General features: G+C 42.7%; 5 protein-coding genes and 1 long non-coding RNA gene across 7 annotated transcripts; 2 read left to right on the plus strand and 4 right to left on the minus strand.

Moving 5' to 3' along the window:
- The first annotated feature begins 1707 nt into the window (after positions 1-1707).
- Positions 1708-70135, plus strand: LOC106607731 (heparan sulfate glucosamine 3-O-sulfotransferase 5). The gene is made up of 3 exons (XM_014205000.2): positions 1708-2284; positions 67624-67765; positions 67877-70135. The coding sequence occupies exons 2-3, from the start codon at positions 67659-67661 to the stop codon at positions 68808-68810; spliced, it is 1041 nt and encodes a 346-aa protein (XP_014060475.1). The 5' UTR covers positions 1708-2284; positions 67624-67658; the 3' UTR covers positions 68811-70135.
- Positions 70136-73788: 3653 nt separating this feature from the next.
- Positions 73789-81458, minus strand: prs27 (Serine protease 27). 2 transcript variants are annotated; one of them, NM_001146399.1, is given in 7 exon segments: positions 73796-74197; positions 74200-74434; positions 74760-74908; positions 75098-75350; positions 76845-76995; positions 77126-77146; positions 81206-81294. In NM_001146399.1, coding segments are annotated over 5 exon segments (801 nt in total). In that variant the 5' UTR covers positions 76929-76995; positions 77126-77146; positions 81206-81294; the 3' UTR covers positions 73796-74117.
- A 1723-nt stretch (positions 81459-83181) lies between these two features.
- Positions 83182-84169, minus strand: LOC106607613 (serine protease 27-like). The gene is made up of 2 exons (XM_045719518.1): positions 83855-84169; positions 83182-83578 (listed from the first exon to the last, which is right to left on the minus strand). Exons 1-2 carry the CDS (start codon positions 84119-84121, stop codon positions 83273-83275), a joined length of 573 nt encoding a protein of 190 aa, XP_045575474.1. The 5' UTR covers positions 84122-84169; the 3' UTR covers positions 83182-83272.
- A 7975-nt stretch (positions 84170-92144) lies between these two features.
- On the plus strand, positions 92145-100449 carry hdac2 (Histone deacetylase 2). The gene is made up of 13 exons (NM_001279013.1): positions 92145-92277; positions 92995-93107; positions 93215-93332; positions 93492-93566; positions 95972-96110; positions 96276-96417; positions 96738-96830; positions 97440-97548; positions 97804-97944; positions 98679-98787; positions 99069-99199; positions 99374-99517; positions 99691-100449. The coding sequence occupies exons 1-13, from the start codon at positions 92223-92225 to the stop codon at positions 99726-99728; spliced, it is 1407 nt and encodes a 468-aa protein (NP_001265942.1). The 5' UTR covers positions 92145-92222; the 3' UTR covers positions 99729-100449.
- A 3852-nt stretch (positions 100450-104301) lies between these two features.
- LOC106607732 (myristoylated alanine-rich C-kinase substrate) lies at positions 104302-107793 on the minus strand. The gene is made up of 2 exons (XM_014205003.2): positions 107413-107793; positions 104302-106215 (listed from the first exon to the last, which is right to left on the minus strand). The coding sequence occupies exons 1-2, from the start codon at positions 107506-107508 to the stop codon at positions 105511-105513; spliced, it is 801 nt and encodes a 266-aa protein (XP_014060478.1). The 5' UTR covers positions 107509-107793; the 3' UTR covers positions 104302-105510.
- Positions 107794-110838: 3045 nt separating this feature from the next.
- On the minus strand, positions 110839-116633 carry LOC123743469 (uncharacterized). Its single transcript, XR_006770286.1, has 2 exons — positions 116462-116633; positions 110839-113115 (listed from the first exon to the last, which is right to left on the minus strand). It is a non-coding gene; the product is annotated as an uncharacterized lncRNA (long non-coding RNA).
- Positions 116634-144179: the final 27546 nt, after the last annotated feature.

A 144179-nucleotide genomic window follows, 5' to 3' on the forward strand; every position in this document is an offset into this window, starting at 1 on the left:
ATGTGGATGTCCGCCTTATTGTAGATTTTAAACTGTTTTTAGTAGCTGATAAGGGAGGTGGGTATGGGAAAAATACTAAATCTGAAATGATATACACTGAGTGTACAAAACATTATGAACACCTGTCTTTCCATGACAGACTGACCAAGTGAAAGCTATGATCCCTTATTGATGTCACTTGTTAAATCCACTTCAAACAGTGTAGGTGAAGGGGAGGAGACAAGTTAAAGAAGGATGTTTAAGCCTTTAGACAAATGAGACATGGATTGTGTATGTGTGCCTTTCAGAGGGTGAATGTTTTGTACACTCAGTGTATATCACATAACAATATTTGGAGACTTATGTTCATAGTGTCAGTGGTTCTGTTAATGTGACAGGAGCAATCTTGTTAGTATATGGGAATAATAATCATACCAGGCAATAAGTAAAACTTCAGTCTAATATCACTAATGGACAACATGGTAATTGTAGACCATTAAATGTCTTAAGCTTCACATGATGTCTCTTGGTGAATTTATGGCCATATTTTGTTTTATGGCTTTTCCCACATTCTTCTTCAACTTTTAGATCATTTCCATAATTGCGTTTGACATAGCCTGACTTTATTTGGTGCATTAGTGAACGGACCAAACATTTAAGAATCTGTTAAAAGGAATAACATCATGTATTTCTTTTATGTGCGGATAAGTGCCGTGTGGTTAGTAAAAGTTGAAACGGCTAAATAATGCATGGTTCTTCTCTGCAATGAAAACGTAACACATTCTGCTTTCCAAAACAATTACGTAGCTTAGCTAACAAACTCTGGAGCAACAGCACCCACATCAGCTTTATTAGTCAAATTTTGGATCTGCAAAAAAAAAGTTGTTAACCAACTTTCTAGTACATATCCCATGGTTCCCCAGCAGCACAGTAAGAAACCAGCCATGTTGTCTTACGCTTGACAGATTCAATCTGCTCTGGGATGACTGAATAATTGAAAGTTCTAATGCAGGACCAGCTGGCAGCTGTGAGTGCCACAGAAACATCCAGACTATATATTCAAATAGCCTTTGTGCCCAAACTAGGCTAACTGAGGAGCCTGGCTATCAATATAATCCCGAGTTAGGAGGTTGATCTTGCACTAGTAAATGAATTGATGTGTGGCACTGTGCTGGTGTCAAAGTTATGCTGCCAATTTACGCAACCCTATCTTGTCATTTGAGCCCAAGTATTATTGACATTGGTCCCCCCCCCCCATCTTTCAATTAATCTTTATCGATTCTTGACTCCAGTGACAAATTAGTTAGGGCATTCTCAGCCTCTTATATGGGCTGTCAGCTAATTGCCCTATTATATAATGTCATTATAATGGCAAGCATGAAGCCCCTGGATAGTATTTAAAATATCAAGTGGTACAATTGGTTTTATGGAGATTCAATGACCTCTCCTTGTCAACACACACACACACACACACACACACATGCTGTCCCAGTTATCAATTATGGGAAGTTGCAAACGATTCCAAATAGTTAAAACCGAAATTCTACAAAGCTGGTGATTTTTATTTGAAAAGACCAAATCATTTTATTTTTATGGTGGGCTAATGTGATTGACATTTGGACACAGAGGCTACAGTAGCCTACTACACAAGAAACGTATGGCACTAGCTCCGACCATTACCTTTCTTGTCTGAGTTGAGCTGCATATCTTTTGCGCATCCACCTCTCTCCTCCAAGAAACGCCCAAACTCTCAAAATCAGTCGTCAGTCACAAGTCTGCTGCTACTGGTGGACGGCTGTGGTGGGCACTCCTACTGTATTTTGGAACTCAAAAGCTTGAACGCGCATATTCCAACTGCACAGTGCTTTTGTCAAGGTGCCCTGAAAGCAGAGGGTACGCACTTACCGATCTACAGTTTCCGCGGTACAGCGCTGAGATTCACCATTCCCCACAGAGGTCCACGAGATGTCACAACCTAATTCATTACATTAGTAGCAGATTACCCTACACCTGACTTATTGGCGCCGATATTTGTGTGCACGTGTGTTCCGTGTGGAACCATCAGGATGACTGTTTAGAATAGTTTGATCGCATTTCGAAACATAGGTTACCAGAAAATTTTCTCGACGAGTCGGTCCGGGACATCTCTTGCGGCAGTGCGTGTAGGTGCTTGAGACCGAGAAGCACCTGCTCTAGCCTGCAGGAGATTATGTGGGGGCGCTTTCTGACCTCTACTGCATTTTGTCGGTTCTTGTGCATTTCGCCGCTGAGAGGATAGCCGTGTCCCGTTGAGGATGCCTAACAGGTAGGTTTACAGTAACATTTTGTTGGTTAAAAAAAACCATTCTGCACGTGTCATTCATTCCACCTACTAGGCACAGCGCTGTGTTCTGACTAGGCTGTTTTCTACGGGCAGGTAGACTAACTACGGAACCAATGGCTGAATGGATATATTTTACGTTTCCATCCCAAAGTTTGGACAAGTCTCTAACTTAGTTAACATAATGTATGAAGGATTTTTTTTTTTTTTACATGGGTAAATAATAAGCCTTTGCATTTCCCTTCATATTTTCACCTGTCAGGACAGAGCTAAAATTGACCTGCTGGCGTAATTTTTTTGTTGGCCATGTTTTTTTTTTGTTGACAAGTTTTACATGCCAGTCTTTCCCTCATGTCAGTCTTTAAGTTCACAGTTATGTTCTGTATTGCAGTGTTTCCCAACTCCAGTACTCGAGTACCCCCAACAGTACACCTTTTTTTTGCTGTAACCCGGTCAAGCACACCTGATTCAACTTGTCAACTGATCATGAAGCCCTTGATGAGTTGAATGAGGTGTGTTTGTCCAGGGCTAGACTGAATGTGTGTACTGTTGGGGGTACTCGAGGAATGGAGTTGGGAAACACGGCTGTATTGGATAAATAGTATACTATATTTACATCTATAATAACCATGTAATAATAACCTACAGAAGTTCGAGGATGTTTCCACAAAGTTAAATTGTAACTTTGTCACCTGTTTATAGCACATTATGTATTCTGAACCTGTGTTTATGCTGTTATTTGCTGCAAATTGCTTTATGAATGCCTATAATGAATGCCTATAGCAGGTTTTACAGTATATTGTATTATGTAATATAGATGGAGGTCACTCAATGCATTACACAGGCAGCTCATAAAAAGTGTTGATGGTAAAACAAAAAACATTCGTTTTGACATACATTTTTGTTATAGCAAATCAAAATAGAATCTGATTTCTATGATGTGCAAATAGAGCTCTTAATGTCAGACATTTTCAGATCTTAAAACATATTTTTAATCTGGGCTCCTAGTGATTGGGTAGATGTTGCTCTAAGAGGGTCTTTGCTTTATGAACACAAGCGTTAGTGTCCTATAATGTATCCCTCACAGATGTAGGTAGTTGTAGTGCGCCCTAGTTTCTTGTCATATACTTCCTATGCCAATGAAATCCATGAGTTTAAAGTGATACCAAAATGTAAAGTACCAAATCATGCATAACATCAACACTTGGTTTGCGCCAAACTATTCTCTCTCTCTCTCTCTCTCTCTCTCTCTCTCTCTCTCTCTCTCTCTCTCTCTCTCTCTCTCTCTCTCTCTCTCTCTCTCTCTCTGTGTAAGCTCTTCTTTGTTCTGTGTGTTCGTCTCTGTGTCTTCTCGTCTCTGCGGTGATTTACTTTCATTACTGTCTACAGATGCTTTTTGCCGTGTAGATCAGCCTGTCACCATTACTCTGCGTTTACTTTCTAATAAGGCTTTTGCAATTAGTTAAGTCTCCAGCCTCATCTGTAAAAGTCAGTAGTTACAGATAAACCACACAGAACAATACCACGTTAGAATCTACACATTGCAGCGCCATGTTGTTGAATGCGCAACGTGGGTAAAAAGACAACTGAATAACTTCCCTAAGCCATCTGCCTCTGTGTGTTTTCCAGCTCAGTCCTGCACGTACAATGTGGGCACCACTAGTCTTCACTAGAGAGCTCGATATCCTACTCCTTTGGCACATCTTCAGAAAGACAGCAGAAACTTTAAATCAAGGACGGATCTCATAACACGAGTGTCTCTCTCCACTCTGCACTCCATCCACTCCCCCCCCCCACATAGGCAACAGTGCACCACAGGGATGAGTTAGGGGCTGCTGCGTTGTCAAAGGCCTAATTTGGGATAATAAACGCCATGATGGCCGACAGCAAGAGACAGCCAGGGCACCATATTGTTGCATTCATCTTAATGACTCCACTGGGTAGGGCTGCAGCAGGACTCCCAGGCAGGAGCTGAAAGCAGGCCAGTCTCCGTTGACCTTCTGGAAGAAAAAAAAATGGAGCATCCTACTACTGGCTGATGAAACAACGTGGCTGGCTGGAGGGCTTGCCAAGCACTGTAAAAATCTCAAGAAAGAAAGAGAGAGAGAAATGGAGAATAGCCTTTCACTCAGAGTTGACAGTGTCCTTTACAGTGATTCTCTCAATACCTCAAGCCAAAGCTATCTATATTACATTTGTTTAATTTGATGACTTTATTATTTCATTCCAAGTCATCTCATCTCTGTAGAACTGCTGCCTATGCTCTCTGACAAAATAACTATTAGGAGTTCTTCAAAGTAAATAAGGCATACTTTTAGGACTGCTGAATACTGACTAGCAATCACGTAGATCATGTATTTTCAGGTAGAGATACCTCACTAAGCAACAGCTGCTCTCTATATAACCTCACAATCGCTCATTCTCTTGTCTCTTCTGTAGCAGGCATAAAAGAAAGACTGGACAAGTAGATGTGCAATGGATTATGGCCATTGTAGTTAATTACCACATTTTATGCACTATACTATGTATAAATTTTGCCTGTTGGAAACTACAACTGCTTACTACATCACACAGTTCAGGCTGGATCTCATTTATGTAGAGAAACTGCAATATGCGCATTGAGCTCACAGGGAAAAAAAATGGAATTCAAATAATTGGGCCGCAGTTGGTCAACTAGTTGTTTTAAACTGAAAAATAACTGACATTTCTGTGAATTGTTCAGCGCTGATGTACACTGAGTGTACAAAACATTAGGAACACTGTGAGTTGCACTCCCTTTTGCCATCAGAACAGCCTTAATTCGACGGGGCATGGACCCTACAAGGTGTCGAAAGCTTTCTACAGGGATGGTGGCCCATGTTGACTCCAATGCCCACAGTTGTGTCAAGTTGGCTGGACGTCCTTTGGTTGGTGGACCATTCTTGATACACACAGGAAACTGTTTAGCGTGAAAAACCCAGCAGTGATGCAGTTCTTGACACACTCAAACTGGTGCGTCTGGCATGTACTACCATACCCTGTTCACTTCAATCTTTTGTCTTGCCCATTCTGCCTCTGAATGGCACATATACACAGTCCATGTCTCAATTGTCTCTAGGTTTAAAAATCCTTATTTAATCTGTCTCCTCCCCTTCATCTACACTGATTTGAAGTGGATTTAACAGGTGACATCATTAACGGATCATAGCTTTCACCTGGATTCACCTTGTCAGTCTGTCATGGAAAGGGTTCCTGATGTTTTGTACACTCAGTGTATATAGTTTCCAAGCAATATCTAACTTGACCTTGACTACTGACTCTCATTAAGTAAACAAATATAACAAACATACAGTAGTGGATATGTACCCCTATAAAGCACTGTGTCATCAATCCCGATCCTTAATAATCCGTGGTCAAATGCCAACTAGCAGCAATGCCCAATTTGAACAGACGTGTTTGCTGAACAACAATCGAGATGAATTGCTTGCTTGCGATGCAATTAGGGAGCGAGAGAGAGGGAAAGGGGGGGCTTTTTTTTATTGTATGCGATTGAAAGCTGCTGCGTATGGCGCGGGAATTTGTCACTCCTCTGTCCTGACACCCCATATCTAAGCCATCTTCCTGCGGCTAGGGAGTTATAGCTAAGGTGACTGTGATCATTATTCACAGACCGATCTGCTCTTCCCTTGCACTCTTGTTTCTCTTGGGTCTGATCAAGTGTGCTCTATTATACCTCCCTGTAATGATTTGCGGAGGTCTGGCTGTGTAACATCTGAAGGACAGCAGTGCGTTTTAGCGCCTTTGAAAACAATATCGCAATCCACATCCATTAGCCATACGGGTTTGATTCTCAGGATTCGTCTGGTGCAGTATAGACGCCCTTCCCAACGGTGTACCGCTGGAGACCTTATGTTTGATTACATTCGATTTTTGTACTTCTGATTTTCCTTTGCTTTTTTTTTCTAGCTGAGCTTCCCTTTTTAAATGTTCATTTCACATGTGAAATAAACATGATTTCATTACAAACACAAAATGCACACCATAGTATTGGTCATATGTTGTCGAGGAGCTTTTGCTTCAGGTTTTGGAAACAATTGCACGGTATCAGATATTGTATCTGTTTTCCTTTGTGTTCGGATTAAAAACAATGGAAGTTATAGCTCTCCCTCTGAGGTACTTGTGGTTTTAAAGCCGTTGAATGAAAATGCAGTATATTACCCCTAGCATGGATCCATATTTACTACCAGGGCTCTGTACTGTGTGTAATTGACTTTGGAATGCATAAATAATTACGCCGACTCGTCTCTGAGTGATGTCTAATCGCTTCCTCGCCATGTTCCTCCTCCCTGTTGCAAGCTCTCACAGCTCATTTGTTTTTCACTGCCTTACGCCTTATCGTTCCACTAGTCTCTGTTGTAGACTAAGCCATGATACTGCACCTCTAGCAGTGTTTCTGTAAAGAACAACAGATTTTCTCAGCTGAGGCATACAGTACACTGAGTGACGTTGAATAATGTGTGTACTGTTCTGTACTGTACACTCAGTGTAATGGAAGGTCCAATGCAGGTCAGTGTTTCCCCTAGGATTTCTTTCCAGCAGTGGTTGCAAAGTTAGTGTAGGGAGAGCTTTGGCTTGGAAGTGGGCGTGGCCGAACATTTTAGAGGGCCTTCTACTGGCCACACAATAGCTAAATTCCGACAATTATACATATTTTGCCATGGGGCGGAGACAACATTTGCCAGTTTTAAAGCATGCTTTAAAATTGCAAGGGCTCTAGACAAAAATGTTCCACTTGTGGCGCTGGTGCAACCAACTTTTTTTCAGTTGATGGCACCAGCACATGATTAGGTCGCTCCATTTTTTTCTCTGCGGCACGGCGTTAATAACCTGACCTGTGTTCTATAATGTAGCTGCATTCCATACAGAGCCAGGATGATAATGACTAGCAATCGTTTAAATTAGCATGCCCTTGCAGGGCTTGACATTCAGGTAAATTTGCCAGTGGCACATCGGTCCCACAAATGCTCCAGATACTCAACTAGTCTAAAGAAGGCCAGTTTTATTGCTTCTTTAATCAGAACAACAGTTTCCAGCTGTGCTAACATAATTGCAAAAGGGTTATCTAATGATCAATTAGCCATTTAAAATGATAAAATTTGATTATCTTACACAACGTGCCATTGGAACACAGGAGTGATGGTTGCTGATAATGGGCCTCTGTACGCCTATGTAGATATTCCATAAAAAAATCAGCCGTTTCCAACTACAATAGTCATTTACAACATTAACAACGTCTACACTGTATTTCTGATCAATTTGATCTTATTTCAATGGCCAAAAAAGGGATAGCTAGTGTATCCCTCTTTCGACTCCTATTGGATGTACATAGATAATGTATTTTCACGTATTGCATCTGCATGCTTTATGACTTCTCGCTGTTGGACAATACATTTGTACTCGGTCTTGTCTCGGACAGTGAGGACTCGTAATTTCCTCCCTAGAGCAGCAGAGTAAAAAACTCTGAACTATCAGCTTCCATTTGGTCAGCGCATGAAACGGCTTCGCCAGGCCAAATATATACACTCCTTTCTTGAAACATTAATATCTTAACAGCCTTAACAGTCAGTTATAGACATGTTTGCGTGGTGGCGAACCTATAGGACCTCAGTGTGTGGCAGGTTGGTGATTCTGAAAGGACTGCAACCGTAATACCAGCGCAATCATGTAGGAGAGTGCACTTTTAGTAAAACACAAAGAGCCAGTGGTGTAGTGGAGAGTATACGCAGGTCTAAACTGTATGCCCACTTTTTTTTCTTCAGTGGATATTGCGTATATTCACTTCTTAATCCCTACTAATGCATATCAAAGTAGTGTAGTGGAGGTATACGACATCAATTATGTAGTACAATAGAGAAATGATGCACAAAGTAGGCTACACAATCGCAAAGCACGTGAAATATACACGCCTAGTTTCAGCGGAATATCATCTGTAGGCAGCAAGAGTGTTCAGCTCTCAACTGGTTTTGGCATGGAGCATTTAGCTGGTAGGGTAGGAAAGACCTTTCAATTTATTCTAACTATGGCAACAATGGGTATTTAAACCAGGCATTGAAAAAGTTTAATCCGAAGTGTTGGTGAGTAGACGATTTGTTATGTGCAACTGTGATCATGTGCTGTTTGCATCAGGGGCGTAGACATGGGTGGGCCTGGATGGACACAGGCCCACCCAGTGGAGAGCCACTATTACTTCCCATTGCAAAAAAACATTTCACGTTTAGCACACAAAGTAAACGGTGACCTAAAGTTTAAACTGGAACTGATAGCATTTGAACTACTTTGTAGATATGAAACAGACAATCATAATACCACTCCAAAATATCACATTTCCAGTTTATGCTATAAAACCAACTTCATAAGAGGTTTTAAAAATAGGTTCTATTTGACTCGAAGTTCTATGACGTAAACTTTCTTGGTAGTCCCAAAAAATATTGCGATCAGGTTGTAGATCACAGCTGGCCAGGTACACTGTTTGCTGCCTCCATTCAGGATGCACTGTTTCAGTTTCAATGACTCAGTATTCTGGACAAAACAGACTGAATGTAAATCAAATCAAATCAAATGGTATTGGTCGCATACACATATTTAGCAGATGTAATTGCAGGTGTAGCAAAATGCACGGGTTCCTAGCAACAACAGTGCAGTAATATCTAACAATGCACACAAATCTAAAAGTAAAAGAATGGAATTAAGAAATATATAAATATTAGGATGAGCAATGTCGGTGTGTGTGTGTGTGTGTGGGGGGGGGATGTATAAACATTATGGACAGTATGTGGATACAATACTTAGTATAATTCTGCGCAATGTACTGAGAACCTAGCTAGCTATATGGACTGGGACAGTATATTTGGAGAGAGCCACTATTCTGTGAAACAGTATGTTACAGTCCCTGATGTCTCTCTGGAAGGAGATCCTCGCCCTGAGCTCATCTACTTTATTGTCCAGGGACTGATCATTAGCGAGTAATATACTCAGAAGCGGTGGATGGAGTGCAAGGTTCCTGAGTCAGAAGTCCTCTCCGAATACCTCTTCTCCGCCGGCGGCGTCTTGGACAGCCTCTGGGATAAGTTCAATTGCCTTGGGGGGTACTAATAAAGGATCCAATTCTGGAAAGTTGTATTTCTGGTCGGAATGCTGGTGATTTACTGCCACTCTGATATATTCCAGCTGTATGTAATAACACTAAAAACTTTCAGGACAAATAATGTAAAAAAATAAAATGCTGAAAAGTTGCTAAGGAGCTAGAAGCAGAGATGCCATGTTTATCGGCTGGGAATATCAATACAATCAAATTAGCAAGGGCAATGATCACAAGTCAGTCATAACATGGCTAATAGGCTAGTGTATCTATTTATGCAGCAAGCTAAAAACACGAAGCCTAACGTTAGCTAGCTAGCTAGCTGCTAGGAGGCTGTCAAGTCATGCCATTGGAGGAGTGGGTGTGTGACATATCGCTTTTTCGGTGGCTATACACAGCTAGAGATGCAGGTGTCATTTGGTTAGCTAGCAAAAACTTAAACGACTGTTTTCAAGTTAGCATATCTCTTGCGTTTCCAAATTCACTCCGGCTATCTACTCCGATTTCAGGCTACAGTTCCTCATCGTTTATCAGTGCAATTTTGATGGCCAACTAGCTGAAAAAGTTTGTTCCTTCATTAGATTTGAGCTTATCTTGCTCTGACTAGCATTAGTTGTTGATCGTGTTGTTGTTGTGCATAACTGAGGGAGAGAGAGCCTACCCTTTCATGGTTGTTTAATCAATAGGACTGTAAAGTCCCCAAATGTAAGAGGACTCTAGTGGTGTTACATATTTGCAGAAATCCATTCAGGTGTATTTTGTGGCTTTTGGCGAATGTGTTCTAATGATCTAAAGTCGCTCTGTTGCAACTGCTTGTAAACACACAGTCCAGTTCAAAGTGAATGTGGCAAATGGCTTGTTTGCACAAAGGCCGACTGTAGCTCTGATTGGTTATAGTGCACCGGTCTGTGTAGACTCCGGTCCTGGACAAGACAGATATTTTTGTTGTGTTTTATTTACTGCAGTATCTATTAATTTTCCAAGAGCATGGCCCCTTTTACAAATGCCTTAGTATACGTAATTCACAAACATTCTAAGAATTTATGAAAATGTGAAAATGACCATATCTATGTAGTCGCTTCTCAGAAAATGTTTTTAAAAGTATCATATTCTTCCTGGGGGTGTGTATGAACATATTTTCATATGATTTCATGTTGCTAAAGTGCTGTCAGTTCCACTTGAAATGCAACAATGTTTCACACATATGGTGCATTCAGAAAGTATTCAGACCCCTTGACTTTTTCCACATTATTTTACGTTACAGCCTTGATTGAATTGCGCCTGAGCTCAATTTCGACTTTCATAGGAAAGGGTCTGAATACTTATGTAAAATTTCTAAAAACCTGTTTTCAGCGGCAGGGACTGGGAGACTAGTCAGGATCGAGGGAAAGATGACCGGCGCAAAATACAGAGCGATCCTTGATGAAAACCTGCTCCAGAGTGCTCAGGACCTCAGACTGGAGCGAAGGTTCACCTTCCAACAGGACAACGACCCTAAGCACACAGCCAAGACAACGTAGGAGTGGCTTCAGGACAAGTACCTGAATGTCCTTGAGTGGCCCAGCCAGAGCCCGTACTTGAACCCGATTGAACATCTCTGGAGAGACCTGAAAATAGCTATGCAGCGACACTCCTAATACAACCTGACAGAACTTGAGCGGATCTTCAGAGAAGAATGGGAGAAACTCCCCAAATACAGTTGTGCCAAGCTTGTAGCGTCATACCCAAGAAGACTCAAGGCTGTAATTGCTGCCAGAGGTGCTTCAACAAAGTACTTAGTAAAGGGTCTGAATACTTATGTAAAAGTGATATTTCAGTTTTTTTTAATAAAATGTATTTAACTAAGTTAAGAACAAATTCTTATTTACAATGACGGCCTACCCCGGCCCAACCCTAACCCGGACGACGCTGGGCCAAATGTGCGCCGCCCTATGAGACTCCCAATCACGGCCGGTTGTAATACAGCTTGGATGGAACCAGGGTCTGTAGTGACGCCTCTAGCACTGAGATGCAGTGCCTTAGACCGCCGCACCACTCAGCATTAGTTTTAAATAAAAGTTGAATTAAAAGTTTAGATCTAGCAAAAAAACTGTTGTGCATTGAAAATATATTTAAAGCCCTCCGTCCCCCTTCCAAGCCTCGTGCTGTCTCATGCTTTGTGAATTAACTGATAAACATCAAGTTCTACCTTCCACTGCGGCTGAGTCCAGGGTATCAAGTCTCCAGCCTGACCTCTCTGTTGACAAAAATGATGAGAGCAGCGTCTGTTTGTTGTCTGACTGCAGAGCAGACATTCATTACTTCACAGAGACAGACAGGGGGTGTGATGGGTTTTTCCCCCTCTGTGGCGTGTCGAGTTACATCCGGGTTCAGCAGTTTCTATATTTTTTTTTTTTGCGTTACTGCGTCTCTGCCGAAGCTTGACCATAAAAAAAGATAAAGGTTTATTGATGTGGTTGGAAATGATGCCATAGCACAAAAGTTGATTTACTTAAGTCGTTCTGACCAGAATTAGGGTAGACTAATGGCAGGCATAACGAAATGACAGTCGGGTTCATCAATTTCACAGAAAGCACTTTCCCCATCATGGTCACCGGGAATGAGGGCCGGGAAAAGGCTGAGAGAAGGGACCACATTTCTCTTCTTCAACTCTGCTGTTTAATGCTTGTCAAATAATGCAGGCGAAGGTAAACCTAATGGAATACTGAAGGATTTCACCATCAACATATAAGAACTAATGTTACCTTACAAGTGGCATCAAGAACAATACCAGCAAGTCATATGTCTGGTTTAGTGTTTATTATATGAACTTGAGAGTATTTTTCTTGATTCACGCTACTGAAACAACATCCTATTCTTGGCAAAGATGACTTGATAGTTTTAAGGACGTCTGTCGTTTTTTTAAATGTTTATGTAGTGACAGAGTACACACGTAACTTGGGCCACACAGTCAGACAGCGGAATGCAACACAAAGTGATAGAAAAGCGTGACTAATTTTGAGTTGCTATCCACCGCTATCATTTAGTGGTTGCATCTCCCTATAACATTTCTGTCTCTGGCAGGGCCTTAGCAACCACTGGCAACCACTGTCTCTGGCAGGGCCTTGGCAACCACTGGCAACCACTGTCTCTGGCAGGGCCTTCGCAACCACTGTCTCTGGCAGGGCCTTGGCAACCACTGGCAACCACTGTCTCTGGCAGGGCCTTCGCAACCACTGTCTCTGGCAGGGCTATGCATCCCCTGCATGGCTGTGGATGGTGTGCTGCAAGATTTACTGCACTGTACCATTTTAAAGATTCAAAATCTTTAGCACCCAGGGACAGAAACAATAAGCATGAATTACTTAGCAGTGTTGGCAGAGCATAGTGTGTACCGTGGACCTTGTGTCTTTACCACTGCGTTCTGTCGGCTTAGCCAGGATTGCTGAGGCTATTTCTTGTGAAAAGATCAGCTTTGACAATTTTCTGTTGAGTGCTTTCGGAGGCAGTCATACAGCGGCATTGGCTTCAAGCTCAAGTATGTTGAGTTTAATATTGCTGTTCTACAGCAGGAAATTACCCACGATGGCATAGATGGATCCAGGCAAATGAAAAGGGAGGAGTTGACAACTTTATTAAAATCAAAAAGTATTGAGATACACAGCCAGTCAGATTCAAGTTTCTTGGGGGAGCAGTGTACTACAAATCTGCTCTGATTCAACCCTGAGTTAGCATCCACAGACTAAATCATCAAGGAATCTGCCTAGCTTATTGATCCATCTGGGAGACACTACTAGTGGCAGCCAGGAGAGGTCAACCTAAAACACGGAGAGACAGGGAGAGGGGCTTTGAGTGCTGGGTGTCAGTCAGTCTAGTGTGGCCTGGCTGAGCCACGGCGAGTGACAGTGATGAGGAGTAATCTGAATTGGTCCCCTGACAGAGAAAAACACCCAGCAGCTGGACCTTCTCTTTCTCCAGTCTCTCTCCAGTCTCTCTCCAGTCTCTCCCCAATGTGAGTTATAGGCGGCAGTTATCTGATGGAGCACTTAGTTGCTGGTGGAGCCTTGTTTTCAAGTATTCTTTTCACTTACGTTGTATCGATCCCTGTTGCCAAAGTGTTAATGATGAGTCATACTATTAAATGTTATGACCCACACCGTATTCAATTACCCCCCTTTCTGATAGAGATGGGCCCTTGTAATTAAGGTCTAAACAGATGCACTTAGAAAAGAAGAACAGCAGGCAACACAAAATTACCCAGATAGCCTTCACGCTGATACCAGAAGAGAATAAATTATGCAGCAGAGCAGATCTAAGGCGGTGTAAGTTTATAGTTCTATTTTTTTTATCGGTTTCTCTCACTAAAAGAGACTAATGCTTTGGTGAAACTAGTGAAATAAAATACCGGTGTGAAACCGACAAGATAATCATTTACGGGATTTAATGAGAGGAGTACATACTTTAAAAATGTATACAGCGTGGCATTTGCTCAGTTGGCTTTAGGTTGTGTAGGGAATGTGCAGTCACAGGGGTATATGTAATGCCCAGGGCCTCCGGTCAGACGAAGGGTTTTATTTACATGAATAATTGAATGTAACAAGGCGGTGTGGGACACAGTTGTGTAAATGCAAAGTGCTGCTGTTATGAGCTTATCATCACTAGAGACACAGTGAAAAGATTGTACAGGAGTTAGTTAGTTAGTATCTTTTGACTATATGTTTTTATGTAAATGTAAAGAGTGTTCCAGTTCTATGTTGAATTCTAATGAGCTGCCTATGGAGGAATAAGACGATGAAGGCGATGGGATATTCTGTTCAGTGGGCTGGCCACTACGTCTAGATGTGTTGGGTCAAGCTGGAGGCTGGGTTACTTTCATCTAATAATTCACAGGACCAGAGTCAACCAAGGGTGATTTTAGATCGAAATTGGCGCATTTGGATATCTCTAGGGTAGTCTAACTTCTCACAGGAAAGAGTTGGAACACCCAGCTACACACTTAAATGATGTTTCTGAGAAATGTATCATCTGTTGACCCAGGGCTGCTTCATCTGAAGATGTTTTTCTAATTGCATAGGAACAGCCATCCTTTAAACCATGACAACATCTTCATGTTTGATCTGCGGTGTTTAAGTGGATCAACTATCGTAAGTGGGATTGATTTTGTATTTCGTTTGCAGGCAGCCTCACGAACAAAAGGACCTAGTCCACGTGGTTTGGGAATATTCTTCTGCTAGCGCCTCTGAAATGGATTCATTTGATAGCCAGTTTGCTCTCTGACTCTCTGAGTGAGGGCAGGCTTCTCTCCGCATAAGTGTATTAGATTCTCAGGACAGTCTTGTCTGATTGAGCATTCAGTTCACCCTGTAGCAGCCCGAGGGGCATTAATAAGAATTGTATCAGAGGCCATGAAGGCTGTGAAACTGGAAAGTTTCTGCTGTCAAAAGAGCAAAATCCCATGAATATTCTATTGGTCTCATGTAGCAGAGCGATGGGTGCTACAGCATTCCTTTAGTCATAAATTAGCCCACGGGGCAGGGCACATAGAGTGACAGTCAGAGCTAGCATCCACGTCACAGCCCTAAAACACTCAGTCAGAACATCGGCATTGGCTTTGGTTTGACGGACCTGACTCCAGTGCTACCGTGCCACCAGTATAAGAGAATTATGCTGTTGAGGAAGCTGTTTTTGAATATACTATTGAATCTATTGCATGTATTTGAATAAGATATACAACATTAGACTAATGCAGTAGACTGCGGGCCTGTCTGAAGCCCGGCAGGTGAATGAGGTGCTCTTAGATCAGATAACTCCAAGTCTTACTGGCGTCTCATTAACTATGTTAAAACAATGCCTTTGGGAGAGTCGTGGTTTAAAATGGATAAAACCAGGATCCTGGATTTTAGTGATGTTTACAGTTCTGCGTGACAGAAAAAAAAAGAAAGTAATGTCTAGTGTCTCAGGCATAATCTCTTCAAAACCCGAAAAATAAACGCTGCAGCAAACACTATTACTAGCGAAAAGATCATAACCTTTGAGCAGAACTTTCAGGGACCTTGACTTAAAGTACTCTGACGCTATGTTGGCTTTTCGAAAAGTCATCCTGAAGGCAAAAACTCTTGTTACTTTTGCTCAAACTCAAACTACTTTTTTCTCACTCGGACAATTTGTGTCCGAACCCTCTCCAGGCCTGGATATAGACTGATGTCAGAAAGTGCAGTGCCCTCGCTGGACAAGAACAGACTCACTTAATGTATTTCACTGTAAGATCGCACATTTACAAATGCTCCCCTTTTTCTCTACGTTTTGGAGCACGTGCTGAAGTATTAATGTGCAAGGTCGTCTCGTGGTTATTTTCATAATCTAATAAAGTGGAAACGAGCACTCTCAATGGCAGTGTTCAATTCCGGAATATTACAGTGTAAAACCAGCTGAAACTGTTCCAGTGCACCTCTTGTACACCTCTGCTCTCTCAGACGCACACACAATGCATCATGACTTTTTTTTAGGATAGAATGAGGTGGGAGTTGGGCTTGGTACAAGTCACGGTACAGTACATCCTCAGGGATGTAACCTACATCTTTGTTTTTATCCTCTCTGAGCTGCATCGAACAGCTTCTTCTTACCGTTGCCTAGGGTGTTATGCAAACATCTCCGAGTTTTCCCCGTCATTTTTGTTTTGGCATTTATACGTTTACACGTTGTGAGCATGTTTCCATGCGTATTTTAGAGGAACTCAAAATGGGCATATATCGCTCACGTAGTCCTCTCCTGGGTGCCACTGAATGGTTGTACCTGGTCTCTCTCTCTCTCTCTCTCTCTCAAATGGCTTTTTCCTGCGATGTGTAAAATCTCACAGGGCTCAATTATAAGTGTTGAAGGAAACAGAGGGACTGGTGTTTTCAGTCTTCAAATCTGTTCTGCTGAGTTCCTGCTTTCTCTGTTTACTTCACTGCACGAGCCAACCCTTTTGCCCTTTCAGCAGCATACTATTGTGTTTTTATTCCCAAGAATTATATATCATCACATTTGCTGGGTTTTCTTTTAAATCTACAGTGCTAATTATTATTTCCCGTCATAAGCAGAAATCTGACCTAATGCTAATGCGCCAAAACACATGAATGTAACAGCGAGCACAGCGCTGCAACTAAATAGTACAGAAAAGTCCACATTCAAGCATAACACTGTTTTAATTGCTCCACAGCTTACCCGTATACTCCACAGCTTACACATATTGTTCGTCTTAACACAATGCATGCACATAGATATCTATTATTCATTCTGCCATGTTTCTCTCTGTGTTTTGGGGTTGGGGGGGGGGGGCAGCAGAACGAAAAGCCTGTAGAATAACAGTTTGCGTTGAGCACCGGAGCTGATGACCTCAGGGTCAGCAAATGCATTGACAGATCATAGGTGCCCTCCGTCTCCGACACCCACTCCCGTTGAGCAGCGGACAGCCGAGCATCTTCCATGATTAGGTGCAGCCTCTGCGTCGCGAGCACATTGAAGATGAGGAGGGGGGTTTGGGGGGGCGAGGCCATCCATTCTGGAGCTCCAGCTACTGACTGGATCAGTAGATCTAGTAAATAGATGAGTGTCCTGACCTACAGCAATGTCCTGCATACACGACTGACCTGGCACATCGGTCTCTGAAGTAACGCTATACTTTTACATTGATATTAATGTGCTCCCACTGTATGCGTGCATATACATGCAGCAGGACATGTAGATATACTACTTCCCCTGTAAGCAGTCTCAATCCCCTTACTCAGCTGTCGTATGACTGTACTGATAGGAAAGCTAATCCACTGGTAACTCTGGGGATTGAATTTCTGGGACCTACGCGCTCTCAGTTACCGTGTAATACCAGTTGTAATGGGAGGGAGTATAATCTGTCACTACACAGCATAACGTCTGGCTTCCGATATACCTTGTTGCCTCTTACTGGGTTGGACAGGGAATTATCTGTCCCTCTCCAATGGAGCGATCAGAGACTTTTGAATGATTTTTTAAATGCAAATCTGAACTGTTGAGTAATATCGGTAGTAATTTCGGTAACAGCGAGTAGACGCACTGATATATCCTCTGGCTATTTGTCCAGAGGCAGGTAAAGCTCTTCTCTAAAGATTAGAGACATATATTTAGCTTGTGATCCATGATGGTGAATATGTGGCCCGTGCAAACACACAGTCCCAGAGGTCTGATCATTTCCCACTCGACTGATCCTGCCTTTTACGGGGCTCACACTTTCACGCGCCACATAATGAGCCCGCCTGTGACATCATTAACTCTCGCAGCGCGCCCTTTAGGCTACCTATCGGGGGTTTTCAACTTTGCTGCATCGTCTACACACATTCATTACATCCTCTTCAAGCAATATGTATCGGTTTCATCAGCAGCTATAAAATAATTATTAAAAGGGCATAGCCTTAAATACTATTGAATACATGTATTTACATTACAGTATTAGACCATTGCCAGTTCAGTCAGTGGCATGGATGGAGGGATGGGTGAACAGACCTCCCTCCTGGACTGTGTAGGGCAGGCTGCAGTATCCTCCAGGATCTATGGCTGAGTGAAGAAGTCTTTAGGGCTGCTGTCCATGGTGCTGATTCAGCCCAAGGAGAGGAGCAGGGAAAGCAATCACTCCAGAACTCAGACTCAACTATAAACATTTCTACTTGTGGAGATAGTTATTTGCTTTAAGTCCAAATAAGTCAGTTTATGTATGAGGGGAACAGAGCTATGAGTTACTCAATTATGTCCTGTATTGACATTGAGATCCATGTCGGATATCAGGTGTTCTTCTACTACGCCAAATGTTTCCCTGAGCAGCTCCCAAGTCGTTCATTCGTAGTGCTGCTCGCCGACGCAAATAGATTGAGTTATTTTCGAAGGACTGCCGTTTGTGTCAGAAAAACGCTGCATCACACTATTTGTTCAGCAGAATGAAATCCACCAGAGACGTGGCTCTGGTGTCAAAATGGATTTGCTGCTCCGTGATTTGTGGGATCGGTAGCAGCCTCTTAACACAATTTCACGGAACAGGAGATTATTGATAACAAGCCATGAGTATAATGGCCGGCTGCTGCGAGCGTGGTCAGTGAGGAGGGAAGTGTCATGCATTGGGAAGATTGATGCAGGCCACGCTGTGGGAGGTGAAACGCATTTCCAGAGCCGTGACCAGGAAGCCATGGCCAAGGTAAAACTCTACATGTACGTATTGTCTATATGATATATCCTGTCAGGCAGTTCCGCACTATGCGCCCAATGCAAGGAGAGAAAGTTGTAAATAAACACGTTGATATGAGATATGCGTCATACAGTCATGTCTAGACATGATAAAGCCGTGAAAAGTATACGTGATGTTGTTGTACAGTATCTGCAACTCAAAGCAAATGGATGACTATCAACAGTCGGGTTATGAGGCAAAGTTTATATGAGCTCTGTTATCATTGGAATGCATTTTTATACCTCGCTGTAAATAAACCAATGGCAACAGTGGCCATGGTTAGATGAGCTGCCGTAAAAACCGCAGAATCCTATTAAATTTTTTATAAAAGCAGCCATGTTTTATGAAGCCAACTCCACTCAATATTCAAGGTTCATAGCTTGGCATTGGGACTTGGGAGGGAGCAGCTGTCAGGCTCTTATTACAAAGGCTGTTGCACTGTACAATAACAATCCATATATCTCAGAGACCTCCACATTGGAGTCTACGCCTTGTGTATCCCATCTCACCGAAAACAGGTTTTCCTTTTGATGTCACTTGTTCCCATCAACAACCTCTCCTGTGATATCAGAAGAGCTAGATCCTTCTGTTGAGCTTTGATTGGATACTGTGTGGTGCCCTGCCTCAGAGACGACGTTCACCTTCCAGACAACACAATAACAACTGTAACAGAGCTGTCCACGCTTCTAGCACTTCTAACCCACCTGAGCTTTCATTTTCTGCGTGCTGGGTTCCTTAGCTAGTGATGCATCAGAGCACACAGCGTGCACAAAAAGGCCTAGCTACTTCATGGGAGTAGCTGTTGCCTTGACTCTGACGTTACGTTTGGCTGAGTGTGTGATTTGATGTACTCCGTGGTCCCAGCTGATGCACTCTTCATTATTTGTCAACACAGCAGAGCATGACTTATTAATGACTTCTTCACGGTTTATTAAGCTCACCGTCAAAACACTTCATTGGGGACTTTTTGGGTGAAAAGTTCTACTCCTCTCGTCCCACTGATTTACAAAACTCTTTCCAGCTGAAGGATCTAGAAACCAACTCTCGACGGGGTCCCTCCTTGAAAACAGTCGTGTTTGCTTTACTCACAACACCTGAGTCACTGACTCAACCCTGTGTAACCGAAACGATAATTCGGTGAGCTTGATCATCACATAAGAGGGAATGACTTTTTATGTGCAGTTTGCGTGCTGCATCTTGAGGCATATTGTCCATGTTATTGCAGAGCTGTGTTTGCTGTATCAATCAGGCTTGGTTATGGTCACCCATCGCCATTCATCCTTTGGCCTGTAGATGTCCATTTGCAGGGCCTCCCAGTAGATGATTTAAGCAATCTACAGTTATCACCGCCTCAACAGTGACTGGCGGCCATGCCAAATGGGCCCACAGCCTGCCAGAAGAAGTGCAGTGTGGCTCCCCTTCCCTGCCACCTCATAACAGGAGGCTTCCATTAAGAGGGCCTTCTTATTTTAGGCATGGCTCCCCTCCTCTGCCCTCTCTATCCCCTCCAGTCTCTCCTGTAGGGGGGTTGTCAGCTTTATGGATGTTACTTGCTCTTGGAGCACATTGCAGCCAGAGCTGGCCCCTGGATGTCATCTGGAGGTGTGAGACTATAGCTTTACTTAAGAGGAGGCTCTCTCTCTCTCTCTTTCTCTCTAACGCCCTCTGCCCTCTGCACTGAGGTCTGACAGACAGATGTTCTTTTCCTGAACCTGTTTACTTGTTGGGCTCAGAGCCAATGAAGCCAAGTTTAGCACTTGCTGGTTACTTTGCCTGTGGCAATGTCTAGACCAGCTCCCTCCTCCTCCAACACATTCACCAGTCTGCTTCCTCTGCTCATTAAGCTTGTCTGGTGTTCATAAAAAAAAAAACAGAATGTGTTTAAAGAGAGTTGGCAGGCATAGTTCTCCCGTTCAGAGTGACTCACTGTAAAACAAAGTTAGATGTTAAGTCTGTGATCAGATGGATATGTGGAATTATCATGGGTCTAGTTACACAATGACAACCCAGAAGCTTTTCTGCCGTTTTTTTTGTTGTTGCACTCAGAGACAAATGAGATAATCTCATCAATTGAGAATGACATCATGTTGCTACATCTCAGCTCAAGTGATCAAAGAAGAGAGAAAACAAGCTAATTGGATCTCGTCAGGGAAATCAGGTATGACAGATACTGTGTGGAATGTAGTTCAAAACATGGAAAATACTGTCTGGATGTATAGAGCTGGGTTTGTATCACTCAAACAGGCAAAAGAATGTGGGAAAATACAGACAGTGCTGTATATCAAAGTCTGGGAAATAAATATGCAAAATACTGATGTTTAGGGCACTTCATGAAGTGTTTTAGTAAAGCGATGTTACTTACAGGGAAATAAATGTGGGCTTTGTGACATGCCAGTGACTCTGGTGCACTAGATCTGGAATGGGCAACTTTGTTGGGGGTGGGGGCCACAAAAAAAATCTTAACTCATCATGAGGGGCAGGAGTGGTTCCCAGGTCTGTGTACCCACATCCATACCCACACATGCAGTCAGAGCCCTAGCCTCTTTGGGGGCCCTAACCTCTCCCTCAACCAACCGCCTTTAGAGTTCTGCCACTGGTCTCTCGCCGAACTGCAGGGAACAGAATCTGTGACAGAGAACATCTGATAGACTGTCACTTCAACTGGGTCACAGAGGTGAGGTGCTATGACTAAACCCCAGCAGCAGTTTTAGAGTTTATTTCCTGCAATTCTACACATTTTACCACGGGACGCAGAGAAGATTTATCAATTTGATGCACTAGATGATCAGTGGTTAGGCTAGCTTTAACTTCATTAAATAGCACTTTATGTTGCCACTTTCTGTAGACTGGAGGAGCAAACCAAAAAGGAGCCTATCATTAGGCCCGGCTTACTGCTGAGTCATAATGAGTCTAAAATGTGTGAGAAACGGAACATCCAGTGGCGGTGGACGATGCATCCCAAATGGCCAACAAGCTCTCACAGTCTCACCGCAGAATTAGATGTTCATCCACGTTCTCCAAACGTCAAATTGGAAGTTGCTCTAAACGTTTTTGTTGCTACTGCTGCTCTGTATTGTTCCGTTTCTCCAAACATCACAGTACAAAGTTACGGGTTAAGTTGAGCCAGTCATTCCGAATGGTTAAGAGTTAAGCTTTGGGATGGGGTTAAAAAAGACAGGGTTCACAACTGGGATCGAACACACAACCTTCTGATCCAGAGTCATGGGGCTACATCCATCCATCACCCCAGTCCACAGCACCCTAGCCTACTTGATGGTAATAGCGCTCACTGTTGCCCCTAGTGGCCTGTTTTGAAGGCACTTCCCGACGTCGTCAGGACATCAATCTTCAACGACCTGGTGGAAATGGCACCCTACTCCTTATATAGTCCTCTACTTTTGACCAGAGCTGTATGGGTCCCGGTGGAAAGTAGTGCTCTATTCAGGGGATAGGGCGCCATTTGGGACACACACGGAGTCTCCCTCCCAGCCTCCTTTCCTCTACTGTCAGGGTGGTGACTGGCACATGCAGTCTGCCTGTCACTGTGAGCTGGGTAATTACGTGGTCAGTGAAAACTCTCTTATCTCTAATGAACACTTGCAGCTAGCGTTTTAAAAGCTTTCTCATCTGCCGTGGGGAAGAAGAAGAAGAAAAAGAGATGCTGCTACTCACTTACCGTCAAGCTTCCTGTGTGCCCTCATTCTTGTATCTTCTCTGAGGCTGCACCATCCCCGTTGTGGGTAAACATCTGATTTTATGCCGTTGGGTTGTGACTTCAAGTGGTGCATAACATTTAGATGATATGGGAGCCACAGTACTGCTGACTACTGATGGCTTTGCTCTTTGCTGTAAATAAATAGGGAATCTATTTACCAATAGCCCAAAATGACTACACAAGACATATACAGCAATATAGGAGCAGCTATGCAGTGAGATTCACAGTGCTGGTTGATCCATAGCAGTTTCCCTAATGAATGTATTTTGTGCACTGACACAGATTACTGACTGAATCACACAATGAGTGGGAGATCTCCCAGATCAGCTCTATCTAGGAGTAATTAACACGTAGACACTGAGGACTTGGCCTGACAATTTTATCAGTCACATCTCACACGTTTTATTGATTCAAACTCTCCAGTGTTTTCCATTTCAACTGCATAAGTGCTGACATTTAGATGTTTTAAAAAAAAAAAAATCTTAAAACACATACCTGCTTTTAGTTTTACCAGCAAACTGAATACTTTAACATAATCGACAAACAAACACGGAAGGCAGAATAGCATTTGCACAATTTGACTTTGATTGGCCACTTCTATGTCAGAGAAATTCCTTGAGCTCAGATCATTAGCATAAATCACTCACAAAGCCTGATGCAGCACAAATAAAAGGGAAAAGGAAGGATGAAAATGGAATGATTATGGGTTTCTCAGAGTGAGGCTATCTCTGCTAGACAGACTGCCGGGTGTGAGTGCTGCAATCACAGATGTGTTGCTGCCAGCCAACTGAAGAACGAGTGGAGAATGGTCGAAGGAAAGAGAGAGAGAGAGAGCGAGTTGGTCACTCTGGGGTTTACACAGTGAACATGGTAGTCAGACTGTCAAAGCGGGGCGTGGCAGCTCTCACGGCCCTGCCGCTGTCGTTGTGACAGTACCAGTGACAAGGCTGCAGCTGTAGTGTGATTTGATTGAGCCTACGCCACGTGGAAACGATCAATGCTATCGCACGTTACCGGTCCTGCTCTGAGAACACATCACCCACATCAGATGGGCTGCCACACGCTATACAACAGTCCCTCTCGGAGACAGACCCCCCGGTTGTACTGTCTTTGGTTTCCGATGTCCTGTCTATGGTATCTATCACAATGGATTTAAGGTATGTCAGTGGATTTAACCCCATTGACTAGTGCTGTGATGCCATTGAAGATCCAGCCCCGATTTGGGTTTACTACTGCCAAGTTTATAGTTTATTATATACCCAGTAAAATAAAACTGGTAAAGTATTTCCTGTTGCCATGAATATCTCTCATGAAGTACAGCATGCCACTGGAGGTAGACCAACCCAAGCGGAAGTTCAAAGCCACTTAAGTCTTTATGATTCACAGCAGGTAATTGGCTGTCCTTATGGGTCTGTACGCTGGCCACATAAAGAACTGCCCGGTGTTTTACTGCCCCAGTTTAAAGGCGTCGGTATGATACTATGTAGCTACTAAGAGCTACTCTTTTCGCTGGTCAGTAAGCGTGTGGCACTGGCAACAGCTGACAAACTGGGAGGCTGATGAGATGAAGCCTTGGCCAGCTGCTGCACTGTGTCCGTGCTGCTGTTTGAAGGCTGTCAGTTTTACAGCTGACCTTGAGCAGAGTTCCGCACCGTAATTTATGGCAAATAATGTTCTAAGGAGAACCATTTCCAAGATTCACTGTCACTTCACACTAAACGATCACTCTGCCTCCAAAGACAATCTTCACTCCTGACAGGGCAATCCCATAAAAAAATATTGACCGGTCACCTGGGTGTCCTATCCAATTATGTGGAGTAGAAATTAATACTTTTAAAAGCTGCTAGTTTTTGAAAGGTTATTGCAATTTATTCTAGCGCTTTCCCTGGCGTGTTATGATCTATTGGCTTATGGCATCATTAGTTTCTGGTGTGAGCGTCTTGCCTTGCAAGAGTGAGCTGCATTGCAAACTCATTGATGTAATACTTATTCTGAATATTCAAATCCGAGAGCAAGCTATGTCGTGGCTTGGTAATGGTGTTTGAAGAATCTTTGACCTAAAAACGTATTTTTACTTTTATGTTTATAGCACAATAAATGATCAATCCAAGTTAATGTATTGATGGTACACTCAGTGTACAAATCATTAGAAACACCTTCCTAATGTTGAGTTGCACCACCTTTTTCCCTCAGAACAGCCTACATTTTTCGGGGCATGGACTCTACAAGGCGTCGAAAGCATTCCACGGGGATGCTGGCCCATGTTGACTCCAATGATTCCCACAGTTGTGTCAAGTTGGCTGAATGTCCTTTGGGTAGTGGACCATTCTTGATACATACAGGAAACTGTTGAGCGTGAAAAACCCAGAAGTTCTTGACACGGGATACTACCATATCCCGTTCAAAGGCACTTAAATATTTTGCCTTGCCCATTTGTCTTGCCCATACACAATCCATGTCTCAATATTCTCAATGCTTAAAAATCCTTCTTTAACCTGTCTCCTCCTTTTCATCTACACTGAGTGGATTTAACAAGTGACATCAATAAGGGATCATAGCTTTCACCTGGTCAGTCTATGTCATGGAAAGAACATGTTTTGTATATTCAAATATTGATTATCAATTTGTAATGTATAAATACAGTTTGCAGAAAAATTACATTTCCTAGCTATATGTGTCCATACGTGTAGATTGTTGTTACATTTATGTAGCATACCACATTGTACAATAATTATGGGGGGAAAATGGGCCCCCGAGTGGCGCAGTGATCTAAGGCACTGCATCTCAGTGCTAGAGTCTTCACTACAGACACTCTGGTTTGAATCCAGGCTGTATCACAAGGTCCCATAGGGCGGCGCACAATTGGCCCAGCGTCGTCCGGGTTTGGCCGGTGTAGGCTGTCATTGTAAATAAGAATTTGTTCTTAACTGACTTGCCTAGTTAAATAAAGATTAAATGAAAAAGTCTTTAAAAAATCATGAGTCATTACTGCAGTAAAATTCCACATCACCTTTGAGTCATGCTAATCTCCTCCTACTACATATTATGCATGGCAGAAAAACCTAACACAAAACGGATTTAAGAGGTCTTTGGTACATAATTGGTCTAGCCTATACTCCATAATTAAACACATTTTGAGTAATTGCCTTTGAGTGTGGACTCTGTATGTTCTTATATTTATTTCTCAGCTGCTCATGTTAAGCAGAGCTCTGCTATAAAACCGAAGTAGCCTACTCCGCGTCATTGAAAAACAGACCAGCGGGAAAGCGCTTGGCCTCCATTCGCTAGTCATATGGATGACATGTCTTTTTTCCCCCTGCCCATTTGATAATGGGCCATTCCAAAAGAATACTAATTTGACGTATTAGTAAAGACCAGATTAAGTTGAGAATAGTCTGATGGGGTGAAAATATGATCACTTGATGAGAGAACAGCTGTGCAGTCTGAGGTAAGGAACAAAGTGCACAACTTTCTCAGATCATCAAAAAGCTATTATCACATCATGCAGCCCATACATGTTTTAATTTCTAAGACATTCTAAGGTTTGTATCATTCTTAACTAATGTTGCCAAATAACTCTGAATCTGGCGGATAGGACCTGTTTCAAATGATCATTGTTGTGCTCAATATAGCCACTTCAAATGCACACTTGCTCCGGAATGGGAAAAATATACTTTCTATTTTATTCAGCTAAGATCAATTATATTCTTCTTACTATAAAATAATGGCATAAGTACTTATAAGTATTTCTTGTCAGCTAAATGAAAAAGCATACAGCCTATGGCGTGGAGCCTAGCCAGATAACATACAGTAGGCCAACTCATATTCTCTTCTTCTGAAATACATTTTCTTCAAATCATAATGTTTCTTTAGACCTGGCTAAAATAAATAATGAATTATTGTGATGGTGTATATTAAATTGATTTATTAGACTTTTTAAATGTAGATGTTCCAAAGGCGTGCATCAGCTGCTTGTATGAGTGGAGGCTTGGAGATGCTAAACTTATTTACAGTGAGGGAAAAAAGTATTTGTTCCCCTGCTGATTTTGTACGTTTGCCCACTGACAAAGAAATGATCAGTCTATTATTTTAATGGTAGGTTTATTTGAACAGTGACAGACAAAAAAATCCAGAAAACCCCATGTCAAAAATGTTATAAATTGATTTGCATTTTAATGAGGGAAATAAGTATTTGACCCCCAAAGATTTCTGGCTCCCAGGTGTCTTTTATACAGGTAACGAGCTGAGATTAGGAGCACACTCTTAAAGGGAGTGCTCCTAATCTCAGTTTGTTACCTGTATAAAAGACACCTGTCCACAGAAGAAATCAATCAATCAGATTCCAAACTCTTCACCATGGCCAAGAACAAAGAGCTCTCCAAGGATGTCAGGGACAAGATTGTAGACCTAGACAAGGTTTGAATGGGCTACAAGACCATCGCCAAGCAGCTTGGTGAGAAGGTGACAACAGTTGGTGCGATTATTCGCAAATGGAAGAAACACAAAAGAACTGTCAATCTCCCTCGGCCTGGGGCTCCAGATCTTACCTCGTGGAGGCGCAATGATCATGGGAACGGTGAGGAATCAGCTCAGAACTACACGGGAGGATCTTGTCAATGATCTCAAGGCAGCTGGGACCATAGTCACCAAGAAAACAATTGGTAACACACTACGCCGTGAAGGACTGAAATCCTGCAGCGCCCGCAAGGTCCCCCTGCTCAAGAAAGCACATATACATGCCTGTCTGAAGTTTGCCAATGAACATCTGAATGATTCAGAGGACAACTGGGTGAACGTGTTGTGGTCAGATGAGACCAAAATGGAGCTCTTTGGCATCAACTCAACTCGCCGTGTTTGGATGAGGAGGAATGCTGCCTATGACCCCAAGAACACCATCCCCACCGTCAAACATGGAGGTGGAAACAACATGCTTTGGGGGTGTTTTTCTGCTAAGGGGACAGGACAGCTTCACCGCATCAAAGGGACGATGGACGGGGCCATGTACCGTCAAATCTTAGGTGAGAACCTCCTTCCCTCAGCCAGGGCATTGAAAATGGGTCGTGGATGGGTATTCCAGCATGACAATGACCGAATACACACGGCCAAGGCAACAAAGGAGTGGCTCAAGAAGAAGCACATTAAGGTCCTGGAGTGGCCTAGCCAGTCTCCAGACCTTAATCCCATAGAAAATCTGTGGAGGGAGCTGAAGGTTCGAGTTGCCAAACGTCAGCCTCGAAACCTTAATGACTTGGAGAAGATCTGCAGAGAGGAGTGGAACAAAATCACTCCTGAGATGTGTGCAAACCTGGTGGCCAACTACAAGAAACATCTGACCTCTGTGATTGCCAACAAGTGTTTTGCCACCAAGTACAAAGTCATGTTTTGCAGAGGGGTCAAATACTTATTTCCCTCATTAAAATGCAAATAATTTTATAACATTTTTGACCTGCATTTTTCTGGATTTTTTTGTTGTTATTCTGTCTCTCACTGTTCAAATAAACCTACCATTAAAATTATAGACTGATAATTTCTTTATCAGTGGGCAAACGTACAAAATCAGCAGGGGATCAAATACTTTTCTCCCTCACTGTATGTTAATTAGCAGTAAATTACCGTGAGACCAGCAGTCTTTTGCATGGCAATAACTGTTATGACCGCCACAGCCCTAGTTACATATCGCAATATTATTTTGGGAGGTAGCTATTATTTTTGGAAGTAGTGTCTGCTAGCGCTAGTTGGCTGTACCTGCGCCAAAACTCTGGTATTTTAAAATATTGAGCCAACATGTTTTCAGCACTTTAATTTCCATGACTGATCAAAACACATTTTCTCATGCTCTCTCTCCTCTCTGCAGCAGACATAAAGTGAGCAATGTGTTTGGAAAATCATCCCAATAAAAATCGCATTATCGAATCACAATATAGAATTGTAAGAATCGCAATACATATCTTATCGGCACCGACAGTAAGTGTCATGATAATATCGTATGGTGAGGTCCCTAGCAATTCCCAGCCCTATTGTATGGCCATATTAATGACCTCAAAGCGGAGTTGATTTATGACTTATGTTGCTGTGGAGAGGTCCTTGGACCCTGCTCTGGCACAGGGTGATCAAGGCCCAGGCCCAGGTTGCATCCCAAACGGCACCCTATTCCCTATGCAGTAGACTACTTATAAATAGGAAATAGGCAGCCATTTGGGACACATCCCCAGCGTGTGCTTCTAAGCAGCTCTGGCTGGGATAAAGTGTGGAACTTCTCACCCATTAATAATTAGAGTCCGGCACTCAAGGACATTTCCCCCGGCTGGATCAGCACATAAATACATTAACTTGATGCAGGAGGGCTAAAAGTGGACTCACGTGGTGACACTGCAGTTTCTCACCCAACCTTTCTTCGTCTCCATCTCGGCCTAACGCCAGATCATGTTATAAATTAGCAGATTAGCATTTTGGGCTCAGGCAATTCCACAGTAACAGAGTGATGCTGGGACTCAGATTTTTCACTTTAAAATGTATGTCAAACAAAAACCAACGCAAAGTGAATCCATACAACTCTATGCACAAGGACTACTTTTAACAATTTTGACTGTTTGTGCCGCCATTCTGTTACCAAACTTTGCATCTGCACTGTTCTTCAAGTAAATGTTTTTTTTTTTTTACATTTTCAGTTGTCCTTGAGCATAGAGTTGAATGGTTTGTTTAACTTTGCAATCATTAGTTTTTGTTTGGCATACATTATGATGTGAACAATCTGAGTGTCATCACTCTGTTACTGTGGAATTGCCCTCTCCCTTCCCTTTCCTTACCCTGATATAGAACAACAGCCCATATTAGCGCTAGTGTAAAACTCCTTAGCAGTTGTAAAGGATGGATAAGACCTGAGTGGACGCTAAGGCCATTTGTTATCATTAATAATTTGACTGCTGGGTCCCACAAAAGGCATTCAAACAAATAAGCAAACACCACTAAGAGACCAGCAGGGAATGTTTAGAGAGAGTCCTGCATAGAGGATTTCTGCTGTTGGTGCGGTCATGGTGCTCTCTCAAATGAGCAGGGTGATGGATGAGAACGATAAAACCAAACGGAGGTTTTCTCATTTGCACCACTGACAGAGTTGCTTTATAATGCAAATGTCTGATCAGCAGATCTAATACTGGAGGCCATTAAACACTAGATCCCAAGTATTACTGGTGAGAAAGGGGCTGGCTGTGCTACCAAAGCAAATGTATTTGTCAAATTAATCTTGGTAATGCTGCTGATAGTAACGATTCTGAATGAGAGTCTACATAAGTAAGCATTTTGTTTCCCAGGCATTAGCAGGAAGAGGGCTGCTGCCCGTTGAGCTAGAGTGATCTCTCAGCACGCTCTCATCAACAGTGCAGCAATCGCATTACGCTGGACACCAGTACGGTCAGGTGCAATGTTCGCTCAAATGTTTTTCTGCACTGAGCAAATCTCAGGTCTGCTGAGCGCAAACTTGAACGTTGTGAAAATTCTGTGCACCTTCCAGTGTGCGTTTACTGTGAACACTGAGGCTGTACCCGCTTTAAGATACAGTTTTAACATTGGCCATGTATAGTACTGTTATGACAGAGAATCAGACAAATTATGATACCCTCTGCCTATTGGCTATTTAGCTTATTCAAGTCTGTCTCAAAATACAACACTGCCCCTTTAAGACCAAATAAAAAGCTCTTTACCTGACTTGCTTTTCAAAGATGGCTAGAAATGCACTCATTTTGTTCTCTTGTAGGAAGCAATCACTCCCCCATTTCTGACTACAAATGATCTATAACTGGGCTAATAACTCAATAACTAGCAAAGGATATGAACAACATGTGCACCCGTGGCTACATGCAGCTCTCGCTTTGATCTCAAAACAAGTGCATCTACTAACGACCGTTCATGCTTTAAACACAGTCCAGTTCAAAGTAAATGGCATAGATCCATATATGGCAACGGTCTATTTCCATACAGGCCTACTGCAGCTCTGATTGTTTACGCCACACCGGTCAAGATCACTTTGAGTCAAAATGCAAGCCGAGACCTACCTCTCAGATTAGGGCCATTTAAATATATATATTTAAACATTTGAGGTAGGCTATATGATCACACCGGTAATATATCTGTTGTTGTATTACTTGTGAAGCACAGCTGAGTGAGCATACATTTAAATAATTGGTGCTTGCATCTGATAGTTAGTCTCAGCGGAGAGGGTCCCTCCGCTCTCCCTTACCACTAAGGGACACTGTCTTCCAGATGATGGTGAAACTCGAGTCACACCACATTATTTCTGTCTCATGCACAAATTCCTGTTAGTCCTATGAACAGAGAAAGTGAAATGTTCCTCAATATTAAAAAAGACCCAAGCCGCTAATCATAACAACAACGCAAGCCTATACATACACTTTACTACTCATTCATTACTGCTGCAGTGCTTCTTGTAGCGCTGAGTGGAAATAGGAAGAAGTGTTGAATACAAAGTGTTGACAGTACTGAGTAAGAACATAAACATGAACTCGCTCATAAAAACAGCATATTTTTGTGTGCGTCTGTCGCGTGGCTCAGTTGGTAGAGCATGGTTCGACTCCTGCGGGGGACCAGTATGACAATGTATGCACTCACTTCTGTAAGTCGCTCTGAGTAAGAGCGTCTGCTGAATGACTAACATGTAAACGTTTTAGAGTGTCTGTGTATGATTGGGATGAAGAAGAGTCCTGTTCACAAACGTAGCAGCGGGGTTGAAAACTCCACAGCCTCACCACCTACAGACAGACAGAGACTCTTATCTCCTGTCCTCCTGTATTACCTCTCCGTTGGCCCTGCAGATAACCCCTCTCTACCGCTCTCCTCTTGGAGGAAACAGTAAAACCTACCGATGGGGAACTGCTCTGAGGAATACCACCGCCACTACCTCTAAGATGAAGAGGGGGGGATAGGGATATGGAGGCGCACGGAGGAAGAGATAAGGAGGTGAACGGATTGCCGTGTTTATTACCTCAGCGTAAAGCCCGCTGCCTGTGCACATGTTTTTGTGCTCTACATTCAATTACATGTAATGGTATTGTGTAGGGAGATAGTGTGGAAGTGGAGAGAGGGAAGAAGAAAGGGGAGGAGATGGAAATTGTTCACAGCAGAAATCAACGCTGCTCCAGTGAGCGGTGTGAAGATTGTTATCGTCTCTACGGGCGAACGTTGTGATCTACGGCGTATCCTGTATTGCTGTGCATGCTTCACAGGTTCTGTTCTACCTCATCAAAACCCAAGACTGTGGTTCATAATTAGGGAGGTGTAAGACGCGGCGAGTTCACAAGCCCAGCAATCTGTTGCATGCAGAGCTGTCGCTTTTTTAATTATTAAAATGAATCTACTCTTGTGCCTATTTGCATAAGTTAAATGAATATTTGTTCTGCGCCGCTTGGCAAACACATTCCCGTTCCTAACAGTTTATAAGCTCTGTTACTGGCAGGGTGTGAGGATCTTACAGGAGGAATATTCTCCATGGATCCACTGATACCAGTGGGAGGACACAGTTCAGTGGCCTTATATATGACTATTTTAAGTGATTGAAGTACTGTGCATTCCTTGAGGGCAGACCAACAACAACCTCCCCCTCCTCCCCCAAGAGATTTGACCTTTTTTACCCCGTGGCCTTCAGGGTCAGAGTATTCTATAATCACAACATCGGCTGTCTTCCTCCTATCTCCATCCTTCTGCTCCTACTCCATAAGACTGTAGTGGAGAGAGACCAGCATATGAATCGTATTGATTGTTATGAGCCCCCCCCTTTCCAAATGTATGTTATAATATTCTTGTGATTGAGTATAGTCCCGTTGCATCAGTCTGCATGGAATAAATTACGGACAGGCTCAAAGCCAGAGAGAATCAATACATAATATGAAGAGAAAGGTGGGGGGGGGATTTTTATGTCTGTATTGAATTCCTTTCTGAGACTCGGGCTCCAAGCCAACAGACTCTTCCTATTGTCTGGGAGAATGGCTGTAACTAGCAGGCCAGGCAAGCTTGTTGCTTTTGTTATGATCATTTGGGTTCAAGGTAAAAGCTACAGTAATCACAAGGTTGTTCACTCAGTGTGCAACACACCAGCGTGGCCCATTTGTTTACATATGTCACGCCCTGACCTTAGAGAGACATTTATTTTCCTCTAGTTTGGTTAGGTCAGGGTGTGATGTGGGGTGGGCAATCTAGTTTGTCTATTTCTTTGTGTTGAGCCGAGTATGGTTCCTAATCAGAGGCAGCTGTCTGTCGTTGTCTCTGATTAGGAATCATACTTAGGCAGCCCTTGTTTCCACCTTTCGTTGTGGGATCTTGTTTTTGTGTCGCTGCCTTTGAGCAGCCCCAGAACGTCACATTTTCGTTTTCCCTCCTGTTTGTTGTTTTGGTGAGTTTCATTTTCATTAAAAAGATGTGGAATTCCATGCACGCTGCGCCTTGGTTTATTTATGATCGGGAGTTCGAAGATAGTGATCGTGACAACATAATGGTGTCTGAATGACAAATTGAATCATACTTAAAACCTCTTGTTTCCAGGGTGTCCAGATATTTGGCAGGCCGAGACTGTTTCAGAGGAGAGAGAAGTGGCATTAAAAGCATAATAATTAAGTTATGTAAGTATACTGGACAAAAATATAAATACAACATGCAAGAATTTCGAAGATTTTACTGAGTTACAGTTCATGTAAGGAAATCAGTCAATTAAAATGAATTAATTAGTCCCTAATCTATGGATTTCCCGACTAGGCAGCCAGAAATACTCCTCAGTTTCATCAGCTGTCCGGGTGGCTGGTCTCAGATGATCCCGCAGGTGAAGAAGCCGGATGTGGAGGTCCTAGGCTGGCGTGGTTACACGTAGTCTGCAGTTGTGAGGCCGGTTGGACGTACTGCCAAATTATCTAAAATGACATTGGAGGTGGCTTATGGTAAAGAAATGAACATTAAATTCTCTGACAACAGCTCTGGTGGACATTCCTGCAGTCAGCATGCCAATGCATGCTCCCTCAATAATTGAGACATCTGTGGCATTGTGTTGTGTGACAAAACTGCACATTTTAGAGTGGCCCTTTATTGTCCCCAGCACAAGGTGCACCTATGTAATGAGCATGCTGTTTAATCAGCTTCTTGATATTCCACACCTGACAGGTGCATGGATTATTGTGGCAAAGGAAAAATGCTCACTAACAGGGATGTAAAGAAATGTGTGCACAAAATTATAGAAATAAGCTTTTTGTGCGAATGGAACATTTCTGAGATCTTTTATTTCGGCTCATGAAACATGGGACCAACCCTTTTACAAGTAGTGCAGTCATAAAGGAATTATTTCCCCCTGAATCTTCCCTGCAAACGTGCTTGTGTTTATGCTAATGTACAATGTTCTAGTGATGAGTTCTGTTTTATTCTCGTGTGCTGGTACACTTAACACAGTACAGATGTACAGTGCATTCGGAAAGTATTCAGACCCCTTGACTTTTTCCACATTTTATTGCGTCACAGCCTTATTCTAAAATGGATTAAATCGTTTTTTCCCCTCGTCAATCTACACCAAATACCCCATAATGCCAAAGCAAAAACAGGTTTTTAGAAATGTTTGCAAATTTATAAAAATGTAAAACTGATATCACATTTACATAAGTATTCAGACCCTTTACTCAGTACTTTGTTGAAGCACCTTTGGCAGCGATTACAGCCTTGAGTCTTCTTGGGTATGACGCTACAAGCTTAGCACACCTGTATTTGGGGAGTTTCTCCCATTCTTCTCCTCTGCAGATCCTCTCAAGCTCTGTCAGGTTGGATGGGGAGCGCCGTTGCACAGCTATTTTCAGGTCTCTCCAGAGATGTTTGATCAGGTTCAAGTCCCGGCTCTGGCTGGGCCACTCAAGAACATTCAGAGACTTGTCCCAAAGCCATTCCTCTGTTGTTTTGGCTGTGTGCTTAGGGTCGTTGTACTGTTGGAAAGTGAACCTTCACCCCAGTTTAAGGTCCTGACCGCTCTGGAGCAGGTTTTCATCAAGGATCTCTTCGTACTTTGCTCCATTCATCTTTCCCTCAAGCCTGACTTGTCGCCCAATACCTGCCGCTGAAAAACATCCCCACAGCATGATGCTGCCACCACCATGCTTCACCATAGTGATGGTGCCAGGTTTCCTCCAGATGTGATGGTTGGCATTCAGGCCAAAGAGTTCAATCTTGGTTTCATCAGACCAGAGAATCTTTTTTTCTCCTGGTCTGAGAGTAATTTAGGGGGCTTTTGTCAAACTCCAATCAGTGCCTTTTACTGAGGAGTGGCTTCCGTCTGGCCGCTCTACCATAAATACCTGATTGGTGGAGTGTTGCAGAGATGGTTGTCCTTCTGGAAGGTTCTCCCATCTCCACAGAGGAACTCAGGAGCTCTGTCAGAGTGACCTTGAGGTTCTTGGTCACCTCCCTGACCAAGGCCCTTTTCCCCCGATTGCTCAGTTTGGAAGAGTCTTGGTGGTTCCAAACTTCTTCCGTTTAAGACTGACGGAAGCCACTGTGTTCTTGGGGACATTCAATGCTGCAGAAATGTATTGGTACCCTTCCCCAGATCTGTGCCTCGACACAATCTGTCTCGGACAATTCCTTCGACCTCATGGCTTGGTATTTGCTCTGACATGCACTGTCAACTGTGGGACCTTATATAGACAGGTATGTGCCTTTCCAAATCATGTCCAATCAATTGAATTTACCACAGGTGGACTCCAATCAAGTTGTAGAAACATCTCAAGGATGATCAATGGCAACAGGATGCACCTGAGCTCAATTTCGAGTCTCATAGAAAAGGGTCTGAATACTTATGTAAATATGGTATGTCTGTTTTTAATTTGTAATACAATTGCTAAAATGTCTAGAAACCTATTTTCGCTTTGTCATTGTGGGGTATTGTGTGTAGATTGCTGAGAATGTTTTTTATTTAATCCACTTTAGAATAAGGCTGTAATGTAACAAAATGTGGAAAAAGTCAAGGGGTCTGAATACTTTCCGAATGCACTGCATGCCCAGGTGTATGCCAGTCAGGATAGTAGCTACATATGAGGACAGAGGTCCGGATCTCTGTAATTTTTTTAGAATTTGTTTTAATAAAATAAAAAATGAGGAACCCAGTCGGGGTCTCAACTTACTGTTGAGAGGTAGAATAGTAGAATACACAAGGTGCAATTTAGAAACTTGGTTGTGTATCCGCAGTTTTCCTCTAAAACTGCGACAAAAAAAGTTCTGTAAAGCAAACATATTTGTTTACCTTGTGTTAATAAAATGCTTTTTCTGCTAACAGATCCCTCTGTACATATTCAATTATATTTTTTAATCCCGGTTCTGAGTTAATGTGTAGCGGCTAATTGTATAGCTAATAGGTTACGCGTTTGCAGATAGACTGAGGTAAATGAAGCTACAGCAAGCAATGTGTTTTTTGCTTGTTTTTGCCGTTCTCCAAATAGCATTTTAGAGTTTTTAAATTGTATAGAAATGCTGTAAATGAGTTTCAACTTTGTAAAAATCCCCCTCCTCACGTCACTAGAACCCAGAACCTGGCTACGGCCCTGATGCCAGTCTATTTGTTTATGCCTGCTAGAGGTGAATGAGCTTCTCCCTGAGTGTGAGGTAAACAGATATGGCAGTCCTTTAATTCACACTCATAGACCTTTACTGTGATGTGTTATCTTACAGTTCCAAATTTAAAAGGCTTCCCGTGGTTGTCGTCTCTGCTTAATTTAGCTCAAGCGAGGTTCCTTCATAATTACAAAAACAATATACCATTAATATTAGATGTAGTCTTGAAACAATCATGAAACTCCAAGCAGGTGACAGGATAGATGGTGAGTGTTGTATGTTCATGTGTGGCAATTGAATACTGCACATGTTTGTAGGTGAAAGTTGTCTGGTCACAGGACATGTATTGTTGCCTAACGTGTGTAGTGAACAGGAAGGAAGCAGGAATAGCTGACCCTGTTGTCTGGTCTATGTTACTTTTTATGTCGCTGCAGGTTACCTGTCCTTGGTGGTGACTTTGTCCTGTTCCGTGTTCACTTGTCAACAGTTGAGATGAGAAGGGAGATGGTTGGCAACCCCTGCTGCTTGCCTTGGCACACACACACACTGTGAGTGGTGGTGGGGTATGAGCATTGCCTGGGCTGGGGGGTGACAGGCCACTAAATCTCCCCCACACTCATCTGTCAATCTTCTCTTGTTACCGCTCTCTTTTCCCTCTCCCTCCGTTTCTCTACCCTCCTCTCCTTCTCTCTTTTACACTCACTCCCTCTCTCTTTTTCTCACCTCCCCTACTCTCTTTTAGCATAGGATAAGAAACGTCTCTGTTTACACAATTCCTGGGCTGCACGATTAAGCCCACCTCTCATATCTCTGCTGATGTGTCGGCACCATCCCTGTTTTGTAGGTTTATTTTTTGAGATTAACTGACAGTTCCACACTAAAATAGCATCAAATTAAAACTGCTGTCATGACGAAACAAAAAAATATATAAATCTATTATCGTAAGTAAAACTTTGCGCATATCACCTTGTACGACTTGCCTTAACACTTTATTGGCCCGTAGTGTTGTTGTTGTTCACCAGATATCAAATAAAGGTAGTGTATAATCAGTTTACTATTAGCCAGTGGGGACCTGTTTATTGGCTTCATGTCAGAACATGTGATACAGATGAGCTCTACAAAGTTTGTTGTGATGTGTTGAAAGAAACTTCTGATCAGATTGTATTCAGTATATTTGTCAGTTTTGCCATAACTTTTGACTCATAAGTATTGTTCCATAACTTCAGTAATATCTTCAACCCACATCTTTATGCAGAGCGGATTTAGTTTGAGCTTTCATCAATTTGCAGGGAGCCTTCTGTTGTGTAACTACTTGAAAGTTTGAAGACAGGCTAAGTTTGACAACTTGGAGGAAGTGAGAAGCACTTTGATGGGAGGGAAGGAAGGCAGTTTCTCCCACTGGAGTCTAATCCAAGCAAGGCCCTGCAGCAGCCCTGCTGTGTAGCAGACAGCTGGGGAATGATTTCTACTGCGCGTGTTGTAGAGAAACGCTTACAGTCTGAGTTCTGACTTACCTGCATATGTATAAAGTTAATTTGCTAAGTGTGTGGAATCCGCCGAAAGAACGTGAGATAAGCTTCATCTCACAGACACTCATTCGGCACAGCTCTGGAACCACATTTCCGACTGTTCAAGCATGTTTCAGTTATCACCCGTCATGACGGATTTAGCCCCGCGACTGAAGGGGGCTGGAATTTAAATTCTCAGATCTACCAGAGAAATAATTTTCTCTCTTCCGTCCTCATGTCATCCGTCATAAAGTACAGGCATCTGTGAGACGGAGGCCTACCTATCAACACTCCTTATTTCTCTTTGAAACTGGAGGGATTTATCTCACGTTTACCCAGAATGCTTTGCACAACAACTAAGAAGCAGGAAGGAAGGGATCTAAATGGAGTTTTGTAAGCTGTCCTGAGCGTGGTGACAGATGAGAGCAATTATGGGGGAAAAAATCAAATACACATGAAATTATTCGAACCTGAGCTTTCCGATATTCCCCCACCCCCTCCCCCACAGTCGAGTTATTTTCATGCGCCGTCTGTGCTAGGCCTACTAAACTGGGCGGAAATGTGACAACAGCTTGAGGCTAATTGTATTGAAAGAGAAACATACATCATTTATTCCATTTTCATTAGGTGAATCATTATCACTTAGACAAGACCAGCTGAAGGACAATGGCATTATGAAGTCTGCATTTTCTGCTCTGTTTATGCTCAGCTGGCTGCTGAATCACGATCGAGGGATAAGATCGTTAGCTATCCTTTTGGAGCATTGGCTATGGCCAGGTCTGCATCTTGTCCTTTCCTGCCCTCCGTAGGTTCATAGCAGGTGTACGGTGTCCATATTAGGACAGCCTCAGCCTCTGCAGTTCATCTGCAGAGTCATCATTTTGGCCTCGTTTATGTGCATTACCTCCGGTGACCTCACTGACACCCCCACTCTCCGATGTAAGTGACTGGCCACAAGCAAATGGCACTAACAGTAATTACCTCTAATTCTATGCAAATGGTAGACCTCAGACCTGAAGTGTTCAATTAGTGCTATCAAAGGCAGCCATCGGTCATCCTGTTGTGCCCTAAATGTTCCGGCAGAAATATCAAGTGTCTGCACTACTGCTGTGCCGCTCTCACGTTCAGGCGCTGCGGTGGTTCATCCAAACACAATAGAAGATATAGTTGGGCAGGCTTATTTGTGCATCGATGGTGTTTCCTTTTAGCTTGCAGGGCAGAGCTGGGCCACACTCTGAGGCAGAAGACACGCTGAAATCAATAGCTGCTCCCAGTGCAATGCAACAAGAGCCCTGCCTCGGCAACACAGCTAGGACTTTAATTATTTCACCATGTATAACAGCAGACTGGTTAAAGGTTGGAGAACCAGAGAATTACTCTGTAGATGCTGCCTGCCTGTCGGAATGGAGGTTATTCTTTTGTTGGAGCCCATTTCCCACAAGGGCCTGGTGCTGAAGCACTTTTGCTTTGTAGGTTAGTGTACATTCAAGGCCTGTTAGTTGCCCAGTGCTTTCACTGTAGGAGACTAGTTTGGCCCCTTTGTGAAACCTTGATGTAGCACAAATGACTAACATAGGAGCCGTAGTACAGATTTGCTGGGTTGCTATCTCGGTGGGCTGTACAGCATGGAAATGTCAGATGGTTCCCTTAGGAAGAAAAGAGAGTGGACATGAACCCAATTACTCCACACTTCAGGGGGAATCAAGGAGGATCCTTGAGTCTCTGCTAATAAGCAAATGGAGTTGATCCCACCTAGACTGGGCTGGTCAGGGGGTTCTTCTCATGAAAATCCACACCTCCCCCTCAAACAATAAGATTTTCAGGTTGTTATAGATGCTAGTAATACAGTGCATTCGGAAAGTATTCAGACGCGTTCACTTTTCGCACATTTTGTTACATTACAGCCTAATCTTAAAATGGATAAAATACTTCTTCCCCCTCCTCAATCTACACATAATACCCCATAATGACAAAGCGAAAACACAATTTATGAAATGTTTGCATATGTATTAAATATAAAAAACGGATACCTTATTTACATAAGTATTCTGACCATTTGCTATGAGACTTGAAATTGATCTCAGGTGCATCCTGTTTCCGTTGATCATCCTTGAGATGTTTCTACAACTTGATTGGAGTCCACCTGTGGTAAATTCAATTGATTGGGAATTATTTTGAAAGGCACACACCTGTCTATATAAGGTCCCACAGTTGACAGTGCATGTCAGAGCAAAAACCAAGCCATGAGGTCGAAGGAATTATCGGTGGAGCTCTGAGACAGGATTGTATCGAGGCATAGGTCTGGGGAAGGGTACCAAAATATTTCTGCAGCATTGAAGGTCCCCAAGAACTCTGTGGCCTCCATCAAGTTTGGAACCACTAAGACTCTTTCTATAGCTGGCTGCCTGGCCAAACTGAGCAATCAGGGGGGAAGGGCCTTGGTCAGGGAGGTGACTAAGAACCCGATGGTCAGACGGAAGCCACTCCTCAGTAAAAGGCACATTACAGTCCAATTGGAGTTTGCCAAAAGGCACCTTAAGGACTCTCAGACCATCAGAAACAAGATTCTCTGGTCTTATGAAACCAAGATTGAACTCTTTGGCCTGAATGCCAAACGTCACAGCTGGAGGAAACCAGGCACTGCTCATCACCTGGCCAATACCATCCCTACGGTGAAGCGTGGTGGTGGCAGCATTATGCTGTGGGGATGTTTTTCAGCGGCAGGGACTTGAAGACTAGTCAGGATCAAGGGAAAGATGAATGAAGCTAAGTACATAGATATCCTAGATTGATGAGGGGGAAAAAACTATTGAATCCATTTTAGAATAAGGCTGTAACGTAACAAAATGTGGAAAAAGTGAAGGGGTCTGAATACTTTCTGAATGCACTGTATTTATTATTTAACCATACGTATTGCATTAATATGCCATATTGCCATATTAAAAAAAAATACATTAGATTCAATCAAACAATACTGAAAGAAGTGTTGCATCACCTCAGTCATTTCTATTGACACAAAGCATTACAATTAAAACGCCTGTAATCATATCCATATTTCTGATCATTCGGATTTGTATCATAAATTGCAGTGGAATGGTGACGATGCAGCCCAATTTCAGAGCAATATTAAGGGCCATTGCTTTGCTCCCTCCAGGCAATGTGGCTTCATATTGTTGTATCCCGGTGGTAGGCAACCTGGCTGTGTCGGGTAATAACTGAAGTTGATATTAAAAGACAGGAGCAATGCATAAATGATGAGGGGAACGGGGTGAGGTCATCGGAGAAACGCATCCAGCGTGTGGCCAGATGACACTCTGGTGTTCCACAGTCACCTTCGCTGTATACATGATAAACTACTGCCATCAGGGCGAATGTACAGTACACAGTGGCAAAATAGATACATAAACCACTGCCCTTCGAACACGGCCTTTGCCTTTAATACTTTGGCATAATTACATTGTGTGTGTGTGTAGAGGGTATTGTCATAATTTTGCTTGAGAGGTGCAGTGCTGTATAAGCTTTTAAGAGAATGTATTGAAGGACAGCACAGATACGTGTGAGAGAGTTTTATGACTGTGTTCTTCTGACCTAATATTATGACAGTGTTCTTCACATGCTACAGACCTACAATGCAAAAATGTTGATCTTAACTAGATATCGCTAAACATTAGAATTCATTTGTATTTTTAAGTTAACCTTTATTTAACTAGGCAAGTCGGTTAAGACGAAATTATTATTTACAATGACAGCCTACACCGACCAAACCCGGACGACGCTGGGCCAATTGTGTGCCGCCCTATGGGACTCCCAATCACGGCCAGATGTGATACAGCCTGGATTCAAACCAGGGTGTCTGTAGTGCCGCATCTAGCACTGAGATGCAGTGCCTTAGACCGCTGCGCCACTCGGGAGCACTGACTTGACGTCCTACCAAGATAAATTATCTTAGGTACAAGTCAGAATATCTTAAAACTAGATGAATTATCTTAAGTAAAAATGTGTTGTTTTGAGTTGATCTCGTTCGCCAAGAAAATGCATTTACTTGATTTGAGTTGATTTTACTTACCCAGAAAATGCCTCAAGATAATTAGTCTTGTTTTAAGATACTCTGACTTGTATCAAGACATTTTCAGCTTAAAATAAGCAATATTATCTGCGAGTGCACTAAGATAATCAACTTTGTTCAGACGTCCAGTCAATGCATTCTAATGGTAAGAGTTATCGAGATAAAATTAACATTTTTGCAGTGTAGTATCCAATTGTAGGAGACAGTATGATAGTAAGAGATTTTACATCAGGTTTTGTGTAAGAGAAATAAAGTTTGAGTTGAAATAGATTTGTTCAGGTTCGAGAGTATATAGCAACATGTACAGTGAGGGGGAAAAAGTATTTGATCCCCTGCTGATTTTGTACGTTTGCCCATTGACAAAGAAATGATCAGTCTATAATTTTAATGGTAGGTTTATTTGAACAGTGAGAGAGCAAAAAAATCCAGATAAACGCATGTCAAAAATGTTATAAATTGATTTGCATTTTAATGAGGGAAATAAGTATTTGACCCCCTCTCAATCAGAAAGATTTCTGGCTCCCAGGTGTCTTTTATACAGGTAACGAGCTGAGATTAGGAGCACACTCTTAAAGGGAGTGCTCCTAATCTCAGTTTGTTACCTGTATAAAAGACACCTGTCCACAGAAGAAATCATTCAATCAGATTCCAAACTCTTCACCATGGCCAAGACCAAAGAGCTCTCCAAGGATGTCAGGGACAAGATTGTAGACCTACACAAGGCTGGAATGGGCTACAAGACCATCGCCAAGCAGCTTGGTGAGAAGGTGACAACAGTTGGTGCGATTATTCGCAAATGGAAGAAACACAAAAGAACAGTCAATCTCCCTCGGCCTGGGGCTCCATGCAAGATCTCACCTCGTGGAGTTACAATGATCATGAGAACAGTGAGGAATCAGCCCAGAACTACACGGGAGGATCTTGTCAATGATCTCAAGGCAGCTGGGACCATAGTCACCAAGAAAACAATTGGTAACACACTACGCCGTGAAGGACTGAAATCCTGCAGCGCCCGCAAGGTCCCCCTGCTCAAGAAAGCACATATACATGCCTGTCTGAAGTTTGCCAATGAACATCTGAATGATTCAGAGGACAACTGGGTGAACGTGTTGTGGTCAGATGAGACCAAAATGGAGCTCTTTGGCATCAACTCAACTCGCCGTGTTTGGAGGAGGAGGAGTGCTGCCTATGACCTCAAGAACACCATCCCCACCGTCAAACATGGAGGTGGAAACATTATGTTTTGGGGGTGTTTTTCTGCTAAGGGGACAGGACAACTTCACCGCATCAAAGTGACGATGGATGGGGCCATGTACCGTCAAATCTTGGGTGAGAACCTCCTTCCCTCAACCAGGGCATTGAAAATGGGTCGCAGATGGGTATTCCAGCATGACAATGACCCAAAACACACGGCCAAGGCAACAAAGGAGTGGCTCAAGAAGATGCACATTAAGGTCCTGGAGTGGCCTAGCCAGTCTCCAGATCTTAATCCCATAGAAAATCTGTGGAGGGAGCTGAAGGTTCGAGTTGCCAAACGTCAGCCTCGAAACCTTAATGACTTGGAGAAGATCTGCAAAGAGGAGTGGGACAAAATCCCTCCTGAGATGTGTGCAAAGCTGGTGGCCAACTACAAGAAAGGTCTGACCTCTGTGATTGCCAACAAGGGTTTTGCCACCAAGTACTAAGTCATGTTTTGCAGAGGGGTCAAATACTTATTTCCCTCATTAAAATGCAAATCATTTTATAACATTTTTGACATTCGTTTTTCTGGATTTTTTGTTGTTATTCTGTCGCTCACTGTTCAAATAAACCTACCATTAAAATTATAGACTGATCATTTCTTTGTCAGTTGGCAAACGTACAAAATCAGCAGGGGATCAAATACTTTTCTCCCTCACTGTAGTGTTAAGTCTACTTCCACAGGTGATTAATTAACAGTTTTGATGGCTTGCAGGCTCTGTACCCCAGATGGGAAATCACACATTGCATGGTGTTTGTTTTCCATTCTCAGTCCAGAAATATTGTTTTTAATAATACTCTTGTCTAGTTTTTACATACAGGTTTATACTATGCATCCTCTCACCCACGTAGGGAATTGGATACATACTAGAGAACGACCGATATATGGATTTTTTTAGGGCCGATGCCGATACCTATTTTTGGGGGTGAAATGGACGATATTTTAGGCCGATAGTTAATATCATTCAATTTGTCAATTTTGATGGCATTTCCCAGAGAGAGCCATGTATGCATTAATCAAGCAATGCATTTGACTGTTTTTACCTGTCTAGCTATATCATGTTTATTTTTTTAACTAGGCAGGTCCGTTAAGAACAAATTCTTATTTGCAATTACTGCCTAGGAACAGTGGGTTAACTGCCTTGTTCAGGGGCAGAACAGCAGATTTTTACCTTGTCAGCTCGGGAATTCGATCTAGCAACCTTTCGGTTACTGGCCCAATGCTCTAACCACTACACCCCTAATAATAATTATATTTGAATGGTAAATATCTTTATAAACTGGGTAAAGGAGTTGGATTAAATGCGGAAGAAATGAATTCAATTGTGTAACTGACTAGGTATCCCTTTTCCCTTAATTAAAGGTGCAACACGTAGGATGTTTTTGAATTTTTGCATTGTAATTTCAGAAAATGTCCATACTATATCTGGCTGTAATAGTGGAATGATAGTGTTTCACTGTATTAATTACCGGCCAGTTTTGTGATTGGCTGCGATATTCGACTATTGATTTCTCCCACCGGAGCGGCATCTGTTGTCAAGATGCGAAAGCTGTTCTGACTTAATGGCTGTGTTATCTAGTGGAAATTGCTCTGTCATTCCCTGGTTGCTAAAACTCGACACCGTTTGCTCAATTTCAGTTTGTGAGAAAACAAGCACTGAATAGTGTAGGGAATCATTGTACCATCTAAATCGCTGTGAAATACATTTTCAATTACAAAGAGTATTGTTTTTACAGCTGTTTGATACCGACTTGGCCAATTATCGGTCGTTCTCTAATGCATACTATAATTCATTGCACTCCAATACATGGAACGTTCAGAGAGTTGATCTCTAATCTCTCCATAACTTGGTGGACTGTATACACTGTAATCTCTCCTAATGGGCCACTACTGCCATCTTCTAATTCAATTCAGAGCCTGTAATGTACAGTGATATGGTTTGTAAGATAGTCTTTATCTCTGCTACCCTATAGTGCTTTGATGAGATATTCCTCAGACCAAACACAGTCAATGCATGGCTTAAATATGTTCACAAAGCACTGGATGCACAGAGCACGTACACAAAATGATCGAGAGAGTGGAGGAGGGACGTTATCATTCAGCAGCACAGCAACACACTGAATCCATTATTCATGGGCCGTGTACTCACTGCAGTCTTCATTTAATGTAAAAAGGCTTTTCCGATTCCATCTGCCCGGGCTCTGGCTGAAGAGAACCCCTCTATATGAAATGGTGGGTTTTGCCTAGCTAATGTGGCCATATAAATAATGAATTGTAATAAGTGGAGCATCCAAGCTTCTATCTTTTATTGCCTCCCTCCCTCTGCACTCCACTGACATTCTAGAAATGGCAAATGTGTCTGGAAATGGACGAAACACATTAATAATAGGGAAGGCTTTAGTTATTTTGAGGCTCTACACTTCTCTCCTCTCTCTTACATGGCTTTAATGTCCCACTGTACTGTGAAGATTTTTATCACTTCCATTGTGCAAATGTTATGGTGGATATTATTTGGGGAGTAAGAAAGGTTTTTACACAGTCATTCATAAAGTCACTGGAGTCAAATGCTGTGGAACCAACGTTAACCAGTACAAATGTCAGGCCCAATTTCTCTACTCTGCAGAGAAATACGTGTTCCTTTTATCTTCTCGCTTCATTCCCTTTTGTCTTCCACCGAGGTCCAAATTCTCTGCTAGAACAAGTGCATGGTCAAAAGGATCATCAGTGCCGCCTGTCTGCAAGAAAAGGATTGTTCTCCACGAATTAGATCAGTCCACCTCTCCACACCGTGACAAATGGATTGACGATAGACTCTCCTACTTTGAGCTTCTGGATAATACTTATTCTCCGTGTGGCTTTGTTCTGACAGATTTCTCTTGGTTGAGAAGAAGTTCTAGGACAGGAGCTGCTCCTGCCCACGTCGTCGTCGTCTGACGAAGGACTAGGGGAGCACAGGTTAATGACATAGATTTAAGTTATTCCTCTCTACTTTATTCTGTTGAACATGCCGCAAGTGAGCTGATTTTAATCATGCTGCTAATAGATTTTCATAGAGAAACAGAGGCCAAATTCACAAAAAGCGAGAGAGAGAAAAAATCTCAATATGCTAACACGTTGATTTACCACAGAAACACGCAAACAAACAATGTTCTCACAAATCATAATGATCCCTCTTTATTAATAAATGGGGGATTGTAAATTATGCAGATAATGACATTGATGGATCACACAATCTATTCACACACACACACACACGAAAAGTGCCTTTGTAGATGGACATCATGTTTATTTCAGTTTGATTGCGTCAGACTAAAAATAGTCGGAAGTAGTGGAAATGACTTTCCAAACCCGAATCTATTTCAAAGCATGTATTGGCAGACCTCGACAGGAGCACAAATAAACATTTCATTCCTAGTTGAAAGGTATTCCAAGAAAAGAAAAACATGTCTACATATATTTAGCATACATTTTTAATAGCACGTCAGTTATTTCGTGCATTAGTATTCTCCGGGGACTCAGTTTGATTTGACTGCTTTACTGAATGACAGGGATCATATGAGCCAGGTCTTTATTGACACCATTAGTTGGGAATGAGGGACGTTCCACTGGAACCCATTGTTGTTTGGATCCCTCAGGTGATTCTGTTTAACCAGATGAAGATGATTAAAATTCATGCTGAATTTCTTTTTTTTTTTTTTTTTTGTATCAGAATTTTGTTTACAATGGTTGACACTGACCTATATTGAGTCAAAGACTGTACAGGGTTAGTATTGATGGGCAAATCCTCTTAGAGTAAGACATTTATTTTGGTGATGAAGCTATTGCATAATGACACCAGGATGAGACTTTGTTTGGCAACATGGTGAAACGGGCACATGGTGAAGAATCCGAATGTGCCACCAATTAGTTTAGACTGTGGCAAACCAATAGAAGCTGCCCGCCTTGGGCGACAACACACCAGGCCCCCTTAGTAGGCTAGATGGTGGGCATCTCTCCAGTGTTCAGGTGGTAGAGAGAGTGTCTTGTGTGACAGTTGTGTGACAGTTCCACTAATCAGCCGAGCCACCACGACCATCTCCACGCTGTTGTTGGTCAGAACGATCAATCGGCTGATTGACTGGAGACGTTGATACGACCTGATGAAGTGTGGTGGAGGAGGACGAGCGTCTAGAGAGGATGAATAGTTAAACGAGTCGATACAAGATGTAAACAGAACTGACCAACATTGTGACTACAGTAGCTATGTACACTGCGTGTACAAAACATTATGAACACCTGCTCTTCCATGACAGACTGACCAAGTGAATGCGATGATCCCTTATTGATGTCACTTGTTAAATCCACTTCAATCAGTGTAGATGAAGGGGAGGAGACAGGTTAAAGAAGGATTTTTCAAGCATTGAGACAATTGAGACATGAATTGAATATGTTTGCCATTCAGCTGGTGAATGGGCAAGACAAAATATTGAAGTGCCTTTAACTTCTATGGGCTAGGTGGGACGGTGGCGTCCCACCTGCGGGACACAGCCAGTAAAATATCAGGGCAGCAAATTGAAAAACAACAAAATGTCATAATTCAACTTTCTGAAACATACGACTATTTTACACCATTTTAAAGATACACGTCTCCTTGATGTAACCACATTGTCCAATTTCAAATAGGCTTTACAGCGAAAGAAAAACATTAGATTATGTTAGGAGGGTACTTAGACAAAAATAATCACACAGCCATTTTCCAAGCAAGGACATGTGTCAATAAAACCCAAAACACAGCGAAATGAAGCACTAACCTTTGACGATCTTCATCGGATGACACTCCTAGGACATTATGTTACACAATACATGTATGTTTTGTTCGATAAAAAAATATTTTGCCTCCAATACTGCCGGTGAATCAGCACAACAATTTACAAAAATACTCATCATAAACGTTGATAAAATATTAAACTGTTATTCAAAGAATTATAGATGAACATCTCCTTTATGCAACCGCTGTGACAGATTTTAAAAAAGCTTCACGGGGAAAGCACACTTTGCAATAATCTGAGTACTGCGCTCAGAAAAATACACCAGGCAATACAGATACCCGCCATTTTGGAGTCATCTAAAATCATAAATAGCATTAGAAATATTCACTTACCTTTGATGATCTTCATCAGAAGGCACTTCCAGGAATCCCAGGTCCACAATAAATGTTGTATTGTTCGATAAAGTCCATAATTTATGTCCAAATAGCTCCTTGTTGTTTGCGCGTTTAGTAAGCTACTCCAAATGTAGGAAGCGCGCCAAAAATTTCACGACAAAAAGTTATATTTACGTTCGTTGAAACATGTCAAACGTTGTAAAACATCAATCTTTAGGGCCTTTTTAACGTAAAACTTCAGTAATATTGCAACCGGACGATTCCAATGTCTTGAAAAACGTTATGGAACACAGCTACCTCCTCACGTGAATGCGCGTAATTGTGGCCTGTCATTCTCTCGGTCATCAGACTCCAGGAGGTCTTGTTCGCTCTCTGTTGACTGCAAAAGCCTGAAACACGTTCTAAAGACTGTTGACATCTAGTGGAAGCCTTAGGAAGTGCAAATTGAACCCTAAGTCACTGTATACTGAATAGGCCCAGTCTTGAAAAACTACAATCCACTTCCTGGTTGGATTTTTTCTCAGGTTTTTGCCTGCCATATGAGTTCTGTTATACTCACAGACACCATTCAAACAGTTTTAGAAACTTCCGAGTGTTTTCTATCCAACTCTACTAATAATATGCATATTCTAGTTTCTGAGCCAGAGTAGTAACCTGTTTAAATTGGGTACATTTTTCATCCGGCCGTGAAAATACTGCCCCCTAGCCCAGACAGGTTAAACGGGATATGGGGGGTGCGCAACTCAATATTAGGAAGGTGTACTTAATGTTTTGTGCACTCTGTATGTGGATTTCATTTAGCTATTGTCATCCAACATGTTAATGCATGTATGGAAGCATGTTATGTCAGTGATGTTGAATAGGCGTTAAGGAAAGTTCCTAGTTTTACATTTGTTCATGATTAAGTCGCAATAGTGGTGATTAAACTGTAAAGGGTTAAAGGTTATAATAGTGGTGATTAGACTGTAAAGAGACAGATAGCTTTAAATATCTTCTCCACCTTCTTCACATCTCTTGTCTTTCACTGTTGTAGACCAGATGAGGACTGGAATGGTGCACCCTAACAAGGAACCAATTACAGAGAGAACATGGTGCTCATCATCAGCTCATTACAGAGAGACTGGAGGAGTGTTCGCTTCAGTCCGTTAAAGCAGGGGATAAGTATCTACAACCATTCAAGTATAGGGAACAGCAATGGGGATCTCACTCCAGTTTTCCACTGTGAATTTCCATTTAGATTCCCTGCTAGAACAAACTGCTTGTGTGATTGAAACTTGCGATTGAATCTATCGATCCGGCATTTGATTTCAATATCATTGTTGCCCACCCCAAATGAAAAAAAGTGTCAAATGCTAATATTCATTTGATTGTTTGTGGCTGGTCCACTATCAAAGATGTAGGCAATAAGACTATCCATCACCACGAGGAAAGGGTTTACAGCATTAATAGGGGTGTCCTGCTGTGCTGAGGTGGGCTGTTTGCGGACAACCTGAGAATCCTGTGCACCAATAGGTCTCTGCGGAGCCGAGTGGATGAAATGATAAACAGATCGGTGGGGTGGATTCTTTATGCAAGTCAGAGCAGCAGACCTGTCACTGAGAACCAGAAGGAGCTTGATGGCTGTAAACAGAGTGGGTTCTGGGAAATATCCTGCTGCATATGCAGCACAAGGTGGGGTGGGTTAATTAGGTTCACGTGCGTGTTGCTGTCTCTTGCCAGATGGGTGCCCTTCTTCCCCTCCCCCAACTAAATGACTCCTGGGTCCATTACCCATGAGCACCCAAGCAGACCTCCCCCACTACTGAAAGTAAATAAGGAGCTGTATGCACATACATTACCACAGTGGTAGTTACATTACTAGATTTACAAGCTGATATCTTGTGATACATTATCGTTTGCAATATGTCTGAAATGGATATCTTCATATAATATGCTGACCGTCTTCTCCAGTATAGATACCCTTGGGTGTTGCACTGCATGTGAAGCTGTCAGAAAGGAAGAAGCAGTGTGAGGAAACGCTGTCCCAAAAGCCTGGGATGGACGGGAGATCTCAGGAGATCTCAGTCCCCAATGTTTTTCACGACTCAAAGCGAAAGCTCTGAATGGTACCCTATTTCGTGTATAGTGCACTACTTTTACTACCAGGGCCCATGTACAACAGTGGAGGCTCCTCAGAAGAGGAAGGGAAGGATCATCATCCTCCTCAGTGAATTTCATAAAAATACAAATAGTGAAACATAAAAAAATGATTGTGGTGGAAAAAGGAGGAACAGGATGGCCTGTGTCTTTTTCCCGGTCATATAAGATAACAAGTTAAATGTCCTTTTCCACAGTTGTAAACTTTCATTCATAGCCTAGGTTGTAGCAACCTCATGATGAGTTTAGGGAAAATGTTAGTATCATGTAGTAGCCAAAGCCTATCGATGTTACAGGGGGGGGGGGTGTGTATGCTCCCTGTTTTTTTTTATAGATTTTTTTTGCAGAACGACCTCTATTTTGGTGGCCTTTGGTACATTCTAATGCCTTGAGTCCATCTGAAATACACAGCTAAATTATTGAATACGCTGTTTTGGATATTTACTTAGCCAGGGATGGGCAACTGGCGGCCCGTGGCCCCGCTTTTGCAAAAATTTCTCTCCATCCTATGGCAAAATGTGTAGAATTGCATGGAATTAGTTTAAAAATGTCAAAATCTTCTCTACACCCATGGCAAAATGTGTAGAATTGCACGAAAATAACATTTTCTCTCTGCTGTCAAGAGCGGGGTAACTAAGATGTTTTGCTAGCAATGTGGGTATGGATGTGGGTATGCAGACCAGCGAGCAACTGCGGCCCCTCGTGAGGAGTTCAGATTTTTTGTGGCCCCCACCCCCATCAAAGTTGCCCATCCCTGGTCTAGGCCTAGACGATCAGGACTATTTTCTAAGCAAGAGTACCTTTAACATTAAACCTGCCTTCTCTTGAGATTAAAGTCATATTTACAGTTTTACTGCAAGATATGAATTGCCACGATGTTTGTTCTTCAAAATATGTGTTTTGTTGACTCCGCTAGTGTGGACACTGTGTAATTTGGGTGAACTATCCCTGTAACCATTTGGCCCATCAATCAGTGTGGGTGGGATTGTCAGAGGAGGGTGCAGGATGTTTGTGAGTCACAGAGTTGGTAGAATTTCAGACCTGTCAATCAATCACTGTGGGTGGGACTTTGAGGGAAGGCGGTAGATTAGTAGTCTAGTCAGGAAAACTAATCTAGTCAACTCTTTCAATTTAATTTATTGTGGCAAAAACCTAATAAAAAAAGGTTGTTCTGCCAAGTTATCATATTTTCCATTTTGAGAAACAATATAGAATAGCAGGAAAATGGTTTTAAAATTAAAAATGAAAAAAAATCCTGGGGAGGACAGCCAGATCCCCAGCCAGGTTGTATAAAAGTGGGGGTGCACAAAGTCAGGCGACCATGAATAGACCTACCTATATGACTGAAGAATGAAGCAGGTGTTAAACATGGGCTTTGCTACACAGAAATCAGCAGTAGCCTATATCAACATCTTTTAATAATACCATGTAAGTATCATGACATTAGCTTTTATCAGGGGCGCAACTTTGGTTTTAGAAGTGGGGAGGACACTACCCGACCGTTCGGAGGAGTCCACATTGTCCTAAAGCACACCATTGACTTTGTTTTGTATCACATTCCAATGATAAAACTGGGGGGGGACAAAAATGTAATTTCAGAATGTTGCACCCCTATAGCTTTCAATCTGTTTTCTTTTAGCATATTTTGGACCAGAATGAGGCTCCTCTCTCCGCTACCTATTGTTCTTGTAGAGAGGATTCAACATCTTCATCAAATGTTTTCATAATTTATCTGCAGATAATCGCCAAAAAACAGTAGTACTGTAACCTAGCAATATGCAAATAAAGGAGACGGATGAACGGCTCTCTCATCGATACGATTCGGTTCGCTACGATTCGGGTTAACCTAAAAGATCAGTTCAAAAAGAGCCGGTTGTTTGTGAACAACCCATCACTAGGCTACACTGACGAGTCACTTTAGCGGTCACTGGCAAGTCTTGACATGGGCTTCGAATCCTAGAAAAATATAAACAAGATATTTGGTTTACTTGTTCCAATGCGATATCATGGACATGTAACTACATTGTATGATTTATGAATAGCAAAGGGATATATGAGATTGACTATTCAATCAGTTCGACACCTTTTATAAACTAGTCAACATTTGCTGACTGTTCGGTTGTCAATCAAAGCACAGTAAACAGCCTATGCGCCTGACTCTGCTGGCTGTACTGTACAGGCCTTTAAAACACGCAAAAGAAAACAAATGAATATGCCACAAAACAAGAATTAAGTGGATTTCAACTCATCGTTACCAATTAACATAACACGGCACGTGTCAATTCATTCACGGGAGACGATGAAGAAGCATCATGCTCTCCGTCATCCGTGAAAAGAAATTTGACTGCAGCCAACCACAGCGCACAAAAATAACACTGGTAGTGAGAGGCGGGACAGACAGCAGACTGACAAACCAGCAGTGTTTCCCCGTCATCAAGCCCTATCGTACCTCCTTACCCATCCAAATAAAATATTGATCATTTATTTTACAGAGACACGCTCCGACAAAGATGCATCAGTCTCAGCTAAAGCATCCCAAGCGAGCAAAACTTCCCCCCTCTGTCTCAGTATGTGTAGAACATATATATGATGCTGTCTGGACATAAAGAGTAGCATATGGCATGTCATACTTTTTTTTAGCCAGACAGCATCAGATACGTGGGGTACATATAGTAAGACAGAGGGGCGCCGTTTCGCTCACGCGGATGCTTTCTCCGGTGAGATAGATTCAGCAGAGAGGAAGAGGTGAAGCGAGAGGGCTCACTCTCACCAAACTCTGTCCAGGATAAGCCCAATGCGTTTCTATGTGCTTAATATGCAGACCTAAGCTTGTAGCCTGCCCTCCTGCCTTTGGGACAACGACTCTCATTGTTAGGGTGGGGACATGAGCATCTCGTCATTATATACAGATCTCTTTTTTTCAGGCAACAAGTTGCGAATTGGAAAGGAAAGTTGGCGTGTCCACAGTGCACTGTTCGGATGCACACATTTATGTTTTGTAAATTTCTGTTTAGTTTTGGCAATTCCCTATTACTTATGTTACCAGTAGGCCTAGTAAATGTATCGTTAATCCCCATCATTTGGTAACATATATTTATGTTAGTATGATGTTGACATGATCAGTCCAATTAAAGCTACGATAGATATAACGGGATTTGACATCATTGTATCTGTGGTCAATAACCTTGAGCATTCTTGGATGGGCACTTCTAATGCAAGTCTATGGCAGCACCCAAGGGGCTTGCATTTTCGAGCTCTACCTATAGATTTTGCACTGACGTAGTGTCCCCATGAGTGACAGAACACTGATGCAACTATAGAACATTACCAACCCCGACGCTCCGTATTTTCCTCTGGCTGCCCCACCACCACAGAAAGCACTGAGCTAGGCTGAAACACCTGCATTTTGGAGCTGCATTATTCAAGAAAGCAAAAAAGAGACCATGTTTGTATGCGGCTTTATTAACTCAGTGATTTTTTAAATTTTTTTTACATTGTTTGCAAACTGATATGTGACATGTATTAATGCCAAAATAACATGCAAAACAGGCAAACTTTATTATTATTCGCCTCACCATTATTTGCCCCACCTTTTCTGAATGACGCGTCGTCACTGATTGTGTGTGTGCCATTCAGAGAGTGAATGGGAAAGACAAAATATTTAAGTCACTTTTGAATAGGGTGCTGTAGTAGGTGCCAGGCACACTAGTTTGTGTCAAGAACTGCAACGCTGCTGGGCTTTTCACGCTCAACAGTTTCCTGTGTGTATCAAGAATTGGTCACCACTCAACGGACATCCAGCCAACTTGACACAACTGTGGGAAGCATTGGAGTCAACGTTTTGGCTTTTGACACCTTGTAGAGTCCATGCCCCGACGAATTGAGGATGTTCTGAGGGCAATCCCCCTTCTCCGACACACGTGTAAATATTGTACTGTCAATTGTTGAGTGCCTTCCTGTGTTTATACTTATGCAACATTTTTTTTCTATATTATTTTTTAGTATTTTTACCACCCTTTTCTCCCCAATTTCGATCTTGTCTCATCGCTGCAACTCCCCAACACGCTCGGGAGGCGAAGGTCGAGTCATGCGTCCTCCGCCAAACTGCTCTTCTTACCACCCGCCCGCTTAACTCGGAAGCCAGCTGCACCATGTGTATCCTTTGCATATGACACAGTGAACTTGAACTTGCTAGGCTTCCTCAGTCTATTAGGCAGTGTGTGGATGGCAGAGATTATTTACCCAGGTGTGCATCCATAAGCCCCTGATAAGATCTGGTCCTGTCATCGCTAGGCTAATGGCGAATGTCCCTTCATATTTAGATAAAACACCCTGCTTGAGTCATGGCTATTTTGTCTCTCTCTTGTGCCATATCATGGGCAATCTGCAAGATGATCAAGTGTTTGCTGACTGGAACAAATATTAAAATACCACAAAGGTGTGCGTGTGTGCATTATAAAGGCCCTCTCTATGTACCTTGAAACACGGCATATGCAGGCATGTCCCCTATTAGATCCTGCCAACAAAAAAGCCCTTTAGTATAAACCTGTGCCAGCGTGCCTTGTTTAGATGACGTATCTGCCTAGGAATCATGCAGTCATGACACTGTTCTACAGAACTAAGCTCGTCTCCCCTGGATATCTGGATTAAGTTGTTTCCACTTGACAGCCTCTGCTTTAGCAGTGGCTGCCCAGTCTCTTAACTTGCTATAGTAGTGGGGGAGCAGAGCCCAGTACATCCAAGAAACAGCATGTAGCGATAATGGAACTGAATTAGGGGGGTTGACGCAGCAGCAGTAGCTACCCTGGGGAGGTTGTGATTGTGCAGCACTGCTCATCTGGTGGGGTACCAGACAGACACCATCCTGCCGATGGTACGCTTTGCTTTACTGAGCACAGACTCAGCACCGAGCCAGCATGGCACAGCCGGGCCTCAAACCTTCCAGGCTCCAGAGCTGGAGAGGAGAGGGTGTATGGGCTAGTTAGATGTAAAGACAGCAGACTCTCCTCTTTGGAGAGTGGGTTGGGAGGCACATCTGTTGGGGGAGCCAGCTGCTCCAGAGCCCTCTCTCTTAGCAGGTGTTTCTGTCTGATGTGGCCCAGGTTCCCCCATGAGGTAGAGAGGCAGCCAAAGGCACATGCCCCCCCCCAAAAAAAAATATATATATCACAGGCCTTCTTCTATTAGTGTAACTACAAAGGCAAATCAGGCCTTCATACCTAATCTAGTTAGTTGTCAGTGTTTATAACGATGCAGGGTATCTAGTTAAAATACATCAAGGGAAAACATGGTTGATGCAAGTGCAGGTGGCTGTAGTTTGCCGAGATTTGTAAATGCAAACAGCCGTCTTTAATTGGAGGTGTGGTGCTCTCCTGTGCCTCGTTTGTAAATGACATCTCAGTCCCCTGTGAGATAGGCTAAGTCACAGGAATAGAACGAGACAATCCTTTGTCTTACCTCAGATGTGCGACGACTCTAATCTCAGTTGAGGGACGAGCGTCCGTAGGGGTGACGCCACCTCTCGGATAACAATGAGAGAGACTGCATTTGAATGTTTTGTGTGATATCTACCGTTTACATCGATAGACAAAATCAGGATGTGTGCACGTCTCTTTACAATATTGTGCACATAAGGTGTATATCATCAGGGTCTGGGATCTATAGGTGTCATTCATATCACATCTTCAGAAGGCGTGGGGAGATAAACAATGCAGAGATGGAGTGTAAATGCCACACTATACTGACTTTGCCTTGAGGGGAGAAGGCATAAACCTTGGTATCTCTCTCCCGCTCTGTCTCTAGGCTGTGAGTTTATTGCATCGGAGTTTTGTCTTATTTGTTGCTTCAAGGTCGCACCATAGTCAGCAGTAAATCAGATATTGTCTTTTGAGTGCAGTGATGCTGTTTATTATTTCATCCCACTGCTTCATTCCTTCCCTCATGTCTGGCCTTCATATGGAATATTCTAAAGGAATAGAATACACCCAGGGGAACTTCTACCAATTAGTGCCTTTATTATTGGTTAAGTCTCATAATAGCTTTGCACACCTGTATTGTGCAATATTTTCCCATTATTATTTTATTCAAGCTCTGTCAAGGTGTTGGATCATGGCCAAATAGCCATTTAAGTCTTGCCATAGATTTTTAAGGAGATTTAAATCAAAACTGTAACTTTGCCACTAAGGAACATTCACTGTCTTCTTGGTAAGCAACTCCAGTGTAGATATGGCTTTGTGTTGTAGGTTATTGTCATAACTTGACTTTAACATTAATCTGAAGACTGTTATTTATCTAATTAACTAACTATGCTTAATTGTTACCCGATTAACTTAATTAACTTAATCATGTAACAATTAACTCATTAGGATCTGGGGCACCACGAGAGCCATCTCCCGAATTAAACTCTAAAAGGTCTTTACCTATCACATCTATAAACAGTCAACTTATTAAGCATAACCTCGTATCATATCATCATTCTGAACAGTGGTAACCTCCTTGCATCTGCTAAAACCAGAGCCTTACTTATGATTCAGTACTATACAAATTGGTTTAATTATTTATTCACTAGCTTATTAAATGGGAACACAGGATAAACATACACACTCTGCACCGGTTATTGACTGGAGACGTAATACGCTGAAAACAGGTCCCTAGCGGAATGACAACATTGATGCTTGTGAAAGAAGAGATGGAGAGGGAGAGAGGGACAGAGACACTTAACATTGGTACATTCAGAAACTCCTCTCACTTACAGTAACCATATACTTTGCACACGAAGCACTTCCCGCTTTGAGTAAGAAATCATGAATCTATTCACCGGGGGTCTCTCGGTGAACAGGGCAGCCGTGGAAAGGGGGTTGGGCCTTGATTGTCTGAAATGGTTCCAACAAGTCTTCTATTGTTGTCCATCTTTGTAGTTGTCTGGTATCCGGTGACTTGTCGTAAAATCCTGAACAGAACTACAGAGTTGACTTTCCTTTCATTCACTCTTGCAAAGGCTTCTTTGAAGATAGGCTAGCCAGACGTATCGATGGTTTGAGCAGAGTAACAGGATGGTCCTATTTAAATTCACTTTTGAAGAAACTTTACTTAGGACAGCTAATCAGCCGTACCAGTGATTGTCCAGGAGGTGAGTTTATCATCTCCACCTCGTGTTGAGATTCAAAGTTCAAACTACTTTAAACATGAAGCTGCAGCTTCACATCTTTCTGGTCTGGTATGTTCATTTCTTAACCCATAATTTATACAGTTTGCAGGAAAGGGGGTGTTCCGGCAGGCTGACACGCTCTCTGACCTCACTCAGGGACGGTGACTACTCACTGTGCAAATTTATAAAAAACAAGCATCTCTTATAGCTTCTCAAATCATATCCGTCTTAACAAAAACACTTTCAAAATTGTTCATATTACATGCACAACGCGTAGTATGGAAACTTCATACATGTAGGGGGTATACTTTCCAAGTTACAATATTTACTTCATAAAAATGTTTATTACATCACAAAATAACAAACAAATTGACATTAGTGTTCTATAAATCGCCTCTGTCCATTCCATGTTAGAAATATTGTTCCAGTATTCACTTTTGAACGTGTTAAGAGTTTCAGCTGGAAAAGGTTTGTTTTGGAATATTTTTATTCAGTATATGTTGTATTCTTCTTTTCACTCTGCCATTTAAGTCATTATTGTGGAGTCACTATAATGTTATTGATCCATCCTCAGTTTTCTCCCATCACAGCCATTGAACTCTGTAGTGGTTTTAAAAATAACCAATGGCCTCATGGTGACATCCTTAAGCAATTTCCTTCCTGTCCTGCAGTTCAGTTCAGAAGGACGACTGCATCTTTGATGTCTGGGTAGTTTAATACATCATCCACAGCATAATTATTAACTTGACCATGCTTAAATATATATTCAATGTCTGATTTGCTATTGCTACCAATCTACCAATTACTGCCCCTTGAGGCTTTCGAAAAGCTCCCTGCTCTTTGTAGTTGAATCTGTGCTTGAAATGTAATACTTGACTGAGGGACCTTACAGATGTATGTATGGGGGACAGAGGAAGGGGGTAGTCATTCAAAAGTATTGTCAACACCTATTATTTCACACAGAATGAGTCCATGTAACTTATTATGTGATTTGTTTAGCCATAGTTTACTTCTGAACTAATTTAGGCTTGCCTAAACAAAGGGGGTGAATACTTATGCAACAACGTTTTTCACAGACTAAGTAAAATGATACAACTGATTTTGCTCATGATGAACGCCCATCAAATGATACAAATACAACAGCCTGAGCCCACTGGACTTGAAACAACGATACAGATGGAACCACGTGCCATATGATGTATTAGCTGCAACACACTATTACAGCTGATTGTGAAATAGACACAAATTACTTATTCGCAATTCGTGACAGGCACACCAAAAAATGCACTTTTTGTGTGTGTTACATGATCTTCTTTCTTCATAAAGCATTCATGTACATTACACAAATTCCAATTTGTTATGGCTAACATTAGCTAGGCTAGCTAGGTGGCCAACGTTAGCTAGGCTAGGGGATACGGTTAGGGTTAGGTAACATGCTAGCTAAGTAGTTAAATTAAGGTTAGGGTTAACGTTAGGGTTAGGAGTTAGGTTAAAGGGTTAAAGTTAGGGGAAGGCTTAGCTAACATGCTAAGTAGTTGCACAGTTGCAAAGTTGCTAAAGCTGTCCGTGATGAAATTCAAACACTCAACCTTTGGATTGCTAGATGTTCACATTATACGCCCACCAGTCCTCCCCAACCAACCTCCCTCCTATCGTTTCTGTCCTAAGTAACCTACCATACCCCGTTCAAAGGCACTTAAATATTTTGTCTTGCATGGCACTCATGCACATTGGCACACATACACTCAGTTGTCTCGAGGCTTAAAAATCCTTCTTTAACCAATCTCCTACCCTTCATCTACACTGATTTGAAATGGATTTAACAAGTGACATCAATAAGGGATCATCGCTTTCACCTGGACATTCTGTCATGGAAAGAGCAGGTGTTCCTATTGTTTTGTACACTGTGTATAACTCTATTAGCTTTCCATTGTGTGCTTAGGTCTTTACAGTATGTAGACAAAGCAGCCACCGACAGATTATTTTGATCTGTACATCATAACATCCCAGTGTTTATGGTTTCTCTGGTGTCTCTTTCCCCAGTAGGACATGATCGTTCTCTCGCTGCTGTGTCCGTCACATGCAGCTGGAGTGTGAGGAGTGGGATCCTCTCTAAGGACACGAACAGCACTTTTAAGTTGACTTTGATGTTGAGATAAGCACCCTGACAGAATGCAGCACTGAGTAAACATACAGTATATGGTCTTTCACTGTCAGTGCTGTATGGTGCGTCAGAGCTGACACACTGGACGGGGTGTGTGTGTGTGTGTGTGTGTGTGTGTGTGTGTGTGTGAGTGAGAGAAAGGGGGCGTGTCTACTCTGTGTACAGTGAGGGGTGGCGGCTGGGCTGGCTGCAGCCAGGGGCAGACCGAGGCATGCAGACACGCTGGTGCCAGAGGAGAGTTCAGGACAAAGGCACTGCAGCGTGCTGGTGATAAATAAAGTAGGCGTAATGTCACAAAATTGACAAATGGCTAAGAGGGGCTGATGGAAGGACGGGATGGAGGTTGGATGCCGACAGAACAGCAGGATCATTCCCCGGTGCATAAGAATACAGATCAATCCAGATAATATTAATTATAATTATAATAAACCCCCCCCCATCTCTTCCATCCCTCCACGTTGTCCTCAAATGACATTACTGGGCATTACGGGGAACAATGGCGCCTCAGTCTGTCTCCATTAAACTTCATTGGGATTTTTTTTAAATTAACAAACAGACACTTAGAAATGTGAGAGAATGCAATAAAGTTTTTCTATGAATGTGTACCGAATCAGATGAATAGGATTGGAATTTGTTTTTGGCCTAAATCACTAGTCTTTTGCACCAGTTCATAGTAGCCGTCTGTCTACTGCACAATACCAGTCGTCTGTCCACTATGGAAGAACGATGTGACTATGTGTGTCAAGTAGACTGTGTCATTTCTAGTGGTAGTTACTCGGCTGCTCGGCACCTCGTCAGCAGTAGTGCCACAAATAAATGGCGGGAGGTAAATCACCCAACTCTATGTAATCGCCCCAAATGTAAGTGGATTTGGGGTCTAATATTCAGCTGTCACATTACATGAGCGTAACTCAAGATGGGACATGATTCAGAATATAATATACCAATTTGCTGCATGCCTCATGGGCGCGAACAATGACTTGTTTGAGGAAAAATGTGCCTAGTGGAAATAGTTCCCCAGATCACTTCTCTGTGTGGACCATTACTGTTTCTTAATGTTCCTCTCCATCCCATAGACATTCTGTTCCCCCATTTAATTCTGTTGAGTTCGAAAGGCTGTGGAAATAAGAGAGTAGTTAGTCATAGGCTATATATTAACAAATGGATGATTTGAAGTGGAGAAAATGGTATTGGTCTGACATGTTTTGGATCTGGGACAATGTGTCTTTCTAGACAGTTCCTATGGTTTCCATGTGATGTGACACTCCACAGCTGCTGACTACCGCTGCCACTGTTGGTCAGAAGAGGCTGGTGAGAGGAGCTATAGGAGGACGGGCTCAATGTAACGGCTGGAATGGAATCAATGGAACGGATTCAAACCCGTTGTTTCCAGGTAGTTGTAACCAGCCTGGTCAAAGGTAGTGCACTATACAGGGAATAGGGTGGCATTTGGGACAGAACCAGCAGCTTTGTGGTCCTGCTCTGTGGGGCTCTGGGGGGTTGGGGGGTGGGGGGGTGGGGGGGGCAGGAACAGAGAGGGGTTGAGAGGAGACGCCGGCTTGTCTAACGGCCAATCAGGTGTTCTACTATGTGCTCAGAACTCCACTGAGACCAACTGCAGTACTGATCTATTTCTGGCACACCACCACAGCGCGATGTTCTGAGAATTAGAACAGCAGCGTAGCAGAGTACACATCATGAGCAGAACATAGCGGGCACCTTAATAAGTCAACAAGATTATACGTAGTATCCATGTCTATAAGCACATGCTACAGTAATGAATATGAGGGCTTTTTCATTCATAGGATGCAATAGGCTATATGGAAATGGGTGTTATTATCAAGCCTTTGGATAGCCAACATTTACTCGGTTCAAATGTGCTTGGGGAAATATCATGTAAGCTTCTCCATGCTATTTACAATTGTAGAGGACAAATTGTGGTAATAACATATAATAGGCTTAATTTACAGCCTAACGGTATGGTATGTTCAGAACTCATGTCAGTCAAAATAAATGTGAGAAACAAACTAGCCGGCTCTCCAGCTTTTTGCATAAACATTCAAGAGGTAAGATGCGCCGAGACAGTTAAGGTCAGGAGCACAGATGAGAGAAAATGGAAAAATGACTGAATAAAAGGTTATTTAACTGAGAACTGAAACATCAGAGTGGATTATTATGGATATCCATGCTTTGATGTAAAGGCTGACAGATTACTTTCACAAAGACTAGACTTCCCTGCATTAATGTCAATGCCTTGTGTTGTCTGGTAAACTGCATATTGACTCGGAGTTAGAGCAAGACCTTTTGCTAAAAGTAAAATTGAGAAACTTAAAACCATTTATTTTTCTTGCCGTAAACTTGCTTCCAGAATCTAGTAAAACTCAAGGTGAAAGTGATTCCTTCTCAACGTTTCTATTGATGCTGCTGTTTATGTGTAGACAATTCCAATTTACTCTCAAAGGACCTGCCTGCTTAAAAAGGCATCGAACATGTGTCAGTCTTTGTTTCCCTCTGTCACTGGTACCTGTACTCTCTCTACACGCCGATTGTTCAAACTTTTCTCTTTGTCTGCCAAGTCCTTCAAAAATAATATCTCTGAGGCTCATCTTGGTTTATTTAGGTCACATTGTGTGAGTCTTGTACTCGATTGGCTTGAGACTATTGAGCTCCTAATTTAGCTTATGAAGGCTATAGGCTATATATAATAATAAAATGTTGACTGTTTATGCTGATGCCGGGGGCTTCATAGAAAAAACACCATATGGCCTCTTGATGACCTAAATGTAAATGTATCATGCCTTGATAAGCGCAAACAGGATTCTGTAGCTTTTCACAAATGGCCGAGTCAAGAAAACTTGTCTGAAAGGCAATTTACTATACATTACCCTAATCTGAAACTAATTTGACCAGAAGTCTCTCAGACATCTTTTCAGTGCTAAAATAAGTCTGGGGTCATGTGAAAAAGGCAATTAATTCAGACATGATAAGCTCACACTGTGGATTCAACAGCCAGGGCGATTAGAAGGAATTAAAATATGTCAGTATTTAGTAAGAGTACTAGAGATGGGAGTAGCAGAGATATGTTTCCCATGGAATTCCTACATAGAGTCAAATGTACGTTCAACTTTGCTGTCTCTTACCAGGGAAGACGTAGAAGATAGTCGGGAGAGAAGGGACGTCCTTAATTCTAAGGGAGTACATTAAATGTACTCTAAATGTAGAGGTCGGGACTTTTAAAAACAGTACATTGATTTGGACCGAGTCTACTTCAGCATTGTAAGTACCCGGCATTGTTCTGCCAATGACACCCTGTATAAATCAAAGAGCCATTGAAATGAAAGCACTCTAGGAGATCTGTGAGTCGCTCCCTAGCCTCACAGAGATACCGCCTTTAATGAAAAACATTTCATTTCCAAATGGGAATCCACCAACAAGGGGACTGGACTGGCCCTCTGGCTAAATGGGTTTATTCTCCTTTATTGTTAGACTGCTAAAATTCCAATTGCTTGGCTAGCATCCATTTAGAGGCCAGGGAAAATGCAATATTACTTATTTTCTAGTTACAGCAAGAGTCAAAGGCCCACTCCACATGCCTGTTATATGTTATATTATCTTCCCTGTACATTGTATTAGGGATGATATCACCCATATACTAATAGGTTTTGGTGTCTTGGATCTCTCTCGGTTCACGGGGCCAGGGGAAATATTCAAGGCTATGGATGGGGTCAGTTAGTGGTTATTCTTTAGGGAGAACTGGGCTTCCATTTGCTGATCATAACAGTAGTTGCAAATACTTTCTATTGTAAAGCCTACCTACAAACAGAAGCATGATGCAGTCCTGCAAAACTGCATCTCTCTCTCTCGATTCAAATGACAATAGCCTGCCCACCTTTGAAAAGCAGTGTTCTAATACTCCCTCATATAACTTATGTTTAACGACACGTCTGACAACCAATGACAGCCACTAGTATGCTTAACCTGGGCCAGAATGAAAGAACTGAACTGATGAGGGAAAAAAACTCCAGTCATGTCAGTGAGTAGATTGATGTCATTCTTATATAATGAAACACTGCCCCCTCTTGGTTTAACAGAGGAACAGGTTTTTCGTTTTCCTTCATTGAAGGTCAAACGAATGATGTCGAACGTGATGAAGATAGGGTATTTTTCTTTTGTATGCTAATCACAACAAGGGAAATGTCCTGAGACAGATTAGGTTTTTGATGATCTTACACAATTAGCATCAACAGTAAGATCTCTGGTGATTGGCTGTTCAGTGCTTGTTATGGAAGCTCTACACAGGACTGGACAGAGAAAGGGAAAGGGGGATACCTACTAGTCAGTTGTACAACTGAATGCATTCAACTGAACTGTGCCTTCCGCATTTAACCCAACTCCTCTAAAGACCTTGCTTACATTTCTTTCCTTTCTGAAATAAAAACCACAGACATGTTGTAATTGTTCTAGGGGATTGAGGTCAGGTTGTTCTGTTTCCTTTGATCATTATTGTTTTGTTCAAATGCAGCAGCTTCATACGGAGATGCTTTATTTTCATACAACGTGATTTTCTTATTTGATTTATTTTTGTACTTTTTTCCCCAATTGGTAGTTACAGTCTTGTCCCATCGCTGCAACTCCCGTGCGTCCTCCGAAACACGACGCTGCCGAGCCGCACTGCTTCTTGACACACCGCACCAATGTGTCGGAGGAAACACCGTACAACTGGTGACCGAAGTCAGCGTGCATGCGCCCGGCCCACGAGGAGTCGCAAGAGCGCGATGGGACAAGGACATCCCTGCCGGCCAAACCCTACTCTAACCCGGACGACGCTGGGTCAATTGTGGACCGCCTCATGGGTCTCCCGGTCACGGCCGGCTGCGACACAGCCCGGGGTCGAACCTGGGTCTGTAGTGATGCCTCTAGGACTGCGATGCAGTGCCTTAGATCGTTGCGCCCCTCGGAAGGCCACAACATGATTTTCACACAGCACACGTTATGAACGGAGTTGAAAATTGAGATTGCAACATCAAAGGAGATAATTTCTATCCTGTTTGAACAAAAATATAAACGCAACAAAGTGTTGGTCCCATGTTTCATGATCTGAAATAAAAGATCCCAGAAATTGACCATAAGCACAATGAAAATATATCACATTGGGCCCCACCACCACAGGCCACACCAACCCTGCGCAATTGCTGTAACCACACACCTCCAGAACCCAATCGACCCATTCAAAGCTTTAAATAACTCTACCTTTGCAGGCTTGCAACTCTCTTGTAATCCAATATTTACTGTACGATATTTACTGACAGTGAGCTGTGAAAATATAACACTGTGCAGACATGCATGCAACATTCTGCATACAGTGGAATTCACTATTTGATGCAAGACTGATACCCTCTATAAGAAATGTGCTAAAGGCCATTTTTACAGTCTAAATGTAATTTTAATGGTACAATTTTTGAACGGAGAATTCTCTTAACAATAATGAATAACTTAAAATAAATATATATTAACCTCTTCAATTAAAATAAATTAGCTTTATCATCTATAGAATGATATGACAAACAAAATAATAAAATCCGTAGCAGATTTTTGATCTAAGTATACCTACCAACTAGAAAATCAGCAGCTGTAAAAGTGGAAATGGAAAACAAAATGGAAATGAAGAGGCCTGATTTTGGCGCTAGAGGAAAGGTAAAGTGGTCACCAAATCAATAGGTTTCTTCCACTTGGGGTCTTGATTGTGCACAACAAATTTTATGGCAATCCAGCCATTGGGGCGGCAGGTAGCCAAGTGGTTAGAGTGTTGGACTAGTAAGCGAAAGGTTGCAAGATCAAATCCCTGAGCTGACAAGGTAAAAATCTGTTGTTATGCCCCTGAACAAGGCAGTTAACCCACTGTTCCTAGGCTGTCGTTGAAAATAAGAATTTGTTCTTAAGTGACTTGCCTAGTTAAATAAAGAAAAAAGAAAAAAAGTAAACTTTGAGATATCCTGTTCTCAGCCTGTGGGCATCATGTGTGTAGTGATTCCATAGCCATGTAATTTAACAGTTATCACTGGCCCTTTCTCAGCCTTACTCACCAAGAGCCCAATGCCAATCCTTCTCGCTAGCAAAGTCACTGATCAAGTCTTTGAAGTCCAGCTTTCTAGCTAACTGACCTTCAATGGACAACATGGCAAGACTGCAAAGTCTGTCCTGGGACACAGTGGACCTCAAATAGTTTTTTGAATCAGTTTTAGCTTACTGAAAGCTCTCTCACTACCAGCAACAGTCACAGGCAGTGTGCAAAATATACGTAAAGCAATGCACACTTCTCCAAAAATGCTTTGCAGGAGCATCTTACAAACTGCATTCAGGAGACCAAGAGGGGACAAGTTAGGGTGAAAGTGGCAGCATATACAGTGTTCAGGTGTCTTACTTCATGTTGAAACTCAGGTGTAAGATCTCTGGAATACTTCATGATCAGTGGTTGGCACACAGAAGGGACTTTATCCTCACTAATCTTCCCAACTTTCAGAACAGAATAAAATTCTTCTACAATTTTTGCAGTGGTGTGGAACCTAGTGGCCAAGTCACTTATGATGTTGTCCATAGCAGTAAAAACACTGTGTTCGGAAACACCGTTGCTGCACTGTCCCGAGCTGTCTCCTCTTCAGAGGTCTCATCGTGGAATCTCTTCCTTTTCCTCTGGCGGCTGTGTTCCTTGCTAAATTGAGGTGAAACATCCATTTGCGTAGCAATCAGTGTTGCTTCAGACTAAGAGACTGAGCTGCATCTGAATAGAGGGGGGTTGGGCAATATTAGAGGCTCTCTGGATGTTTACTTTTTGCCAAAAGCAAGTAAAGAAAAAGAAACCGTTAGTTTTATTAGTACTTTGTAAATATTAATGATGATCGGTTAATAATTTAATATTGAAAGAAATGTACCTAATGTTCTAATAATTTTTTAGGGCCCCTGTCAGTCACAGGCAATTGGAATCGTCCTAATCCCTCCCCCCCATACAACGCCCCTGGTTGTGCACAAATGTGTTTACATCCCTTTTAGTGAGCGTTTCTCCTTTGCCAAGATAATCCATCCACCTGACAGGTGTGGCATATAAAAAAGCTGATTAAACAGCATGATTGATCATTACAGTAAAAGTTGACTCTAAAACGTGCAGTTTTGTCACACGACACAATGCCACAGATGTCTCAAGTTTTGAGGGAGCATGTAATTGGCATTCTGACTGCAGGAATGTCCACCAGAGCTGTTGCCAGAGAAGTGAATGCTAATTTCTCTACCATAAACTATCTCCAACGTCGTTTTAGAGAATTTGGCAGTACGTCCAACTGGCCTCACAACCGCAGACCACGTGTATGCCGTCGTGTGGGCGAGCGGTTTGCTGATTTCAACAATGTGAACAGAGTGCCCCATGGTGGCGGTGGGGTTATGGGCAGGCATAAACTATGGACAACGAACACAATTGCATTTTATCAATGGCAATTTGAATGCACAGAGATACTGTGATGAGATCCTGAGGCCCATTGTGAGGCCTATTTTTGTAAGGTATCTGTGATCAACAGATGCATATCTGTATTCCCAGTCATGTGAAATCCATAGATTAAGGCCTAATTTATTTATTTAAATTGACTGATTTCCTCATATGAACTGTAACTCAATAAAATCAATTAAATTGTTGCATGTTGCGTATATATTTTTGTTTTGAATACATTCATGAGGCACCGACTTGTGTATTCTAGACTGTGGGTTTTCCTTTGCAAAAGGCTACATACAGCACCACAGAAACTTTATGATTGAATTGAAGCCACAGTAATCTAGAGACCAAATCATAATCTAGGCCCTATCTAATTAATATATATTCCTTAATTAACAGCTGAAGGGTTGTCTGGGACCAAACTATGCTGTCACCCTTTTTGTGAGAATAAAAGGTGTCTGGTAGAAGAATTGTGTATTCTGCATTTACACGGACTCAATGAAAAATGATACCATTATAACAGATTCAACCGTTTTCAAAAAAAGAAAGAAAACGATACCATGATGAGGCTCTCGCCGAGTGGGTCTGCCTGTCATGCATTTGATCAAATCCGATCCGAGCTAGCTGGCAGAAACAATGAAATAAATAAAGGGTGGGTATGACTGAGGAAGGCAGACGTCTGCTCTAATGACAATGCAGCACTTTACAGGATCCTGTGAGGGTGGCTTAATCACTTGTAAGGCTTGATTGAGTGAATGTTAATAAACATTAGGACTGCCAGTGATTAGTGGTTTATGTGCTCTGCTCTCCCGTCCCCAGGCTGAAGACGCAGTCCTGAAGATTGATGGAGGGCCATGCTATTCAAACAGCAGGCGTTGCTGAGACAGAAGCTCTTTGTGCTGGGCAGCCTTGCTATCGGGAGTCTCCTCTATCTAGTGGCCAGGGTTGGGAGCTTGGATAGGTATGTCGGTTGGTGTCCATAGTAGCTAACACATTTCGCTTTCGGTCTGAAAGCAAGGCCTGTTAAATGTTAAGTACAGAATGTCTCTTTCTGTGTTTTTCCCTCCTCCAGGCTGCAGCCTATTTGCCCCATAGAGAGCAGACTGGGCCCTCCTCACCTGCCGGAGCAGATCCCTCTCCGGACCCTGCAGTATAAGCGTGGTCTGCTCCACGAGCTCCGCAAGGGCAATGCCACCAAAGAGCAGATCCGCCTGCACAACCTGGTTCAGCAGCTGCCCCGGGCCATCATTATCGGGGTGCGCAAGGGGGGCACGCGCGCACTGCTGGAGATGCTCAACCTGCACCCGGCGGTGGTCAAGGCCTCGCAGGAGATCCACTTCTTTGACAACGACCAGAACTACGCCCGGGGCATCGACTGGTACCGGGAGAAGATGCCCTTCTCCTTCCCCCATCAGATCACCATTGAGAAGAGCCCCGCCTACTTCATCACAGAGGAGGTCCCCGAACGCATCTTCAAGATGAACTCCTCCATCAAGCTGCTGATCATCGTGCGCGAGCCCACCACCAGAGCTGTGTCAGACTACACACAGGTGCTGGAGGGCAAGGAGCGCAAGAACAAGACCTACCACAAGTTTGAGAAGCTGGCCATTGACGGAAACACGTGTGAGGTGAACACAAAGTATAAGGCGGTACGGACCAGCATTTACACCAAGCACTTGGAGCGCTGGCTGAAGTACTTCCCCGTGGAACAATTCCACATTGTGGACGGGGACCGTCTGATCACGGACCCGTTGCCGGAGCTGCAGCTCGTCGAGCGCTTCCTCAACCTCCCGTCCAGGATCAGCCACTATAATCTGTACTTCAATGCCACCAGGGGATTCTACTGCCTGCGATTTAACATTGTCTTCAACAAGTGCCTGGCAGGCAGCAAGGGGCGCATCCACCCTGAGGTGGACCCTTCGGTCGTGGCCAAATTGAGGAAGTTCTTCCACCCCTTCAATCAGAAGTTTTATCAGATCACTGGCAGGACATTCAACTGGCCCTGAGAAACGAAGGGAAGGTCTATATAAATGTGTTAACTAAAGTTGTTCTGTTGACATTTTCAAGATGTCAACCTCAAAAATATTAAAGGATATTAAAAAGCACTTTGATTGAATTTAACACCTATGAGAATGACAATGTGACCAAATATGTAACAGAATCAATGTATGTTTGTTTGTAAATATGTAAGGGGGTCGGAGGAAAAATGGTTTGTGAGTTACAAAACAATTCAGTTTAATGCGCCTGATCTTCATGTGTAATAGTTCACCTGTTTTACACTTTTCCCCATTTATGAACTCATCATTTTGCCATTATCTCTCACAGGTTGACATTTATTGGGATGAGTCTTGTCCTTGAGGCAGAACTGAACAATTTCCGCTAGATGGGCCAGTTGCAAAGTCAAAATTTGCTATATTGTAAAAAATTATTTATTTAAAGATTAGGGTTAGCAGTATGGTTAGGGTTAAGGTTAGGTTTAAAATCTGATTTTATGGCTTTGTGGCTGTGGCAGCTAGTGACCACTCTGCAGAGCTGCCTCCAGAACAGGTTTCATGACAAAAAACACTGACCTGTTCATCTCTCAGCCAATATTGAATGAAGGGTATACTCTCAAATGTGAGATAGGCATGAGATTATTTTAAGAACGATGCGGCTTTTAAAAGAACACTTGTCAGTCATCGACACACATATTTTACAGATTGAAAAGCATTCATAAACCTATATGTGTGACAACGTTTCATATTAAAACAACCTTGACGAAGACGTAAGCCCACACGTCCTTACAAGTTCTGAATGTGATAATCATGCATTTATTTCCCTCTCATTTAGATGTTGTTTTATATGTGCAATGAACATTGTTTTTTTTTAATGTATTCCAGTATCATTCTTCAAACATTATTCCAGTATCATTCTTTAAACCTTTGTTTCTATGTTGTTTTTAGGTTTATTCGTGTTCTCCACTACCATGAAGCGCTTGTGTCTGTAATATAACTCAGAAATCTAGGAGATTCTCAAGAGGGAATAGGAACATAGCATTTCTCACCAAATTCTGACTCAGATAAAAACGTGGTCTTGTATGTCAAGCATTTAAATGTTGCAAAAGGGATTTGAGTGGTAACTTTGTCCCCGTCCCCCCCAGTATTGAAATTGTTTGTCATTGCCCTTGGCCAAAAGCCATTGTATAAAGTTATTTGTTAGTTCATGTCAAATCATCTAATGCTTATTCTACTACAATTACCAGATTTGTCTTATGTGCAAATAGCCACTCTGTATCATAAGTGTATTGTTCTGTAACAAAAAAAGGATTTCATTAAAATAACATTTAAACATGTGTCAACTGAGTATTTTTTTTCTGTTTTGTCTCGTAATTTATCTTGGGGTTTAAAGACACTTAATGCTTTCATTCTCAGTAAGTACTGGGTCATTCTATTGAGTCTGTCATTTTGAATTAAATCACAATTGGAAACATATTTCCTGGTACCTTCATTAATTGCCCACAGCTCAGCAAATACATATTTCCATGTATCTTATTATGAGAGGGTCAATGTAAAATAAAAAGTGGTGTTCTCTGATCTGTTGAACTGCAGGAACAGTTGCTCAGTCACAGACTAGCTGCTGAGATGGTTCAAAGTCTAATTTCCATCACTTCAGTGCTGACTTGCTTTGACTGGTTTTGACTAAATTATGACACCTGCTGTGCAGTTGAATATGATGTGAATCTTATAGGAATGCAGTGGCAATAGACTCAAAACCCTGTCTCTCACAAAAGTCTGAGCAGGTTGTTCATCCTCAGTGCAATAACGAAGATGCTTAGAATTTGGAGAGACACTTAGTCCATGAAATAGTGCCATTTCTGCCGACCTTCAGCCTTTTTGGGGATGGTTTTCCATGACATGCCATGGTCCTTCATCTCCTCATCTCCTCCACGGTTCTTGAGCAAGTTTATTTTAGTCTCTTCTCAACGCCTCTGTAAGAAGAGAGACTAGAAAATAATCTGGATGGACAATGACAGCCGGGCAAGTTTTATAATAATTTAGTGACTGGAGGAATGTGACGTGACAAATGCTAGCCTACTTTATCAACTTAATACACAGCATAGACTAGCATCAACAAACATTAAAGTAAGTGCAGGAAACCAAAAACATTCAAAGGCTCTATTTTCTATAATGTAGTATCATTGCCAGATCGTTCAGTGTAAAGATGATCTGCATCACATGGATTAGAGGCCCAAGACTCTTATATGAGTTTTATACACATCCACAAGGTCAGGCAAGAAGGAAAACATTATATTATATACCTAGCTACATGGAGAGAATGACTAGGGTTTTGCATGATGATTACTGATTGATCGACTAAATACAGAATGAGCGGCAACGTCGTTTTCAATGAGGGGATTCGATTAATGCCCGTGGTGAACCGGGTTAACATTTGTTGCATTCGTTTTGGAAACGAGCTGCCTCCGGTGCGTGAGCCAGGTGGGCAATTTTGGCCGACGGCGAATTTAGGTCAAAACAGGTGATGTACAGTAGGTTAAACACGCAGATTAATGAGTAGGATTCTGTGTTCTTGCATGCAAAAGTGGTTGCTTTTGATAAAATAGGTGTTTATTGCCTTCCCAAATGAAAACTAGTTATAACATTCTAACAAATTTTATAGAAAAGAGATGTATGTTTCTGAACGATGCATCATGCTGCTTTGTTGACAACATGATCGAGTGTCGAAGATTACTGTTTGATTTGACAAGGGCGCTCCTCCTTCGCAGCTTTTACCCGTTCATGTCAAGGGCATTACGGTTTGCCCGACAACATCACGTGCAGCATTTACTGTGACACGGCTTCTGCAGAAGTCACGGCATTCATACTTCTTGCGTTTGGCGGAGCAGCGCAGAGCTGTTGTGAAGGAAGTTGTCAAGGAAGTGAGTTTGTGTTTATCAGTAGTGGTGCGTAGTTACATTTATTGGAGAAACTGCAGAATAAATTCAACCACACCTTTGTTTTTATCACAAAACCGGATAGCAACCAATGCCCAGTGAAGTCCACAAAGCATATTGCATGTACAGTAACAGACCTACAGCATGGTCAAGCAAGTTAATGTTTCCCACATTTTCGGACCACTAAACGTCTATGGATTTAGAACCACAGAGTTACCACAAGTCGCAAAGAAAACAAGAGCTGTCTCCATTATTCCAGCACAATTTCAAATTCAACATTTAAACATTTTTGGGGAAGCCTGGCATCCCTTGCCATCCATGAATACACGGCAATAGTGTTTATACAGGACCTACCATCAACCAATAAGCATTCAAATTTATATGGTTTGGAGTTGGAAAATGTGCATAGAAATAATGATAAGATCAGAATACTCACTTGCTTAATAATTGTGCTTGCGGTGTATTTAAAAAAATCTTGTGTATCTTAATATCCATCATTAACAATTAATATGCGTAATAATGTTGACAGTTCATGCAAAGGATTGTTACCTATAACTATAACCAGGATTGCCATTGCATTACATTTTTGTCAAGCAATTTTTATTTTAGCGAACAATTATTGTGATTCATCCTATATTGTCCCTAACATCCTTACCACCTAGCAACAGATGTGGGACACACACACACTCTCTCTCTCTCTCTCTCTCTCTCAACCCCTTTCCCCGACAAACAACCATAAGCTCAGATGCTCAACGGTTGTGTTGTTACATCCCAGAGCCCAAATCAAGAAAGGACTTGATTTACAAATGCATATACAGTTACAGCTGTTTGAGAAAGCTTGCAAGATTGAGCAAAATGTGCAACATTGAGGAGATTCGATTAACCAGTGTCAAGTCCTAGGTGATGGAGATCAGATACACCCCCTTCCCCTGAAACACACATACACTGGTCCCCCGTTGTGACCATTTTCCCAAGCATCTCTGTGCAGTCAGACCCACTATGGTCACAATAATATGCCCCCTGTCTGATTGTCCGACTGTGACCCCTTCCCCATGGGTTACTGCAGCCAGTGTTGCCAGCCCTGCCACTACCTGGGTGGAGGTACCCCACCGGAATCGCCACTGGTTAGGTACATGTTCGTCAAGGTTCTCATTAGCAGCTTTGACAATTTCCTTGTATATTATGCTCACCCATCAGGGGGCTTTGGCTTTGTAAGACCAACCATGCCAGGCAGGCTCAGAATCTTAAGGGGGCTGTGCTGCTCTAGTAGGTCTCTGTCCACATTCCTCTTTCTGTTTTGGTTGCATATAGGCAACTTACAGTAAGCCCATAAAACAGATAAGGTTTTTTCTTTAGAGTATGGTTCGCATAGGCGTGTGTATAGGGTTGGGAACCGTTTCATCATGAGATGTACAATTTATTTTCAAATGTATATCCCTCATCTGCACAAAATTGAAAGCTCTCTCTCGCAACCCCAGCTTCTTGATATGCCACACCTGCCAGGTGGATGGATTATTTTGCAAAGGGGAAATACTCACTAATAAGAATGGAAACAAATTTGTGCAAAACATGAGAGAAATAAACTTTTTCTGTGTATGGAACATTTCTGGGATTTTTTATTTGAACTCATGAAACGTGTGACCAACACTTTACATGTTGCATTTATATTTTTGTTCAGTGTCGCTAGAGAGATGTCACCTCTCTGGAGAAGTGAGTTGGTATGGCCCAATCCAGGTAGGAGGGTTAACAACTGGGGTCTATTCATTAGGAACCAAACAAACCAAATGGAAGCCAACAGAACGGTTTGTTAGGGACCTACCTGAATTTGTCCACGAGAAACTCGTTTTCTTTGCGAAACATTTTCCCATTGGCGTAAACGGTATCGCAACTATTTGCTATGGTCTTGGTCTATATAAAGGCACCCCTGGAATTTATATCAGTCTGTTAACATTCTGCGCTAGAGGAAGTGGGCAGACTGATGGTAGTTACCTGCCTGCCCACCATTACATGATAGGAGATTGTTGAGAGACATTCTCAGCTCAATGGTAAATAGCTGTAGTTCACTGTAAATAGTGTATTTATTTGCAGATACAGTATATTCAAGATAGACAAATATACATAACTTAATGAATAAAACTTTTTTTCTCAATTTAATTATGAAGTGTGATCGCTAAGCATATCTGCAAACAATCATAAACTGAGCTCTAATAAACAACCAAATGTCATTGTGCTATGGGATTACATTTGCTCTCCAACTTAATGACTTACATCACAATCAACAAGTATTAGTAGATACAGTAGATTCATATTAAATTAAACCCATCAGTTTTTGTTCAGTGTATAAACATACTATTCCAGTACTTCTCACATACAGTGAGTACATTTAAGCATCCACTTTTAGTGTCTCCTCTATTAGAAGAGATAGAGAGAGAAGAGAATAGGAGAGAGGGAGACGAGTGTGGTCCCAGTGGACAGTGCATTACAGGTGACATTGAGGTCAGAGTCAGTCCCACTGGAGGAGAAGGTGACAAAGCCTGGCTGGTCAGTGCTGATCTGGCTGTTGATCCAGGTCTGGTACTGGGACACTCTGGTGTACACTCCTGGGAAATTTGCTGCGGCACAGCCTTGTCCGAAACTCACAACCCCAGACTGGATCCAGACCTGACCCTGTTCGCTCACCATTGGCCCCCCGGAGTCCCCCTGTAGAGGGATACATTTTACAGTTTAGTAACTTAGCAGACGCTCTTATCCAGAGCGACTTACAGTACTGAGTGCATACTTTATTCATACTGGTCCCCTGTGGGAATCAAACCCACAACCCTGACATTGCAAGTGCCATGCTCTACCAACTGAGCCACCAGGTTAATCATCAGGGTCAGTGAACAATGAAATTACCATTAGAAGTTCTCATGAGTTTGATTCATGATCATCTCTTTCTTGTCATTGAATAATAGCTCTGCAAACTGCAGCTAAACTGCAGCTTTGGCTCTGCAACTATTTGGAATGAAACACAGCCATGCATCACCTGACAGGAATCTCGTCCTCCGCTCAGTAGACCAGCACAGATCATGTTGTTTGTGATTGAACTAAATCCAGTATAGAGACAGCTACACTCCCTGTTCCCCACTACTGGCACAGTCACCTCCTGTAGGGTCCCGGGTGAGGGAAGGGGCACTGAGGAGGAGAGACCATGAAATCAACTTTTGCTGATATTCTGTTGTATACATTTCTGATCCTTTCGTGGTCTGCTCCAACTGTATTGGAACAACATTTACTTGCAAAAAAGTGGATATATGTACAGGTACATAAAGGGTATGTATGGCTTGTCAATGCAAAGTCAGCATCGGGACCATCAGATCTCACCATCACTATTGATATTGCCCCATCCAGTGACCCAGCTAGTAGTGCCAGTGTAGTAGGTGCTGTCCACTGCTGCCAGGCAGACCGGCTGGATGTAGTCAGTGAAGGTGACGGGTGATGAGAGCTTCAGCAAACATATGTCATTGTCGCTGGTTGTACTGTCGTAGTTCGGGTGGCGGATGATCTGAGAGACCATTTGGGATACCTCGTTGGAGTTGATGCTTTGCTGATTCTGCCGGCCCAGGTAGACAAGCAGGCCGGACGTGCTGGTACTGAGAATGAAGAGAGTTGAGACTAACTATTATTAATGTCATTATTAGACTATTAGTGTGCTTGCTGATGCCGTTTGCACAATTCAGTGATGTATTTTAGAGAGATAATGTCACCTCACTGGAGTCATTACCACTCCTACAACTTATTTGACAACCATTAATACTGTACTTTAAAAAACAAGTACAGTACAAACTAGCAAGCACATACAGGTAACTGCCAAAATAAAGGAAACACTTGAATAAATGAGGGCTACAAAGTCAATTGAAAGCAGGTGCTTCCACACAGGTTTGGTTCCTGAGTCAATTAAGCAATTAACATCCCATCACCAGGGGCCGCATTAACGCAGGATTTTGTATTTTTCAAGCAGAAAATGAAATATAAAAAGCAGAAAAGATATCTTGCTGCATTTTGTAAACGCAGATGACGTTCAATATAAACGCAGGTGAAATGGTTTAAAAAACGCACATTCTGTGATGGTCTGTGTTTAAATGCTGTTACTGTTTGTCCCTCTTGAGACGCTGTGGCAACATACATTAACACTTCCTCAAAATAGTCAGAATCAAGATAAATAATCTAAGATATATCAAGAAACCTGTAATTAATTGAGTTTTTGGCCGAGGAGGTCTTAGTCGCGCATTTTTACATCAAACTAAGATGTTTAGTGCAGTATTTCTCAAAGGAAAAAATGTGAATAAAAACCAGTCGTTGGATGACAACACACACTTCATTGACGAATCCCTACTGTTGACCAATCACCGATGAAGGGGCGTAGACCTCCACTACCAAACTTCAGCTTGTCTCAAGAAAAATAAAATGGTGTGCTTGAACAGCCGAATAAACCTGTACGCTGCCGAACACCAAAATTAACTAAAACATCGTCATAATACATGCACAAACTGTTTTGACTGGGAAGCATACGGTAACCTTCAGGGTCATGTATAAAAACGTCCAGTTGCACATTATTTTGGCTACCATGGCTAGAAGTGACTTTGAAGAGGAGTCTCAGAGGATCATAGGGGGTTAAAAGTTGTGTGTGTGTTTCAGCCACCAGATATCAACCCAATTGAACACTTATTGGAGATTAGTTTTCCACCACCATCAACAAAACTCCAAATGATGGAATTTCTCATTGAAGAATTGTGTCACATCCCTCCAAAAGAGTTCCAGACACTTGTAGAATCTATGTCAAGGTGCACTGAAGCTGTTCTGGTGGCTCAACATCCTATTAAGACACTTTATATTTTGACATGTCCTGTATTTTGGCAGTTACATGTACATTTATCATGTTACATTTATTAAATAAATTACCAAAATACATTATACTTTGAATTAGTTCTCTGAATTCAGTGATTAATACATGATTAAAATAGATAATTCAGTACATAGACAAAGACAGCATATACATGTTACAATATCACCATGACATAATATATGGGTTGGGGGACGGGTAAGGTTGTCTTTCTACCTGGGGAAGCAGTGAGCTGCAGTCAGCACCCACTCTTTGTTGATAAGGGAGCCTCCACAAAAATGGCTGTTGGAGTTGTGCAGACTGGCCTGCCATGGCCAGCTCCCTGCAACTGCATCCTGACCCCCAACAATCTTTGTGTTGAGAGAAGCAATGCCACACACTGGAGAAGACACAGAGGAGAGACAGCTCATGATTGAACACAAAAATCCCTCACAGTATAAAAAGAGCATTAAGGAAGATACCCTAGCTGATATGAAGCACTGCAGTTGCATGTAATAATAACAACTTACCATTTGCCTGTGAATGACCACCTGGTGGAGAGAGAGTGGTTTGGTGTTATTAAAGGGGTTTACGGTTACCAGGTTACAGTGCTTAAAGCACTATTCAAGCGTGAAAAAGTAAAAATATAAGTATAATTTGAAAAATAAAATGTATTGAGAAAATGTATTTATTGATTATCTTAATTTTGATAAGAGATTAACATTTTATGTATTTAAAGTTGTTTGTTGATGTGAAAATAAATCTAAATGTATCGATTCTAAGGATGCTGAAAAAGTTTGAATACCTCTGGCTTAAAGAGATATGCTAAATGGGGGAGGAAACAAATATCTAATTATGTAAAATCGCTGAACTATCCCTTTAAGTAGCTGGAAATCTTACAGTGTGTAGCTCTATCAAAATAGAATGATGCCCTACAAAATGATAGCCAGTGTATTAGGAAAGTTTAGACCCCTTAACCTTTTCCACATTTTGTTACGTTACAGCTTTATTCTAATATGGATTAAATAAAAAAAGTTTCCTTATCAATCAACACACAATACCCCTTTATGACAAAGTGGAAACAGGTTTAGACATTTTTGCAGAAGTATTAAAAATAAAAAACAGAAATACCTTATTTACATAAGTATTCAGACCCTTTGCTATGAGCCTCGAAATTGAGATCAGGTGCATCCTGTTTCCATTGATCATCCTTGAGATGTTTTTATGACTTGATTTGAGTCCACGTGTGGTAAACTCAATTGATTGGACATGAATTGGAAAGGCACACAAAGACTCACAAAGACTCATTGTCCATTTGGAAGACCCATTTGCGACCAAGCTTTAACTTCCTGACTGATGTCTTGAGATGTTGCTTCAATATATCCACATAATTTTCCCTACTCATGATGCCATCTATTTTGTGAAGTGCACCAGTCCCTCCTGCAGCAAAGCACCCCCACAACATGATGCTGCCACCCCCGTGCTTCACAGTTGGGATGGTGTTTTTCGGCTTGCAAGCCTCCCCCTTTTTCCCTCTAAAAATAACGATGGTCATTATGGCCAAACAGTTCTATTTTTGTTTCATCAGACTAGAGGACATTTCTCCAAAATGTACGATCTTTGTCCCCATGTGCAGTTGCAAACCATAGTCTGGCTTTTTTAATGGCAGTTTTGGAGCAGTGGCTTCTTCCTTGCTTAGCGGCCTTTCAGGTTATGTTGATATAGGACTTACTGTGGGAAAATATACTTTTGTACCCGTTTCCTCCAGCATCTTCACAAGGTCCTTTGCTGTTGTTCTGAGATTGATTTACACTTCTCGCACCAAAGTACATTCATCTCCAGGAGACAGAACGCATCTCCTTCCTGTGCGGTACGACAGCTGCGTGGTCCCATGGTGTTTATACTTGCTTACTATTGTTTGTACAGATGAACGTGGTACCTTCAGGCGTTTGAAAATTGCTCCTAAGGATGAACCAGACTTGTGGAGGTCTACAATTTTTTTTCTGAGGTCTTGGCTGATTTCTTTTGATTTTCCCATGATATCAAGCAAAGAGGCACTGAGTTTGAAGGTAGGCCTTGAAATACATCCGCAGGTATACCTCCAATTGACTCAAATTATGTCAATTAGCCTATCAGAAGCTTCTAGAGTGATGACATCATTTTCTGGAATTTTCCAAGCTGTTTAAAGGCACAGTCAACTTAGTGTATGTAAACTTCTGACCCACTGGAATTGTGATACAGTGAATTATAAGTGAAATAATCTGTCTGTAAACAGTTGTTGGAAAAATTACTTGTGTCATGCACAAAGTAGATGTCCTAACCGACTTGCCAAAACTATAGTTTGTTAACAAGAATTTTGTGAAGTGGTTCAAAAGCGAGTTTTAATGACTCCAAACGAAGTGTATGTAAACTTCCGACTTCAACTGTATTGACTTATGTAAATAAGGTATTTCTGTTTTTTATTTTTAATAAATTAGCAAGAATGTCTAAAAACCTGCTTTTGCTTTGTCATTATAGTGTATTGTGTGTAGTATGCTCAAGGGGAACAAAGTATTGAATCCATTTTAGAATAAGGCTGTAACTTAACAAAATGTGGAAAAATTCAACATGTCTGAATACTTTCCGAAGGCTCTGTGCATACACTGCATATAAATACGTCACAGAAACAGCCCACTAGGCAAGAATATACTTGGCTCTCTAGGTGAAACTTGTGGTAACTCGATGCTGGTAGGGTTTTTGTCATATCAACCCTTTTGTTTATACACCATTCAGTGCCGCTCAGTGGATGTCCTTCTAAAGGCGTAAAGACGATAGACAAACAAACAGGTATTTCCAGAATTTAATGTTTGGAACATCCATTGTTATATTCTTAGTCTCATTCTCAAAACAAAGGAGATTATTGTGGACTACAGGAAAAGGAGGACCGAGTATGCCCCCATTCTCATCGACGGGGCTGTAGTGGAGCAGGTTGAGAGCTTCAAGTTCCTTGGCGTCCACATCACCAACAAACTAACATGGTCCAAGCACACCAAGACAGTTGTTAAGAGGGCACGACAAAACCTATTCCCCCTCAGGAGACTGAAAAGATTTGGCATGAGTCCTCAGATCTTCAAAATGTTTTACAGCTGCACCATCAAGAGTATCCTGACGGGTTGCCTCACTGCCTGGTATGGCAACTGTACAGCCTCCGACCGCAAGGCACTACAGAGGGTAGTGCGTACGGCCCAGTACATCACTGGGGCCAAGCTTCCTGTCATCCAGGACGTCTATACCAGGCGGTATCAGAGGAAGGCCCTAAACATTGTCAAAGACTCCAGCCACCCTAGTCATAGACTGTTCTCTCTGCTACCACACGGAAAGCGGTACCGGAGCACCAAGTCTAGGTCCAAGAGGCTTCTAAACAGCTTCTACCCCCAAGCCATAAGACTCATGAACAGCTAATCAAATGGCTACCCAGACTATTTGCATTGCCCCCTCCCCCACGATGCTGCTACTCTCTGTTATTATCTACGCATAGCCACTTTAATAACTCTACCTACATGCACATAATTACCTCAATTACCACGACACCAGTGCCAAAAGCACATTGACCCATTGACTCTGTACCGGTACCCCCTGTATACAGCCCCGCTATTGTTATTTACTGCTGCTCTTCAATTATTTGTTATTCTTATCTCTTACTTTTTTTGGGATTTTCTTAAAACTGCATTGTTGGTTAAGGCCTTGTAAGTAAGCATTTCACTGTAAGGTCTACACCTGTTGTATTCGGAGCATGTGACAAATAAAACTTGATTTGATTTAACATCTAAACAGTATCACTGTGTCAAGTGGGTGAAACTCAACAGTGAACAACAGAAATGTGATCTGGTTAGACTAGTCTATTGTTGATCCAGGCTGTATCACAACCGGCTGGGATTGGGAGTCCCATAGGGCAGCGCACAATTGGCCCAGCTCTTCCGGGGTAGGTCGTCATTGTAAATAAGCATTTGTTCTTAACTGACTTGCCTAGTTAAATAAAGGTTCAATTTAAAGTATGTATGTATTGTTGTCTTTTAATAATAAGAAGTAGATATAACGGTAGTTTGAGTGAGAATCTTTGATTTAGTCAGCGTGGAAACCACTTTGTTTTTGTTAAACAGTAATATCACTTGGGACAGTCCTGTGAAGAATGTTTTGGCTATCATATTAATTATCGATGAAAGTGGTGTCATGTGCAAGACATGTATTACACTGAAAGGTTCAGTAGAAGAATGATTACATCATTTCAAAAGACATGTACAATTTCAATTACTAATCATAGATAACTGAGGCAGTAATCATTACAAAAACAAATATAAACACGGACCAAAATAGATTATGGTCCTATAATATACTGTAAAAGCAGTGATATCAAACATATGCACCGTTTTAATGCAGTCTAAACTTTCCTTTATTCATTTGGGAAAGAACCCAATCTCTGTCTATATAGGAATCTAGTCAAACTGTAAGATAATTTACTTGGAAATGTACAATACTTCATAGTAAAGTGTGAACTTGGTGAGTTTTCTCTAAATGTATTAAAGTAACTCAAAGTGGAATGCTGGTCTATAATAATATTAATTCTCAATTACCTTTTCCCATGCAGGTCAACGCTACTACAACAGCACACAATGCCCACCCCGACTCCATCCTATCAGCTGCTACGGCTTTGTGTGTGTCCTGTCTTTAAAATACCTTTGGTTGAAGGAGGAGGTATGTACCACAGGAGGTTGGTGGTACCTTAATTGAGGAGGATGGGCTGTGGTAATGGCTCACCACACTGACGCATTCCATTCCATTAGCTCCATGTCTGACATTATTATGAGCCGTCCTCAGTCTCCTGTGGTATTTACATAGGTAGGTAATAGCTTGTATTGTTGAGTCAGGGTGTGACGCATACCTCGTGACACATGTCATTGGTCTTCTCTCTCTCTCTGTCTCTCTCTCACTCTTCCTCTATGTGCGTATGTCCTCCCCTGCTTTGCCTCATTCAGCACTCTTAATTTTCAATTATTCTCAGTTAAATTAAAATCCTGTATTTGTAATTCTATCATCCTTACAATTAAAGAGTAAACATACATACCTACACACACTCTTTAAACCCCCTATGCCCCTTTGAGACCACCCTTTCAAAGTCACTGCAATTTCTTCCTCTATCCATTGTAGCCAAAATAATGGGCAACCGGCATTTTTATACAGGACCCTAACCATGATTGGATGTTAATAGCTTAATTAACTCAGAAAACCACACCTGTGTGAATGCACCTGCCCTCACTCACTCACTCACTCACTCACTCACTCACTCACACACACACCCTTGTGTCCTACCTCATAGCTTTGCTGTTGGCGTCATGTCATCTAGAGTGACTTGTTTTAGAGGTAGTGCCCCTTCCTCTCTATCCCAGAGAGACTAATTTTAGAGGCAGCGCCCCCCTCTATCACATTTTAAAGAGAATGCCACCCCCCTTCTCTTTATCCCCAGAGAGACTCATTTTTGAGGCAGTGCCTCCCTTCTCGGGGGCAGACCACAAGAGTCCTGGACCAACCAGCAAACTTATAAATTCAAAACAGAGGTACTTAGAATACTTTTAAGTACAACCTTCTTTCCATGCTTGCGTCCACCCTGGTTTCTTTTCTTCCTTTTTTTGAGATAAACACTGATCTGTGGATGACTGGATTTGATTTGACCCTTTTGGTTTTTACCAAATCCAACCTTTTGAAATCGCTGAATAGGGAGGAATGAAAGCAGGCTGCTTTTATTTGAACGATATCCCAGGTCTAACACATCATAGGCTGTTAAGATGGAGGTAGAAATGTAACCAATTTCAATCTTCAGCTTAACAGCTGTTTTACTGGGTACACCTACATGTTTCAAGCTGACCTCCATTGTCCCTGTTCTCAAGAACTCCAATGTAACCTGCCTAATTGACTATCGTCCTGTAGCACTCACATCTGTTATCAAGAAGTGCTTTGAAAGGCTGGTCATGGCACACATCAACACCATCATCCCAGACACAGTCCAATTCGAATGCCGCCCCAACAGATCCACAGAAGACGCAATCTCAATTGCACTTCACACAGCTCTCTCCCACCTGGACAAGAGGAATACCCACTGTATGTGAGAATGCTGTTCATTGACTACACCTCAGCGTTCAACACCATAATCCCCTCCAAGCTCGGGACCCTGGGACTGAACACCTCCCTTTGCGACTGAATCCTGGACTCCCTGACAGGCCGCCCCCAGGCAGTAAGGGTAGGCTACAACACCACTACACTGAGCCTCACCACGGGGGCCCCTCAGGGTGTGTGCTTAGTCCCGCAATATACAAAAAAAAATAAAAAATCATCATCAAGTGTGATGGCTAATAGAAAGGCATTTAACCATCATATGAACTGAGTTCTGATAAACAACCAAATGTAATCCTGTAGCATTACAAAATGACATTTGCTTTCCAACTTAATTATTTACATCACAAGAAGATATTTACCAGTAGATTCATTTTCACATTGAATTAAAACACACTTATTGTACATTTCTGATCTTTCGTGGTCTGCTCCAACTGTTTTGGTACAAACGGAATGGGCAAAAAAAGTGGTTACATGTATAGGTACATAAAGGGTATGTATGGCTTGTCAATGCAAAGTCAGCATCGGGACCATCAGAACTCAACCCCACTATTGATATCGCCCCATCCGGTGACCCAGCTAGTAGTGCCAGTGTAGTAGGTGCTGCCCACTGCTGCCAGGCAGACCGGCTGGATGTAGTCAGTGAAGGGGACGGATGACGAGAGCTTCAGCAAACATATGTCATTGTCGTTGGTTGCACTGTTGTAGTTCGGGTGGCGGATGATCTGAGAGACTGTTTGGGATACCTCGTTGGAGTTGATGCTTTGCTGATTCTGCCGGCCCAGGTAGACAAGCAGGCCGGACGTGCTGGTGCTGAGAATGAAGGGAGTTGATGCTAACTATTATTAGTGTGCTTGCTGACACTGTTTACACAATTCTGTGATGTATAGCTCTCTGGAGTCACTACCACTGCTACAACTTATTTGACAAGCAGTAATAATTGAAGACCAGCCAGCAAGCACACATTTTCTTTAGGAAATTTACTTTGCAAGTTAACTCAAGTTAATTTATTTTAATTGACATGGCAGGAAAATACAGCGTAATTAGACGTTTCAATCATACATTGACATAATATACTGTAAGGGTTGGCGGATGGGTAAGGTTAGGTTTTTCTATCTGGAGAAGCAATAAGCAGCAGTCAGGACCCACTCTTTGTTGATAAAGGAGCCTCCATAAAAATGGCTGCTCTGTCTGTGCAGACTGGCCTGCCACTGCCAGATCCCTGCAACTGCATCCTGACTCCCCACAATCTTTGTTGAGAGAATCAGTACCACACACTGGAGAAGACAGACAGAGGAGAGACAGCTCATGCTAGAGCACACAAATCCCTCAAAGTATAAAAAGAGCAACAAGAAAAAAGCCGATATGAAGCATGTAATCATTTTTAACAGCTGTGCATGGCCACCTGGGGGAGAGAAAGTGGACTGATGTTATTAATACATGCTAAACGGGGGAGGAAACAAATATTAAAATGTGTAAAATCGCTGAACTATCTAATCAAATCAAATCAAATTGTATTTGTCACATGCCCCGAATACAACAGGTGAAATGCTTAATTTACAAGCCCTTAACCAACAACGCAGTTTCAAGAAAATATAACAAAAAAGTTTTAAAAAGTAAGAGATAAGAAAAACTAATAATTAAAGAGCAGCAGTAAATAACAATAGCGGGGCTATATACAGGGGGTACCGGCACAGAGTCAACGTGTGGGGGCCCCTTGTCAAGGTAATTATGTACATGCAGGTAGGTTTATTTAATTGGTTGTGCATAGATAGTAACAGAGAGTAGCAGCAGCATGGGGGAGGCAATGCAAATAGTCTGGGTAGCCATTTGATTAGCTGTTCAGGAGTCTTAAGGCTTGGGGTGGAAGCTGTTTAGATGCCTCTTGGACCTAGACTTGGCGCTCCGGTACCGCTTGCCATGCGGTAGCAAAGAGAACAGTCTATGACGAGGGTGGCTGGAGTCTTTGACTATTTTTAGGGCCTTCCTCTGACACCGCCTGATATAGAGGTCCTGGATGGCAGGAAGCTTGGCCATGGTGATGTAATGGGCCGTACGCACTACCATCTGTAGTGCCTTGCGGTCGGAGGCCGAGCAGTTGCCATGCCAGGCAGTGATGCAGCCCGTCAGAATGCTCTCGATGGTGCAGCTGTAGAACCTTTTGAGGATCTGAGGACCCATGCCAAATCTTTTCAGTCTCCTGAGGGGGAATAGACTTTGTCGTGCCCTCTTTACGGATGTCTTGGTGTGCTTGGACCATGTTAGTTTGTTGGTGATGTGGACGCCAAGGAACTTGAAGCTCTCAACCAGCTCCATTACAGCCTCGTCAATGAGAACAGGGGCGTGCTCGGTCCTCCTTTTCCTATCGGCCACAATCATCTCCTTTATCTTGATCACGTTGAGGGAGAGGTTGTTGTCTTTGCACCACACAGTCAGGTCTCAGACCTCCTCCCTATAGGCTGGCTCAGCCTTGTCGGTGATCAGGCCTACCACTGTTGTGTCATCAGCAAACTTAATGATGGTGTTGGAGTCGTGCCTGGCCGTGCAGTCATGAGTAAACAGGGAGTCCTGGAGGGGACTGAGCACACACCCTTGAGTGGCCCCTGTGTTGAGGATCAGCGTGGCGGATGTGTTGTTACCTACCCTTACCATCTGGGGGCGGCCCGTCAGGAAGTCTAGGATTCAGTTGCAGAGGGAGGTGTTTAGCACCAGGGTCCTTAGCTTAGTGATGAGCTTTGAGGGCACTATGGTGTTGAACACTGAGCTGTAGTCAATGAATAGCATTCTCACATAGGTGTTCCTTTTGTCCAGGTGGGAAAGGGCAGTGTGGAGTGCAATAGAGATTGCATCATCTGTGGATCTGTTGGTGCGGTGTGCAAATTGGAGTGGGTCTAAGGTTTCTGGGATAATGGTGTTGATGTGAGCCATGACCAGCCTTTCAAAGCATTTCATGGCTACAGACTTGAGTGCTACAGGTCATGTAGTCATTTAGGCAGGTTACCTTAGTGTTCTTGGGCACAGGGACTATGGTGGTCTGCTTGAAACATGTTGGTATAACAGACTCAGACAGGAAGAGGTTGAAAATGTCAGTGAAAACATTTGCCAGTTGGTCAGCGCATGCTCGGAGTAAACGTCCTGGTAATCCGTCTGGCCCAGCAGCCTTGTGAATGTTGACCTGTTTAAAGGTCTTGCTCACATTGGCTGCGGAGAGCATGATCACACATTCAGCTGATGCTCTCATGCATGTTTCAGTGTTACTTGCCATGAAGCGAGCATAGCAGTTATTTAGCTCGTCTGGTAGTCTCGTGTTACTGGGCAGCTCTCGGCTGTGTTTCCCTTTGTAGTCTGTAATAGTTTGCAAGCCCTGCCGCATCCGACGAGCGTCGGAGCCGGTGTAGTACGATTCAATGTTGGTGCTCAGCCCAGTCAAAACTGTTCGCTGCTCTGGCACCCCAATGGTGGAACAAGCTCCCTCACGACGCTAGGACAGCGGAGTCAATCACCACCTTCCGGAGACACCTGAAACCCCACCTCTTTAAGGAATACCTAGGATAGGATAAAGTAATCCTTCTAACCCCCCCCCCCTTAAAAGATTTAGATGCACTATTGTAAAGTGGTTGTTCCACTGGATATCATAAGGTGAATGCACCATTTTGTAAGTCGCTCTGGATAAGAGCGTCTGCTAAATGACTTAAATGTAATGTAATGTAATGTGCTGTGTTGACGCTTTGCCTGTTTGATGGTTGAGTCCCACTCCTTGAAAGCGGTAGCTCTACCCTTTAGCTCAGTGCGAATGTTGCCTGTAATCCATGGCTTCTGGTTGGGGTATGTACGTACAGTCACTGTGGGGGGGACGTCCTCGATGCACTTATTGATAAAGCCAGTGACTGATGTGGTGTACTCTTAAAAGCCATTGGAAGAGTCCGAAACATATTCCAGTTTGTGCTAGCAAAACAGTCCTGCAGTTTAGCATCTGCTTCATCTGACCACTTTTTTATTGACCGAGTCATTGGTGCTTCCTGCTTGAATTTTTGCTTGGAAGCAGGAATCAGGAGGATAGAGTTATGGTCAGATTTGCCAAATGGATGGCTAGGGGCGAGCTTTGTACGCGTCTCTGTGTGTGGAGTAAAGGTGGTCTAGAATTTTTTCCCCTCTAGTTGCACATTTAACATGCTGATAGAAATGAGGTAAAACTGATTTAAGTTTCCCTGCATTAAAGTCCTCGGCCACTAGGAGCGCCACCTCTGGATGACCGTTTTCCTGTTTGCTTATGGCAGAATACAGCTCATTGAGTGCTGTTTTAGTGCCAGCCTCTGGCTGTGGTGGTATATAGACAGCTACGAAAAATACAGATAAACTCTCTAGGTAGACAGTGTGGTCTACAGCTTATCATGAGATACTCTACCTCAGGCGAGCAAAACCCTAAGACTTCCTTTGATATTGTGCACCAGCTATTGTTTACAAATATGCATAGGCCCCTGCCCCATGTCTCACCAGAGGCTGCTCGTCTGTCCTGCCGATAGAGTGTATAACCCGCCAGCTGTATGTTTTAATTATTGATAAACTTCTCCTTAATCTTACATCTAGACGTTCCGCTAGCGGAACGCCTCACCAATATCCAATGGTATAGCGTGGCGCGAATTACAAATACCTCAAAAATGCAAAAACTTCAATTTCTCAAACATATGACTATTTTACACCATTTTAAAGACAAGACTCTCCTTTATCTAACCACATTGTCCGATTTCAAAAAGGCTTTACAACGAAAGCAAAACATTAGATTATGTCAGGAGAGTACCCAGCCAGAAATAATCACACACCCATTTTTCAAGCTAGCATATAAGTCACAAAAACCAAAACCACAGTTAAATGCAGCACTAACCTTTGATGATCTTCATCAGATGACACTCCTAGGACATTATGTTATACAATACATGCATGTTTTCTTCAATCAAGTTCATATTTATATCAAAAATCAGCTTTTTACATTAGCATGTTTTGTTCAGAACTAGCATACCCACCGAAAACTTCCGGTGAATTTACTAAATTACTCACGATAAACGTTCACAAAAAACATAACAATTATTTTAAGAATTATAGATACAGAACTCCTTTATGCAATCGCGGTGTCCGATTTTACAATAACTTTTCGGTGAAAGCACATTTTGCAATATTCTGAGTAGATAGCCCGGCCATCACGGCTAGCTATTTTGACACCCACCAAGTTTGGCACTCACCAAACTCAGATTTACTATAAGAAAAATTTGATTACCTTTGCTGTTCTTCGTCAGAATGCACTCCCAGGACTTCTACTTCAACACCCAATGTTGTTTTGGTTCCAAATAATCCATAGTTATATCCAAATAGCTCAGTTTTGTTCGTGCGTTCAAGTCACTATCCGAAGGGTGACGTGCCGGCGCGTTTCGTGACAAAAAAAATTCTAAATATTCCATTACCGTACTTCGAAGCATGTCAAACGCTGTTTAAAATCCATTTTTATGTGATTTTTCTCGTAAAATAGCAATAATATTCCAACCGGGAGACGTTGTATCCGTTCAAACACTGAAATAAGAAAATGGAGTCTTCACATGCATGCGCGCGCCAGTGTCATTGTTCTCAGATGGACCACTCTCCAAAACCCCTACTGTTTTTCGCCCAGGGACTGCAGAGTTATCATTCCATGTTCTGGCGCCTTCTGAGAGCCAATGGGAGCCTTAGCAAATGTCACGTTACAGCAGAGATCCTGTATTTTCGATAAAGAGGCTACAGAAGGCCAAGAAATGGTCAGACAGGGCACTTCCCATATAGAATCTTCTCAGGTTTTGGCCTGCCATATGAGTTCTGTTATACTCACAGACACCATTCAAACAGTTTTAGAAACTTTAGGGTGTTTTCTATCCAAATCTACTAATTATATGCATATTCTAGTTTCTGGGCAGGAGTAATAACCAGATTAAATCGGGTACGTTTTTTATCCGGCCGTGAAAATACCTAAACAGGTTAATGCAACCCTATCCTAAACAGGTTAATGCAACCGCTATGTCAGATTTCAAAAAAGCTTTACGGTGAGAGCACACCATGCGATAATCAGAGTACAGCACTCAGCCACCAAAACAAGCCATACAGATACCCGCCATGTTGTGGAGTCAACAAAAGTCAGAAATAGTGTTATAAATATTCATTTACCTTTGATGATCTTCATCAGAATACACTCCCAGGAATCCCAGTTCCACAATAGATGTTCATTTTGTTCGATAAAGTTAATCTTTATGTCCAAATACCTCCTTTTTGTTTGCGCGTTTAGTTCACTATTCCAAATGCACAAGGCGCGGGCACGAAGTCCAGACGAAAAATCAAAAAAGTTCCATTACAGTTTCTAGAAACATGTCAAACGATGAATAGAATCAATCTTTAGGATTTTTTATCATAAATCTTCAATAATATTCCAATCGGACAATTCCTTTGTCTTTAGAAATGAAAGGGAATGGAGCTCGCTATCGCGGCCGCGCGTGTGACTAAACTCAAGGCTTTCAGCCAGACCACTGGTTCAAACAGCTCTTATTCGCTCCCCTTTTACAATAGAAACCTGAAACAATGTTCTAAAGACTGTTGACATCTAATGGAAGCCTTAGGAAGTGCAATCTGACCAAATTTACACTGTATATTGGATAGGCAATCACTTGAAAAACTACAAACCTCAGATTTCCCACTTCCTGGTTGGATTGTTCTCAGATTTTCTCCTGCCATATGAGTTCTGTTATACTCACAGACATCATTCAGACAGTTTTAGAAACTTCAGAGTGTTTTCTATCCAAATCTGAATATCTTAGCTTCTGGGCCTGAGTAGCAGGCAGTTTACTCTGGGCACCTTATTCATCCAAGCTACTCAATACTGCCCCCTGTTCCCAAAGAAGTTAAGGCAGTGGGAGTGACAGAATGGGCTCCAATCCAGGATTGAACCCGTGGTCCAGTTAATAATGGGATTGTGCTTTTGGAGCCAAGAAAATCACAACACAACAGGGACGTGAGGGGATTCAATGAGCAGAAGCTGTATAGTCTTACTGTGATTGCCAGATACCCGCAGATTAATGGGAACTGTGCTGTGCGTGACTCTTCCAATGGAGCAGCCGTCCAGTGCCCTAGTGTCCATTGGAACGGAGAGGAGTTGAGTGGGGATACCTAGTTCCGATACCAGGGTAGCATCCATAAAACTTTAATCTGCCCCAAAGTCAATGAGCACCCAGAGAGACTTAGACTGGTCTCCCCACAGCAGGATCACAAAAAGAGGAGTACGGGTAATGGGAATTACAGAATTTCCAATCTGGCTCACCAGTGTACTCGTATCTAGTAATTTGTCAGGTCTCTTTACTGGGCAGGTGGCTATGTAATGCCCCGCAGCACCACAATATAGACAACAGTTGGAGATCAGCCTACGTGAACGTTCCCTAGCAGATATCTCAACTTGGATGTCACTCCACCACCTCAAGCTCAACCTCGACAAGACAGAGCTGCTCTTCCTCCCAGAAAAGGCCTGCCTGCTAAAAGACCTCTCCATCATGGTTGACAACTCCACAGTATCGCCCTACCAGAGTGCAAAGAACCTTGGCATGACCCTGGACAACACCCTTTCGTATTCTGCAAATATCAAAGCAGTGACTCGCTCCTGCAGGTTCATGCTCTACAACATCCCTACCTCACACAGGAAGTGGCACAGGTCCTGATCTAGGCACTTGTCCTCTTCGGTCTGGACTACTGCAACTGGCTGTTGGCTGGGCTCCCCGCTTATACCATAAAACACCTGCAACTTATCCAGAACACTGCAGCCCGCCTGGTTTTCAACTGTCACCCCGCTCCACAGCACACTCCACTGGCTTCCAGTCAAAGCTCGCATCCACCACAAGACCATGGTGCTTACCTATGGAACAGCAAGAGGAACTGCCCCTTCCTACCTTCAGGCTATGCTCAAACCCTACACCGCAACCATGGGCTCCCAAGTGGCGCAGCGGTCTAAGGCACTGCATCTCAGTGATAGAGGTATCACTACAGACCCTGGTTAGATTCCAGGCTGTATCACAACCGGCTGTGATTGGGAATCCCATAGGGCGGCGTATAATTGGCCCAGTGTCGTCCGGGTTAGAGTTTGGCCGGGGTAGGCCGTCATTGCAAATAAGAATTTGTTCTTAACTGACTTGCCTAGTTAAATAAAGGTTAAAGAAAAAAAGAAAAAAACATGAGCACTCTGTTCTGCCACCTCTGGTCTCTTGGCCCTCCTGGTCTCTTGGCCCTCAGCCCAGTCCAAGCTCTTCTCTGTCCTGGCACCCCAATGGAGTCCCTGCCCATCTTCCAAAAGGATCTAAAACCCTACCTCTTCAAACAGTATCTTAAATAATCCTCCTTCCTCCTCACCTCGACCCCCCACCCCCATTAGACATGTAACGAGTACTTTTGGGTGTCAAGAAAAATATTTGGAGTAAAAACGACATTATTTTCTTTAGGAATGTAATGAAGTAAAAGTTGTAAAAAATATACAAATAATAAAGTAAAGTACAGATACCCCCAAAAGGACTTAAGTCGGAGCGGGGTTACAAAATGCAATCATATCACACTCAATTTTACAATTTAGCCTATAAAATTATCATATCTCTTTTTTATACAGACTAGCTAAAAAAATACTGAAACTTGGATTATGATAATTCGCTGGTAAAAAAGTGGAGAAGCAAAACATTAGTTCTGAATCCCCTATATTAATTTGCCCAATGGGTCAGTGATTTCAGAGTCCCTGTACAGTGCAATATGAATGTCAATATACACAATAAGCTGACAGGGGAAGTGATTTCCCACAGTCGAAGTCCCGCAATAAGAGCTATGGCGCTAATATTTGTGTGAACTCTTCAAAGTTGTGTTCTGTGGTTGTCACTGAGTAGACTGATACCCCATTTCATGGATCCACAATCCATAGGTAAGGCTGTACAGTGCAATATGAATGTCCAACATGGTTGACTGGTAAGCTTTATGTGGCTCATTTCATAGTGGTTTCAAAGTCCCGCAATAAGAGCTACGACACTAATATTTGTGAAGACTCTTCATAGTTGTGTTCTGTGTGTGTCACTGAGTATACTGATACCCCCATTTCATTGATCCATAATCCATAGGTAAGGCTGTACAGTGCAATATGAATGTACAATTCATATCTAATACATACACAGTGCAATTCAACTGATATTTGTTTTCTTCTAATTATTGTATTTTCTTCCATTTATATAACAAACATTCCGACTTTGTTTACCATTATCTAGTCCAAATTGCATAATTCATTTATTTGTACCCATTTGCATCACTTTCAATGACTAACTTTTATTTTGAAAGCAAACCGCAAACGCCACAATTGTGGCTATTCCTTATTGTGAATGTCTCTATCCGCCACCAGGTTCTTAAATACTACCTAAGTGTCGGCAAGCATCTCAAACAGAAATCCGACTCAACATGGCTTACACCGTTGCAGGTGGAACCAAGAAGAAAGTCTGCTACTACTATGACGGTAAAGAAATGCATGTTCATTTTGAGTTTTCAGAATAAGTTTCCAAGGCCAAACTAGCGCTTTAGCTAGGGTGCGTGATGACAGCCAGTGCAGTGTAATATCCATTCATTCTCTGAATAGCTAGGTACTATTGGCTAGCGTTCCAGACATTATTTGTTTTCTGTTCCTGTTATGATTCTGAAATAAGTTACGAGACGGTGTTCTAGAATCTAGATATATCGGTAAACTAGACTTGCTAGTGAACGTTAACCAGCTACTGTAGCTAGTGCTAGTTTAGCCGGCTTCACTCATGTCGGGGCACATTGTGAGTAACTAGCGAGTTTAGCCAGCCACAGCAACGTTTACTTTTACAACTAATATGATGTTAAACAAGTAAACACGCTGTTGTGGTATTTTGTTTTATGAAATTGAAAATATAAGCAGAAAGTTAAATGGATTTACTACCGCCAGCAAGGGACCAGTGATAGCGTTGAAGACTGATGAAGATGACGACACTAGCGGCTATTGCGCATTATCGGCGTTGCTTCATGCGCTAGTACTGCTAGCTAACTGACTGCATTGTTGTAGTAACGTTAGTAAAAAAATACAATTATGTGGTAGTAGAAGTATGGTTAGAGCTGGAATGTTGCATGGTGATAGTTAGCTGTGTGAAACATCAACATTTCTCAAATGTAGGTTCTGTTTTTAGTTATGGTCTTTTTTTCCCCTTTTTAACAGGTGACATTGGCAATTACTATTATGGACAAGGGCATCCCATGAAACCACACCGAATTCGAATGACCCACAACCTACTGTTGAACTATGGACTATACAGAAAAATGGAAATATATGTACGTTTATAACAAGATTTCAAGTAAAAAAGGTTAATTCTGAATATGTAGGTATGGCATTTTCTCTCTTTCGCCATCAAGTAGGCAATTGTTATTCTTTGTTGCAGAGACCACACAAAGCCACTGCAGAGGAAATTACCAAATACCACAGTGACGATTACATCCAGTTTCTCAGATCCATACGACCAGACAACATGTCGGAGTACAGCAAGCAAATGCAGCGGTGTAAGTCGAGCCATAACTAGGGCCAGGAGTTGTTACTAACCTTATGACTGGACCAGGGAAAACTACCCATATTAACCTAGTATTGAGAAAGGGAAAAAAAAATATATATTATAAATAGATTGCTAGAATCACTAATTTGTGTTTTTGTTTTTATCATAGTTAATGTTGGTGAGGATTGTCCTGTATTTGATGGGTTGTTTGAGTTCTGCCAGTTATCTACTGGTGGCTCTGCTGGTAAGTACATGCATACAAATATATTCCCATGAATACATGCAATACATGACCAAAAGTATGTGGATGGGGTTGAGATCAGGGCTCTGTGTAGGCCAGTCAAGTTCTTCCACACCGATCTCGACAAACCATTTCGTGCATGGGGGCATTGTCATGCTGAAACAGGAAAGGGCCATCCCCAAACTGTTGCCACAAAGTTGAAGCACATAATCGTCTAGAATGTCATCTTAATGCCACAGCATACAATGTTTCTTCACTGGAACTAAGGGGCCTATACCTCCAACCATGAAAAACAGCCCCAGACCATTATTCCTCCTCCACCAACCTTTACAGTTGGCACTATGCATTCGGGCAGGTAGCGTTGTCCTGGCATCCGCTAAACCCAGTTTCGTCCGTCGGACTGCCTGATGGTGAAGCGTGATTCATCACTCCAGTGAACGCATTTGCACTGTTCCATAGTCCAACGGCGGTGAGCTATGCACCACTCCAGCCGACACTTGGCATTGTGCATGGTGATCTTAGGCTTGTGTGCGCCTGCTCGGCCATGGAAACCCATTTCATGTAGCTCCCGACGAACAGTTCTTGTGCTTCCAGAGGCAGTTTGGAATTCGGTAGTGAGTGTTGCAACTGAGGACAGACCCTTTTTTTTTTACTCGCTAAGGCCATTCTACTGCCAATGTTTGTCTATGGAAATTGCATGGCGGTGTGCTCAATTTTATACACCTGTCAGCAACTTGTGTGGCTGAAATGGCAGTCCACTAATTTGAAGGGGTGTCCACATACTCTTGTGTATATACAGTACCAGTCAAAAGTTAGGACACCTACTCATTCAAGGGTTTTTCTTTATTACTATTTTCTACATTGTAGAATAATAGTGAAGACAAACTATGAAATAACACATGTAGTAACCAAAAAAAGTGTTAAATATGTATTTAGATTCTTCAAAGTAGCCACTCTTTGCCTTGATGACACCTTTGCACACTCTTGGCATTTTCTCAACCGCCTTCACCTCGAATGCTTTTCCAACAGCCTTGAAGGTGTTCCCACACATGCTGAGCACTTGTTGGCTGCTTTTCCTTCACTCTGCTGTCCAACTCATCCCAAACCATCTCAATTGGGTTGAGGTCAGGTGATTGTGGCGGCCAGGTCATCTGATGCAGCACTCCGTCACTCTCCGTCTTGGTCAAATAGCCCTTGCTCAGCCTGGAGGTGTGTTTTGGGTCATTGTCCTGTTGAAAAACAAATGATGATCCCACTAAGCGCAAACCAGATGGGATGGCGTATTGCTGCAGAATGCTGTGGTAGCCATGCTGGTTAAGTGTGCCTTGAATTCTAAATAAATCACTGACAGTGTCACCGGCAAAGCACCATCACACGATCTCCTCCATGCTTCACGGTGGGAACCACATGCGGAGATCATCCGTTCACCTACACTGCATCGCAAAGACTGTGGTTGGAACCAAAAATCTCCAATTTGGACTCATCAGAGCAAAGGACAGATTTCCACCGGTCTAATGTCCATTGCTCGTGTTTCTTGGCACAAGCAAGTGTCTCCTTATTTGTGTTTTTTAGTAGTGGTTTCTTTGCAGCAATTTGACCATGAAAGCCTGATTTCATGCAGTCTCCTCTGAACAGTTTATGTTGACATGTCTGTTTACTTGAACTCTGTGAAGCATTTATTTGTAGTGCAATTTCTAAAGCTGGTAACTGCAGCAGAGGTAACTCTGGGATTTCCTTTCCTGTGGCAGTCCTCATGAGAGCCAGTTTCATCATAGTGCAGTCGCAAAAACCATCAAGCGCTTTCAAAGTTCTTGAAGTTTGATTGACCTTTATGTCTTAAAGTCTCTTTTCTCTTTGCTTATTTGTGCTGTTCTTGCCATAATATGGACTTGGTCTTTTACCAAATAGGGTTATCTTCTGTGTACCACCCCTACTTTGTCACAACACAACTGATTGGCTCAAATCCATTAAGAAGGAAACAAATTCAACAAATGACCTTTTAACAAGGCACACCTGTTAATTGAAATCCATTCCAGGTGACTACCTCATGAAGCTGGTTGAGAGAATGCCAAGAGTGTGTAAAGCTTTCATCATGGCAAAGGGTGGCTACTTTGAAGAATCTCAAATATAACATATATTTTTTATTTAACACTCTTTTTGGTTACTACAGTGTGGTTAGAGCTGGAATGTTATTTCATAGTTTTGATGTCTTCACTATTATTCTACAGTGTAGAAAATAGTCAAAATGAAGAACCCTGGAATGAGTTAGGGTAACCCAAACATCTTTTATTTCTTTGTCTACAGTTTTTCACCTGCAAACAGTAGAACTAGTCCCTATTGGTTCAGAAATCACAACACATGCTTGTGAAAATAGTGTAAACAAAAATATTTTTCTTCCCTTGGCACAGCGGGATCGGTGAAACTCAACAGGCAGCAGACGGACATTGCGGTGAACTGGGCCGGTGGACTCCACCACGCTAAGAAGTCTGAGGCCTCTGGCTTCTGTTACGTCAATGACATTGTGTTGGCCATTCTGGAGCTCCTCAAGTGAGTTTGTGTTCTCAGATAGAAACCGGCTAATCCGTATGACTTCTACAATGAAATGCATTAGTGATGGTGACTTGTTTTTTTTTTTGTAGACACCCTGATATATCAATGTGTATTCTACTATGCATGCCTCAGGTTGAATTATTCACACCTCCTCGTTCCCAGGTACCATCAGAGGGTACTGTACATAGATATTGACATCCACCATGGGGATGGAGTAGAGGAAGCCTTCTACACCACAGACCGGGTCATGACTGTGTCCTTCCACAAATACGGAGAGTACTTCCCCGGGACTGGAGACCTCAGGGTGAGTACTTGGGCACGTCCCAAATGGCACTACTTTTGACCAGCAGAAGTAGTGCGGTATGTACAGATTAGGATGCCATTTGGGACGTAGCCCCATGTGTCACACCTCAATGTGAACTTCCTGGTGCTCTGTGACAGAGGGGCCCATTGATAGCTGGGTAGAGACTTTCTTTCCACAGTTATAGTTACAAAGTAATCTCACTTTCATTATTTGTAGTATTTTGCTTGGGAAGAGCACTTTATGATGGATGCAGTATTTTAGTTATGGATTAGCAAGTGTGTAAACATGTTTAAAATCCTCAATTGCCACTCTGTTCTTAGGATATTGGTGCTGGAAAAGGTAAATACTACGCTGTCAACTTCCCCCTGAGGGACGGCGTTGACGATGAGTCGTATGAGCTTATCTTCAAGCCTGTAAGTATGCACAGGTGTCGCAGTGTTCAGTGCTGAACTCTAGCAGGGCTGCAGGTAGCCTAGTGGATAAGAGCGTTGGGCCAGTAACTGAAAGGTCGCTGGTTCGATTCCCAGAGTTGACTAGGTGAAAAATCTGTCCTTGAGCAAGGCACTTAACAGTAATTGCTCTGGTCTAAGCATTTACAGTGAAATGGCCTCTGCAGAAGTCAGGGCATTCATACTTGCGTTTCGCAGAGCTATTGTCAAGGAAGTGAGTTTGTGTTTATACAGGGCCTCCCACAAACCACTTATCGTCAACCAATCATGTCAATGCGGAGCTATACGGAGCCCTCCGCATTGTTGCAAAATTTGAGGCGCACGGCAATGTGGTACGGAGCTCAATTTGGCCTCTGGAGGCGCAGCAAAAGCATCACACCCTCCATACGGAGCCTTCAACCACATTTTTGGGATCAAGCATAAATTGGCTTTTACCCTGCGAGGTCTGGATTCTGATGGCTTTCTGTTCTACCTGATAATACATTTTACACACCTGGTGGCCCAGGTCTAAATTAGTCCCTGATTTTTAGAGGGAAACAATGGAAAAGAGAGAAAAGTGCTTTGTCTTGGCAGGTGATGGCCAAGGTGATGGAGATGTACCAGCCCAGTGCAGTGGTGCTGCAGTGTGGAGCAGACTCCCTCTCAGGAGACCGACTGGGCTGCTTCAACCTAACCATCCGCGGTAAGGAGGCTGTATGCTAGTCGTCTTACCTGTTTTATGTGCGAGTCCATTTTAAACTTGTATAGCTTCATTTTAACTGTAATGATTGAGCCAGCATTGAGAGTTACACAGAAATCTGTTTTTAGTATGTCATTTATTAAACAGTAATGATGATCTAATTTTGTTCTTAGAGAAGTGTATTAGCCTGTTCTAAGCCCTCCATGTTGTTCCTATAGTTATGTGATGTTTTGTCTCTTCATGCTGCTTTTCCATCAGGCCATGCTAAGTGTGTTGAGTACATTAAGTCGTTCAACCTTCCCCTGCTAATGCTGGGTGGAGGAGGCTACACCATCCGCAACGTGGCCCGCTGCTGGACCTACGAGACGGCCGTGGCTCTGGATACTGAGATCCCTGACGGTGTGTTGATTTATTTTTTTCCTTATTCAAAATGCCCCATTTCCCACCCTCACGTGCCACTTTTAAGGTGCTTTCCTCATTTCAGTGTCGATTGCCTAGACCTGTATAATGCAGTGAAAATATCAAACCATTGAGGCTTGTCTACTTTTGTAGTTTACGTAATACAATGTCTTCTCTTCCCCCTGAGAGATTGGCTGGGTCTCTAGAGAAAACGCTACAGCACTAGACAGGGGCTTTGTCCCAAATTGCACCCTATTCCCTACATAGTGACCTACTTTTGGCCAGTGCCCTATTGGCCCTGGTCAAAAGTAGTGCACTATGTAGGGTTAAGGACCTGGTCAAAGGTAGTGTGTTACAAAGGGAATAGGGTGCCATTTGGGATGCATCCAGGGATAGTCCTGGTCCTGACATCTATCTGCCTACAGAGAGCTGACTAAGCAGAATATCAGTGGGCCACCAAGTGTGTGTGTGAGAGGACATTATCACAGCCTGTCAAAGGAGCCAGCTGTTTTCTTCATGGAATTCGGGACATTAACAGAACCCTTGCCCTTTCCATTATAACCGCTCTCAAGTGGAGGGACTCGTATAGGTGTAAAAATCACTGTCATTTTATAAAAAATGTACCTGAAAGGGTTGACATTCTGAAACTTTATTTTAGTTACAGCACGTACATCGTAACCTTCATGTTCATCTTGACGCTGGCATTTTCCCGTAAGGTTTTTTTTTCTTCTCAGAACTGCCATACAACGATTACTTTGAGTACTTTGGGCCTGACTTCAAGTTGCACATCAGCCCATCCAACATGACCAACCAGAACACATTGGAGTACATGGATAAGATCAAGTAAGGACTGAGTCTGTCATGGACTATCAAATCTAGCATGTCCGATGCATTCAACTACCGCTAAGGAGTTGCATGTCATTAAGGATGTGTGTCTGCATTGAGGTTGTTGCAGCTGCATTATTACTTTAAGAAATTGGTATCGTGGTAGGAAGTTCTCGTTGGCGCGTATGATTATCCAAGTTTCTTAGAGCCTTCTCGTGTGCTTTTGCACTGATGTTGCTTACTGCACTGATGTTGGTTACTGCGCTAAAGCAATTGCCTTTCTGTGTATTAACCTATAGGCAGCGTCTGTTTGAGAACTTGCGGATGCTACCTCACGCCCCGGGAGTGCAGATGCAGACGGTCCCTGAGGACGCCATCACTGACGATACGGTGGATGAGGATGCAGAGGACCCCGACAAACGCATGTCCAGTAAGACACTGTGTACAGTCTAACTACTGCTGTTATGTCACTCCAGAGGGGGTTCCATTTTCAATGTATCAGTGGCTGGATTTTCCACTGTGGAATCCATCTTGGACCCTATTGTCAGCAGCATGGATCCTATTTCCAGAAGCATCTGAATGTTGATTTCCTGTCTCGTTTAAGTCCGTGCTTCAGACAAGAGGATAGCCTGCGACGAGGAGTTCTCCGACTCTGAGGACGAGGGAGAGGGAGGAAGGCGGAACGAAGCCAATCACAAGAAAGGAACAAAACGGACTCGAGTTGAGGAGGGGGATAAAGAGAAAGTTGGTGAGTATTCAGAACATGGTTACCCTGACTACACACCTTTTGTGTAAAGGACTTTCAAGAACACTTGCAATTCCCTTCATTTTCGATAAATTGAGTTAGATGAAGTAAATAACCTAGAAATATTGAATTGATAACTTGATACAATTTGTTAATTTGTGCTGTCTTCTGTACAGAGGTGGAGAAATCGAAGGAAACAAGCACTGAGAACTGACGTAAAGGTAGCTAAGAGTAATTGTGGCACCCTGCCACTGTTTGTACAGTTTTAAAAGGAGGTCATGAATTCCTGTCAGCCCTCATTTGTGCAGTGCTGCAAGATCCAAAACAATTATGATAATCTCAGGGGGGAGTACAGACCATTGTAATCTCTCATCCTTCTCTTTATCACAATAAAGACTTCATAATTGCTTGTCACGACCAGCTACTTATAGTTTGAGATGTATATGAAATTGTGCTTAATTAGAAGTAGTCACAAATGTATTCAGACACTGACTTATGTTTTGGCGTGGGAAAACGGCACACTTTCCAGTGTGAAGACTGAGCAGACTAGCAGTGCCTGATTCAGCCACATAGTGGTGCTGTGATCTCTCCATGGACAGTCCCGAGTGTGGCAACCAGGGCAGCTAAACTTGGCTGATTCTACACCTTCGCGCCTGACTCCATACCAGACACATTATATTTAGCATTGATCTGTAGCCGTACGTCGTGAAGACTTAGTTTCCTTTGTGTACTGTAACAGTGGATTTCTAGGATTTGCAACCAACCTGGATTTGCTGTACTTTCCTTTGATACTTTTTGAATGCTTTTATATTGCGACATGCTTTATCTTCAAAATTAGAAATCTACTTGTAATTAAAGTATGTGTTTTTAGAGGAGAGTATGTGGGTGTTCCTGTAGATATTTTGCATTTGCCAATTAAAAGCTTTTTTTTAATACTATGTGGTGTGAATGTATGTGTTATAGTAGTTGGGGTAAATATGCTAAATCAACCATGATCATTTAAATTATCTACAATACGATGGGGTTCATCGCTGCCGGCTCACGTGGCAGGTACTCGCCACCAAGTGCCTTTTGTGAGCTGGATGTCACTGCAATCACTCCTTCAAAGTACTCAGAATCCCCATCACCTTTATTTGCATGTACAGGAATGGTGCTGCCACAAACAATATACAGATGGACAATAAAATAGATATTTACACAGTACACATACAGTATGTACATAATGAACACCAGGATACAGACTACACTATAAACATCAGGCTAAAAACTACGGACTACACTATAAACTGTTGAGAGGTACATCATATACAAGCAGTGGCCAGAGGAGTCTGGGACGTAACCCCTGTTGGTATTCCCCATGCCTTAGACTTGCCTGGTAGATCGGTCTCCTCCAGAGATGTCATCCACGTGTTAGCTTGCATGATAAGTGCCATGAGCTTAGTGCAACTGTAGCCCTGTCATAACCCAACGTAAAGATGATTTACAGCATTCTTTGTAAACACGCATCATGTCAGTTCTTGCAAAATCCAAAACCAAATCGATACAAAATTCACTAGGGATTTTTTTTGTGGCGCATTGCATAGTAGCCACACGATGGCGATGTCACCCTGCCTGTTATTTTCATCAAGGAATCAGTGTATTGGTTGTGTACACAGATTTGCAGGTGCAGTGAAATGCTTATGTTTCTAGCTCCAACAGTACAGTAATATCTAGCAATGAAAAAAGCCTGAAAAATAAAAGTTATATAGGTTGAGCCATGACTAGAATACCGGCAGTGGAGGCTGCTGAGGGAGGATGGCTCATAATATTGTCTGGAACGGAGTCAATAGAATGGCATAAAACACATGGAAACCATGTGTTTGATGTATTTGATACTATTTCACTCATTATGCTCCAGCCATTACCACGAGCCTGTCCTCCCCAATTAAAGTGCCACCAACCTCCTGTGGAACACAGTATATACATACAGTATGTAAACAATATTAAAGTGACCAGTGTTCAATGACTATGTACATATGGCAGCAGCCTCTAAGGTGGAGGGTAGAGTACCAGGTGGTAGCCGGCTAGAACAGTGACTAAGGTTCAGGCCAGGTTACTGGGTGGAGGTCGGCTAGTGGTGACTTTAATAGTCTGATGGCCTGGAGATAGAAGCTGTTACTCTGTCTCTCTTTCCCTGCTTTGATGCACCTTTTTCTGTCTCCGCCTTCTAGATGGTATCGGGGTGAACAGGCCGTGGCTCGTCGGGTGGCTGGGGGTCCTTGATGATCTTCTTGGCCTTCCTATGACACCGGGTGCTGTAGATGTCCTGGAGGGCAGTGTGATGCGTTGGGGCTGTAGCACCACCCTCTGGAGAGCCCTGCGGTTGCGCATGGTGCAATTGCCGTACAAGGCGGTGACAAGACAGCCCGACAGGATGCTCTCAATGGTGGATCTGTAGAAGTTTTTGAGGGTCTTAGGGGCCAAGCTGAATTTCAGTTGGGCCTTCTTCATCACGCTGTCTGTGTAAAGGGACCATTTCAGGTTGTCAGTGATGTGCACGCCAAGGAACTATAATTTATTTTACCCTCTCGATGTGGATGGAGACGTGCTCTCTCTGCTGTCTCCTGTAGACCACGATCAGCTCCTTCGTTATGTTGACGTTGAGGGAGGGGTTATTTTCCTGGCACCACTCCCCCAGGGCTCCGCACGGTTGGCTGTCTCGTCGTTGTCGTTTATCAGGCCTACCACTGTAGCGTCGTCAGCAAACGTTGATGATTGAGTTGGAGACCGCACCGCGCTTGTTGTTATAGCTTATATACCGACCAATTTGGCCTAGTAATTTCAACCGTCGTGATTGCTAATACAACCCTGAAGATCTTTAATCAAGTTGTGTAGATAGACTTGCTGATGAAGTATATCTAGATTTTCATTACAGAAACTTAGCCTACTGTAGCTATGACACACCTGCAAGCGGGAAAATAGCACGTGTGAAATTCAAAACACTAGTAAGCTGCAACCCGCTTAGCAGAGAAATATGCATACGCCTATTTTGTGGCCTATTCGTCTATTAATGAACAATTGCAATTTATAGTATGTTTTTTTTCTCTCGATTTGTTGCCATTTTGTGTATTACAATGTAGCATGCATAACATGCTACAGAAAGATGTGTGCCTCTAGCTACAATCTTGCACGGTAACTTGCTACATACAGAATGATATGCGCTATCATGTTGGAACTGGCTAATATGAAATCTTTCCTGTTGCTGCAGCAAATTGTATAAAGAGGCCAAATGTCTGTAGTTTGTTGTGCTATAGGCCTTCCCTGGAAAGGCTGGCACTCATTGATGCTAATTGAAAACGGATGGTGCATCTGACATCAAAATGTTTTATTTTGTGTCAGCAACACTATTCATTGGCTATTTTCAGTAATGGAAGCTGAAGAATGTGGTTAAGGTTTCTCAACACCGAAGCTACAATAGAAGCTAACCTATAACATGTAAACAGCATTGTTGCACTGTAGGCCTACAGCCAGGTGTTAGGCCAGCTACTGTAAAAAAAAGGTTCATTTTAGTTGCTAAACATGTCTTGCAAACTTTGAGGTTATGTGTGGTCTCACCTGGGAGGGACCCTTTGCCCTGAAACAAAATCCATACGAATATTTCATTATCCAAGTGTAGCATCAAGCAAGCCTTCGTAAAATCAAACCACTGTGTTGATGGTTTCTTTCAAGGTCTTGGGTGGGGCTCTACATCATTCATTTTTCAACGTCATTGCAAAGTATTTAGTCTCTGTGCCTTGAGGGTCTCGTTTTACAACAATGAGCTGCTCAAAAGGTCTTCACTGACATTTTATCATTTCCATTGGCATCTTACCAGTTACTGAGCAGCTATTGTGCTACAATCTTACACCATTCAAAATATGATTTGCAAAATGTCAACGTATTTAACATCAGTGAGAATTCAGTGATGTAGGCTGCATGTGATCATGTTGGGGGCGAGGAATAGCACTAAACTAATAGTGATGGAACGTACAATGAACAAACCTTGATCCCCATGACAAATGCATCTATTCTGGTCCATGATTCATTTAAAAAGGCTTTGAATGAGTTAGGCCTAGTTGTTAGTTGTATAATACTTGCAAGGTGAAATAGATTTGTCCATACCATTGAGTACTCCATATTGGACTTTTGTAGGTAACCTAGGGCCAGTGACACAGGCTGTGACGCCATAAGTTCAAATCCTAGGTGAAATCCTCTTGGTGTTGTTGCGGCAAGGTATACTGTAATGTTTGAGTATGTAGAAAAGTTGGCAGTTGTTACAAAATTCGTTTGAACACACTATGTCTGCATTTAAAACAGGCAGCCCAATTATTTTGACCAATCTGATCAGCTCTGAAAAAAGAACCGACGTGAAAAGATCTGATGTGAATGGTCAAAAGCTCAATTAGTGGGGTGGGAACCGAACTGAATTTGACTGCCTGTGTAAACAGCCAAGCATGCTCAAATTACACATGTTGAAATTACCCATCAATTACAACACTCAACAACCCGCTTACCACCTCCATCTGAACGGTTAAAGCTGGACTCCATAGTGGGAAAAAAAACATCCGTTTGTGACATTACAGCAAACACTGTTTGCACATGCAATAGAATAGCACAGTATACACTGCAATTTATTTGACCATGCTGCGCAACACTTGGGTTGGCAACAAAAACAACGGTGGTGGGGCGGCTAGTGGCGCTGTTTCCCCCTATTGCGGATTCCATCTTAAAAGGAATAGAAATTGGTTAAATGAAAAGACAGATGATGCTCAAATTTTATTCACATTTATTTTTGCTTTTAGTGTGCTCACAGAAAATTAGAACACTAAGCAGGAGTTTAATAGCATTTTTTTAAGCAAAGTCACATTCCATCTCTAAGTCAAATTGGTCAAAGCTTCTCCAGTATTTACAAAAGAAAAAAAAGAGACAAGATGCTACACAAACGTGGCATCCGATAGAGATTCCTTCATTTGTCAAAGACCACTGAAAAAAAAGCATTGTCTGCTGTAATCAAAACATACCACAGTATATAAACAGTAACCATTCCACTTATCACAGCTTGGTTGAGTTCAAAATTGCTGAAAAGGTCATCCAGGATGAATTTGTTTTTTGTTATCTTACAAAAATGAGCGGGTGGAAAAAGAGCTGCAAACTTCATGTGCTTCTTGAGATCAAGATTTCATTTGTACAATAATCATAGTTAAAAACACCCCGCCTATACATACTTACACTTTATTAAGGTCATAAAACCAGCAATAAACAATAAAGCCTATACAACTTGTATTTCTACTGAATCACTGACTGGTACAGCTAATGAGATTAGTGAAAAGCTCCTATGATTTTTTTAATGACTTCCTAAACCTAGCTCTGGGGATTGTATTTTTTTGTCGTCTCATAGTAAAAATGACTTAGTGTTATAAACCGCATGGTACTCTTGTGGTACATAGGTGTTTGTTTCATTCTCGTTTTTAAGACCCCTCTTTACATTATAGTCTGTGGCACAATTCCCAGGCACAAAGGTGCCACCTCCAAATCTCCCCCACCCACCCCAAAACCCCCTTCATTTACATCTCAACTCATTTACATACCCCACCTCCTCCATACCATGGGCATGCCCATACATTTTGACAAGGTACATTTTGTATAAAAATGCAACAACAAAAAAAAACATGTAATACGGATGCAAAAAAATATATGGCAGAGTGTGGATGTATTTTTTTTCTGTAATATTACGTTTCTAAGCAACCCACCTCTGCCCGTTGGAATGGTAGTAACAATGGACCGAGATGGGTTTTGTGGAGGGGGAAGGGAAAACAAAAAAAAAGAAAAGCTTTAAAATACCCCTGTTGTAGACAAGTCCTCCAAAGCCAGGAACTGGCACCACTCCAACATACAAACAGGGAAATGTTTTTTTGATTATCTTTTTTCAGCTTTTTGTTTTTTTTATTTCTTCCGTTTTGCTCTTCGCGTTTATAGCTTTACTCAGCAGTGGCCTCTGCGGCAGCGGGGGCCTCTGGACTGGATGCGACCTCTGTTGCAGGTACAGCCTCCTCCGTTTTGGGTGCCTCCGCAGCAGGCTCAGCTGGCTTCTCCTCTGCTTTTGGCTCCTCGGCGGCTGGGGCTGCCTTGGCCTCCTCAGCGGGTGCTGCTGCTGCTGTTTCCTCAGGCTTGGCATCTGTGGGGCTTGCTGCTTCCTTAGCTTCCTCCCCAGCACCGGCAGGCTTGGCCTCTACCTCCGCAGTCTTGGCTTCCCCCTCGGCAGCGGCCTCTGGGGCCTCGGCTGTCTCATCCTTGACCTCATCGGTGGACGCAGCGGTCTCCTCACCCTCTGCCCCATCGCCTGTCTCCTTTTTGGTCTTTTTGAAGGAGAAACCGCTAAGCTTGAAGGACTTTTTGAAGGAGAAGCGCTTCTTCTTCTTTTTGGGGGTCTCGTTGCTGGTTGAAGGCGTGGCACCCTCCTCCGGTTTAGCAGCCTCACCCTCAGCTGCTGGAGACACAGCCTCTGCATTCTCTGCCTTTTCCCCTTCTACTGCCGCTGCTGCTGAGGGTGCAGCCTCTGCAGTTGCAGCCTCCTCTTTTGGAGCCTCCTCAGCCGTGGCACTACCATTGGCATGCACCTCTTCTTTGCCTGCCTCTGCAGCCGCAGGAGAGGCATCCCCGTTCACTTTCACATGGCCGTTTTCCTAAAGACAGAGGCCATTAACATCACATAAAAAAACAAGCGTGGAATATAACCTGTGATATGGACTATTGTCACTCAGTGACACAAGGGGCAGTAGACACCACAAAAATAGATCGGGACAAAACGCATACAGCCCTCTGTCTATTTTTTATTTATTTTTAAACATGTTTAGTATTAATGGGCCTTTACGCACGGGCGTCGGCAGGCTAATTGCTTTGCGAGTTACAAATTCAATACAGAATTCGTTTTAGAAATGCAGAATTGAAACTACTTTCCCGTAATCACGTGCGAGAATAAGCCGCCTCCGTCAATGAGAGAAGGGAGACACGGTTTCGGATGGTTCGCTAGGGGGCGATGCGTGTCTGCCGGTCGCTCCAACACCGAAGCGCCAAAGCAAAGCATCTGCTCATTAAACAGCAGATGCTCATTAATACACCAGATCACGCAGAGCATCCTTCAGATGCATACCCCAAAAACCAAACAGCACCAGAACCCTCAAACCATCATCCTTATCACTTTAATAAATACCATCCATTCCAACACTTATAATACCAGTTACAGAGGGGACGCATTATCAAATGTGGTTCCCCTGCTCCCGTGTAGTAGTAACCATCCCTGCGCTCTATTCGAGCATCTGTAACAAAAGGCGTGTTGGCTAGCTAGACCGTGGCAAGCCATTGTTGGCGTCGTTCATCTCCCCAATTCACCCACCGATTGCCTCAAGTTATTAGATTTGTGCTCAGTTTCAGTTAAGCTTTTGATTCAAACATGATTGATCCATTTAACTACACATGGCTACATAAGGTCCAACAATGTGATACCAATTTCCGCTGTCTCACAATCCGAAATTTCAAACAAAGAATTCACCCATTTAACCGAAATCCCCACACATCAAATGAATCAATGAAAACGACAGAATACTTCACCGAATTTGTCTCCAAATAATTATCCAAATCAGTTTGGACTTTTGTAATAATTGTAGAATTTTAAAAATTGCATTTCAAATCAATGATCAACTGTTTAATGAAATAGTGTAGATTCAATGTATTCGAATAGTGGTTGTTTGCTCCATCAGCCTGGCGAACGTCTCCATAAGTGCCCACAACACAATAACGCACGCAGAGAACCTTTGCGCAAACCAACCGTATATCTATATTTCCTTTAACTCGGATACAAATATATATATTAAATCAATTACCTGTCCATTGGTCTTGGTTGGTGAAGCGGCAGCCTCTCCTGGCTTTTCAACCGCGGTTTCGCCTTTTGCAGCTGTCTTGGAGAATTGCGCTCCCATGCTTTCGCTCCAACAAAGAAACTCAACCGATCCAAAAAAACGAACAAAGACCACTACTAGACTCTTTCTTAAATGCAAGCACTTTGCGAAGGCTCCTCTTTGAAACGTTTACTGGACAAGTAATCAAAGTCCAGTCTTAGTGAACAAAATGGGAAAATTGCAGAAAATACCTGCCAAGTGAAGAGAAGTAATAAAAAATCCCAGATTTGTGGCTATGTCGCTGTAGACAGGGTGGAAAATGGAGAAATTTCCCGTGTTGCTAATAAGATGCGGAGTCCAACGCCCAAGTGCACAGGGCCACATTCAGTTGCCAAACGTTCTCGAACGTTGCAGATAGAAATGCCACGAATAGAGCTGGTGGTTCCTCATTCTACATGTTGGAGAGGCATGTGTGTTCTATATTGTTTATTTCTATCTGAACGTTCCAAAACGTTGCGTTCTACTGAACGCGGCCCAGATGAATGGGCATCCCGAATGATGACGGCATCCGCGCTCAGATCCAGCGAATCAGAGCCCTCACACAGAAAGTGGGCAAGGCTTTAAAAACGAGTGAACAATGGGTTTTTTGCAGATTGTAACAAATCTGAAAAATATATATTGTCGTGGCGACAAATGTTCCTTTCAAAACTACCAAACAAAAATTACTCGACTAGAGAATAATTTTGGAATTGATGGTGTGCGCAGAGGTTTGAAAGACATTCTAATCACTCCTAACAAAGTGATACCTAATTATTGATTCATTATGATAGATGTTTAAGGGTGTTTGTAACAATTTCATCTCAATTATGTACGCTAATTTGATTATGAGGAATCGGCATTTGCTTTAGGCAGAAATTGTTTTTTGGCTCATTGAGCTCCAGCCGCCTCCACTTTCAGAACGTGCTCTGAATACGACCACATTCACTTGACACAGACAGTGCACATTTAGTAGGTAGTCTATTTAGTGGTGGCTATTTTTCATATTGAATAAATACTGCTTTTGTGAAACAATCATGTCTTGATAAAATACATTTAAAGGGGGGACACCCAAACCCACCTTTCAGCTCAATGCCATCTGGTAATAAGTTCATCTCAGTCACATATAATAGCACCACATACAGTATGTATACAAAAGTTTGTGGACACCCCTTCAAATTAGTGGATGTGGTTACTTCAGCCACACCCATTGCTGACAGGTGTATAAAATTGAGCACACAGCCACGCGATCTCCATAGACAAACTGGCCTTACTGAAGAGCGTCGTATCTTGCAATGTGGCACCTTTCCAACAAGTCAGTTTGTCAAATTTCTTCCCTGCTAGAGCTGCCCCGGTCAACTGTAAGTGCTGTTATTGTGAAGTGGAAACGTCTAGGAGCAACAACGGCTCAGCCTCGAAGTAGTAGAGCAAGCTCACAGAACAGGACCGCCGAATGCTGAACCATGTACCGCGCAAAATTTGTCTGTCCTCGGTTGCAACACTCACTACTGAGTTCCAAAATGCCTCTGGACGCAACGTCAGCACAATAACTGTTCGTAGGGAGCTTCATGAAATGGGTTTCCATGGCCTAGCAGCTGCCCACAAGCCTAAGATCATCATGCGCAATGCCAAGCATCGGCTGGAGTGGTGTAAAGCTCGCTGCCATTGGACTCTGGAGCAGTGGAAACGCATTCTCTGGAGTGATGAATCACGCTTCACCATCTGGCAGTCTGATGGACGACTCGGTTTGACGGATGCCAGAAGAACACTACCTGCCCGAATGCATAGTTCCAACTGTAATGTTTGGTGGAGGAGGAATAATGGTCTGGGGCAGTTTTTTATGGATCGGGCTAGGCCCCTTAGTTCCAGTGAAGGGAAATCTTAATTCTACAGCATACAATGACATTCTAGACAATTCTGTGCTTCCAAATTTGTGGCAACAGTTTGGGGAAGGCCCTTTCATGTTTCAGCATGACAATGCCCCCGTGCACAAAGCGAGGTTCATACAGAGCCCTGACCTCAACCCCATCAAACACCTTTGGGATGAATTGGAACGCCGACTGCGAGCCAAGCCTAATCGCCCAACATCAGTGCCGACCTCACTAATGCTCTTGTTGCTGAATGCAAGCAAGTCCCTGCAGCAATGTTCCAACATCTAGTGGAAAGCCTTCCCAGAAGAGTGAAGGCTGTTATAAAGGGGGGACCAACTCCATATTAATGCCCATGATTTTGGAATGAGATGTTTGATCAGTAAATGTCTACATATTTTTGGTCATGTAGTGTGTTACCTTTTATATATTTTTAATCTAAGATGATTCTTTTGAATGAAGACACTTTTTGAATGGAATGTATTAATCTATTTATTGTACATTATGTCATTATAGTGACTCCCGAGTGGCGGAGCGGTCTAAGGCACTGCATCTCAGTGCTAGCTGTGCCACTAGAGATCCTGGTTGAAGTCCAGGCTCTGTTGCAGCTGGCCATGACCAGGAGACCCATGGAGCGGCGCACAATTGGCCCAGCGTCGTCCGGGTTTGGGGAGGGTTTGGCCGGCAGGGATGTTCTTGTCCCATTGCGCACTAGCGATTCCTGTGGTGGGCCGGGTGCAGTGCACGCTGACACGGTTGCCTGGTGTACAGTGTTTCCTTCAACACATTGGTGCGGCTGGCTTCCGGGTTAAGTTGGCATTGTGTCAAGAAGCAGCTGGGCTGGGTTATGTTTCGGAGGACGCATGGCTCTCGACCTTCGCCTCTCCCGAGTCCATACGGGAGTTGCAGCGATGGGACAAGACTGTAACTACCAATTGGGGTAAAAATATATATTTGTAAATAAATAAAAAGGAGTGTAGTGGAGTAAAAGTTGTCAAAAATATAAATAGTAAAGTAAAGTGCAGGTTCTCCAAAAAACTAGTGCTTTAAAGTACTTTTACTTAAATACTTCACACCACTGGTGTTACCTATATTTTAGCTGACAATTCTGGCTTTTCTGAATGTAATTTCACAATTTCATTTGCATATATAATTAAAGACAAAGGGTTAATGCTATAATTAAGAAATTGTTTTGATTAGTAATAAATTACTTTAAACCGGTGTGTGTAAAGTTCTGTTGTGCGACATATATATATTTCTACCATGTGTTTTGTGTTGTAACATCAGATATAATTGAGGTTAAGTCACCAAAATTGGACTATCATATTCTTAAAATGCTTACTAATGAACGCAGCAACAGTTGTGTAAATACAAATAAACATATTCTATGAAAATGGGCAACTGATGCCAGAACACCAGCATGCCATGCTATAACACCAGTGATGCAATGTAACACCAGTGACACAATGTGAAAGCAGTGACATATGATCATTTCATACAAATTTGATCAATTTAGTAATATCTTTTATTTCTTCTGGCCAAGACATGTTTTACTTTGTACGACAATGTTGTGTTAGGATAGACATTTTAGTCAATAGGCTTCATCTTTTGGTCTTAATCTTATGGACTAAAATGTATTTCCTAACACAACATTGTCGTACAAACATAAAATATGTTTATTATAACAATAGAAACACAACAGTGAATGTAAACTAGGACTAAAGTCAAATATGTTCATGTAATAGGCCTATTTCCTGTACTAACTTTTCCCGTACAAATTATTTCCCATACTAACTTCACTTTTACTTGAGATGTGTTTGTCTTTAGAAATGTTTGTTCATGTTTGTCTTTGCCATGTTATTGTGTCAGGTCCATCTGTTATCATCTCTGAGCCAGTCTCCATTGCTTTCTAGCCGCTGACGGCTTCTTCTATGGTAGCCAGTTCACACCTGCCACTTTCCCACATTCAGGTGCTCCTCCAAGTACTTCCAGATACTGTGGTCAATCTGATCTTTTGTTCACTGACAGCGGCTTTGGCATCAGACACACAATCTGGTAATCCCCATACCAGTTGATATCATCTCTTGGGTTTGGCCAGAAGAACTTGTTGACTCCATTCCTGTGCATGCACTTAACTTTGACATTTTGTTCTTCGACCTCCAGTATAACGCTATAACGCCAGGGTATGGTTGTTCGTCATAGTTCACAATGCACCACTGTCCAGTGTGGTGAGCCTCGATGACATCTGGCCGAAGTGGAGCTGAGGCATCCGGGTCAATGACATCTGTTTGATGTGGAGGTGAGAGACCGTGGCCATTAGCCGGCACTGTCGGGAGAGTGATTTCTTGGAGTCCATAACATGGGCAATCCCACACTCCTTGCGCTGCTTGGCAGAGACGTTATAGGTTGCCAGGCATGATACTAAGAACCTGGTGCATTCGCATGGTTCCCTTTTATGCTTACTTTATGCCACCTCTTCCTCACTGACATAATACAACTGTATTTGAGTGCCAGAGTCTCTTACCTCCTAATAGAAAGACATTGCAGTTATGTCTTTCCCGTGGTGGACCAAGAGGTCAGCTGTGAACCACCCACTCCATCCGGAGCACCCTTTCTGTGACTGGCCTCAAAAAAGTTCCACGTACTTCCCTGGATGCCGTTCTTGACAGGTTCAGTACCAACCATATAGAAGTTGCCCTTCTGTTTATATTGGGTGGCAGGGCCATCATTGAAGAAGTGAAGGTGTTGCACGGTAGGGTACCGCTGTTTTAGCATGTCCAGAATGGGGTCCAGGTGAGCCCATATGGCTGTCGGGTGAGAAGGTGCAGAAAGAGATGGGTGGGGGCTCCTCTGCCACATAGATGATACCAGTGTGGAGCGTCACCTGCTTGTGTGAACCCCCGAAGTGAACTGACTGGATCTCTGAAGCATACATGCATGTGAAGTTTTTTACAAAAAACTATATGGATCAGGCAGTCATTAGTCAGGTTCTCTCTCAAGGTCCGGTAGCTGTGGTACCTGCCATCGAATGTTGAACAGACGTCTCCTACATTTTAAAGCGCCTTTCCCGGAACTGGGTAACAAGCTCATCCTCGATTATGGCCAAGTTTGACCACGTTTGAGCATTTGATTTGCCATAAAACGCAATTTTTCATGAGTCTTGCACTGGCAAGTTTCTTGGCCTCTCCTGTGGTGTCATCACCCAAAAGGGTCTCTCCTTTCAGAAGAAGGCGCATGATGAAATCTGTTGCCCATGCTCAGCAACGTATTTCCTGTGGAGGTTACGCCGGGAATCACAAAGGAGCCTCCTTTTTCTTCACCTTCCTTAGTGTGATAGTGTCTTTCTTGGCAGGGGTTTGCCTGCTAGGTAAAACTGTCTCACGGCTGTCTTCTTGTTTATTTCCACCAAGCTTGCTTGTTGACCTCTTTTGTTGCTTCCAGGCTTTGTATAAAAAAAAAACAATGCTCTGCTCACACAACTTTTGGAATTTTTTATTTATTTATTAGCTTCCTCTCAGTATATTTGCAAACTCTTGTTTGGCTTTGTCTGATTTGGCTGCTTTGCTTTGCTCTTAGATCCCCCAAGGCCCATAGTGGAAGTTTAGAGTTTTTGAAGTTGTTGAAGAGGCATGGTGGCCATGTAGTGTGCTTCTCGTCTCCGTTCTTGGACTTTCAGGGTCTTGATTTGTACCCTGCAAACGCTGACAACGTTTCTTGCAACTTATGCTGTTTTCTTCAGGCTTTATGTACTGCTGTCCTGTGCGATCTCCGCGCTTCGGTTTGTCTGTAAAACATAAAGATGTAATCTTTCAAAGATGATACAAACATGAAATCCTACTTTATTTCTGTCATGCCTATCCACAAAACTATATAGCTTTGGTAAAACATAAATAATTCTGCCATGTGACAAACATTTTGGAAGCCTACTTAAAGGTATAGTTCACCCAAATTACAAAATGGCTTAATGGACAAGGTATTACTACAATCCATGCTTTGGTTTTGTTTACCTGGCCACTGTTTAAAAGGCTTACTTTTTTACATCAATGCAAGTTCATGCACTTCTCATCCAAACAATCTATACGTAACTCATTGAGTTATTGTGCCACAAATGCTAAACAGTTAGCATTTGAAACAGTGGCCAGATTAACAAAACCAAAGCGTGTGCTGCTGTCATACCTTGTCCATAAATTGCTTACACGGTAAAGAAACCTGGGTGAACTATCCCTTTGGGTAACTGGGTAAATAAGTACTAACGTCTTCCTACTTGGGGGGGGTCAACACTGTCTTTCCTGCTCTCAACATCTGTGTTTTTTCTGTCTGACCCGCCATTTATTTTGCTCCTGTCTTTTTCCTCTTTCTGTGAGATCATTCACTCTTTCTTTTTTTCTAAATTCTTTAAGTAAGTCTGGTGGTTTTTTTTCAAGGTAGGCTGCTCTACGGTCTGGGTCATCTGGGTCAGCATCCCTTCACTGTCTATAGAGTCTTTTGCTTTTAAGCAGCACTTTATTTGCCATATCTATCAAAAGGAAAGTCATATTATGTTACAAATTACAATATTGAAACTGTATAAAAACTTAAGTTGGTATAAAAAGTTAGCAGTGCTATTGATTGTCACAGGTGTTACCAGCAGGAACAGTAACACCAGTGACGAATCTGCTGACAAGATGGCATATCTAAAATGGTTGCCACAGAAGCTCAAACCACACTTCTTAAATTGTAAATAAATCACTTAATAATGTAATTGGATCAATTATTTCAATCATATTTCCATTCCCCATACTATAGAACACCAGTGACTGTTTTAAAGCTTTGCATTAAATTACCAAATTAATCATCAAATTGTTAACATATCAAGAGAGAATGCAGACTCATCATGTGCTCTTCAAAACAGACCCGCCTCCAATGAACCTTTGACCCAGGAAGAAGTTGGCATTTCTTTAGCATATATATATGTGGGTGGCTACATATGTTACAAAAGCACAGTAACAATCAAACTCCTATTCACAATTCCCTGTCTGGCCACTGTACAGTTAGTTCATGGTTCTGCAAAATGGTTTGTGTCATAGCTGTGGTGTTACATTCACCAAATTGGAAGATACCTCTTTGAACTGAGCTGAACTTCACTAAAAGCCTTCATATGGTCAATTCCTCTACTACTTCACCAGTACAGTTATTTAGCCTATTCGTATAGGGATGTATTATTTAAGCTCATACAACAATGTATTACCCTTAAAATCGGATTATGCTGACACCAACAGTAATATTGAGGGTCAAGAGCATGAGGTTTCCGACCTATATCACAATGACACTTTGTTTATATTCACAAATTATAGGTGATGACTTCCTCCGCTCAGGTGACAGGTCAGGGGCAAACAGTCATTCAGGGTCAGTGATAAAACGGATAGCCATTCTCTCCCTGCACATTCCATTTTGGACAGCTCCCCTCAGAGAAAGAGCAGTGTTGTGTTGGTGAGATGACAGATTGCAGTAAACACTGTGGCAGCCAATCAGGTGATACAGCCACTTAGAGTAGTTACTCAGCAACACTCTTGAGCACTGAGTCTCCCCCTTTTCACTCTCTCAGCTACATTATGGTTTAACAAGCCCCAGCCATTTTGCAGCAGTGGAGAGGGGAGGAGGAGGGAGGAGTGTTCTGCGGAGAGGAGGAAGTGGTCTCCCAAAGTTGCTCACAGCACAGGTTTGTTGACATCTAGTGACTGGCTCTAGGGAGAAGTGAGTGTTCAATGTTTGCAATGCAAATACAGCACCAAAGTACAGCCAACTGTACTCTTTCACCGGCCTGATAAAGAAAACAGATACTGTTAGGACATAAGGGCATACTGGTGGGTTTCCTGGAATATGTTTGGTATCATTGGACTTTTCTTTTATCATGCACTATGCAAAAATATCAACGCTACTGTAGACGTTTAAATGACCCTATTTTACATACAATTAGGTTTTACAAAATAACTAGGACTGCAGAATACATTTGTATTCTTTGCTTATGCAAGTGATGTGTAATTTTCCAGGAAGTACCCTTGTTGTTTTTGAACTTTTATAGGCTTTTTGATTGGTATTCAATGTGCATAAATGTAGCGCAATGGTCTTCAGCGCAAAACTTCATAATAGGCATCTGGCAGAAGTAAATTCATCCACAAACACTAATATAATTTCATATCTATCTTAAATGACCGTGTTATCACGAATTTGATGATATAATCGTCAAGCCGATTCAAAAGATGAGGGGACATGATACCGAAGTAAAGCGGAAGAGGTGGTTGCTTTCACAGGGTATTAAGAACAGGTTGTATCAGAACATTGGTGTTGAGGATCAGTACATTGTTTTGCACTAGGGAATCTCTTCTCCATTGAGTTTTGTTACTTGACTTACAAGTAAGGTGATGGTTGCATCACTCGTCAGTGATCTGACATGACTGCAATCAAAGGAAACTCAGTCTGTGGAAGCTTAGGTGCCTTGGCTTGATACTATGTTGATAGGCTATCTGAGAGGTTGGGAGGGGGTGGCGAGAGAGAGAGAGAGAGAGAGAGAGAGAGAGATACCTGAATTATTTGTTCCTCTCTGCCTAAACAAACTACAGCCTTTTTACTCTGCTTGTGTAGCATATGTCTTTCACATAAATGACCATGGATTAAAATGCTTTAAAAGCAAAATAGTACAACGTTGCCTAATCGTGAGACAGTGTATGGCTTTGAAAAAAACTACACGAGGGCAAAGAATCAGAGGCATTCATCTTGCCATGTTAAACCAGACCTAATTTGAAAACACTTTGAATTGTGATTTCATCTGAGATCTTCATAATACACTAGTTATGCGTGAGGCAATCCATGTTAAAGCGTGAATGGACATGCTTCCTATTTGCATGAAGTCAAATTTCAGTAACTGATGGTAAGCTCTAGAGAAAGATTGCAGTTCTAACACAACACTCCAGTTAGGTTATACAAACACCCTGCAGCAACTTTTCAACTGACTTATGCAAAGAGCGTACGTTGTAGAGGCAGTACAAACTAATGTTGTCACAATACCAGAATTTTGACTTTGATACCGATACCAGGTTTAGTATCACAATACTCGATACCAAGATGATAATATAGAATACTACAGTACTTACTATAGAATTCTGTAGTAAACTGTAGTATACGGGGCACTGTCGCCGGACACTCTGGACGGGGCATTGTTGCCGGACATTCTGGAAGGGGCACTGTTGCCGGACACTCTGGACGGGGCACTGTTGCCGGACACTCTGCCGGCTCCGGACTGTGGGCCGTCTCTGCTGGCTTCAGACTGTGGGCCGTCTCTGCTGGCTCCAGACTGTGGGCCGTCTCTGCTGGCTCCAGACTGTGGGCCGTCTCTGCTGGCTCCGGACTGTGGGCCTTCTCTAGACGGGGCACTATCGCCGGAAGCTCTGGACGGGGCATTGTTGCCGGACATTCTGGAAGGGGCACTGTTGCCGGACACTCTGGACGGGGCACTGTTGCCGGACACTCTGGACGGGGCACTGTTGCCGGACACTCTGCCGGCTCCGGACTGTGGGCCGTCTCTGCTGGCTTCAGACTGTGGGCCGTCTCTGCTGGCTCCAGACTGTGGGCCGTCTCTGCTGGCTCCAGACTGTGGGCCGTCTCTGCTGGCTCCGGACTGTGGGCCTTCTCTAGACGGGGCACTATCGCCGGAAGCTCTGGACGGGGCATTGTTGCCGGACATTCTGGAAGGGGCACTGTTGCCGGACACTCTGGACGGGGCACTGTTGCCGGACACTCTGGACGGGGCACTGTTGCCGGACACTCTGGACGGGGCACTGTTGCCGGACACTCTGGACGGGGCACTGTTGCCGGAAGCTCTGGACGGGGACTGCGCACTGAAGGCCTGATGCGTGGGGCTGGCTTAGGAGGCACCAGACTAGGGACACGCACCACAGGGCTAGTGCGAGGAGCAGGAGCAGGACGAGCAGGACTGGGCTGACGCACTGGAGGCCTGGTGTGTGGGGCTGGTACTGGAGGTACCAGACTGGAGACACGCACCCCAAGGCTAGTGCGAGGAGCGGGAACAGGACGTACTAGACTGGGCTGACGCACTGGAGGCCTGGTGCGTGGTTCCGGCTTTGGAGGCGCCAGACTAGAGACACGCACCTCAGGGCTAGTGCGAGGAGCAGGAACTGGATACACCGGGCCATGAGTAGGCACTGGAGGTCTGGAGCGCACCTCCTGCACAACCCGTCCTGGCTGGATGGTAATAGTAGCCCTGCACGAGCGGAGTGCTGGCACAGGGCGAACTGGGCTGTGCAGAGGCCTGATGGCTGCCATGCGTAGAGCAGGCATAGGGTAGCCTGGGCCTAGGAGGCGCACTGGTGGCCAGATGTGCTGCGCAGGCATCCTCCTTCCAGGCTGGATGCCCACTCTAGCACGGCACTTGCGAGGGACTGGGATCGCTCGCACCGGACTACGCGTGCGCATGGACGAGATCGTGCGCACTGCCGCATACACCGGCGCTCTCCACTCCACACGCTCCCCATAATAAACACGGGGAGTTGGCTTAGGGCTCACCCTTGGCCCAGCCAAAGTACCCGTGTGCCCCCCCCAAAATATTTCTTGGGGGTGCCTCTCAGGCTTCCTTGCCAGCCGTGTCCCAGCATAGCGTTTTCTGTCCTCTCCAGCCTTCCTCCATGGTCCTTCTCCCGCTAGTATCTGCTCCCAAGTCCAAAACTCCTTATAACTCTGCTGCTGCTCCTTCCTCCGCTGCTTGGTCCGTTGGTGGTGGGTAGTTCTGTCACGGGCGTCGTATGAATTGGACCAAAACGCAGCGGGAATGTGAATGCTCATTATCTTCTTTTATTAAATAAAATGAACACTGAAAAAAAAGAACGACGAAAACAGTCTTGTCAGGTGCAACAAACACTAAACAGGAAACAACTACCCACAAATCCCATAGAAAAAACACCAGTACTAAATAGGACCTTCAATTAGAGGCAACAAGGAACAGCTGCCTCCGAATGAAGGTCAAAACAATAAACTAGACATAGAAATAGAAAAACTAGAAAATAGAACACAGAAATACAAAACATAGAACACAACCCAAAAACCCCGACAACACAAAACAAACACACCCCTGCCACGTCCTGACCAAACTACAATAACAAATAACCTCTTTTACTGGTCAGGACGTGACAATTACTGCACTAGAAGCACAAGCATTTCGCTACACTCACATTAACTTCTGCTAACCATGTGCATGTGACCAATAACATTTTATTTGATTTGTATATATAAAAGTGTGTGCTGTCTCTTTAAAACCCCGTAATTCACGAGACACATTATCTCACACATTCAGTTCGGTGAGGAAGAGACATGAGATGATTAACCTAGTGAATACGACTTCATACACATTTGATAGAAGAAACGAAAGTAACAAAAATTATTGTACTGTACCATTTTACATGTTGTAGTATCGAAAAAGTACTGAAGTTTCGGTATAATGTGGAACACTAGTACAGTATGCCTCAGGTTCTTCTGTAATGACCATAACAACAACATGGCATTTATTTTTTGGTCTTTTGGAATGCACAAACATTTTTACTTTGTCAATATGATATGATACCGTCACAAGCTAAAGACAGCTTGACCTTGTTGAATAGGGTTGTACTTGAACACTGGGCTGCTTAAGGGCAGTTTCGCTCAGTTTCATGTCCACAAGACCATTGCACATGTCCACAAGGCCATTTCACATGTCCACAAGGTAATTTCACATGTCCACAAGGCCATTGTAATGCATCTGGATATTTACCATTTTCATGTTGCTAATAAAAATGGTTACACAGATGAGATAGTAGACTGGGGAATATTGTTTAAATTAACTGTGTACACTATTGTGTTAATTAGAATCTTTTGTGCTCAGTTTCAGAGGTAATTCGGGAATGCTTGTCAACCCCGATGTGCTTGTACTGAACCGCCTTAGAAATCCTGACAACTAGAAAGCTATTACAATCCCTTATCTTTACCAACATAGCCACTGAGCAAGTGCATGGGAAAGAAATACCTGGTTTGTCACAGCAATTTGACAGATAAGGCAGTGGGGTGCAGCAGTAAAAGTGTTGTCAGTCACACAGCGCTTTGGATGAATAGAATATTACTCGTGATAGTGGTGATGGTGAGACTTTTAGCGGTGGATGCCTCACATCTCAGCTACGGTCAGATTCCCTTGTGCCTCTGTATTTGTGATTGCTCAGCGGTCTCTTTGGCAGTGTGTATGTTTTATGTGCTGACTGAATGTATGTAGTGCATTTGGACCATAACATACATGCTTCTTACTTGTGCTGTTGGTAGTTACCATAGCCTATTTGTGTCACGTCCTGACCATAGTAAGATGTTATTTTCTATGGTAGAGTAGGTCAGGGTGTGACGGGGGTGTTTTTCTATGTTTATATTTCTATGTTCATGTTCTAGTTTTGTATTTTTATGTTGGTTTTGTTTGGGATGATCTCCAATTAGAGGCAGCTGGTCCTCGTTGTCTCTAATTGGAGATCATACTTAAGTAGGGTTTTTTTCCACCTGGGTTTGTGGGAGATTGCAATTTTGAGTAGTGTTTGATTTTCCTCTGCGTCACGGTTTGTTGTTTTGTTTATTCAGTTTATTTATGTATTGCATAGTTTCACAGAGTAAATAAAATGTGGAACGACACACACGCTGCACTGGTCCGCTTCTCCTTTCGACAACCATGACAATTTGTCTCTTATTGTCATGAATGTGATTTATAAAAAAAGACCCCATGAAATTTCATGTTTGCCAACACGAGTTGATGCTAAAAATAAACTACTGTTTAATGACAACTTAAGGAGATACAAGATAAGAGTAGCTATAGAACCATCCAGAGGGCAAAACTGGTTTACAACTAGAGCCTCAGGATCACAGATCTTAACTGTTTAGTATTGTGTTTCTGCTTTCTTTAGTTTGAAACAACTTGGTCATTCGCAATTTTTTTTACCGGTTGCACTTTCTTACCAAAAAAAACCTGACTTACTTAACTAGAAAGTCAATAATGGAAAGAATGTTCCCCAATAGGTTCAGTTTCTTAGACACAACCTTTCCCTATTCACTATCTACAGCCGCTGCCTGCTAGCTTGACGTTTGCTATCATTTTGTCACTAGGATTGTATTGAGAATTAATGATAGTATTAAAAGACTTTGAGTCTGACACGATAAAGGACCAGAGCCTATCTTAACATATAGCGTTAAGAATCTGTAATGTCCTGCCTTCTGTCGTCAACAGCAACGAAGTATGACCAGAATCACTGAAATGCTCAGGATACAGACCCACACTTTCTCTCTTTTCCTTTTAACTTCCCAGTGTTTACTTTTTTGTATTGCTTCACAGGAAAACATCCAATAGCCTAGCTCGGAGCATTTCTTCAGCATTAAGGAATGCCAGAATTCATTTGTTCAGGGTCAATGATGTGTAGGCCTAATTGCATTGAGGGTGCTGATGGCAGTAGGAAGGAAGGAGGAGAAGGCACTGAGCGATAGAGGGAGAGCTGTGAAGAACTACACACAAAACACGAGGGAGGAGCCTAGTGACCTGGCTGAATAGGACAGGGGCAGGAGGTGAAAGGAACCTCTTTAAAACTCAATCTGCCCAACTGTAATTGTTAGTCCACACAGCTTTTCCACCACCATTACGGGAATCCTATTAGTTGTGCCCATTGGGTCTTGTGGGTAGCCTCCACTCAACCTCAATGGCAAAACTGAGATTTGTCCATGTAGTTATATCAACAAAAGATACAATAACCAGACACTCCAGCCCGCACAAAAGATGTGGAAATATAATATTGAAATTCATATGTTTTGTGGAGGAGGAACAGTTTCTGCTTGGCTAAGTCATTTCATCTTCCCTGATTCCTGCTCCTGTTGCTTTTTTTCTTCCTCTGATCCACTACCCCGCCCCCCTGGGTCCATTTGGGGAGTATCACCTTCTGTTTTGGGGTGTGCCTCTGTGCTTAGAGTCTCCGCATATCTAACACCATGGTGTGATAGTGTAAAGAACAGCACGCTGCTAGCATAGCAAGTACCACTTCCTTCTGATTCGTCTCACACCGAGGCTTGAACGCACGACCTCTGCCTTGCTAGAGCACGTGACCGCTCCCTCATTAAAATGCAAATCAATTTATACAATTTTTGACATGCGTTTTTCTGGATATTTTTGTTGTTATTCTGTTCAAATAAACCTACCATTCAAATTATAGACTGATCATTTCTTTGTCAGTGGGAAAACGTTCAAAATCAGCAGGGGATCAAATATTTTTTTCCCTCACTGTATATAGTGTGTACAGTACTTGGGTGCAAGCTTGTGTGTTGGCATTATACAGCTGGAAGTAATTATTACACATTCTCAAACTGATGTCAAATGTGTCTCATTAGTGCAGGAGGAAAAAGTCTCTCCCACTTTAATGTTAAAGCATGAAAGCATTCCATCCACACATCCTTGAAATAGACCTCTTCCCTATTCACCTTGAATGCTAAAGCATCTTTCATATGTAACTTTCACAAGCACACCGCAGCCAGTCAGCCGAAGAGACCAGGCTCAGTCAGATCCAATGTGTTTTTTTGATCAGTGAAACCCACATGGCCCTCTCCTGTGACTGACTGCTCTGTGACTGACTGCTCTGTGACTGACTGCTCTGTGACTGACTGCTCTGTGACTGACTGTTCAATGCCACCCGTTATGGAGCGATACAATTAATTAAAAGCAGGCCCTGGCGTTTGGAGTGGAGAGTGGTGGGTGGGTGGGTGGTGGGGTTGGAGGGGCGGGGCAGAGGGTTGTTTGTGCGGCGTGTCAATAAGACTTTTTGTCTGCGCACATCGCTGCCTCAGCACAGGCTGCAGGCCGCAGGAATGCAATCGGCTGACAGATGCACCAGAACAGAACAGCATGTCTCCCAGAGTAACCGTTTAGTCCGCCAGCCGTGGTGGGTGCCAAGCTCACTGTTTCACTCTGACCACCGTCCCGTCCGTACCCCTCTGAGCCCACAGGGAGAAAAGCCTGTGTGCATTGTGTGAACTTATGGTCCCGGTATGCTATTTAATGGTATGCTAGTTAATAATGCCGATGCCATCCCAACCAGTGTGATTTGTAGATCTAAATGAATGAACAACTGGTGGGCATAGAGTTATGTGCACTGAATGTTTACAATCATATGGTTATAGTCTGTCAGACTGACTTCTTTCCCAGGATGATCACTGCTCTTCCTAGCTATTCCTCTGATATGCACAGAATCAGGAAGTGGGGTTCACACCAATGGCCAGTAACCATGATCCAATAGAGCATGTGCTGCACATATTGGGAAGGCATGCTATCCACTGAGTGACAATACAGAGATCACACTAAATGATCATGATACACACAATGCAGCCTAGAAATGGTCTTTGTCCCAAATGGCACCCTATTTCCTATATACTTTTGACCAGGGCTGATAGGCACATGGTTGCTGACTGAGCAGAGCACCTCCTTCCTGGGTGTGGTTCTCTCCTCTTCTCTGCTCTGCTCAGTCTTCTCACTGCCCCCCTGAAACCAACTTTCCCACAGGGCTTGAGGAGTGATTACATGCCGGTGCCCAATCTCCCTTTGATCGTCCCATTGGACAGTTGCTCCCAATTAATGACAAACACATTTTTTGGAATCTTTGACCTCCGACCTCAGTAAACAGGCCTGCCGCTGCGTGTGATACATGGGATGAGCGGTGGTTTAAAGCAGGAATTTAAAGGGGCACAGGAACAGAGACTTAGTGCCCGCTGTGCAGCTCCCTCCCCATGGTCCTCCTCACAAGGCATTCCATCGTCAACTAACCCTCATCAGAGCTAAACAACCATACCTTTACGCCATTAGTGGCTGGCATGATGGATGGATGAACTGATGGGCACATTTTGCACTTGTAATAGTTGTTGACTTAAAAGTGAATAAGTTATTGATGGAAATCCATTGATGGAAAAGCATACAACAAGAACAAAGTTGGGATTTTTTTTGATCAAAGGAGATTTAAATGCTGCCATATGGGTGAGTTATGGAATGAACACAAGTCTCTCTTGGTTGATATATTTGGCATAGTCAATGTTGGCAACAGAGATTTGTGTTTTGCAGGAATGAGTTGTTCGAGACAGATTTATGAATATGTTTGCAAGCAAGCAAAATACGTTCTCCCTGGCCCTTGAAAAGTTATTTGAATCTGTTCCCATTAGAGAAATGATTGATCTATGACCTTAACTGGTATGAATGTGCCTTGAATGAAAGATCACTCTGTACTTGAGGAGTAGCTTCTATCTAGGCTCAGTGTGTTGGTGATGACACACTGTGAATGATGCTCTCCAGATTCCCTAGGCTCTGGTTGTCAGTGCTCAGAAGACAGTGACATAAACAGAAGGTTTCCTTTTTTCAACAAACAATTCCAGTGCACAATACCGATGAATTAAACATGTTCTCAGTGGTTTGCAGTGTCAAGCATTTTCGAGTATGAGTCAGTCGGTCGGTAGTCCAGCTCCAAACAAGATTAGAATCCGTTTGCTTTGAATCCAGTTGACTTCGTTTTTATATGGGTAGTTAATGCTTGGCCTAAGCACTTGAGTTCGTTCTCATTGGAGAAAACGTAATGCAATTCTAACGCCATAATGATGGTGACGTTATCAAGGAATTGGACGATAAAGGAGGAAAAGGCTTTGACAATATATCTTCCTCTTTTTCTGCTTGGCCTGCACAGATGGATAGTTACACAAGAGGAGAAAGGGGTTCCTCTTCAATCCTTTAAACAGGAAGTGCCTGTAGTCACACTGTTCATCTCAATATGACAGTGTTCATTCCTGTATTCTGGGTGTTTTAAGTGTTTAATAAACCACAGAATGCACTCATTATTTATGGCCATTAATTCTTAATTCTTAATTATTTATAGCACATGTTGCAAAACTCTGATAAGTTTCAAATGTCTGATTTTAGATGCATATCTATTACGGTATATCCTATATACTGTATCCTTTGGGAATCAATCAATTTAGCTGTTACAAAATGTGCAAAAAGTACACACCAATCCAGGTTAAGACTTGAATGTTTTCTCTTTTTGCTCCTCTGAACAAAAAGTAGTGTGACTCAATGATAAATGTTATCTAAATCCAGATCTCCATTAAATCTTTTTTTTTGTTGTGGTGTGGTAAGACCTACTTCTGTCTCTGGTAACCACAATGTGACATCTGCATCCCCTGCCACTTCCCTCAGCTGGTCCAGACTGCCTCTGTGGCTGCCTGGGTCTCTGCCGACTGGGGAAGTGTCAGTGACCCCTGTGTGTCCTGGTGCCTCTGGCCGGCCCATCCTAGCCCAGCCCCGCCGGACCTCCAGGGGAAGGCCATGGTCCTGCCAGCGGATGGTTTGGGAGTGGTGTGTGCATGGGGGGGGGGACAGGATAAGAGATGGGGAATTGGTCAAATAGATTCAGGGAGGGAGGCCAGCCAGACAGCAAGGGCAGTGGGAGTCAGAGCTCTCTCTCCATCAGGTCAATGTTCTCTCCTGTTTCCGCTGTTACAGATCCCCCTCCTCTCTCTCAGACCCAGCTGAGGAAGAGAGAGAGAGGGGTGAAGGAGGGGTGCTCTGCTCTGGCAGCCAGTCAACTGGCACCACAGTAACCTTAGAGAGACAGAGGGAGGGAGAGAGGGAGGGAGGCGATTGCCTGGATAGCAGCCCCGATGCACCTGTTGTTTTTGTCCGAGAGCAGTAATTATTTAGGTAATCGACCCACAAACCCCCAGTTTTGCCACCCATCCATGCTAACCTCCATCAATTACATCTCCATAGTAACCACCTGGATACAGTGGGCCCACTATAATGGACCATTGTTCAACTGCACTTCCCGTGAAATGCTTTATCAGAAACCAAGAAGCATCTACCTTACTTGAGATTCAGCGGGAACATAGTCCTTGATGTTTATTGTTTTCCATTCAGAGAAAAATACCATTCTGATTGTATCCTGTTATGCAAAAGAAACTCATCCCTCATACATGAATAAAGATAATGACTCATTATTAATGTGGGTGTACAGTTGATCATGCGTAATTTCATCAGCATGACAATGGTCATGCAATAGATAGAAACCTTTTGTTTTGTTTTAAAGAGGTACGTAAGTAGTATGTACTCAAAATGAAAGGATGTACTGTAAAGCATTTCTGATTGGTTTCCTTAATTTACCTTACAGAGAGACAAACTGAAGAGACAGAAGACAGACAAAAATTGACTTGCTGAGATAGTTGTATGGTTAAGACATGAATCTACTGTGAATCTACAGTCCCTTTCATAATGTGCTCCATAGAGACAGTCCCCTTACAAGTTATGCCATTCATGTTCTTTGACAGCTGAATGGCACAATCCTCTGGAGCCTTTGGTAGAAACAGATGAAATCTGTATATGAGAAATGATATTAGAGCAAATGGATTGGTGTGGGATAATGCTGTAGGCCTACAGCGTGTGCATTGCCTAACGTCAGTCTGGGCCGGGTGCATGGTTCAGCTTCATCATGCAGATCAGATCAGATCAGGCCTATACCTTTCACCATGCTGCTAGCAAACAGATCATCCCAGATTATGACTGTAATTAGTTCATCTCAAGACAGGATCAGTCCTAAACCTGTAGAAAGAGATAAAGAGTTTTGACAGTTTGCTGTACCATAGGATTCCATTAGTGGAGGCTGCAGAGGGGAGGGCGGCTCATAATAATGGCTGGAACGGAGCGAATGGAATGGCATCAAACACATGGAAACAATGTGTGTCAAGGCTTTGGGTAACTGGTGAAAAGGAGTCAGGCGCAGGAGAGCTGAGCTGTGTGGACAAGGTATTTAATACACGAAAAACACCAGTATAGAAACAATACAACGGTGCGTGAAATATACCGGTACCACGAAAATTACACGGGTGCATAGTACAAAATCCGGCAACAAAATACCAGCCGTCAGATACAGCCATCAACATAGAACAAACACGCACACTTACATGTGGGAAACAGAGGGTTAAATAATGAACAGGTATGTGTCTTGAAGGCATGGAGAGTCGGCACCAAACTCACCCAGGGGGCTCTGGGTGAGTTTGGTGCCGACTCACCTGGGGTGACACGAGAGTGCCCTGCCTGCTGCCTCGACTCCCAGAGGAACATCCCCAGCACTAACTGGCTGTGTGCCCTCTGTGGCCACAGATGGTGCAATGAACGGCCCCTCCTCCGGTCGCCCTATGTGCAGCACCTCCCAGCTTCATGGGCGTCGGAGCGGTGGGGCTGGGGGATGGAATCGAGAGACCCTGATCTGGACGTCCGCGGATGGCCAGCAGGTTATCCAGCCGGATGGACAGGTCCACCAGCTGGTTGAATGTGAGAGTGGTGTCCCTGCAGGCCAACTCTCGACGGACGTCCTCGCGCAGACTGCACCGTTAGTGATCAATCAGGGCCCTGTCGTTCCATCCCGCGCCGGTGGCCAGGGTCCGGAAGTCCAACGCGAACTCCTGTGCGCTCCTCGTCCCCGGCCTCAGGTGTACGAGATGTTCACCCGCCGCTCTACCCTCAGGCGGGTGGTCAAAGACTGCCCGGAAGCGGCGGGTGAAATCCCTGAAGTTGTCCAACACCGCTTCTTCTTCCCCCATATGGCGTTGGCCCACTCCAGGGCTTTCCCTGAGAGGCAGGAGACGAGTGCGGCCACGCTCTCACGGCCCGAGGGAGCCGGGTGGACGGTTGCCAGGTAGAGCTCTAGCTGGAGCAAGAACCCCTGACATCCTGCCGCCGTTCCATCATACTCCCTCGGGAGGGCGAGCCGAATCCAACTGGGTCCAGGTGAAGAAGGGGTGATTATAGGTGAAACTGGTGGTGCTGGTGGAGACGCCTGAGGAACTCCTCTTCTCTCCCAGCGCTCCATGGTTTGCAGCACGCAATCCATGGCGCTGCCGAGATGCTGGAGCATAGTAGCGTGCTGCTGGACTCGCTCCTCGACCACTACTGCAGGGGCACCTGCTCCTGCTGACTCCATTGGTGGTGCGTGTTTCTGTCAAGGCTTTGGGTAACTGGTGAAAAGGAGTCAGGTGCAGGAGAGCTGAGATGCATGGACAAGGTACACGAAAAACACCAGTATAGAAACAATACAATGGTGCGTGAAATATACCGATACCACGAAAATTACACGGGTGCATAGTACAAAACCCAGCAACAAAATACCAGCCATCAGATACAGCCATCAACATAGAACAAACACGCACAATTACATGTTGGAAACAGAGGGTTAAATAATGAAGAAGTAATGGGGGGAATTGAAATCAGGTGTGAAAAACCCACAGACAAAACAAATGGAAAATGAAAAGTGGATCGGCGATGGCTAGAAGACCGGTGACGTCGACGCCGAGCAACGTCCGAACAAGGAGAGGGACCGACCTCGGCGGAAGTCATGACAATATGTTTGATGTATTTGATATCATTCCACTTATTCCGCTAGAGCCATTACCACGAGCCTGTCCTCCATAATTAAGGTGCCACCAACCTCCTGTGGATTCCATTATAGGATGTCTTGTAGGCAGTGAAGTGTTCAAAGTAGAAATCTGAAGAGGCAGCTTATGGAAGGTAGTTCAGGAAGGTAAACAGTGCTCAAATCAAGTCTTATTTGTCACATGCACCGAATACAGCGTTACCGTGAAATTCTACCTTAGAAGCCCTTAACCAACCATGCAGTTCAAGAAATAGTTAATAAATAAACTAAAGTAAAAAATGTGATAAAAAGTAAGACAATAAAAGAAGAATAACGAGGCTATATATAAGGGGTCAATGTGCGGGGGTAAAGGTTCCTCAAAGGTAATTTGTACATGTAGGTAGGGGTAAAGTGACTATGCATAGATAATAAACAGCGAGTAGCAGCAGTGTAAAAACTAAAGGTGGGGGGGGCTTAGGAGTAGAAGCTGTTAAGGAGCCTTTTGGACCTAGACTTGGCGCTCTGGTACCGCTTGCCGTGCAGTAGCAGAGGGAATAGTCTATGACTTGGGTGACTGGAGTCTTTGACAATTCTTTGGGCCTTTCTCTGTCACGCCTATTATAGAGGCCATACGCACTACCCTCTGTAGCACCTTACGGTCGGATGCCGAGCAGTTGCCATACCAGGCGGTGATGCAACCAGTCGGTGATGCTTTGTAGACTATCAAGCCAGCGAGTCGTTTCCAGTGAATCTACTGCTGTTAGATAGATTAATGCAGAGCAGCCTAGCTGACAATAGCCAGCTTAATTTTCATCAGAGAGACTGGGTTAAGAGCTTGGAGAGCTTCTTTTCTACTCATTTAACATCTGTTTGGCTGTTCAAGCACCTCTTTATAGGATGTGCTGTATGCTGAAAACGCTCCGGAATCTGCATTTAGTCTGTATGTTCAAGGACTCCAGGGTATCACATTACATTATTTTCAGGAGCTAAAGATATGCAACAAGCTCAACCATGGGTACAGTATGTCAAGAAAACAGCATTGCAAGCACACTTCTCCTCAGCGTTCATTCTGCATATGTTAAGTAGTTTAAGTTGACTCAGCCCAGAGCCCTATACTATGTACAGTGGGGAGAACAAGTATTTGATACACTGCCGATTTTGCAGGTTTTCCTACTTACAAAGCATGTAGAGGTCTGTAATTTGGGATGCTTTTCTGCAAAGGGGACAGGACGACTGCACCGTATTGAGGGGAGGATGGATGGGGCCATGTATCGCGAGATCTTGGCCAACAACCTCCTTCCCTCAGTAAGAACATTGAAGATGGGTCGTGGCTGGGTCTTCCAGCATGACAACGACCTGAAACACACAGCCAGGGCAACTAAGGAGTGGCTCCGTAAGAAGCATCTCAAGGTCCTGGAGTGGCCTAGCCAGTCTCCAGACCTGAACCCAATAGAAAATCTTTGGAGGGAGCTGAAAGTCCGTATTGCCCAGCGACAGCCCCGAAACCTGAAGGATCTGGAGAAGGTCTGTATGGAGGAGTGGGCCAAAATCCCTGCTGCAGTGTGTGTGCAAACCTGGTCAAGAACTACAGGAAACGTATGATCTCTGTAATTGCAAACAAAGGTTTCTCTACCAAATATTAAGTTCTGCTTTTCTGATGTATCAAATACTTATGTCATGCAATAAAATGCTAATTAATTACTTAAAAATCATACAATGTGATTTTCTGGATTTTTGTTTTAGATTCCGTCTCTCACAGTTGAAGTGTACCTATGATACAAATTACAGACCTCTACATGCTTTGTAAGTAGGAAAACCTGCAAAATCGGCAGTGTATCAAATACTTGTTCTCCCCACTGTACGTGTGTTTGAGGAGTTAGTGAGGTAACTTTAGTCAACTCTGAGTTCAATTCGGGATAACCAGTACCACGAAAGTGGCTCACCTTTTAGCCAGATCAATCTCTAGGGCAACAAATCCTTCAGAACTATCCTGCTCCCGGGCAGGCTAACTCACGGCTAACTCTACTTACCCTGAATGAAATGAGCCGGGAGTTGAGGACCAGTAAAATCAGATTCCCTCCCTCTTGCAAAGATTGCATCATCATCCCCTTCATTTTTATTTAAATGTAACCTTTATTTAACTAGGCAAGTCAGTTAAGAACAAATTCTTATTTACAATGACTGCCTAGGAACAGTGGGCTAACTGCCTTGTTCAGGGCCAGAACAACAGATTTTTACTTTGTCAGCTCAGAGATTTGATCTAGCAAGCTTTCGGTTACTGGCCCAAAGCTCTAATCACTAGGCTACCTGCCACCCATTTGAGGAAGACAACTAATGAAATATTTTATTAGTCAAATATGTTTATTGTGGGTAAAAAAAAAATAGTAACGTTAAAACCTATTACATCACACATTTAGTAATGACTGAATGCATTTGAACGCAGAGTAAAACTTGTGTATGACTTAATCAAATTATTTTAGCGATAGGAGTGGGGAAAAAAGGTGCTTGTGCATACTACGATTGAAGCCAGATCTACTCAGTGTTTTCTAAAGCTAGCCAGCTTCAGTTAGCTTCACATTCCAGCTCAGGCTTCATCCGTGCTACAACGGTGGCTATTACTCAGCCGCCTGCCGCTAACTCTAGCAGGCTTGTAACTGCGTGTGCATGTCGCATGTGGCTAGTCGAACGCTGAACTCTTCATTGAGACAATGCTGAAACATCAATCCGTGGGCGAGTCAGTTCGTACTATACCCATTGTCAACACGGTCTTCATCTGTGAGTGATGTTTTCTTCCATTTTTTTTCTTCTCTCTGCTCCTTCATTAGCTGCAGATGTGGTCATTTCTTAATGGCTAGTTAAGAGAACTCTCAGAGAACATTCTCTTTAATTGGCCCTCAGTAGCCCCGCTGATCCTTCAGCTCATTCAGTGATAACTAAACCCCTACCTACTTCACCTTGCTGCTTAAATGGCTGCTCAAGTGTGGAGCGTAGCCTCAATATTTTGTTCAGTTTATCGGAAAAATAAGTAAGGCGATGTGATCGCCCACTGCAGCTGATAATAGATCACCATTATCTCTGAGTGATGGCTCATCTTGGCTCATGAACTAACCACTACCTGTGGTTAGTTCATTATTAAATCTGGATGTAAATCGCTCTCCATCCAGTGTTTGTCAATATAGAGAGTCATCTATCCACCATCTAAAGAACCCTCAAACGACAGTCATTGATATTCAGATGCATTTTGATGCATTTTGACACAACACTTTGATGCCTGGGGAAACCTTGAAGGGCTGTTCTGAGTGCTGTTATAGAGCCCCACAGTGGAGTTTTCATAATACCCATAAAACCTAGTGGTCAAAGAGGGAAAAGGTTTCAATCGTTTTCGCACCATTCATTTTTTCCCGTAGGTTGATTTAAGAAACACTTAAAATAAGGTCTGTGTGTTGTGTAGGGTTACCCTGGTGTGATGTTTTGATAACCACTTAAATCTCTCTAGGACAAGGTGACTTTTATCAATATATTTGGCTCTATTTACTCTGTTTCGAAAATGCTAATTCGCATCAAAGGAGACATCATGCAAAACCACAAATCCCTGCAAGCTCCTGCATATCATCTCTAGCTTATACCTTTGCTAACCGGTATTTTATTTTAAATAATTTAAAACTTGCACAAGACATTTCACATCATTGTCCATTGAAATAAATTGAGCCAATTTATTCCTTACTAGATTTAGCTAACATTAGATAGTTAATCCAGAGATTCTTACCTTTGCCTCGATTCATCAGTTTCGTCCAGATCATCATGGAATTTATAGTTCTTTAAGATAGCAACATTAGCAGCTAATTAGCAATACATTTTTTGGGGGGGTAAATACAGGTGAATATATTGACAAAAGTCACCTTGTCCTAGAGAGATTTGCATGGTCATCAAAACGTCACGCCAGGGTAAGCCTACACGAAACACAGCTCTATTTTTAAGTCTTTCTAAAATCGCATATGGGAAAAATGAATGGTGGAAAAATTATTTGTAACCATTTCCATGTTTACCGCTATGTTTTATGGGTATTATAACTCACACTGTAGTACTCTGTTAATAAAGGGAGCTAGTCAAGACTCGTGCCAGTTTCAACTCATCTGTAGTTAACATTAAATACAGCGTTGTGTTGATACACCCAACAGCATGCATGATATTAATAATACACTTTTACCTTTGGATATTGTCTTGTATATGAAGGATGTTTTGGTTGATTTCAAATTTAATCTACAAGTTATTAATATGTTGGATTCATGTCTCCATCTGAACCAAAAATCGAAGTTGAAGAATAGGACTAAATCAAATAAAACTTTATTTTAAGTGCATTTAAAGTTTTGTTTGATTTAGAGCTATTCTTTAACTTCGATTTTTGGTTTCAGATGGAGACGTGAAACCAACACACAAATCATTCATTTGTAGACAAACTGGATATATAATTATGAACGCAACACGTTAAGCAACTAATATCAACATTTGAAGGAGATAGTATATACAATGCATTCGGAAAGTATTTACACCCTTTTTTTCACATTTTGTTAAGTTACAGCCTTATTCTAAAATATATTCAATTAAATGTTTTCCTCATCATTCTACACACAATACCCCATAATGAGTGAAAACAGGTTTTTAGAAATTTTAGCAAATTCATTAAAAATAAAAAACATAAAAAACGTATTTACATAAGTATTCAGACCCTTCGCTATGAGACTCAAAATTAAACTCAGTTGCATCCTATTTCAATTGATCATCCTTGAGATGTTTCTATAACTTGATTGGAGTCCACCTGTGGTAAATTCAGTTGATTGGACATGATTTGGAAAGGCACACACCTGTCTATATAAGGTTGACAGTGCATGTCCGAGCAAAAACCAAGCCATGAGGTCGAAGGAATTGTCCGTAGAGCTCCGAGACAGGATTGTCTGTAGCATTGAAGGAACCCAAGAACACAGTGGCCTCCATCATTCTTAAATGGAATAAGTTTGGAACCAGCAAGACTCTTCCTAGAGCTGGCTGCCCAGCCTAACTGAGCAATTGGGGGAGAAGGGCCTTGGTCAGGGAAATGTCCAAGAACCCCATGGTCACTCTGACAAAGCTCCAGAGTTCCTCTGTTGAGATGAGAGAACCTTCCAGAAGGACAACCATCTCTGCAGGACTCCACCAATCAGGCCAGACGGAAGAGTGGCCAGACAGAAGAGTGGCCAGACGGAAGCCACTCCTCCATAAAAGGCACATGCGCTTGGAGTTTGCAAAAAATAACCTAAAGGACTCTCAGACTATGAGAAACAAGATTCTCTGGTCTGATGAAACCAAGATTGAAGTCTTTGGCCTGAATGCCAAGCGTCACGTCTGGAGGAAACCTGGCACCATCCCTATGGTGAAGCATGGTGGTGGCAGCATCATCCTGTAGGGATGTTTTTCAGTGGCAGGGACTGGGAGAATAGTCAGGATTGAGGGAAAGATGAACAGAGAAAAGTACAGAGAGATCCTTGATGAGCTCTCAGAACCTCAGACTGGGGCTAAGGTTCACCTTCCAACGGGCCAACAACCCTAAGCACACAACCAAGGCAACGCAGGAGTAGCTTCAGAAACAAGTCTCTGAACATCCTTGAGTGGCCCAGCCAGAGCCCGGACTTGAACCCGATCTAACATCTCTGGAGAGACCTGAAAATAGCTGTGCAGCTACACTCCCCATCCAACCTGACAGAGCTTGAGAGGATCTGCAGAGAAGAATGGGAGAAACTTCCCGAATATAAGTGTGCCAAGCTTGTAGCGTTATACCCAAGAAGACTTGAGGCTGTAATCACTGCCAAAGGTTCTTCACCAAAGTACTGAGTAAAGGATCTGGATACTTATGTAAATGTGATATTTCAGTTTTGTTTTTTAAATACATTTTCAATCATTTTTACTTTGTCATTATGGTATGTTGTGTGTAGATTGATGAGGAAAAAAATAAACATTTAATCAATTTTAGAATAAGGCCGTAAAGTAACAAAATGTGGAAAAGTTTAATGGTCTGAATACCTTCCAAATGCACTGTATACTGTATATTATGAATAACATATATATTAAAGTCAATATCCAAAGGTTAAAGTTTATTATTAATATTGTGAATTTGGTATCGTAGTTATAAGACTAATGTTAACTACTTCTAAACTTCCAAAGATCCAATCAAGCATGGATGAATGATAGTACACCTAGCTTCACATTGAAATGATGTCCTTTAGTCAAATCGCTCTGGATAAGAGCGTCTGCTAAATGACTAAAATGTAAATGTAAAATGTAAATCAGATGTCAATGTAGCCTACATAAACCCAACCTCACTCTGAATTTACCGTCACATACAAGTTAGAGGAATTATTTACAACTATACAATGTTATTCAGGTAGTCTACAGAAATAAGTATGGAAGCTGATTAACATCTAAATGTGTTGACATGATAGCTCAGCTGAATCAAACACAGCTTGTTTCCAAAGCTAAGCAGTGTACATAGAGGTTGGCCTCTGACTGGTAGACTTGTTTTCACTGAAGTGCATTACCCCTCACCTACCAGTAGGAGTCACTATTCAGGCAGAAAATACTTCACATTTTTTTTCAATATACCTCTTTATTTAGGTTCATGGCATGATGTTGAAACAATGACGTTGATTCAGAAATAACATTTTACTTACATTGAAACTAGGTCAAATAAAATATGTCTAATCAGATATGAAATTCGACATAACGTCAACCACCCAACATATATTGATGATAAGATAAAACATTTTTTGGGGGGTTTCTACGTGGATTTCTTTCACAAAATTTCACCATATGTACATAGTTCTGATCATTCTGATGAAATTAGATTGATGTAACAACCTGTTAGTCAGGTTAAGTCAATGTATTTAAATTGAAGTTTTACCCTAATTTCAGTCTTTACTGCGCTAGTTGAAATTAGATGAAAACACTACTGGTTGATGACTTTTTTCAACTCCAATGTACAGTATTCACCCGTTGATTCCCCAGTGGTTAGAAACGTTAAAGAGAGTATCATATGAGCTTAAGATACTTCCACATTCCTCTTCAGTGTGACATACAGTACAACATGCTATATCTGAGATTATAAACTGGGTGGTTAGAGCCCTGAATGCTGATTGTCTGACAGCTGTGGTATATCAGACCGTATACCACGGGTATGACAAAACATTGATTTTTACTGCTCTAATTACATTGACGACCAGTTTATAATAGCAATAAGGCACCTCGGGGGTTTGTGATATATGGCCAATATACCATGGCTATGAGCTGTTTCCTTGGCACTCCACGATGCGTCGTGCGTAAGAACAGCCCATAGCCGTGGTATGGATTGGCCATATACCACATGCCTAATTGCATAAATATACTGTAGATAAAGGATACAAACTCTAGATTTTTAATGCCTGACACATTTTAAGACAAGGGCTAACCTGAAACAGTGCCTACGCATAGCTCTGTAGCAGACAGCCTGTGGATAATATCAATAATGAATACCATCAAAGATTAAACAGAATTTTAAATCACACTAGGCACTGGAGGAAATAAATGACTCCTCAGACAAGACTCAAAGAATTCCCCTTTATTAGTCTTAGGTTTTAAGGATTTCTTTACATTGCACATTTTTGACAGTTGGAAGGATACAACCACTGAAGCATTGATGGACAATAGAAGATACCTTTATCAAACTGCTGTACTAGGAGTACACAAGATAAAGTCTGAAAGATAATTAATTCAAAATGGCTTCATCTTTAACACTCAGTAGATTTGACCTACTTTCTATAGCTATCTAAATTGTTGATTGTGATTTACCTACTAACTTCACCCTCCTCATAAAGATAGTGATACTGTACTGCCTAGCTTGCCCCTTAGACATCAACAAAGTATGATTTTTTTAATGCAGCGTACCTTCTTCCCCAACCATGTCAACAGATGTCCTGAGCGGATGTGAAGAAGTTGTGAAAACGTTGAGGTGGTTCGGAGACAAGAAGACTTGGCACAATTACTGTTTAACCATGTAACAAATGGTTATGGACGGTCATGAAAATCAACTGTTTAATTATTTTATTGGTGTGTGTGGAACGAACAGCTGACTGAAGACGGGACGGCCGGGCATTTGTGCGTTTGAGTCCGTTTCTACTGTAACATGGAATCTACAACGTGATGAAACTTTATTGTCTCCTTACTGAAACAAGCAGTGATGTAGCAAGCGACTCTTCAGTAGCCTAGGACAACGCAGCTCAATAAGCAAAGATAAACCACAGTCCATTATTACTTTAAACATGAAGGTCAGTCAATCCAAACATTTCAAGAACTTTGAAAGTCTCTTTAAGTGCAGTCGTAAAAACCATTTCTACATTGTAGAATTATAGTGAAGACATCAAAACTATGAAATAACACATATGGAATCATGTAGTAACCAAAAAAGTGTTAAACTAATCATTTGGACATAGATGGACATAGATGGCGCCGTAGAACATGACTGAAGTTTTACATTCTCCCAACCAATTGTGCTATTTTGTTAGTTTTTTTGCATTTTGTGTAACTTATTTTTTAACCTCTTACATCTAGACGTTCCGCTAGCGGAACACCTGCTCCAATATCCAATGATAGGCGTGGCGCGAATGACAAATTCCTCAAAAATACAAAAACTTCAATTTTTCAAACATATGACTATTTCACAGCATTTTAAAGACAAGACTCTCCTTTACCTAACCACACTGTCCAATTTCAAAAAGGCTTTACAGCGAAAGCAAAACATTAGATTATGTCAGCAGAGTACCAAGCCAGAAATAATCAGACACCCATTTTTCAAGCTAGCATATAATGTCACAAAAACCCAGAAGACAGCTAAATGCAGCACTAACCTTTGATGATCTTCATCAGATGACACACCTAGGACATTATGTTATACAATACATGCATGTTTTGTTCAATCAAGTTCATATTTATATCAAAAAACAGCTTTTTACATTAGCATGTGACGTTCAGAACTAGCATACCCCCCGCAAACTTCCGGAGGAATTTGCTAACAATTTACTAAATTACTCACGATAAACGTTCACAAAAAGCATAACAATTATTTTAAGAATTATAGATACAGAACTCCTCTATGCACTCGATATGTCCGATTTTAAAATAGCTTTTTGGTGAAAGCACATTTTGCAATATTCTAAGTACATAGCCCGGCATCACAGGGCTAGCTATTTAGACACCCGGCAAGTTTAGCACTCACCAATATCAGATTTACTATTATAAAAGTTTGATTACCTTTTGTTGTCTTCGTCAGAATGCACTCCCAGGACTGCTACTTCAATAACAAATGTTGGTTTGGTCCAAAATAATCCATCGTTATATCCAAATTGCGGCGTTTTGTTCGTGCGTTCCAGACACTATCTGAAAGGGTAAATAAGGGTCGTGCGCATGGCGCAATTCGTGACAAAAAAAAATCTAAATATTCCATTACCGTACTTCAAAGCATGTCAACCGCTGTTTAAAATCCATTTTTATGCCATTTTTCTCGTAAAAAAGCGATAATATTCCGACCGGGAATGTCCATTTAGCTAAACAGAGGAAAGTAAACAAAGCTTTCGGTCGACGCGGGCACGAGCCTGAGTCTCACAGTACTGTAACCAGCCACTACCCAAACGCGGTACTTTTTTTCAGCCAGAGCCTGCAAAGCCGCGATTCAGCTTTTTTACCGCCTTCTGAGACCCTATGGCAGCCGTAGGAAGTGTCACGGGACAGCTAAGATCCTCACTATTCAATAAACAGAGACAAGAAGAACGACACCGTTTCAGACAGGCCACTTCCTGCATGAAATCTTCTCAGGTTTTTGCCTGCCATATGAGTTCTGTTATACTCACAGACACCATTCAAACAGTTTTAGAAACTTTGGAGTGTTTTCTATCCAAAGCCAATAATTATATGCATATTCTCGTTACTGGGCAGGAGTAGTAACCAGATTAAATCGGGTACGTTTTTTATCCAGCCGTGAAAATACTGCCCCCTAGCCATAACAGGTTAACGTATTGTGTACATAATGTTGCTGCTACTGTCTCTTATGACCGAAAATAACTTCTGGACATCAGAACAGCGATTACTCACTGCGGACTGGAAGAAACGTTTTCCTTTAACGAGTCCGACGAGAAGGATATCCTGCTTTCATTGGAACAGGCCCAGATCCCCATCTTTTGCGTGAAGAAAAGACACAGGAAAAGGGGCCGCAGATCGGGCAGCCTTCCATAGGTGAGCGAGTAAACTCCCACTGCCATCTGTTTTTCTGTCTAACGTGCAATCATTGGAAAATAAAATTGATGACCTGCGATTAAGATTATCCTACCAATGGGACATTAAAAACTGTAACATCTTATGTTTCCCCGAGACGTGGCTGAACAACGATATGGACAATATAAAGCTAGCAGGATTTTCCATGCACCGGCAGAACAGAGACGCTACCTCTGGTAAGACGAGGGGTGGGGGTGTGTGTCTATTTGTCAATAACAGCTGGTGTGCGATGTCTAATATAAAGAAGTCTCGAGGTATTGCTCGCCTGAGGTAGAGTACCTTATGATAAGTTGTAGACCACACTATCTAACAAGAGAGTTCTCATCTATATTATTTGTAGCCATCTATTTACCACCACAGAAAGAAGCTGGTGCTAAGACCGCTCCCAACCAACTCTATAAGGCCATAAGCAAAGAAGAAAATGCTTATCCAGAAGCGGCGCTCCTAGTGGCCGGGGACTTTAATGCAGGCAAACTTAAATCAGTTTTACAACATTTTTACCAGCATGTCACATGTGCAACCAGAGAAGAAAAATCCTAGACCACCTTTACTCCACACACAGAGATGCATACAAAGCTCTCCCCCGCCCCTCCATTTGGCAAATCTGACCATAATTCTATCCTCCTGATTCCTGCTTACAAGCAAAAACTAAAGCAGGAAGTACCAGTGACTCGCTCAATACAGAAGTGGTCAGATGACACGGATGCTACACCACAGGACTGCTTTGCTAGCACAGACTGGAATATGTTCTGGGATTCATCCACTGGCATTGAGGAGTACACCACCTCAGTCATCGTCTTCATCAATAAGTGCATCACCGACGCTGTCCCCACAGTGACTGTACGTACATGTCTAAACCAGAAGCCATGGATTACAGGCAACATCTGCATCGAGCTAGAGCTGCCGCTTTCAAGGATCGGGAGACTAATCCAGACGCTTATAAGAAATGCCATCAGATGAACCATCAAACAAGCAAAGCGTCAATACAGGATTAAGATTGAATCCTACTACACCGGCTCTGACGCTTGTCGGATGTGGCAGGGCTTGAAAACTATTACGGACTACAAAGGAAAACCTAGAAGCAAGCTGCCCAATGAGGCGAGCCTACCAGACGAGCTAAATGCCTTTTATGCTCGCTTTGAGGCAAGAAACACTGAAGCACGCACGAGAGCACCAGCTGTTCTGGATGACTGTGTGATAACGCTCTTGGTAGCTGATGTGAACAGAACCTTTAAACAGGTCAACATTCACAAAGCTGCTGGGCCAGACAAATTACCAGGACGTGTACTCAAAGCATGCGAGGATCAACTGGCAAGTGTCTTCACTGACATTTTCAACCTCTCCCTGACCGAGTCTGTAATACCTACATGTTTCAAGCAGACCACCATAGTCCCTGTGCCCAAGGAAGCGAAGGTAACCTGCCTAAATGATTACCGCCTCGTGGCACTCACATCGGTAGCCATGAAGTGCTTTGAAAGGCTGGTCATGGCTCACGTCAACAGCATCCTCCCAGCCACCCCAGACCCACTCTAATTCGCATACCGCCCCAACAGATCCACAGATGACGCAATCTCAATCACACTCCACACTGCCCTTTCTCACCTGGACAAAAGGAACACCTACATGAGAATGCTGTTCATTGACTACAGCTCAGCATTCAACACCATAATGCCCACGAAGCTCATCACTAAGCTAAGGACTCTGGGACTAAACACCTCCCTCTGAAACTGGATCCTGGACTTCCTGATGGGCCGACCCCAGGTAGTAAGAGTATGCAACAAAACGTCTGCCACGCTGATCCTTAACACTGGGGCCCCTCAGGGCTGTGTACTTAGTCCCCTCATGTAGTCCCTTTTCACCCACGACTGCATGGTCAGACATGACTCCAACACCATTATTTGATGACAACACAACAGTTGTAGGCCTGATCACCAACAACGATGAGACGGCCTATAGGGAGGAGGTCGGAGAACTGGCAGTGTGGTGCCAGGACAACAACCTCTCCCTCAGTGTGAACAAGACAAAGGAGCTGATTGTGGACTACAGGAAAAGGTGAGCCAAGCACGCCCCCATTAACTTTGACGGGGCTGTAGTGGAGCGGGTTGAGAGTTTCAAGTTCCTTGGTGTCCACATCACCAACAAACTATTATGGTCCAAACATACCAAGACAGTCTTGAAGATGTCACGACAAAACCTTTTCCCCCTTAGGAGACTGAAAAGATTTTTCATGGGTCCTCAGATCCTCAAAAGGTTCTACAGCTGCACCATCGAGAGCATCCTGACCGGTTGCATCACCGCCTGGTATGGCAACTGCTCGGCATCTAAACATAAGGCGCTACAGAGGGTAGTGCGTACGGCCCAGTACATCACTGGGGCCAAGCTTCCTGCCATCCAGGAACTATATAATAGGCAGTGTCAGAGGAAAACCCATAAAATTGTCAGAGACTCCAGTCACCCTAGTTATAGACTGTTCTCTCTGCTACCACACGGTGCTCCGGTACCGCTTGCCAAGTCTAGGACCGAAAGGCTCCTAAACAGCTTCTACCCCCAAGCCATAAGACTGCTGAACAATGAATAAAATCGCCACCGGACAATTTACATTGACCCCCCCTCCCCCCTTTGTACACTGCTGCTACTCGCTGTTTATTATCTATGCATAGTCACTTCATCCCCACCTACATGTACAAATTACCTCAACTGACCTGTACCCCCGCACAATGACTCAGTACCCCCTGTAGATAGCGTCATTATTCTTACTCTTATTGTGTTACTTTTTATTATTACTTTTTATTTTAGTCTACTTGGTAAATATTTTCTTAACTCTTCTTAAACTGCACTGTTGGTTAAGGGCTTGTAAGTAAGCATTTCACGGTAAAGTCTGCACTTGTTGTATTTGGCGCATTTGACAAATAAAGACTGATTTGATTTTTATTTTATTTTATATTTGAGATTCTTGCCTTGATTCTTGCCTTGATGACAGCCTTGCAAACTCTTGGTATTCTCTCAACCAGCTACATGAGGAATGATTTTCCAACAGTCTTGAAGGAGTTCCCACATAGGCTGAGCACCTGTTGGTTGCTTTTCCTTCACTCTGCGGTCCAACTCATCCCAAACCATCTCAATTTGCTTGAGGTCAGGTGGTTGTGGAGGCCAAGTCATCTGATGCACCACTCCATCACTCTCCTTGGGCAAATAGCCCTTACACAGTCTGGACCATGAAGGCCTGATTCACGCAGTCTCCTCTGAACAGTTAATGTTGAGATGTGTTTGTTACTTGAACTCTGTGAAGCATTTATTTGGCTGCAATCTGAGGTGCAGTTAACTCGAACTAACTTATCCTCTGCAGCAGAGGTAACCCTGGGTCTTCCTTTCCTGTGGTGGTCCTCATGAGAGTCAGTTTCATCACAGCGCTTCATGGTTTTTGCGACTGCACTTGAAGAACCGTTCAAAGTTCTTAAACTTTCCGGATTGACTGACCTTCATGTCTTAAAGTAATGATGGACTGACATTTCTCTCTGCTTATTTGAGCTGTTCTTGCTATAATATGGACTTCGTCTTTTACCAAATAGAGCATTACGAAGTAAAGAAATTCCACAAATTAACGTTTAACAAGCCACACCTGTTAATTTAAATTATTTCCCAGATGACTACCTCATGAAGCTGGTTGAGGGAATGCAAAGCTGTCATCAAGACAAAGGATGGCTACTTTGAAGATTCCGATATCTCTAGCTTAAAGATGCACTGTGCAGAAATTGCTCCACAATTTCCTGGTTGCTAAAATGGTAATAGTTTGCTTGCTTTCAGTTTATGTGACCATTCAAGCAAGTACAGTGTAGAGAATCATTGTACCATCTAAATCGCTGTGAAATATATTTTCGATAACTAAGAATATTGTATTTTCGTCTGTTTGAAGCTAGTGTGTAAAACTAAAAGAAAAAGCATGTGAAGAATGTGAAGCATAGAAATACCACACATAGAACAGATCTACCACGTCTTAGACTTGCTTTCAATGAGAATGACATCTATAACTCACATTTCTATGTGAATTTGGTCGGTTCACCTAAAAAGTTACATATTGCAGCTTGAAACTGACTGATTTTGATGGAGATTTTTTAATAACGTAACTTATATTGACACGGGTGCTTTTACGGATTGTAATTAAAAATCCCTTGTTACATTGAATAACTTTCGAATTCAGAGTTGGTGACAAACGGTGAGAGGATAACCTTTAAGTCTCTGCCAAATGATCACCACAGTCTCCGGAGGCTGTCTGACTCTGAATCTCCTCTGCAGCATCTCTTCTCCTCCCTATGGATCCGGGCTGGTTTAATCAATAACAGTTTTATCATAACATGAGAGCCTGCTCTATCATACACTCAATCACCATCAGTCCTTATAGTTTACAGGATGACATCCATATTGACTCATATTTGCTGTACTATTTGTTTGTCAATAGATCTTTCACACCTTGTTGCAATGTTTTACAGAGCATGTATTTGTGTTTGCTTACCTCTCTGTTTGTGTTGAACATACTTTTCTGTGTCTTTGTTTGGTTTCTCCCAAACTCACACTGAGTTTCATGGGGTTGTGGACTTGTGGTAGAATAGTCCCTGGGTTGTATTGACACATAAGAAACTGCTGTAACTGATTGAATGCCAGTTTGAAGGAAACAAATGAAATGCTGCTCATAATTTGAAAACCCCCTGCACCATTGGTTACATTAAAATGTAACCACTGCTCTACAAAGGTGTGTTTCTCATCAGTGTTGGTATGACAATGGAACATCTCCCCTGATGACGACATGACAACCAAACAGGCCAACTGGTGGACACAATGTTGCCATGCAAACAGACTCTCTGCCCAGGGACGCAACTTTGGTTTTAGAAGTGGGGGGGGGGGAAATCAGTATTATCATTTTTTTTTTCTCAGTCTGATAAACACTCCAAACAGCCTACTCAACCGCTCGGAGGCGTCGGCATGGTCCTAAAGCACACCATTGCCGCGTTTTGTATCACAGTCCAATAATAAAACTGGGGGGGGGACAAAATTGCAATTTCAGAATGTGGGGGGCACATGTCCCTAGCCCCCCCCCATCCGTCTGTCAGTCCCCAGTGAAAGTTGAGCCCCTGTCTCTACCTATACCTATCTCTACATCCTCTGTTCTGATCAATGTTTAGATGGTTATTTTTAACCTCGTTGTGAGTGGGGTGATGACACTTCATCCACAGAGTCGTGACACTCTTGAGAGGCTGTTGGCGGACAAACAGAGGCGAACAGAAGGCCACTTCTGCTCTGTGCCTGCTCTCCGCTCGGTGGAGATGTGATGTGGGCTGCAGATGTAGGTCTGTGAGGTCTTGTGGACTGTGACAACAAGCTGACGTCTCACCACACAACATATCAGGGGTGAGGCTATTCCATGAGGCCATTTGGCACCCACTCCCATTTACAAGAATAAACATCTTTAATTTTTATTCTCAAACACTATAGTTGCCCCAGTAAATGCAACAGACGATGCACAATTAGCCTTAGCCACTGGTCAGGTGTTGTGGCTTATTGTGGGAGCATGTGGAATTATTGACGGATTATGTATCAATGAATGCATCAGCTCAATGTGGTGGACAACGTCCCTGATAAATGAAGCAGGATATTTGTCTCTGGAGTCCTGTGGAGCTAGTTAGTTGTCTGCTGATTGAGCCCTGGATTAATGGAAGGTGTTTTAGCTCCCAGTCTCTCAGCCTATGGCTAATGGTTTTTCATCTGTAGCAAATAAAATAAATATGTCATCAGACTGGTTTTGAATGGGTCATAGACTTTGAGAGGCTATGGGGAATGGGGATGGGAAATTCACATCTTGCTTCAGAGCTGGATATACATGGCTTCAGAAAGTATTAACACCCTTTACTTTTTATAGATTTGGTGTTACAGCCAGACACCATTTAAATAGATTCAATTGACATTTTTTGGTCACTGGCCTACACACAATACCCCATAATGTCAAAGTGGAATTGTGTTATCTTTTATTTTATTATTTTTATTCAATATGTATTCA

This window comes from Salmo salar, chromosome ssa06, assembly GCF_905237065.1.
Source record: "Salmo salar chromosome ssa06, Ssal_v3.1, whole genome shotgun sequence".
Lineage (NCBI taxonomy): Eukaryota > Metazoa > Chordata > Actinopteri > Salmoniformes > Salmonidae > Salmo > Salmo salar.

Coding starts and splice junctions, on each gene's coding strand:
- LOC106607731 (XM_014205000.2), top strand. CDS start 67,659: ATGCTATTCAAACAGCAGGCGTTGCTGAGACAGAAGCTCTTTGTGCTG. Junction 67,766..67,876: donor AGGGTTGGGAGCTTGGATAG/GTATGTCGGTTG, acceptor TCCCTCCTCCAG/GCTGCAGCCTATTTGCCCCA.
- prs27 (XM_014204740.2), bottom strand. CDS start 81,263: ATGGAGTCGGGGTGGGCATTGTGTGCTGTTGTAGTAGCGTTGACCTGC. Junction 77,147..81,205: donor GTTGACCTGCATGGGAAAAG/GTAATTGAGAAT, acceptor TCTCTCCACCAG/GTGGTCATTCACAGGCAAAT. Junction 75,367..76,832: donor GCAGCTCACTGCTTCCCCAG/GTAGAAAGACAA, acceptor CTTCATTCTCAG/TACCAGCACGTCCGGCCTGC.
- LOC106607613 (XM_045719518.1), bottom strand. CDS start 84,121: ATGATTACATGCTTCATATCGGCTTTTTTCTTGTTGCTCTTTTTATAC. Junction 83,579..83,854: donor CTGCTTATTGCTTCTCCAGA/TAGAAAAACCTA, acceptor CACTAATAATAG/TTAGCATCAACTCCCTTCAT.
- hdac2 (NM_001279013.1), top strand. CDS start 92,223: ATGGCTTACACCGTTGCAGGTGGAACCAAGAAGAAAGTCTGCTACTAC. Junction 96,418..96,737: donor CCGGGACTGGAGACCTCAGG/GTGAGTACTTGG, acceptor CTCTGTTCTTAG/GATATTGGTGCTGGAAAAGG. Junction 99,200..99,373: donor CCCCGACAAACGCATGTCCA/GTAAGACACTGT, acceptor GTCTCGTTTAAG/TCCGTGCTTCAGACAAGAGG.
- LOC106607732 (XM_014205003.2), bottom strand. CDS start 107,508: ATGGGAGCGCAATTCTCCAAGACAGCTGCAAAAGGCGAAACCGCGGTT. Junction 106,216..107,412: donor CAACCAAGACCAATGGACAG/GTAATTGATTTA, acceptor CTCTGTCTTTAG/GAAAACGGCCATGTGAAAGT.